This window comes from Bos taurus, chromosome 14, assembly GCF_002263795.3.
Source record: "Bos taurus isolate L1 Dominette 01449 registration number 42190680 breed Hereford chromosome 14, ARS-UCD2.0, whole genome shotgun sequence".
NCBI classification, from domain to species: domain Eukaryota; kingdom Metazoa; phylum Chordata; class Mammalia; order Artiodactyla; family Bovidae; genus Bos; species Bos taurus.
In genome coordinates, this window is record NC_037341.1 from 28,481,534 (window position 1) to 28,625,712 (window position 144,179).

Consider the following 144,179-nt stretch of genomic DNA (forward strand, 5'->3'; position numbering starts at 1 on the left):
CTATGGAACTCCACAATAAAGGTTCTTACCCACTTTCCCCCTCACCCCCTGCCTCTTGACTGATGCTGGTGCTGCCCCAGGTGGCTCTCTATGGAATGAATGACCCACCCTCCTCTTGGGATCTGTGACTATAACAAAATATCTCTTCAAAGGCAGTCATCTTCTGATCTGTCGGCCTTGCCATACTTGAATGATAATAAAACCTACATTTTAAGACACAATGTCACCCTACTCCAGTACTCTTGCCTGGAAAATCCCATGGATGGAGGAGCCTAGTAGGCTGCAGTCCATGGTGTCGCTAAGAGTCATAGACGACTGAGCAACTTCACTTTCACTTTTCACTTTCATGCATTGGAGAAGGAAATGGCAACCCACTCCAGTGTTCTTGCCTGGAGAATCCCAGGGATGGGGGAGCCTGGTGGGCTGCTGTCTATGGGGTCGCACAGGGTCGGACACGACTGAAGCGACTTAGCAGCAGCAGCAGCAGCAGCAGCAGCAACCTCTTGCTATGGGACAGTACTGCAAGAGTTCTATTTCTCCAACTGGAGAATCACCTATAAAACTAAACATCTAGAACTCTCGGCCTCCTTAGAACTAACACAGCTCCTAAAATATAGTATCAGCTCAATAATATTAGCTATTATTTTTATTTTGACACCATAATGACAATTATAATGATAATAAAGTGATTTAATTCTGACTTAAAGAGACCATTTTCTGTTCTTTTTATTATTTTTGTTACTATTTCGTTACATGTTTAAAAATGTATATATTACATATAAATATATATATATATATATCCTTACTTGTAAACTAGCATTTATTGAGTTTACTATTAGCCATGCTTGTGTTAAATGCTTTACAAATCATTTGATTTAATCACCATTACAATCAATTGAGTAACAAGTAAGCAAGAAAAGCAACTTGCCCGGAATCACATAGCTTGCTAGTATTGTAGCCGTAGGGGAGCTAAATAATAATGAGGATTATTTGGGGCTGATTGTTTTAAGAAATTGAAGACTCACGATGTTTTCCTTTTTACCTTCCTGTTAAAGGAGAAGGCAATGGCACCCCACTCCAGTACTCTTGCCTGGAAAATCCCATGGATGGAGGAGCCTGGTAGGCTGCAATCCATAGGGTTGCTACGAGCCGGACACGACTGAGTGACTTCACTTTCACACAATGGAGAAGGCAATGGCAACCCACTCCAGTGTTCTTGCCTGGAGAATCCCAGGGACGGCAGAGCCTGGTGGGCTGCTGTCTATGGGGTCGCACAGAGTCGGACACGACCGAAGTGACTTAGCAGCAGCAGTAGCAGCAGTAACTGCTTAAAAGAATGTAGACAGAGGACCTGTTCCAAAAAGAGAGCCATCACTGTAGACTGTTGTTGTTTAGCTGTTCAGTCGTGTCTGATTCTTTTGTGACCCCATGAACTGTAGCCTACCAAGCTCCTCTGTCTGTGGGATTTCCCAGGCCAGAATACTGGCGTGGGTTGCCATGCTTTCCTCCAGGGGATGTTCCTGACCCAGGGATCAAACCTGGGTTTCCTGCATTGCAAACAGATTCTTTATCACTGAGCCATCTGGGAAACCCATCATGGTGGGTAACTACACACACCACAGGTATGAGTAGACAGGGGAACTCCGTAAACTCTTTGTTAAAATTCCTCTCTGTGTCCCATTGTTTCTGTGCAGCCCAGCAGATATTTGTGAACCAAACATTTGCTCTTTTCCATCTTCCTGTGACTCACCTTCCTTCCCTCTGAAGTCCCAAGCCCTTTCCCCTTCTCCTCTCAGATAGCATATAAGCCTCACTTGCCTAACTTGTCTGTGGGTCTCATTTTCTCACGAAGCCCCTGTACATACAAAATTAAATTTAATTTTCTCCTGGTTATCTGACTCATGTCAATTTAATTCTTTGACTGGCCAGAAAAACCTAGACATTTAGAGGAAAAATTTTCCCTTCCCCCACTGAGAATGTATGTAATTTTGAATCATATATAATTTTTGTATATACTTTAAAATGTTAGGCACAGTCCTCAATCATAAGGATGATAAAGGGTATATGTGCTATTGAGGGATAATAATGAAACAGATAAACATGTGAACATCACTAGAAGAAGGGTGTGGCTCTTCTCTGAGCATGTGTCCACACTTCTACACCAGAGGTATTTCACCCCAATTTTTGTGGTTGTCATCCAATTGCTTTTCTTTCTATACATGCCTCCCACATGTGTTCCTCTCAATAGATTTACATTTAGTATTTTACTTGCCTGCTCTTAGGCTTTAGAGGAATGGACTTGCACCACATGGATTCTGCCATGGTTGCTTCTTTTGCGTGATGTGTATCTTCTAGATCCATCTGTGCTGATGGGCGTAGTTGCAGTTCACTCATTTTCACTGCCATCCTGAACTCTATCGTATGAATACTTTTTGGTGGACATTTTTTCTGTTTGACATTTGGATGGCTTTATTTTTTTTGTTATTAAGAACAGTACTGCTAGAAATACTCTATTTTTCCTGTTCTTGAATATTTTCAATGATATGTATTCTTTCTTTTTAGCATTTTAAAGACCAACTTTAACTAGTATTAGCTAACTAATATTTTGAATTAATTAATTTTGCTGCACCAGGTGTCAGTTTTGGCAGGCGGGATCTTTAGTTGTGGCATGTATAATCTTAGGTGAGGCACATGCGGTTTAGTTCCCTGACCAGGGACTGAACCTGGCTCCCCTGCATTGAGACTGCAGAATCTAGGCCACTGGACCACCAGGGAAGTCCCTTAGCTAACTAACATTAACTATGATTTAACTAATATATCATTTTATTTAAATGGATTTATTTTAATTGGAGAATAATTATTTTACACTATTGTATCGGTTTCTGCCATATATCCACATGAATCAGCCATAGGTCTATGTATGCCCCCTCCCTCTTGAACCTCCCACTCCATCCCACCCCTCTAGGTTGTCACAGAGCACTGGATTTGAGCTCTCTGCAGCATACAGCAGTTTTCTACTGACTATCTAATTTTAAATATGGTAATGTATATGTTTCAATGCTACTCTCTCAATTTGTCCCACCCTTTCCTTCCTGCCCTGTGTCCATAAGTCTGTTCTTTATGCCTGCATCTCCATTGCTGCCCTGAAGATTTAATCAATATTTTAAATGAATGTTAGACGTACAGGAAAATTCCAAAAGTGGTACAGAGAGTTTCCTGCAGACTGCTCATCTTACTTCTGAGGTTAATATCCTACTTTACAGGAGAACAGTTATCAACTAGGACACTACCATTGGTCCAGTGTTATAACTTATCCATGGGTCTCTTTGACTTTCATCATTTTCTTTCCTGATACCTTTTTCTGTTCCAGGATCTTAACCAGGATTCCACATTGCATATAGTTTTTATTTTGGAGGGAATCATTTTGAACTCATTTCTGTCTTGCTCAAAAATTTATAAGAACAGTATTTCAGGGAGATTACTCTTAAGGCAGCATGTGAACTAGATTTTAAGGCAGAGAGATAAAAGTAGGAATGCCAGGCAACTCTTACTATATTGTGATTGCTTAAGGCAGAGAGAAGAAAGGGTATGATGATGAGGGACCATCCGTGTGCATATGCACTTATATACACATCACATAAATGTGTATATAAATGTATATATGCATAGATGGCACACATATGCACAGATTGCATTGTAACCATGTGTTCATCTTTCTCCCTTAGAAGTCCATGAGTTCCTTGGGGGCAGAGAGCAATAAAGCATTTTACTATTTTCTTCAGGTTCTCAGAAGAGTAACTGGTTAAAGTAGTAATTTGCTGAAAGTTTGTCAAAAAAATTAATATGAATGAGAAAGGAGAGCTGAAGGGGAAACATAGGAAGAATAAGAAAGAGAGAGAGCATGAAAGTAGAGAAGAGAGAGATCTGATTGGCTGATGGGCTGGGGGAGACAAGCGCAGACAGTAAGATGCTGATGGCAGAAGAGAAAAGAAATGGAGTAAGAGTGAAAAAGAAAGCAAGCAAGGAGATGTGAGGGATGAACAGCTAAGCAGTGGTGCTGTTTTCCCACTGCGTTGCTCACTTGGGTCCTGTACATTATCGCCCATCACTTAAATTTAAAGCCTTGCCTCTTTTATTTATTGCTGTTCACAGTTCTCAGACATTTCTCTATCATTTACTCCCTCATCCCCCTCCTTCACAAGGCGCTGCTAAGAATAGTCTCCTGCTGTAGCAGTAGAATGTGGTGTGATGCTGCTGCTTCATTGTCATGGGGCCTCTTGTGGAAGTTTCATCCTTCCCCAAGGCCTTTGCACCTGCTGTTCCCTCCTTCTCAGATTCTCAGCCCTTAAATTTTCACAGGCTTGGCTTCTTCTCGACCTCAAAATTTTAGCCCTGTTCTCTTGGTTTATTTAGTCACTAAGTCGTGCCTCACTCTTTGTGACCCCATGAACTGCAGCGCGCCAGGCCTCCCTGTCCTACACCATCTCCTGGAGTTTGCTCAAACTCACGTCCATTGAGTCAGTGATGCCATCCAACCATCTCATCCTCTGTCGTCCCCTTCTCCTACTGCCCTCAATCTTTTCCAAAATCAGGGTCTTTTCCAGTGAGCTGGCTCTTCACATTACATGGCCAAAGTGTTGGAGCTTCAGCTTCAGCTTCTCTTTATTTCTCCTCTATCTTATTATGTTGTTTTATTGTCTCCAAAATGCTTAGGGCTCTAGGGAACTTTCTTGTTTATTTATTTGCTCACTTTCTTTACATTTATCTTCAGCCACTAGAATATGGTTCCATGAGAGTTAGAGATCTTGTTTGTCCTAAAACTTCATTGGTCCTAGGTGTTAAATGAACTGTCACTCATAGGCTGTGTTTCGCTTTGTTTTGTGACTGGGTATCTATTCTTTAAGGATAAAGGAGAGTGATCACTAAGTTTCCAGGGTTAAATTAAAGAATAATTCACTGAGTGGGGATAAAGCTGAGGGAAGAGAAACTTCTGACCTAAGATAACATTTCAAGTGAATTTGATATCTCTTAGGCAAGTCCCTGCTCCAATATAACAGCATATATATATATTTTTTGAATGCCTGTTAAGTACCAGGTACTGTAGCAGATATGGCAGATATTGAGAACAACAGACATCTGTCCTCCAGGACCTTTCTGTCAAATGGAACTGTTTGATAAGCAAATCACTGGTTGCAAAGCAATTTACTAAGAGCTGTCACAGAAGGTTGCTCTGAGGGCTCGGAGGAGAAAAGGACAGAAGAAAACAGACCTTAAAAGCAGCTCAATAGCCACTTCAAATATACAAATGAGCATTTTCACATAATGCTCTGAATGATGATAACAGGTGTTATTGGGCGGGGTTCAAATAAATCTGGCAATATTGGGTTAAAGCTAACCGATTGTCTCTCTAATGCAGACTCAACAGAGCCTCTAACTTGCTAATATTTGGTAAGCACCATTGCCTACACTTGACCGCAGCACCTTTCTCAAAGAGGAACTTAAAAAACTAGTTTTCACCAAACAAACCTGGGGAAATGCTAATACAGATTATAGAACAAAAGCACATGGGATGACATTTCTTCCTAAGATGTTTAGCATAAACCTTCTAAAAACCTATTTCCCGACATTCAGGTTGAGGTTTCCCCACTTAAAATTTTTAGGTGTGGAATTCAGGAAGCTCTTCATTAGTTTCTTGTCTCCATATTTCTCCCTTCCCTTATCTTCCTGTAACTCCTTCAAGACCCACTAAAATCCCATGTATATAAGAAAGAGTTTATGCTCTAATTAGTGGACGATTTCTAATAGCTCTAAAAATTTTAGAAATTCTACATTAAGGAATGATAAAAGATTAAAAATAAAGCTTATCATACTAGCATTTTGCTTCTAATACTGTTCCCTTATGAAAAGGAATTAGAATTCCTTGAAGAAATGGTTGACTTTAGGGCTGGGGTACAGTAGGCACAAAATGAGTTGGGAAAATCTCCTTAATCCACATACTAAATGCCCCTTTCCCCCCCATTAATAAAATGATGGAACATATTACAAGAATACAGGAACAGTTTCAAGGACCTCTACTGGCCACATCTAAGACAATCCGAGCACCAAAACAATTAAGTACAGTAACAGATCATTGAAAAATAAGAATATAGAGAAATAAATAAAAGAGGGAATAGGGAGGGTTGTTGCTTACAGTAGAATCCCCAGTGCCTGCTGGTAAATATAGAGGAAATGCTGGAGTTAGAAAATTAGCATTTTGCAATTGTCTTGCTAAAGATTGGCTCAGTTAAGAATTACCAATTCAGAGGAAATTTTTTTTCTTTTTATGAGTTTTTTGTTTGTTTGTTTTACCATTTATATTTCTTTTTTCTAAAATTTTTTTGTTGAAGGATAATTGCTTTACAAAACTTCATTGTTTTCTGTCAAACCTCAACATGAATCAGTCATAGGTATACATATATTCCCACCCTTTTGAACCTCCCTCCCATCTCCCTCCCGATCCCACCCTCTAGGTTGATACAGAGCCCCTGTTTGAGTTTCCTGAGCCATACAGCAAATTCCCATTGACTATTTTACATATGGTAATGTAAGTTTCTGTGTTACTCTTTCCATATATCTCACCCTGTCCTCCCATCTCCCCATGTCCATAAGTCTATTCTTTATGTATGTTTCTCCATTGCTGCCTTGTAAATAATTTCTTCAGGACCATTTTTCTAGATTCTGTATATGTGCATTCAGTTCAGTTCAGTCACTCAGTAGTGTCCGACTCTTTGCGACCCCATGAATCGCAGCACATCAGGCCTCCCTGTCCATCACCAACTCCCGGAGTTCACCCAGACTCACGTCCATTGAGTCAGTGATGCAATCCAGCCATCTCATCCTCTGTCATCCCATTCTCCTCCTGCCCCCAATCCCTCCCAGCATCAGAGTCTTTTCCAATGAGTCAACTCTTTGCATGAGGTGGCCAAAGTACTGGGGTTTCAACTTTAGCATCATTCCTTCCATAGAAATCCCAGGGCTGATCTCCTTCAGAATGGACTGGTTGGATCTCCTTGCAGTCCAAGGGACTTTCAAGAGTCTTCTCCAACACCACGGTTCAAAAGCATCAATTCTTCAGTGCTCAGCTTTCTTCACAGTCCAACTCTCGCATCCATACATGACCAATGGAAAAACCATAGCCTTGACTAGATGGACCTTTGTTGGAAAAGTAATGTCTCTGCTTTTCAATATGCTATTTAGGTTGCATAACTTTTCTTCCAAGGAGTAAGCGTCTTTTAATTTCATGGCTGCAGTCACCATCTGTAGTGATTTTGGAGCCCCCCAAAATAAAGTCTGACACTGTTTCCCCATCTATTTCCCATGAAGTTATGGGACCAGATGCCATGATCTTTGTTTTCTAAATGTTGAGCTTTAAGCCAACTTTTTCACTCTCCACTTTCACTTTCATCAAGAGGCTTTTTATTTCCTCTTCACTTTCTGCCATAAGAGTGATGCCATCTGCATATCTGAAGTTATTGATGTTTCTCCTGGCAATCTTGATTTTAGCTTGTGCTTCTTCCAGCCCAGCGTTTCTCATATGTGTGTTAGAATACAATATTTATCTTTCTCTTTCTGACTCACTTCGTTCGGTATAATAGGCTCTAGGTTCATCCACCTCATCAGAACTGACTCAACTGCATTCCTTTTTATGGCTGAGTAATATCCCATTGTATATATGTATCACAACTTCTTTATCCGTTCATCTGTTGATGGGCATCTAGGTTGCTTCCATGTTCTAGCTATTGTCAACAGGATACATGTTTACAGGATAAATGGGATACATGTGTCTTTTTCAACCCTGGTTTTCTCAGGGTATATGCCTAGGGGTGGGATTGGTGGGTCATATGGTGGTTTTATTCCTAGTTTTTTAAGGAATCTCCATACCATCTTCCGTAGTGGCTGTATCAATTTACATTCCCACCAACAGTGCAAGAGCATTTCCCTTTCTCCACATCCTCCCAGCATTTATTGTTTTTGTTGACTTTTTGATGATGGCCATTCAGACTGGTGTGAAGTGATATCTTATTGTGGTTTTGATTTGCATTTCTCTAATAATGAGCCATGTTGAGCATCTTTTCATGTGTTTGTTAGCCATCTGTATGTCTTCTTTGGAGAAATGTCGCTTTAGGTCTTTTTCCCACCTTTTCATTGGGTTGTTTATTTTCCTGGTACTGAATTGTATGAGCTGCTTATATATTTGGAAATTAATCCTTTGTCAGTTGTTTCATGGAGAAGGCAATGGCAACCCACTCCAGTACTCTTCCTTGGCAAATCCCATGGGCGGAGGAGCCTGGTAGGCTGCAGCCCATGGGGTCGTGAAGAGTCTGACATGACTGAATGACTTCACTTTCACTTTTAACTATCATGCATTAGAGAAGGAAATGGCAACCCACTCCAGTGTTCTTGCCTGGAGAATCCCAGGGATGGCGGAGCCTGGTGGGCTGCCGTCTATGGGGTGGCACAGAGTCGGACACGACTGAAGAGACTTAGCCGCAGCAGCAGCAGCAGTTGTTTCATTTGCTATTATTTTCTCCCATTATGAGGGTTCTCTTTTCAACTTGCTTATAGCGTCCTTTGCTGTGCAAAAGCTTTTAAATTTAATCAGGTCCCACTTGTTTACTTTTGTTTTTATTTCCATTACTCTAGGAGGTGGGTCATAGAGGATCTTGCTTTGATTTATGTCATCGAGTGTTCTGCCTATGTTTTTCTCTAAGAGTTTTATAGTTTCTGGTCTCACATTTAGGTCTTTAATCCATTTTGAGTTTATCTTTGTGTACTGTGTTAGGAAGTGTTCTAAATTAATTCTTTGACATGTAGCTGTCTAGTTTTCCCAGCACCATTTATTGAAGAGGCTGTCTTTGCCCCATTGTATATTCTTGCCTCCTTTGTCAAAAACTAAGGTACCCATAAGTGCATGGGTTTATTTCTGGGCTTTCTATCTTGTTCCATTGGTCTATATTTCTGTTTTTGTGCCAGTACCATACTGTCTTGATGACTGTAGCTTTGTAGTATAACCTGAAGCCATGAAGGTTGATCCCTCCAGCTCCATTCTTCTTTTTCAAGACTGCTTTGTCTATTCAGGGTGTTTTGTGTTTCCATATGAAATGTGAAATTTTTCATTCTAGTTCTGTGAAAAATGCCATTGGTAATTTGATATGGACCGCATTGAATCTGTAGATTGTGTTTGGTAGTAAAATCATTTTCACAATACTGATTCTTCCTACCCAGAAACATGGAATATCTATCCATCTGTTTATGTCATCTTTGATTTTTCATTAGTATCTTATAATTTTCTGTGTACAGTTCTTTTGTCTCCTTTAAGTTTATTCCTAGATATTTAATTCTTTTTGTTGCCATGGTGAATGAGAGTGATCCCTTAATTTCTCTTTCTGATTTTCCGTTGTTAGTATTTAGAAATGCAAGTGACTTCTGTTTGTTGATTTTGTATCCTATAACTTTGCCAAATTCACTGACAAGCTCTAGTAGTTTTCTGATAGTATCTTTAGGGTTTTCTATGTACAGTATCATGTCATTTGCAAACAGTGAGAGCTTTACTTCTTTTCCCATCTGGATTCCTTTTATTTCTTTTTCTTCTCTGATTACTGTAGCTAGGACTTCCAGAACTAGTTGAATAATATTGGTGAAAGTGGACATCCTTGTCTTGTTCCTGATCTTAGGGGGAATGGTTTCAGTTTTTCACCATTGAGAACAATGTTTGCTGTAGGCTTATCATATATGGCCTTTACTATGTTGAGGTAGGTTCCTTATATGCCCATTTTTTGAAGAGTTTTCAATCATCTATTTCTGCTTTATTGACTATGCCAAGCTTTGACTGTGTGGATCACAACTGGCTGTGGAAAATTCTGAAAGAAATGAGAATACCAGACCACCAGACCTGCCACTTGAGAAATCTGTATGCAGGTCAGGAAGCAACAGTTATAACTAGACATGGAACACCATACTGGTTCCAAATAGGAAAAGAGGTACGTAAAGGCTGTATACTGTCACTCTGCTTATTTAACTTATATGCAGAGTACATCATGCGAAATGCTGGACTGGATGAAGCACAGGCTAGAATCAAGATTGCCAGGAGAAATATCAATAACCTCAGATATGCAAATAACACCACCCTTATGGCAGAAAGTAAAGAAGAACTAAAGAGCCTCTTGATGAAAGTAAAAGAGGAGAGTGAAGAAGTTGGCTTAAAGCTTAATATTCAGAAAACAAAGATCATGGCATCTGGTCCCATCACTTCATGGGAAACAGATGGGGAAACGGTGGCAGACTTTATCTTTTGGGGCTCCAAAATCACTGCAGATCATGACTTCAGACATGAAATTAAAAGATGCTTGCTCCTTGGAAGAAAAGTTATGACCAACCTAGATAGCATATTAAAAAGCAGAGACATTACTTTGCCAACTAAGGTCTGTCTAGTCAAGGCTATGGTTTTTCCAATAGTCATGTATGGATGTGAGAGTTGGACTGTGAAGAAAGCTGAGCACCGAAGAATTGATGCTTTTGAACTGTGGTGTTGGAGAAGACTCTTGAGAGTCCCTTGGACTGCAAGGAGATCCAACCAGTCCATCCTAAAGGAGATCAGTCCTGGGTGTTCATTGGAAGGACTGATGTTGAAGCTGAAATTCCAATACTTTGGCCTCCTGATGCGAAGAGCTGACTCATTTGAAAAGACTGTGATGCTGTGAAAGATTGAAGGCACAAGGAGAAGGGGATGACAGAGGATGAGATGGTTGGATGGCATCACTGACTCAATGGATGTGAGTTTGAATAAACTCCGGGAGTTGGTGATGGACAGGGAGGCCTGGCATGCTGCAGTCCATGGAGTCACAAAGAATCGGACACAGCTGAGTGACTGAACTGAACTGAACTGAATCATAAATGGGTGCTCAATTTTCACAAAGGCTTTTCTGCATCTTTTGAGATGATCATATGGGTTTTATCTTTCAGCTTGTTAATATGGTGTATCACATTGAATGATTTGCATTTATTGAAGAATCCTGGCATTACTGGAATAAACCCAGCTTGATCATGGTATATGAGCTTTTTGATGTGTTGCTGAATTCTGTTTGCTAAAATTTGTTGAGAATTTTTGAGTCTATGTTCATCAGTCATTTTGGTCTGTAGTTTTCTTTTTTGTGTGTTGTCTTTGTCTGGTTTTGGTATCAGGGTGATGGTGGCCTCATAGAATGAGTTTGGAAGGGTTCCTTCCTCTGCAATTTCCTGAAAGAGTTTTAGAGGGATAGGCATTTGCTCTTCTGTAAATGTTTGATATAATTCTCCGGTGAAGCCATCTGGTTCTGGACTTTTGTTTTTGGGGAGATTTTTTTTTTTAATCACAGCTTCAATTTCAGTGCTTGTAATTGGGTTGTTCATAATTTTTATTTCTTCCTGTTTCAGTCTTAGTAGATTGAACTTTTCTAAAAATCTATCCATTTCTTCCAGGTTATCCATTTTCTTGCCATATAGTTGTTCATAATAGTCTCTTATAATCCTTTGTATTTCTGCATTGTCTGTTGTAACTTCTCCTTGTTCATTTCTAACTTTGTTGATTTGATTCGTCTCTCTTTTTTCTTGATGAGTCTGGCTAAAGGCTTGTCAATTTTGTTTATATTCTCAAAGAACCAGCTTTTAGTTTTATTAATGTTTACTATTGTTTCTTTCATTTCTTTTTCATTTATTTCTGCTCAGATCTTTATGATTTCTTTCCTTCTTCTAATTTTGGGTTTTTTTTTGTTCTTCTTTTTCCAGTTGTTTTAGGTGTAAAGTTAGGCTGTCTATTTGATGTTTTTTTCTTTCTTGAGGTAGGATTGTATTGCTATAAACTTCCCTCTTAGAACTGCTTTTGCTGCATCCCATAGGTTTTGAGTTGTCATGTTTTCATTGTCATTTGTTTCTAGAAATTTTTTTGATTTCCCTTTTACTTTCTTCAGTAACCTGTTGGTTATTTAGAAATGTGTTGTTTAATCTCCATGTGTTTGTGTTTCTTACAGTTTTTTTCTTGTAACTGGTATCTAGTCTCATAGCATTGTGTTTGAAGAAGATGCTTGATACAATTTCAATTTTCTTAAATTTACTGAGATTTGACTTGTGACCCAAGATGTGGTCTATCCTGGAGAATGTTCCATGTGCACTTGAGAAGAAGGTGTATTCTTCTACATTTGGATGAAATGTCCTAAAGATATCAATGAGATACATCTCATCTAATGTATTATTTAAGACTTGTGTTTCCTTATTAATGTTATGTTTTGATGATCTGTCCATTAGTGTGAGTGGGGTGTTAAAGTTTCCTATTATTACTGTGTTACTGTCAATTTCTCCTTTTATGTCTGTTAGTGTTTGTGTTATGTATTGAGATGCTCCTATGTTGGGTGCATAGCTATTTATAATTGTCATGTCTTCCTCCTGGATTGATCCCTTGGTCATTATATAATGTCCTTCCTTATCTCTTGTAATCTTTATTTTAACGTCTATTTTGTCTGATATGAGTATTGCTACTCCAGCTTTCTTTTGCTTCCCATTTGCATGGAATATATTTTTCCGTCCTCTCACTTCAGTCTATATGTGTCTTGAAGTCTAAAGTGGCTTTCTTGTAGACAGCATATATATGGGTCTTGTTTTTGTATCCATTCAGCCAGTCTGTGTCTTTTGGTTGGAGCATTTAATCCATTTACATTTGAAGTAATTATTGATATATATGTTCCTATTGCCATCTTCTTAATTGCTTGGGGTTGATTTTGTAGATCTTTTTTCTTTTGTATTTTTTGACTATATAAGTCTGTTTAACATTTGTTGTAAAGCTGGTTTAGTGGTACTGAATTCTCTTAACTTTTGCTTGTCTGAAAAGCTTTTGATCATCAACTTTGAATGAGATCCTTGCTGGGTACAGTAATCTTGGTTGTAGATTTTTCCCTTTCATTTCTTTAAATATATCCTGCCAGTCCCTTCTGGCCTGCAGAGTTTCTGCTGAAAGATCAGCTGTTAAGTGTACGGGGTTTCCCTTGTATGTTACTTGTTGCTTTTCCCTTGCTGCTTTTAATAGTCTTTCTTTGTGTTTAGTCTTTGTTAGTTTGATTAGTATGTGTCTTGGCATGTTTCTCTTTGGGTTTAGCCTGTATGGGACTCTTTGTGCCTCTTGGACTTGATTGGCTATTTCCTTTTCCATGTTGGGGAAATTTTCAACTATAATCTCTTCAAAAACTTTCTTATACCCTTTCTTTATCTCTTCTTCTTCTCGGACCCCTATAATTCTAATGTTGGTGTGTTTGATATGGTCCCAGAGGTTTCTGAGATGGTCCTCAGCTTTTTTCATTCTTTTTACTTCATTGTGCTCTTCAGAAGATATTTCCACCATTTTATCTTATAGTTCACTGATTAATTCTTCTGCTTCAGATACTGATTCCTTCCAGAGTATTTTTAATTTCAGTAATTGTGTTGTTTGTCTCTGTATGCTTATTCTTTAATTCTTCTATGTCTTTGTTAACTGATTCTTGCATTTTCTCCATTTTGCCTTCAAGGTTTTTGATCATCTTTACTATCATTATTCTGAATTTTTTTTTCAGATAGTTTACCTATTTCCTTTTCATTTATTTGGACTTCTGTGTTTCTAGTTTGTTCCTTCATTTGTGTCGTATTTCTCTGCTTTTTCATTATTATTATTTTTTAACTTATTGTGTTTGAGATCTCCTTTTCGTAGGCTTTAAGGTTGAATTCTTTCTTCCTTTTGGTTTCTGCCCTTTAAGTTTGGTCCAGTGGTTTGTGTTAGCTTTTTATAGGGTAATATTTGTGCTGAGTTTTTGTTTGTTTGTTTGTTTTTCCTCTGATGGGAAAGGCTGAATGAGGTAGTACTCCTGTTTGGTGATGATTGGGTTTGTATTTTTGTTTTGATTGTTGTTTAGATGAGGCATCCTGCACAGGGTGCTATTGGTGGTTGGGTGATGCCAGGTCTTGTATTACAGTGGTTTCCATTGCATGAGTTCTCACTATTTGATACCCTCTAGGGTTAGTTCTCTGGTAGTCTAGGGTCTTGGATTCATTGCTCCCACTCCAATGGCTCAAGGCTTGATCTCGAGTTTTGTGTGGATCTATATATTCTTTTCCACTGGTCAGGTACTCCTGTCCACTCTCAGCTGGTGTTCTGCATGCACTTCTGTTTCTGAAGTTGTATTCCTGGTGTATTTGAGGAGAGAGATGTATTTCACATCCATCTACTCCTCCACCATCTTGTTCTCTCCCTCTTTTTATGAGTTTTTTTTTTTTTTTTATTGGGTCAGAGAAAATTTTGATGGAGCACAATATTTGTTTGGCATTGAAGTATCTCCCCACATATTGACTGTAGTTTTAAGGGGAAAACATTGCTAATATGATACTAACTACATATTATATTGAATATTATATATGTGTATATATAATATATATATAGTTATATACAGTTAAGTTTCTATATAATAGTAACTATATAGTAGCAACTATGAAACCAGACAAACCTTTATGAACTACAGTATACCAGGCTTCCCTCATGGACAAGGAAGCCTGGTGTGCTGCAGTTCATGGGGTCACAAAGTGTGGGACATGACTTAGCCACTGAACAACAATTGTAATGTAACCAGACAAACCTTCTCTGGTTGATCCAACTTAACATTCCCAATGAAGGGCAAAAGGATGTGATAACTTGAGGAAGCCACATTGTCACTTATGAATTATTCCATCCGGGAATGTATTAGCTGAACTTTGTTGTGAAGAAACAGACAAACCTCCAATGAAAAATATCCCAATATGAAAAAGGGCTATTTTTTCAACTTGTCAATGTCAAAAACAAGTAGAGAAAGTTTGTAGAATGCTTTAAATTAGGCAAAAGAGACACAAAAATAAGACACATTAACCTACCCTCGCCTGGATCTTGCACTCAAGGGAAAAATGCTGTGAAGGACATTATTGGATCCTTTGACAATATCAGAGGACAGACAGGGGATCAGAAAAAAGTATCCTATCAGTGCTAATTATACGGAAATTGATAACTATAATTTATATTAGAAAGTATCTTATTCTTAAAAGTATATATTGAAGTATATAGAGGTAATGGGCCCTGATAATATACAGCTCACTCTCTCAGTATTCAGAAAAAAGATACATAACACTATCTATATCAGTAAAGTAATATCTATCTTTTTATCTATCCACCCATCTATCTATCTACTAACCTACCTTCCTACCTAATCTATCTGCATTAATCTATAGATCTTTGGTAATGTCAACTAAAACACAATTCACAAGGCTGTAAGTAGGAGTTTATTTGCTATCTAGCTCAGTTGGTAAAGAATCTGTCTGCAATGCAGGAGATCCCAGTTTGATTCCTGGGTCAGGAAGATCCACTGGAGAAGGGATAGGCTACCCACTCCAGTATTCTTGGGCTTCCCTTGTGGCTCACTTGGTAAAGAATCCTCCTGCAACATGGGAGACCTGGGTTTGATCCCTGGGTTGGGAAGATCCCCTGGAGAAGGAAAAGGCTACTCACTCCAGTATTCTGCCCTGGAGAATTCCATGGACTGTATAGTCCATGGGGTTGCAAAGAGTCAAACACGCTGAGCGACTTTCACTTTCACTTTAACAACTGCAATTTGAAAGACACAGATTACAGTAAAAGCAAAAAAGTGCTTGGGGAAGACAGAGTTAGGGGCTTATGAACATAAAAAGCCCTGAGAATTGTGATTGAATCAAATTGGGAAACATTTGTCTTTTAGGAATCACAAGTTATTATAGGGTAGGAGTCCAATAAGTAAGTAGGATGTAGTGAGTTATTTTAGGGGAAGAGTCTGATAGGTGTCTTGAGTTTCTGGTAGATGTTTTGGATGACTTCATTAGGACATAAGTGGTCAAAAGATCAGATTCCACTGAAGGTGAGAAATGCAAAGTCTCCCTTCAGTAATGCCCTGCTCCACCCAGGCTTCGTTTTACAGAGTTCTCTTAGTAATACTGACTCAATTTTGATTTTTCCTTTCATAATATCAATTTGCTAAACTGTTATCTACCCCTCACCTATCTAAGTATCTATTTATCTAGCTATCCATCTATCTATCATCTATCTATCCTCAAAATGACAAAGCAAGTGGGCAAAGTTTTAACAGGTGAATCATGTACAGGGTCTAATGATGTTGTTTGTATGCTACTGCTACTCTTATTATTTTAATTTTTCTGTAAATTGAATGTATTTCCAGATAATAAAATTTTCCAAATTACCATACCACCAACAAAGGTTTCTCTATGGCTTGAGGATTAGCTTCATGGACTCTAATTTTATGGACACCCAGTTCTAATCTTGGTCTGACCACTTATGACCTCTCTGGTCTTGGATAATACCTTAACCTCCTTATACACTCCAGGCATTTTGTCCATGAGTTCAGTTCAGTTCAGTCTCTCAGTCATGTCCGACTCTTTGGGACCTCATCGACTGCAGCACTCCAGGCCTCCCTGTCCATCACCAATTCCGGGAGTTTATTCAAACTCATGTCCATTGATGTCCATGTCCAACTCATGTCCATCTCATGTCGGTGATGTCATCAAACCATCTCATTTTCTGTCAAACCCTTCTCCCACCTTCAATCTTTCCCAACATCAGGGTCTTTTCAAGTAAGTCAGTTCTTTGCATCAGGTGGCCAAAGTACTGGAATTTCAGCTTCAGCATGAGTCCTTCCAATGAATATTCAGTACTGATTTCTTTTAGGATGGACTGGTTGGATCTCTTTGCTGTCCAAGGGACTCTCAAGAGTCTTCTCCAACACCATAGTTCAAAAGCATCAATTCTTTGGTGCTCAGCTTTCTTTATAGTCCAACCCTCACATCCATACATATGAAAGTGAAAACGAAAGTCTCTCAGTTGTGTCCGACTCTTTGCAACCTCATGGACTGTATCTGTGGAATTCTCCATGCCAGAATACAGGAGTGGGTAGCCTTTCCCTTCTGCATGGGATCTTCCCAACCCAGGGATCGAACCCAGGTCTCCTGTATAACTACTGAAAAAACCATAGCTTTGACTAGATGGACCTTTGTTGACAAAGTAATGTCTCTGCTTTTTATATGCTGTCTAGGTTAGTCATAACTTTTCTTCCAAGGAGTAAGCATCTTTTAATTTCATGGCTGCAGAAACCATCTACAGTGATTTTGGAGCACCCCAAAATAAAGTCTGTCACTCTTTCCATTGCTTCTCCATCTATTTGCCATGAAGTAATGGGACCAGATGCCATGATCTTAGTTTTCTGAATGTTGAGTTTTAAGCCAACTTTTTCACTCTCCTCTTTCACTTTCATCAAGAGGCTCTTTAGTTCTTCTTTACTTTCTTCCATAAGGGTGGTGTTATCTGCATGTCTGAGGTTATTGATATTTCTCCTGGCAATCTTGATTCCAGCTTGTGCTTCATCCAGCCCAGCGTTTTTCAAGATGTACTCTGCATATAAGTTAAATAAGCATGGTGACAATATACAGCCTTGATGTACTCCTTTCTCAATTTGGAACCAGTCTGTTGTTCCATGTCCAGTTTCTAACTGTTGCTTCCTGACCTGCATACAGATTTCTCAGGAGGCAGGTCAGGTGGTCTGGTATTTCCATCTCTTTCAGACTTTTCCACAGTCTGTTGTGATCCACACAGTCAAAGTATTTGGCATAGTCAATAAAGCAGAAGTAGACTTTTCTGGAACTCTCTTGCTTTTTCGATGATCCAGCGGATGTTGGCAATTTGATCTCTGGTTCCTTTGCCTTTTCTAAATCCAGCGTGAACATCTGGAATTCATGGTTCACATACTGTTGAAGCCTGGCTTGAAGAATTTTGAGCATTACTTTGCTAGCATGTTAGATGAGTGCAATTGTGTGGTAGTTTGAGCACTCTTTGGCATTGCCTTTCTTTGGGATTGGAATGAAAACTGACCATTTCCAGTCCTGTGGCCACTACTGAGTTTTCCAAATTTGCTGGCATGTTGAGTACAGACTTTCACAGCATCATCTTTTAGTATTTAAAATAGCTCAACTGAAATTCCATAACCTCCACTAGCTTTGTTCATAGTGATGCTTCCTAAGGCCCATTTGACTTCACAATCCAGGATATCTGGCTCTAGGTGAATGATCACACCATCATGATTATCTGGGTTGTGAAGATCCTTTTTTTCTTTTTTTTGGTGAAGATCCTTTTTGTATAGTTCTTCTGTGTATTCTTGCCACCTCTTCTTAATATCTTCTGCTTCTGTTAGGTCCATACCATTTCTGTCATTTGTTGTGCCCATCTTTCTTCATGAAATGGTAATAATAAAAGCACTCCTTATAAGGGTTGTTGTGTGTACTTAATGAGATAATGTAAATTAAGTTTAGCACTGTACATGACACAGAGCATTATTCAATAAATATTACTGTTACACAATAAGTATTCAGTAGACTCTAGTTAATTGAAGAGGTCATGGTTGAACCATTTAAAGACATTTGGAGGAAATAGGGCTAAAATACACAGGGCTGAATTAGATGCATTTCTGAAGTCCTTTTCATTGTTATGAGTCATTCTTTAAAAAATACCTTGTATCTGATTTGAAAAGAAATTGATTGGATTTTGAATGATCTTTACTCTAGAGCAATCTGTATTTAATTTTAAAAAATAAGCTGACTCTATGATCCAGCTGAAGATTCTGACTTTCAAAAGAGCTTTCAGATAAAGCAGGATTGAACATCGTATGCTCCTTTCCACCAAACCTGGCCTGGTCTATTACTTTTCAATTACAGCCAGTAGTTCCTATAAAAGAATTAAGCCATACTGTCACTAACAGTTGAATTTTCTAACTTTATAGTCCTATTTATTTTGGTATAAAATCCAAGTCACATAGCATTTGCTTCACTCTTTTACTTGATTCTCTCATTTAAGGAACTGAGTCTTAGATCAGTTGCATTAAACAATTCAGTGTCACCCACTCATTAGTAATAGATTTCAGACTCTCTTCTGGATCTGGTCATCTTCCCTCACATCAGTGCATCAGTGCTGTCTTCCTCTATGTCTCCTTAGCAAAACCGACCCTGAAACAGGGCTTATCAACCTCAATTATTCTTATGAAGACTTTTCCAGTCCTCCAACTCTTTTTTGGCTCCAATGTTCTGTTTTGGCAAATTTTGAAATAGTCTTCTGAAGTGGGATGCAAAGAGATCACATTTGGGAGTCAAGCAGAGTCAGATACAAAATCCTGTCGGTATCACATCCATGACATGTGTCCTCAGGAGGGAAGGCAGAGTAATACTCACATTGGGTGTGAGGTCTCAGGGGGCAGAGAGCTGGATGGGAATCTTGCTGAGGGGCCCCATTTGTTAGGGAAGTAATTTTGCTTTATCTCATGTCAGTTTTCTTCACTTTAAATGGGGATAATAGCACTCACCTCATAGGACTGTAAAGCAGGTTAAATGATATAATTATGTGAAATGCTTACAAGTCTAAGCATATAGCAAGTACCTTTCCAATTTTTAGTTTTCTTATAAAAAATGGGGGACTAAACCTATTTTGTATGTTTAATGTAAAGATTAAATAAACTTTGGTGAGTTAACACACACACACACACACAAAACTTTAGACCTGTACCTGTTCATCAGTGAATATTCACTCACTTATTCATTGAATGTGTATTTATAGATCTTCCATAGACCTCCAATGTTTTAAGGGCTGGGTTTTCAGAGAAGACTTGGACAAGACTGTATTCCTCTGATCTTTGGGGGAAAAAAGAAAAAAGTGAGTTGCTGTTGTTATAAAAGATAAGCACTGAATCTAAGGCAGATCTATAAATCTTTGTAAAAGCATGTTTTGTTTTTTTCTTATCGTCCACCCTTACTTTTAAGGCTATCTAATTTCCCTTTGATTCTGAGTTTAGAATCTTCTTTCCCACAAACAGTATTTAAACGTATCTAAGTAACATTGAGCTAACAAAGAAAATGAACATTTTGGGGGCATTGTGAAGTCTGCAAAGGGCTTTCATGTAGGGCTCTGCCTCAGGTCCTCCTCTGATGCTGGGAGGGAGAGATACAGGCCCATTATCTCCATGAAAGCTCCTACGGAAACATGGCTGCCACAGATTCTTAGTGATTAGCAAAAGAAAAGATGTAAAAAGCAAAAATATTCCTGTCTCTTTTCTTCAGAAAGCCTACAGATTCTACAATAGGCAAGGACAAGAGCTGGAGGAGGAAAATTGGCAATTTTTTTTTTTTTTGCTTTGCATAATTTTTCTGACAAAACAAAAAGATTTCAACATCATTTTTGTGACAAACTGTACCCATATCTTTGAAATTTTTGCAAATTTAGCATCAATCATGTACATTTTCCAGTCATTTTCATTGAAATTTCATTCTGTTTAGCTTGTTGGCAAAGTGGAGAGCAATTTTTGTTTGCTAACGCTGCCTTTTCCCTTGCTACAGAAAAATGGCAATGTTAAAAAGTGGGGGCTCTTCCATTCTCCTGCAGGGAAGCCCCCTGTGTGTTCATTTATGTGTACAGTCTATCATGCTTATTTAAGCATATTCTTATTTTATTTATAGACTTGAATCATTTATTATTTGCTTGCAAATATTTTTGCCAAGGACTCTAAATTGTTGCTTGTGTGCGAGCTAAGTTGCTTCAATTGTGTCTGACTCTTTGCGACCCCATGAACTGTAGCCCACCAGACTCCTCTGTCTATGGGATTCTCCAGGCAAAGGTACTGGAGTGGGTTGCCTTGCCCTCCTCCAGGGGATCTTCCCAACCCAGGGATCGAACCCATGTCTCTTAAGTCTTCTGCAGAGGCAGGTGAGTTCTTTACCTTTAGCTCCACCTGGGAAGCCCTGAATCGGTGCTGATAGCAATTAAAACTTTATTATTTACATAGTCTGGGGAACAGGAAAGAAGAAATCCCCAGATCAGCATAATCAATTAAGTTCTAAAACACTCCATGTGCCTTTTTATTTTATTTATGATCTGCATATTGTTCTAATGCTTTACAAGTGGCATAGCCACTCTTTCTAGTTCTACATAAATGAGATTCATACCAATTTTCAAAAACAATCCCTCAAACACAGTGTTTAGTTGCCATTAAGGCTGCATCTACCCATCACAGAATGACGGTTTGGAAAGGAATTATTGGTGCAGGCAGGGTGTTAGTTTTTTAATATGAGAATCACTTCTACCCTGCAAGTCTCTCCATCAAAATTTACCTTTAGAAAAGTGGCTTTTGCTGTTTTTAGGAACTATTTCTAGACCAGAGTCACATAGAGCCTGTTCCCCACTGATTTCACTTTTACAGTCTGTGCTGTAGACAAAATTTTGCAGCTAGATGAAAAAAAAGATTTTTAATATAAATGTAATGGTTTGGAAATGTTTATTTTGTGTAGGCAGAGCATCAGTTAGTACATAACATCCCTTGGGAAGATTTCCAAAAGACTACAGTGAATAAAATGGGGGAAGCTGGAAATGTATAAAAAAACCCCAATTATTCAAAGAATGATGACAATTACTTTGTCAGGTCCTGATGAATAGTCAAAACACACACACACTTGGTGAAGATTTGAAGTACCAGAAATGAGTCAAGCACTGGGCTAGGCACTCTACCTACATTATCTCAGTTAATCCCCATGTAATGCCATTGAAAAAGAGATGATTATTATCCTGTTTTTACAGTTGAGAAAGTAGATAACATATTCAGTTCAGTTCAGTTCAGTTCAGTTGCTCAGTCGTGTCCGACTCTTTGCAACCCCATGAACTACAGCACGCCAGGCCTCCCCGTCCATCACCAACTCCCAGAGTTCACTCAAACTCACGTCCATTGAGTCCATGATGCCATCCAGCCATCTCATCCTCTGTCATCCCCTTCTCCTCCTGCCTCCAATCCCTCCCAGCATCAGAGACTTTTCCAATGAGTCAACTCTTCGCATGAGGTGGCCAAAGTACTGGAGTTTCAGCTTTAGCATCATTCCTTCCAAAGAACACCCAGGGCTGATCTCCTTTAGAATGGACTGGTTGGATCTGTTACATCATCATAAAACTGATCAGCTAGGTTGGATATAAAATAAACTCAGAAAAGTAAAGAGGTTAGAGGAGAGATCAGTTACTTTGATGAGAACTGAAGTCTGCAGGAAAGGAAGCCTTGACGACAGCTTCAGAAACTCCTCACCTTCTCTCACAAGGTCACTGTTCCTCTCCCCCGTCCCCAGTGTCTAGGATCTCTGTTTTCAGAAGATGCCAACTCCAACTCCCATAAATCATCAAGCCGTGTTTCCACTTCCTAGGACTACGGATTTAAACTTGGAAGGATTTGAATCCATTTAGTATTGCAGCAAAATGAAAGACTGTTTGTAATCTAGGAAATGAAAGCTTTTTCTCTGCAGACTGAAGGGTGAGATTTGAAACCAATCCTGAAATCTTCAGTGGGACGTTCGTTCCCCTCTGCTGGTCTCCAGGAAAGGCTATGCTTTTAAGGGGATGAGACGGAGGCACAGTAGAAGGTGTCCTGAACGTTGGTCTATGTGATCCGTCCTGCCCTTGGGCTGCTCATCAGTTAGGAAAGGTTACACCCATATCCAGATGAGAAAAATAAAGTAGAAAGAGGATAAATAACTTGCCAAAGATCTGGCAGCAAGTAGAAGAAACTTGGATGCGAGTTTGGCTCTGTATCTTCCCGGTGTCTGTGAATTTCCCTTTATATATTTACATATTTAAATGCTCATGTCCGACTCTCTGTGACCCCATGGACTGTAGCCCACCAGGCTCCTCTGTCTGTGGGATTTCCAAGTCAAGAATACTGAAGTGTGTTGCCATTTCCTCCTCCAGGGGAATCTTCCAGACAGAGGGATTGAACATGCATCTCCTATATCTCCTGCATTGCAGGCAGATTCTTTACCCACTGAGCCATCAGAGAAAGCTATAGGAACTTCCCATTAAGCTCTGTCAACTCTCTCAGTAACACTTAGGATGGTCTGGGTATCTTACAACAAACCAAACCGCCTGCTTCTTATTGACTTGGAGAGTAAATGTAGAGAAGATGGAGTCTGAAGACATTTATAGGCCCTTTTCAAATGACAGTAGGAAAAGAAAAATATTTTGTTTTAACTTAACTTTGCTTAAGTTCTGCTGTCGTATAACATCAGTTCTGATGATCGATATCAAAAAGGCCATGGAAATCAGTAGGAAGTGTGCGTCTTTGCATACCAAGATGATGTGCTCAACTGTTGTCAGCTGGACACACACTGGAGTTTGAAGACAAGCACGCATGCCAGGTTGCATATTTCGGCAAACCATCAATTTCTATTTATGGATGCAGGACAGACAATGTTATTGCCTACCTTACATCAAATTTTCTTTTTCCTCTCGAACAGAAGCCTGCATTTGTTTAGAATGTTTATGTGCCTTGCCACCCTGTAATTGATATAGATTGTAAGTAGCCAAAGCCAGTCATGACAATCATTTTCCTTGCTTTCCTGGTCTCAGGGCATAAGGGTGGCCAGTTCTGGCCAATGGATTCTAAAAAGAAATCTGCTAAGATTATTTATGCAGAGGATTTTCCACTTTTGTATAGCACAGACATGGTTGACACCAGTTTTCACCTCTTTTCCTGCTTTGAATACAGATATAATGCCTGGAGCTGTGCAGCCATCTTGTGACTGTAAGGAAAAACCCATGTCTGACTTGACGTCCTGGAGCTGTCCAACTCACATCAGAAACAGCTTGACTTTGCTTTTTTATGGGGAGAAAGCCAACATTTACTTTGTTAAGATAGTATAGTTTAGTAGTTCATTACCTAAAGCTAAATATATCCCTAACAGTTAAAGGAAAGATTCTAACTACATAATTATAACTACAATCTTAGTTATTACTGTTTAAATTAGCTAGTGATTAAAAATATCACATTAAGGATATTTGTGGTAATATAAATGATCTGCTCAACCTTCCTCAACAACAGTCTAAACTGGTTTAATATGGGTCACATAATAATACAAATATGGTACATAAATCGGAGTAAACATATGCCAAATTGAGTGAAAGTTACATACAAATCTTGCGGAATTTATTTTAAATTTATTCCATTTTATTTTTGAAATAAAATGTGCTCTGAGTTGACACAGTCTCTTCTCTCATCTCATATATATGTGAAAAAGTATTTCACACTAATTATCTGTGAATAGAAAAAGCATAGCAAAATCAAGCCTTCATCCAGTATTGTCTTGATTCTGGCCTAAATTTAAATGCAGCTTTAGTGACACCTGACAGAAGCATTTAGAGGTCATAGAGTCCTTGCTCATGAGAGACATTAGTCAAACAAATGTCATTTGTCTAATTCAGTAGTTTCATATCAGAAGATTTATCTTAAACCTTAGGAAAAAAGAAGATTAAATGAAAATAGATACATTTAGCATAAAAAGGCAAAACTCTAGAGATCAGGGTTGCTAAATTATTTCAAAAATCTTTCTCTAAGATTGACAGATCATTTTAAGTCTCCTTCTTTTCTTACACTGACATTTTTAGAAAAATTGTCTCTGTTTTCTCTTTCACTTTTTAAGGTATCATTACAATAGGTTAGTAGTTCCAGTCTTTCCTATGAATTATTTGATATTTCTGAGGATACATAATCATTTTGATACTCATGAGAATCATTTCATAGCTTTCAAGGGAAAAATGTCCTCAACTTGTTTTTGTTTTTCACTTAGAGAAACAAGTTTGTGGCTACAAAAGACTGCTTTTCACAATCGTTATTGCTTAGGGAATAATTTGTCTCTTTTAGTAATTTTATTTTTGTTTGTTTGTATCTCTTTCCCTTTACATATCTAGATAAAGAAAAGAAATGATGTTTTAAGACTAAAGAAAATTGAATTTTACAGAATCCAAAAGCCCATCCAGGTGGCTAGATCAAGTGCCTGAATATCTTCATACCATTTGCATTCAGAGCATCAGTGAAATCATCCTCTTCTTTAAAGAACAGATTTCACCTGGGATGAATTTTTTCACTTAGATTGTGAATAACTTTTTCTAAAACCACATTTTCAATTTGCCAGTTCCTGGCTCATGCTGTCCTTTACTGTTCTTTTTTTTTTTTGCCTTTGTATATCCCCAGCTTTTTTCTTTTTAACATTTTATTTTGTATTGGGGTGTGTCTGATTAACAACCCTGTAATAGTTTCAGGTAAACAGCAAGGAGACTCCACAATAGGTATACATGTATCCATTCTCCTCCAAACACCCCTCCCATCCAGGCTGTCGCATAACATTGAGAAGAGTCTGTCTGTATAATAGATTCTTATTCATTATCCATTTTAAATACAGCAGTGTGTACATGACCGTTCCAAACTCCGGGTCCCCTCACCCTGGCAACCATGAGTTCGTTTTCTAAGTCTGTGAGTCTCTTTCTGTTTTGGAAGTAAGTTCATTTCTGTCACCTTTTTTTAGATTCCATATATAAGGGACATCATCCAATATTTCTCTTTATCTGTCTGACTACTTCATTCAGTATGACAGGCTTAGGTCCAACCATGTTGCTGCAAATAACATTAGCTTGTTCTTTTTAATGTCTGAGTAATATTCCATTGGATATATGTATCACATCTTCTTTATCCATTCCTCTGTGGATGGACATTTAGGTTACTTTCTTGTTCTTTTTTCAACAGGAGAGATAAGCAGATATTTCCCTCAATTTCTTCTTAGAATTTTTTTTTTTTTTCAGGAATCAGGATGGAGTTTGATACACTAAGGAACAGAAAAAAATTTCCCAAGTTACCCATTTGGATATAGCAGCATGTGAATGGGTTTAAGCAAACCTCCAGCCTGCAGGTAGGTCACGTCAGGAAAGCTCCCTCACTTGGCTAAGTCAATGATCCCTCGGTTCACACATTAAAACGACACTGAAAAGCACTCTTTTTCTATGTTTGGTACCTTCAGATGAGTAAAACAGAGTTTTCCTTATAAAATATATTTGATACTTTCCACAAAGTCTTTGGGTCCCCAAGGTGAGGACTTTGCAGGTGGTTCACAGAATGAGATTAAGCCTTTGGGAAGTGGCTGCTGCTGCTGCTGCCAAGTCGCTTCAGTCGTGTCCGACTCTGTGCCACCCCATAGACGGCAGCCCACCAGGCTCCCCCATCCCTAGGATTCTCCAGGCAAGAACACTGGAGTGGGTTGCCATTTCCTTCTTCAATGCATGAAAGTGAAAAGTGAAAGTCAAGTCGTTCAGTCATGTCTGACTCTTCGCGACCCCATGGACTGCAGCCTACCAGGCCCCTCCATCCATGGGATTTTCCAGGCAAGAGTACTGGAGTGGGGTGCCATTGCCTTCTCCATTGGGAAGTTGGGAAGTGGGGGGTCATTTAAAACCTAGATATGATGAACAAAGAGAGGCTGGGTCTGAGAAAGAGAGACATTCTGATTCTTTTCATTTAACTCCTTATTAATCTATGTGCTAAGTCGCTTCAGTTATGTCTGACTCTTTGCAACCCTATGAACTATAACCAGACAGGCTCCTCTGTCCATGGGATTCTCCAGGCAAGAATAATGGAATGGGTTTCCATTTCCACAAAGGACTTTAATTCTCACTTGGGTATATCCTGCCTGTGGCATAAAAATGAGTTTGCAGGAATCCTTAGAAAGATGACTCTGTGTGTGCAAGCATACATGTGCACATATGTGTGTATGAGCATGTATGTTTATGCATTGTGGGGTATGTTTATGCATTGCTAGCATTATCTACTTGCCCCCAGACTAAAATACTCATCTAGAAGGGCTGGAGAGTAAATGCATGGTTAATAACACAGAAAGCATTTCTATATTAGATCTTCCCTGATTCGCTCCTGACAGTTAAATTTGAAAATTATTAGATAGGTAAATAGACTAGAGGTCTTTTTAATGTATTTAAGAATGTCCTAATTATGCAAAGAGCTGTTTGAAACAAAAAATAAAAGAGTCTTGAATATGGTACTGCACCGAAAGTGTTTGACAACTCATTTTAACTATCTTTCAGATAAAGAATAAATTCAGTCACTTGTGCTTACAGAAGAGCATATGGCATGTTTCGTTGGCAGACAGAGTAACCCTTCCCATCCCAGCCACATTTCAGCTATAAGAATTATTTCAGCCTCTTTCTTCTCTAAGGCTCCCTGTAGTCTTCACTTCCCAGATGATGGGACTGGGTAGAGATGATTGTGATCTTACTGAGGGAAAGACTTAATAAAATGTGGGCTCTTCTTTGAGTACAGCTGCTCTGTGGGCTCCAGCGAAAGCTTGCCTGCCTGAGTGCCGACAGCCATGGATCACACGTTGTCACATTGCAGCAGGGCGACTGGGCCAGCAGAGCCGGGCAGTCAGGGAAAAGACAGTGGCAGGAGGGGCTCAGCATCTCCGCAGGTCTTGTGTCTCAGGCATGGAGGTTAGGGCTGCAATAAACTTGGAGCTGGGGCTGTAATCATCCAGGTACCATCTCTACTGTTTACGACTCACCCAAAATGAAAATGATAGGGTCAAAACTTGACCCAGGTTTTGACTTTGGAAGCCACGTCCTACTTCCTAGTTGAGTTCCAGACACGCAAGTAGCTCAGACCACTGCTGAGATTCATCCTCAGGGAGCACAGGAATTCTAGTTGGGAAGCGTGTAACTGAGGGCTGTGTTGAGAACAGAGACTGAGCCCACCAGCCAATTCGTGAAAACCTTCCTTCCTTTTGAGTGAGCTGGTCCAAGGGCTCAGCCTGTATTTCTGAATAGAGCCCCAGTTATATGCTACCCAGTGCTGGTCCAGATGGGTCCTCGGCATCAGGGGCTCGATTGGCTTTTCTACCCCTTCTAGGCAGAAGGGAGGTCAGCTGTTCTGAGTTCTGTGTCTTCCTTTAGGAACACAGACCCACGTGCCAGATTTAGGAAGTGACTCATCTTAGGAGGCTCCTTCAAGGTTATTTAATTCCATGTATTCATCCAGCAAGTGGTCACAGACTTCCTACCGTGGGTCAGTCTGTGCTTGCTGTGAGATGGGTGCTAGAGATGATACCTGGGTTATTACACACAGACTTGCCCTCATGGAGCTCACTATCCAGGCAGAGTGAGTCCAGAGACACAGGGAAGCAAGACCATTTCAAGCCACATGGGGATGCGGGAAGGAAAGAAGTGCTTGAAGGGCATGCCAAGGAGGGCATCTCAGGCACCCTAGCAGCGCTGTGTAAACATGATGCTGGTTCCTTGCAGCATCTCAGGTTTGGCGTCAGCAGTGTTGAGAGCCAGCCGGAGCTGGGCAGCAGCCCGAGCATCTGCTGCATTGCAGGAATAACTGGAGGTTTTTAAAGCTGTTCCTGTAAGAAGATCACAGTTCTTGACTTCTGATTTCCATGTAGGTTTGCCGTAGCGTTTGACGCAGTAAGTCGTGCATCCGCAGGCAATTGGGAAGCTAAATGTCCCACTCCCTTCCCAGCATGCTCGCAGCAACACATCTCCAGTTTCTGTTACAAAAAAAAGAAAAGGAAGAAATCAAGATGATGCCGTAGAGAATGCAATGTTCCACCATTTGAATGAGATTTGAAACATTCTCCAGGCCTGACTACAGAATAGTGTGACTCCCTGGAAACACGAATTCACTGCGACTCGCGAGAGGAACACGGAATCATGAAATTCCAATGTTGTCTTTGAACCTAATGACATTTTATGAACATTTGTCAGAGTCTTTAGTTTTATTTATGCTGCTTGGCATTGAATTCAGGAGAAAGTTCTCAGACTGCAGGTTGCTGTGATGGTTTTATAAGCTAATACTCTGTGTGTGTGTGTGTGTGTGTGTGTGTGTGTGTGTGTAAGTGTGTGGGCCCACACCCATTGTGTTTTTAATATATGTGATAGTAATAATGAAAAAAGAAGAATGGAATGTTAATACACATGGGCTCCCAGGAGAGCAAGGAAGCACTGCAAATATACACAGTGGCATCAAAGCAACGTTTCTTTTGAACTAAATGATGCAAATTAGGTTTACCTCTCTCCATCTTCTTTTTCACTGAAATATATTTTCAAAAGAAATGCAATATGGGTTGTCCCCATTTCCTTCTTGAAAACTAAGCCTCACTAAACAAAACCAAGTTTTTGAGGCAGTCAACACTTTGTACCAATGATGATTTTTTTTTTAAGCAGGTTAAACTAGACTAGAGAAGATCCTCGCTCTTATGACATGACAACTCAAGTTCCTGAATGCTTGCACTGCCGCCTTTCTTTGCCGAGGAAGCAAATTCCTATTGACTCTCATGTAGTCAGTTTTTATCTTCACATCAACTGTGAACCACTCCCCCCAACCCCACATGCCCTCACTTTCTCCTTGTTGTGTTGTTTCCTGCAGGTTTGGCTTATTTTTCCTCCTTTTCTCTTGTCTTTGTAGACGTATTCTCGACGAGTTTATTTTCCATTTGGAATCTATTTTACCCCCTCTCCGGGAGTATTGATCCTCTGTCGTCTGGACCACCTGCTTCCTGGTGTCCCCTCTTCACTGTCACACTGGCTATGATTGCATAGGGGTCACTTTTGATTATTTCAATGCTGGCTGCAGACTTCCCAGCTGAGGCCATAGAGCCTTCTCGTTTATCATCCAGAAAGCCCAGAGGGCTGCCTGGCCTTGTGCTTTGACCAGATAATTCACTCAGAGCCTTGGATCGGAAAACAAAAAGCAGAATTTTCTTATAAACAGAGACAGTACTTTTGGGGTGAGGGGAAGGGGATGGAGAATGGATTAACAAATAAACATGGCTTTTGCACACTACCAAGGAGAGAGAAGAAGCCTATATATTTTCAGGTCTTGATGTACAGCGATTCCTGCAGTCGGGCCCACAATGAGGACTTTGATGAATGGCTCTCAGCTCCCCCCACTCCACCCAGACTTGCACTGCTTCAAGGAACTGGACTGCTGTTACTCTTCTGTGAGGTCAAAAGGCCGGGCAACCATAAAAGTCATTAAAAGTGTAAGGTTATTTCAGGAAGGTGTAAAGTACGCCGAATCCTATCAAATACATATTTTAGGTAGATCTAATCCAGAGGATGTTGCCTTCAATGAAAGGGAACTTTGTAAAAATCATCTTGCTACTCAGAAGAATCATTTTATTTTTATTTATTTTTTTTTAGAAGAATAATTTTAGGTAAAATAAATCAGGAGCAAAGATACTCATGGGTTTAACTGGTCACTTTGAATTCTTGAGAACAGTTACACAAATATACCTTCCCAAGTAAAAAGGGGGTGCAACATTCTCTCATTTTTTGCATCCACTTGCTTTCTTGCAAGTAGCCAGGCTTCGATGCCAAGAGGTTCCTGACAGAATAAAGGAAGGTGAGTTAGAGATGTGAACCTGACGACTCCTGCCTGGGCTTCTTGGACTCAGTCGCCTCTTCTTTCAACAGCAAAGTGAATGCACCTGTGTGTCACAAAATACCCCTGCCACTTTTGCACAGTATCTCACCAGGTAATACAAGCAGCAGCATCTCAGTCTTTACAGAGGCAGCCCGAGCCTCCCTCCATGCTCTAACTCTCTGTCCTCCATGTGGAGGATAGAGAATTGTGTGTGCTTGGCTTTCATTTGCCTTTTTTGCACTCTCAGCAGAACCCTCAAATGGTGTTGAGTCACCAAGCCATAAATGCTTGAAGTTTCTCAGGCCAGGGAAGTACCTCATATGAGAGATGAAAGAGCTGGTGGTAGGAAGGATAGGAAAGCAGAAAATACCTTTTCTTCATATATTCTAGAAGGATCATCATGTTCTGACTTGAAGCTGAACACACCTATTTCTTATTTTATAGTTACATATTCTGGGGAGAATGAGGCAGCTTAAGTAGCTGTCGCATTACCAACTTTATTTCAACCTTTCTGAAAGTGGGAATCTAAGAATTACAGACTTTAATTTGTTTTTTTAATAGGTAGGATGTTTGGGGACAATGGAAGTAAAATAAAAGTCTCCTGAAAAAACTGAATAGCAACAGAATTTCTGAGTAGGAAGAGATCTGAAGCTGGGCCTTTAAGAATCTTATTCATGTTTGCATTTAAAATAAAAGCCTTTAAAAATCACAGGTTTATTCCAGTTTGTGGAAAGTGTTGATCCAAACCGGTATCTTTCTGATAATTCTCAGACATGAAAAATCGTTTTAAAGCTCAAGTTAAATGGTTTGTATATAATACACTGTCCCTTGAATAACTCTGCTTGAATTAATTTCAACCAAGAGCATTGCCTGTTATAAACAGAAATGATGTTTTCAATACCAAAGTTCTCTCAGAAATATAGGTCTTTTGATAAAGCAAGAAATGACATGTCATTTCCGCTTTTAAAGGCTTACACAAATCTCCCTTTGTAATTCTGTGGATTTTCCCTTTGTCTAACATACTTGTGGAAGGTTAGGCAGTCACTGCAGCTTTGGAGCTTAATGATTGCAGTCACGTATCTAATAGGTGTTATTCCTCTGTTCTGATTGTAAACTAAGTCTCCGCCATGGTCCGTGTCCTTGTATTTAAACCATTGAGTTAGTAGTTATGGGACCAAAATCTGTGTCACTGGGAAGGGGCAAAAGACAACACACCATAAAACTTGAAACTGAAGATGTAAAGTCTTAGTGTAGCATCTTTGAAATGTTTTAACAGAAAAATAGTGTGAACCTATTCGACGTTTTTAGAAAGATAAGGTTAATTTCAGGGTAGATATTTCAATGAAGGGAACACGTTCAGGGAGTCGATAAGGAAGACCTTGAAGGAGAGCCCAATTAGTGTGGTAGCCTTGGAAATGATGGAGATGAGGGAATGGCTACTTTGCAAAAATAAAGGATAGGTTAGGAGGACTTGAAAATGGATTGATTGTGAAAAGTGAAAGACAGAGAGGATTCAAAGGAAAGGTCCAAGTTCTTGCATGTGAAACTGGTGGTCACTTACTGAACTGGAAAACCCAACAGGAGATGATGCTCTAAGTTTGAGATCCGAGGAGTTCAAAATACTGATGGGACAACCAGAATTGTTAAGAGGACGGGGTTGGAGATGAAAACGAAAGTTGATACTTGTGAGTCAACACAAGGAGATGAAAAGGGATTATAGGAATGAAAAAGGATGAGATTGTACATAGAGGGACCATCTTCAAGTAAGAGAAGAGAAGAAGGGTAAAATAAGCAGAACATCAAGACAGAGGGAAACAGATTCCAAAAGGTGAGAATGTTTGGCGAAGGAGGAAGTGCTAATAGTAAATACTAAGGAGAAGATAAGAACTGGAATAATCTATTTGATTTTGTTGTAGGGGAAAATAGGTCAGTGGACTAGAAATAGAAATCCCCTTGCTGTGGGTGGAGGATGAGGAAGTACAGATAAATTTTTCTGTAATTTTGACAAATCTATTTGAAAACAATGAGTTGTTCATGCAGATTTTCCCACCTTGCCACATAGGAAAATTTCATTTAGAAATAGAGGCTGTAACAAGTTTAATTTTTAACTTTGGCTTGACTTAGTACTTTAGCAGATAGACTGGGCTGAAGAAATAGAAGTGGTTACAAGGATGCTATCAGCAAAGAATGGCCAAGCCAGGTGAAACCGCTGCTGTCCTGTGACTGTGAGTATTTGCCTTTGTCTCTGTATGTGTTTTGGTTTGCAGCCATTTATAGCTTGGATTCCATGAAGCAGTGGCAAAGGGGAGTGTGTCAGAGCAGCAGGCCAAAATTAAATTACAGCAACCTCGCACTTTGCATTAAAACCTTCACTTGGAGATGGAGACTGGTAATCACGTCCAGATTTTCCTTAAAGACAATGGTCCCCCATGCAACTGGCCACACTCAGTTAATTCATGCTGTCAGCTGCCTTTATTGGCTGTGGGGAATGCAGTATTGATTCTTGAACTCAGCAGCAGCACAAAGAGCCACTAGTGCATGGTCAAAATGCTGCAATAAAGGGCTGGCAGCTTGAGAAAAGCAGCCATTCCATTGCACAAACAAGGTCAATTAGAGGACAGTGCAGTGTAATATAAATAGCATTAGCATCCCTCTTTAACTCTGATGATATCACGCTGGCAGGATGACAGTAAGGAAAATAAGGTTTAATGCCGAATAAATATAAAGGCATTTAGTGTAATTTAATTTCAAGCTCTCTATCATTTTAAAAAGTGCTAAGAGTAGCAAAATATTTAGTTTCATCATGGGGCAGAATTTATGTCTAGAAAAATGATTTTTTGATACAACTTTGCATGAACAAGCCAATTAGTCATGTACAGGAAAAATGATCTTATTAATTTTATTGAGAAGTAAACAATTTCTTGATCACAGATTCAATGTACTGTGCCTACCTGTCATTTATTATCCTTTTTAGTATTAGAATTTCAAAATCTCTGGAGTGTTGTGAAGAAGGAACAAAGGATATCTTATTTTTCGTTTAAAAGAGAAGGTTGAGTTTTTTCTTTTTTCCCTTTTTAGTCTCTGGAAATTACTAGGACCTTTTGTTTAAATACTTGCATTCATTACTTTTATTTATGGGAGAATTTTCCCTACCTTCTTTGTCAGTTCAAAATTAATTACAAATGTAAAACGCATCACGCTGTTAACACATACTCTATGCGGGAAACAAATTATACTCTCAAAATAGATAATGGACAGCTTGGAGAGGTAATTGATAAACCTACACTGCCTACAATAACTGAATAGATTTTAGAAAATATATATAATTATTAGGAATGGAAAGAATGTGTGTGATTCCTCCTTAGTAATGAGTGTGCCCAAGGTTGACTAGGAACAACTCATTAAAGTATATAAAAAGAGTTTAAAGAAAGCTTGAATCATGGTGCCTTTGAAATGTCCATTAAACCCTGAGAGTATATATAGTCTCTCAGACTGATGGTGTCCAGTGATCTAGTCAAAACCATTTTCCAAAAGAGGAATGTTCTAGGTAACCTAATGTTACCATTAGGTAATGAACCACAACCAGTTGCGTTCATTATGAATTGGACATGAATCTCCAGTTGCTTTAAAAACTCCTTGAGTTAATATAGCCCATACCGCCTCCTCCACCAACTGAAAGATAATATTTATTACTTCTTCATGGAGATTTGGGCTTCCCTGGTGGCTTAGTGGGAAAGAAACTGCCAGCAATGCAGGAGACTCGGGTTCCATCCCTGAGATGGGAAGATCCCCTGGAGAAGGAAATCACAACCCACTCCAGTATTCTTGCCTGGGAAGTCCCAAGGACAGAGGAGCCTGGCTGGCTACAGTCTATGGGGTTGTAAAAGAATCAGATATGACTTAGCAACTAAACAACAAGAACAAAATAGAGATGCTCTAAGACCAAAAATACCAATTTGTACATAGATGTTAGAATGTCAGGATCACCCAGTCTTCAAGACAATTGACCAGTAGAATTTTAAGGTCTGAGAAAGACATCAAGAGATGACTGAATTCCACTTCCTCCTGTTATCTGGGGAAATGTAGGACCAGATAAATGAAGACATGTACCTGAGGTCATATAAATAACCAATGGCAAAGCTGGACATTTCCTAATTTTCTAATACTTATGTCCACTTTTTCCCCCATTACAATACAAAATTTTAAAAGAAACATATCAATTGTACTAACCAAGTTAATAATGTTCAAGGGGGAAATTTTGAAAAACCTGGGAAGTCAGAATCCTCCACTTTCCTCTCTCTCAAAAACCAATTATATGTATTTTTTTTCAGACTCCTTCTGTTGTATATATGTATGTTTTAACCATAAATATGTGTCTATTTCTATCTCTCATTCTGTGTCTGTATATAGCATCTTGCTTTTTTCCTTTTAACAATATATCATAGACATGTTTTTCGCCACAGTTTTAAGTTTAGAGCACATTCTAATGAATGTTTAATATTCTACTTTATAGCTACAGGCTCAATTATTTAATCTTCTTTTCTACATTTGTTTTTTCCAATTTGTAATTAATGTGTGGTGAATATCCTTATACACATTTTTAATGCTTGCTGCAGTATTTCTATAGGATACATTCTTAGAAATGAAATTACTGGTTAAACAAATTTTTAAATAAACTTTTAATTTTGGAATTATTTTTGATTTACAGAAAAGCTGCAAGATAGTAAGTCCCTCACCCAGTTTGCTTTAAAATTGCCATCTTATATTAGCATGGTCATATAATAAAACTTTTTAGTTGTCAAAAGTAAAAAAGCAATCTGGATACATTACAGTTCACCAAACTCCAGATTTCAGTAAGATGTTTCCATTAATGTATTGTGTTGTTCCAGAGTCTTCTCCAGGATACCAATTGCAATTAGTCATCAGGTTTCCTGTTTCTTCTCATCTATGACTATTTCTCACTCGTTTCCCATCACCTTGATAGTTTTAAAGAGCAGTGGCTAGGTCTTTTCATACTGTTCATCTCTCAGTGTCCTATCTTTTCACCTTTTCATACTGTTCATGGGGTTCTCCAGGCAAGAATACTATAGTGGTTTGCCATTCCCTTCTCCAGTGGACCGTGTTTTGTCAGAACTCTACACCATGACCCATTTGTCTTGGGTGGCCCTGATATGAAGAACTGACTCATTTGAAAAGACCCTAATGCTGGGAAAGATTGAAGGCAGGGGGAGAAGGGGTCGACAGAGGATGAGATGGTTGGATGGCATCACCAACTCATTTGACATGAGTTTGAGTAAACTCCGGGAGTTGGTGATGGAAAGGGAGGCCTGGAGTGCTGCAGTCCATGGGGTCACAAAGAGTTGGACATGACTGAGCGACTGGACTGAACTGAACTGACTGGCCAGGTCTTTTGTGGAATAGATTGATTGATGTTTGCACTTTAATAGTCATTGCTATAGATGCATGCATGCTCAGTTGTTCAGTCATGTCCCATTCTTTGTGACCCCATGGACTGTAGCCTGCCAGGCTCATCTGTCCATGGGACTATCCAGGCAAGAATACTGGAGCAGACTACAATTTCTTCCTCCAGGGAATCTGTCTGACCTAGGGATTGAACCCACATCTCCTGTGTCTCCTGCATTGTCAGGCAGATTCTTTAACATTGAGCCACCTGGGAAGTCCCTGACCCCCAAAATGTGTTAATAATCTATATACTTCAAATACTAGTACATGTTAATATCTATTTTTTCTAATAACATTAATATTAGAAGATATTTATCTCATAAACCTTTGCCTATTTGGATGGTGATAGAACTGCTCTGTAGATTTAATTCACATTTACATTGAGAATATTTTTTAAAGATTTATTATTCATTTGTTTTTCATGTCTGTGAATTATTCACTCGTGTTTTTGCCAGTTTTTCAAATATTTGAGCCTTGGTCAACAAATATGTCATCTTTTAAAAAATTTTCTCTTCATGATATTTTTCTATAAGGAAGTTGTAAATCATTTTCTTTATACTGTCTAAATATTTTATTATGTTTAAAAATAATACATTTAACCCCTGGATTACAAAATGTTTATGAATTTATTCTTGTCTATTTGACTTTATATTGTATATATCAGTCTCTGACATACCTGGGATTTATCTTGGTTTTGAGAAGTGGTATAAGGATCCAGTTTAGCCGTCCTTTAGCTTTCCTGGCGGCTGCGACTGGCGCACTAAGCGCGGCCGAGAGGAGCTACCCCACGTCTGAGGTCAGGGGCAGAAGCCGGGAGGACCCCATGCCGCAAGGGCGGCGGCCAAGAGGAGTTATCCCACATCCGAGGTCAGGGGCCGCTGAAGAGAGTGCCTGGCTGCGACGGCGCAGGAACGGCGGAGAGGAGCTACCCTGCGTCCGAGGTCAGGGGGGGTGGCCTAGAGGAACTACCCCACGTCGGAGGTCAGGGGCGGCGGTTAGAGGAGTTATCCCGCATCTGAGGTCAGGGATGGCGGCCAAGAGGAGCTACCCCACGCCCCCACGCTGGAGGCCAGGGGCGGCGGCCGGGACGACCAACCCCGCGTCCAAGGATCGCGGCTACACTGACGTAGGAGGGCCTAGAGGAGCTGTCCCACGTTGAAGGTCAGGAAGGGAGGCCGTGAGGAGATACCCCTCGTCCAAGGTAAGGAGCAGTGGCTACGCTTTGCTGGAGTAGCCCTGAAGAGATACCCCAACGCCCAAGGTAAGAGAAACCCAAGTAAGACGGTAGGTGTTGCAAGAGGGCATCAGAGGGTAGACACACTGAAACCATACTCACAGAAAACTAGTCAATCTAGTCACACTAGGACCACAGCCTTGTCTATTTCAATGAAACTAAGCCATGCCCGTGGGGCAACCCAAAATGGGCGGGTCATGGTGGAGAGATCTGACAGAATGTGGTCCACTGGAGAAGGGAATGGCAAACCACTTCAGTATTCTTGGCTTGAGAACCCCATGAACAGTACGAAAAGGCAAAATGATAGGATACTGAAAGAGGAACTCCCCAGGTCAGTAGGTGCCCAAAATGCTACTGGAGATCAGTGGAGAAATAACTCCAGAAAGAATGAAGAGATGGAGCCAAAGCAAAAACAATACCCAGCTGTGGGTGTGACTGGTGATAGAAGCAAGGTCTGATGCTGTAAAGAGCAATATTGCATAGGAACCTGGAATGTCAGGTCCATGAATCAAGGCAAATTGAAAGTGGTCAAACAGGAGATGGCAAGAGTGAACGTCGACATTCTAGGAATCAGTGAACTAAAATGGACTGGAATGGGGGAATTTAACTCAGATGACCATTATATCTACTACTGCAGGCAGGAATCCCTCAGAAGAAATGGAGTAGCCATCATGGTCAACAAAAGAGTCCTAAATGCAGTACTTGGATGCAATTTCAAAAACGACAGAATGATCTCTGTTCATTTCCAAGGCAAACCATTCAATACCACAGTAATCCAAGTCTATGGCCCAACCAGTAACGCTGAAGAAGCTGAAACTGAACGGTTCTATGAAGACCTACAAGACCTTTTAGAACTAACACCCAAAAAAGATGTTCTTTTCATTATAGGGGACTGGAATGCAAAAGTAGGAAGTCAAGAAACACCTGGAGTAACAGGCAAATTTGGCCTTGGAATACAGAATGAAGCAGGGCAAAGACTAATAGAGTTTTGCCAAGAAAATGCACTGATCATAACCAACAGCCTCTTCCAACAACACAAGAGAAGACTACACATGGACATCACCAGATGGTCAACACCGAAATCAGATTGATTATATTCTTTGCAGCCAAAGATGGAGAAGCTCTATACAGTCAGCAGAAACAAGACCGGGAGCTGACTGTGGCTCAGATTATGAACTCCTTATTGCCAAATTCAGACTTAAATTGAAGAAAGTAGGGAAAACCACTAGACCATTCAGATACAACCTAAATCAAATCCCTTATGATTATACAGTGGAAGTGAGAAATAGATTTAAGGGCCTGGATCTGATAGAGTGCCTGATGAACTATGGAATGAGGTTCGTGACATTGTACAGGAGACAGGGATCAAGACCATCCCCATGGAAAAGAAATGCAAAAAAGCAAAATGGCTGTCTGGGGAGGCCTTACAAATAGCTGTGAAAAGAAGAGAAGCAAAAAGTAAAGGAGAAAAGGAAAGATATAAGCATCTGAATGCAGAGTTCCAATGAATAGCAAGATGAGATAAGAAAGCCTTCTTCAGCAATCAATGCAAAGAAATAGAGGAAAACAACAGAATGGGAAAGACTAGAGATCTCTTCAAGAAAATTAGAGATACCAAGGGAACATTTTGTGCAAAGATGGGCTCGATAAAGGACAGAAATGGTATGGACCTAACAGAAGCAGAAGATATTAAGAAGAGATGGCAAGAATACACAGAAGAAACTAATACAATTATGTAAAGTTTAAAAATAAAATAAATTAAAAAAAATAAAATAAAGCAAAAAAAAAAAAAAATCTTCACGACCCAGATAATCACGATGGTGTGATCACTGACCTAGAGCCAGACATCCTGGAATGTGAAGTCAAGTGGGCCTTAGAAAGCATCACTATAAACAAAGCTAGTGGAGGTGATGGAATTCCAGTTGAGCTATTTCAAATCCTGAAAGATGATGCTGTGAAAGTGCTGCACTCAATATGCCAGTATTTGGAAAACTCAGCAGTGGCCACAGGACTGGAGGTCAGTTTTCATTTCAATCCCGAAGAAAGGCAATGCCAAAGAATGCTCAAACTACTGCACAATTTCACTCATCTCACACGTTGGTAAAGTAATGCTCAAAATTCTCCAAGCCAGGCTTCAGCAATATGTGAACCGTGAACTTCCTGATGTTCAAGCTGGTTTTAGAAAAGGCAGAGGAACCAGAGATCAAATTGCCAACATCCGATGGATCATTGAAAAAGCAAGAGAGTTCCAGAAAAACATCTATTTCTGCTTTATTGACTATGCCAAAGCCTTTGACTGTGTGGATCACCACAAACTGTGGGAAATTCTGAAAGAGATGGGAATACCAGACCACCTGATCTGCCTCTTGAGAAATCTGTATGCAGGTCAGGAAGCAACAGTTAGAACTGGACATGGAACAACAGACTGGTTCCAAATAGGAAAAGGAGTATGTCAAGGCTGTATGTCGTCACCCTGTTTATTTAACTTATATGCAGAGTACATCATGAGAAATGCTGGACTGGAAGAAGCACAAGCTGGAATCAAGACCGCCGGGAGAAATATCAATAACCTCAGATATGCAGATGACACCACACTTATGGCAAAAAGTGAAGAGGAACTAAAAAGCCTCTAGATGAAAATGAAAGTGGAGAGTGAAAAAGTTGGCTTAAAGCTCAACATTCAGAAAATGAAGATCATGGCATCTGGTCCCATCACTTCATGGGAAATAGATGGGGAAACAGTGGAAACAGTGTCAGACTTTATTTTGGGGGGCTCCAAAATCACTGCAGATGGTGACTGCAGCCATGAAATTAAAAGACGCTTACTCCTTGGAAGGGAAGTTAGGACCAACCTAGATAGCATATTCAAAAGTAGAGACATTTCTTTACCAACAAAGGTTCATCTAGTCAAGGCTATGGTTTTTCCTGTGGTCATGTATGGATGTGAGAGTTGGACTGTGAAGAAGGCTGAGTGCCGAAGAATTGATGCTTTTGAACTGTGGTGTTGGAGAAGACTCTTGCGAGTCCCTTGGACTGCAAGGAGATCCAACCAGTCCATTCTGAAGGAGCTCAGCCCTGGGATTTCTTTGGAAGGAATGATGCTAAAGCTGAAACTCCAGTACTTTGGCCACCTCATGCGAAGAGTTGACTCATTGGAAAAGACTCTGATGCTGGGAGGGATTGGGGGCAGGAGGAGAACGGGACGACAGAGGATGAGATGGCTGGATGGCATCACCGACTCGATGGACATGAGTCTCAGTGAACTCTGGGAGTTGGTGATGGACAGGGAGGCCTGGCATGCTGCGATTCATGGGGTTGCAAAGAGTCGGACATGACTGAGCGACTGAACTGAACTGAGAGTTAGCCAGTTGTCCCACATGACATTTACTCTTATATCTTTTATTGGTTTGGTGAGATGGAATTCTAAGAGAAAAGCAGTCATAATTTTTGCTTTCAAAATACAATAGCGCTTCAACCTAGAGGGGTAGGATGTGGGAGGTGGAAGGAGGTTCAAGAAGGAAAGGATCTATGTATGAAAGTGAAAGTGTTAGTTACTGAGTCATGCCCAACTCTTTGCTACTTCATGGGCTGCAGCCTGCCAGGCTCCTCTATAAATGGAATTCTCTCGGCAAGAATACTGGACTGGGTTACCATTTCCTTTTCCAGGGGATCTTCCCAACCCAGGGATCCATCCCAGGTCTTCTGCACTGCAGGCAGATTCTTTATTGTCTGAGCCACCAGGATATTCCTGATCTATGTATGCTTGCAGCAGATTTACACTGGCTGTACAGCAGAAACCAACACAACATTGTAAAGCATTTATCCTCCAATAAATTTTTAGAAATTAAGACTTCCCAAACACAATAGAGCTTCATCTGAAGAAAAGGATAATTTATTTCATTGTGTTCCTACCTGCTACCTTTAAAGTCCTATGTTGTATTAGTTTTGCCAAATATCAAAATAAATCCACCACAGGTATACATGTGTTCCCCATCCTCCCCATATGATACAATTTGTAAAGTTTAAAAATAAAATAAAATTTAAAAAAAGAAAAACAAATAAAGTCCTTTATTGTTTTGACTTTGCTTAAACTCTTAGCATCATCTAATACTTGCTCACTGTTTCTCCTTAAAACTCTTCTTTGGACTTTCTCATGCCACCCTTCTCCCTTTGATCTACCTCATGTTCTACTTGCTATCTCTGTCTTTGAACTTTGGTGTCTACTGCCGTGTGGGTTTTGCTCCAGTTATCTTCTGGCCTTGAGTGTTTTTCATATATGTACGTATAGTTGTTTACTGACTGCGGTGTCAGAAACTATTCCAAGCATATCACATATATTTCTTTATGTAATCCTCATAACAATCCCAACATGCAGGTACTGCCAGTATCATCACCTTTCAATAGATGAGAAAATTGCATAGAAGAATGGAGGCACTCATCCAAGTTAATGTAGGTTTTAAACAATGGAGATGGAATCTGAACCAAGCCACTCTGGCTGAAAAGCTCATGCTCTCCATCAACATGCTGTATATCCCTTGAAATTAGACAGCAGTGTATTGCTTCAAAGAATTCTTATATCCTTGTCATTGGTGTTGGTATTAATATTTGCTCAAGTAAAGAACCCAGGACTTATACCTTCCATGTATAATGAATAAGTATCATGATTTCTCCTTCATGTATGTTTTCAACCTATCTTTGAACCTATAGCCCTATCCTAAATTTGGCCATTAATAGCTTTTGTTTGGACCACTGCCATAACCTCCTAACAGCAGCACCAAATCTGATTAAATGGAGTATCAGAGTCATCTGTCTAAAAGGTAGATTTAACCATGACATCCCTCTGAAGTCTTTAGGGGGCTTCCCTAATAGCTCAGCTGGTAAAGAATCCACCTGCAATATGGGAGACCTGGGTTTGATCCCTGGGTTGGGAAGATCCCCTGGAGAAAGGAAAACTACCCACTCCAGTATTCTGGCCTGGAGTATCCCATGGACTGTACAGTCCATGCGGTTTCACAGAGTTGGACACAACTGATCAACTTTCACTTTCCCTCTAATAATCTTCTCAGAAGCACCTTGTCCATTTTAGTCTGAATTCTAAGCTCCTTTGCATAATACGAAATCAAGGTACTCCACGTACTGACACTTACTTCCTCTGACCACAGTCGATTTACGCTCTCTGCCCTGCTCCCTCCTTGAACACTCTGTTCTGCTGCAAACTGTTTGGCTTGTGTCACCCCCTAAGACTCTCTCCATATATCACCTCTTATGAACAGTCCCTCTCCATCCTCTCTCTCCCAGGATGGCTGGATCTAGTGCCCCTTCTCTATCACAGCATGTCATTTCACATGGTACTAAGTCACCTGCTCGTTTGTCTCTGAGCTTCTTGAGGGGAAACCCTATCCTGTCTTATTTGTCTTTACTCTCCCAGCACCTGAGGGTACCTGAAGAAGGCCCTTGATAAATGTCTGTGAACTCGAATTCTAGAGTCAATTTTAAAATATTCTAAGTACTATTCCTGCCATGTAGTCACATCAGAGGGAATTTTCTGAGCTCTCGAACTACTTTAAACAGACACTTAGTCACTGAAGGAATAATTGTACACAAGTCAACTATGGAAATCATTGCTTTCAAACAACAAGTAAAGGAACACTTCCTGGATGGATAGATGCTATGTTATTACAGTGTTTGGTACATGTAATTAACAAGCTGCTCTGGGAGACGTTCTCTGACTTGCTATTAAATCTCTGCTCTGAATCTCCATCTCTACTCAAATGTAACCCCAACTGATCCATATTCCACATCCAGAACTTTAAGAGCAGCATAGAGACCACTGTCCCTAATAATCCACTGGTGGGTCTTTCTGACACTGGCTTTTGATGCCATCAGGAATTTGGGGGCCATTAAAGGTCCGTCTGAAAGAGATGGGAATACCAGACCACCTGATCTGCCTCTTGAGAAATTTGTATGCAGGTCAGGAAGCAACAGTTAGAACTGGACATGGAACAACAGACTGGTTCCAAATAGGAAAAGGAGTACGTCAAGGCTGTATATCGTCACCCTGTTTATTTAACTTATATGCAGAGTATATCATGAGAAATGTTGGACTGGAAGAAGCACAAGCTGGAATCAAGACTGCCGGGAGAAATATCAATAACCTCAAATATGCAGATGACACCACCCTTATGGCAGAAAGTGAAGAGGAACTAAAAAGCCTCTTGATGAAAGTGAAAGTGGGGACTGAAAAAGTTGGCTTAAAGCTCAAATTCAGAAAATGAAGATCGTGGCATCCAGTCCCATCACTTCATGGGAAATAGATGGGGAAACAGTGGAAACAGTGTCAGACTCTTTTTTGGGGGGGGCTCCAAAATCACTGCAGATGGTGACTGCAGCCATGAAATTAAAAGATGCTTACTCCTTGGAAGGGAAGTTAGGACCAACCTAGATAGCATATTCAAAAGTAGAGACATTTCTTTACCAACAAAGGTTCGTCTAGTCAAGGCTATGGTTTTTCCTGTGGTCATGTATGGATGTGAGAGTTGGACTGTGAAGAAGGCTGAGTGCTGAAGAATTGATGCTTTTGAACTGTGGTGTTGGAGAAGACTCTTGAGAGTCCCTTGGACTGCAAGGAGATCCAACCAGTCCATTCTGAAGGAGCTCAGCCCTGGGATTTCTTTGGAAGGAATGATGCTAAAGCTGAAACTCCAGTACTTTGGCTACCTCATGCAAAGAGTTGACTCATTGGAAAAGATTCTGATGCTGGGAGAGATTGAGGGCAGGAGGAGAAGGGGACGACAGAGGATGAGATGGCTGAATGGCATCACTGACTCGATGGACATGAGTCTGGGTGAACTCCGGGAGTTGGTGATGGACAGGGAGGCCTGGCGTGCTGCGATTCATGGAGTCACAAAGAGTCGGACATGACTGAGCGACTGAACTGAGCTGAACTGAACTGAAGGAAGAATGTGGAATTTCCTGGTGGCTCAGTTGTAAAGAATGCATCTGCCAATGCAGGAGACACAACAGACAGTGAATTCAGTCCCTGGGTTGAGAAGATCCCCTGGAGAAGGAAATGGCAACCCATTCCAGTATTCTTGCCTGGAAAATTTCATGGACAGAGGAACCTTGTGGGCTAAAGTCCATGGGGTCACAAAGAGTCAGACACTACTGAGCACCATGACAAGGAAGAATGTGCAGAAAGGAGAAGTTGGGGTGATGGAGAATAGATATTTATAGAAAAATGAAACCCACTTATCCCACATTTCTTGTATGTCAGGCTCTGTATTATCTCAGTTTAAAATTTAAAAGAACATATTCAGGTGATCGTCACCACCCTCACTTATTAAGATTCTAACCTCAAGTGTTATATATTCCAGAGAGAGCTATACATTAGGGCAGCTGGTTTGTCCCAGAGTTCAGAGTAATCAGATTAATGGTGAAAAATTAATATTGTGTATTATATTTTGTGTTGAGGTGAACTTGGTTATACTATAAACACCCATTTCATGGCATTTGCGGGGGGGACTCTCTTCATTGTAAGTCTGTTCCTTTCTGTATCTCCTGGACTTTTAAAGACCTCAAGTTGTGCATTTTCATCATTTGTGCTGGAGATTATTTTCCCCTGCAAATTTCCCCTCCGGGATTTGCATGGAAGGTATTAAAGTGCCTGACTGCCCCAAACAATGTCCCTTTTTCCTTGGGTTAGGCCCCAAGAGATGCAGCAAAGATAAATGGTTAACTCCAAAATCATCTTCGTAATTTATAGACATGACTTTGTCTTGAAATTTTGCCTCTATATAAACAGGAGCAGCAGAAAAAGGAACTCAAACAGGAACTCAAACAGACAACTCCTCTACCTTTGCTGGAGTCAGTCCTGAACAGTTAGCCCCAGCTTCTCTTCTGGGATGTACTATGTTCTTTGAAGCTCATGGCCCTAGAAAGGACTCCACTCCTTTTAACCCAAATGTCTCCGGAGACTCAGAGACCTCAGGTTGTTGACATCCCTTCCATAAGCCTTTGAAGTTCAAATCTCTCAAGAGCCCAGACATTGCAAGGTCCCCTCCGGGCTACTTTAAAATTTCTTCACATCTACAAATATTTTATTTTGGAGGAAGTTCAAGTGGAGAAAGAGAATTTTCTATGAGACATCTCATCCTCTGTCACCCCGTTCTCCTGCCTTCATTTTCCCAGCATCAGGGGCTTTTCCAATGAGTTGGCTCTTCACATCGGGTGGCCAAAGCACTGCAGCTTCAGCTTTAGTGTCAGTCCTACCAAAGAATATGTGGGATTGATCTCCTTTAGGATGGACTGGTTTGACCTCCTTGCAGTCCAAGGGACTCTCAAGAGTCTCCTCCAATACCACCTTTTGAAAGGATCAATTTTTTGGCATTCAGCCTTCGTTATGGTCCAACTCTCACGTCCATACATGACTACTGGAAAAACCATAGTTTTGGCTATATGGACCTTTGTCAGCAAGATTATGTCTCTGCTTTTTTAATACAGTTTCTAGGTTTGTCATAGCTTTTCTTCCAAGTAGCAAGTGTTTTTGGTTTTGTTTTTGTTTTTTTAATTTTGTGGCTGCAATCACTGTCTGCAGTGATTTTGGAGTTCAAGTACATAAAATCTGCCACTGTTTCCACTTTTGTTGATTTTAGATTATGAGTATTAAGATGTGTTACTCAATCTTCTTCTCCTCTAAGTGGTCCCACAACCCAAGATTATCTACACATAGATTGCATGAAGACTAGTTTTAGCAAACTTTGTGGGGAGCTCATATTTTCGGATTTCCTTGTTTATTCTAGTAGTGAAAATTTTATTTTGTTACCTTTTATTGTATTTTGTTTGTGTGCTATACAGTATTAAAGTTACACTTTAAAATAGTTTCCCCTAAAAGTGTATATGTTTATAAATTCATTTTATATTCATTTGATCTTAGTTTTCTACTTTCTTTTTGTTCCTGTTGGTTATTTCAAATGTTGTTGTTAGCTCCATATTTCATAGTCCTTCTACCTTTAAGCCCTTAAATAAAAGCATGTTTTATTAACCTATAAAAGTTGTTTTAGCTATGCCCACTTTTCTTAATTATGTCTGTGTAGATAGACACATGTTTATATCTTAAAAAACAAAACCTTGATTTTCTCAGGACCAATCAAGCCTAACAAAATGAGAATTCATGGTGGTCTTTTCTAAAGAAGTTTTTGGAATTTGGAATTTTCTTGAAAATAGAAATGAAGTGCCATGTTTCTACCATCATTTCTTTTCTTCTCAATGTATTTTGCTTAAATATCAGCAGCAGCGTGTCTGTGAAAATATAATTATCACCAGCTCGATCATATAGTAGCTGTCAAAATTTTCTGTGTCCACTAAATAGATTTTTCTATCTTTCTTGTCTTAATTTAAATATGACCTCATTTAATTTCCTTAGCTGGAAATACTGACAAGAATAAAAAAGGAAGGAAGGAAGGGAAGAAGGAAGCAAGAAAGGAGAAGAAATGACTTCGTTTCTTCTATCAAATGACCAAGAGAAAAACTGTATTTTCACATACAAAAATAACAAAATTCTCCTGTACATCCTTAAGCTAAGATAGCCACTGGATCTTTTGATTATTTTATATAATTAGACAATATGTGTGCTCAGTGGTTCAGTCGTATCTGACTCTCTGCGACCCTGTGGACTGTAACCCACCAGGCTCCTCTGTCCATGGAATTCTCCAGGCGAGTACTGGAGTAGGTTTCTGTTTCCTACCCTGGGGATTAGACAATACCAATAAGTTAAAATAGAAACAACTTAGTTGTAGTTTCATTGCTTTTCATTATAGAAATGCTGCCTGAGAGGAAATCTGGAATACAGAAAACTAAACATATTATTCAACAGGGATCGAGATTGTACCATGTATCAGTCATTGTCAAATGCTAAGAATACAAAGGAGAGAGCTTCCTTGCCCTTGAGGAATTCACATTTTCTGGGGAAAATAGAGATAAGAAACTTTTTTTAAAAAATGTAATTTCTATAAACTTCCAGAAAGTTGTGTCAGAAACAAATGATTGATATATTTTGGTGTAGGCTTTTTTTTTTTTGGTGTAGGCTTGTACTGTGATAATGAGTGGAATTTTTCAGGTGAGGAGGAAAAGTGTATTTCACATAGAATCAGGGAAACGTGCTTGGGGAATGAATGTGACAGTTACACAACGTCATATAAATGGTATAAACTCTGTAGTCATTTGTTCCTGAGTTCTTCATTTGAAATAATGCTTTTGGCATTCATCCATATTATTACATGTATCATTAATTCACTTTTCATTGCCAGGGACCATTTTATTAATATTGTATGGATATACCACAACTGTACGTTCATTCACTAGTTGATGGACGTTTAGCGAGGCTTTTTGTGAATGCATGTTTTCAGTTTTTGTCTTTCAATTTCTAGCAATGGAGTTTCAGGGTTGAATGCTAAGTGTAGGTTTAACTGTAAAAAATTGCCAAACATATTTCTAAAGTGGTTGTAGCATTTTCATTCCCACTAACAATGTCAAAGAGCATGATTGTTAGATTATATAAAAATGTGTTTAGTTTTGTAAGACACTGCCAAGCTGTCTTCCAAAGTGGCTATAACATTTTGCTCTTGCAGCGGAAATAAATGAGAATTCCTGTCATTCCACATTCTCACCAGCATTTGGAGCTCTCAGTGTTCCAGATTTTGGCCATTCTAATAGGTGCAATAGTAGTATCCCATTGGTGGTGCTAGTGGTAAAGAATCTGCCTGCTAATGGTGAGATGCAGGAGATTCAGTTTCTCTCTCTGGGTCAGGAAGATCCCCTGGAGGAGGAAATGGCAACCCACTCTAGTATTCTTGCCTGGAGAATCCCATGGACCCATGCAGTTGCAGAGTCAGACATGACTGAGCACATACTAGCTAGCTTATTATTTTAATTTGCATTTCCTGATGGCATATGATGTGAAGGATCTTTTCATATACTTATTTGCTATCTGTATCTTCTTTGATGAAATGTCTGTTAAGGTCTTTGGTCCATTTTTAAAATAGGGTTCTTTGGGGGTTTGTTGTTAAATTTTAAGAGTTCTTTGTACATTTTGGCTAGCAGTCCTTTATCAAATAAAATATGTCTTTACCAAATATCTTCTCCCAGTGTGTGGTTTGTCTTCTCATTCTCTTAACACTGTTTTTTGCAGAGCAGAAGTTTTAAATTTAAATGAAGTGCAGCTTATCTGACATTTCTTTCATGGGTTATATTTTTGGTATTGGATCTAAAAACCCATTGCCTTCTTTCATTTCTAATATTAGTAATTTGTGTCCACTCTCTTTTTTTATTAGTTGTTCTGGCTAGAGGCCTATAGATTACTGATCTTTTCAACTATCTTTTGGTTTTATTGATTTTCTCTGTTAATTCCCTGTTTTCAGTGTTATCGATTTCTGCTATACATATTTATCATTTTTTTTCTGCTGACTTTCGGTTGAATTTGCTGGATTTTTTTCTAGTTTCCTAAGGTGGAAACTTAGGTGCTCAGTATTAGATTTTTCTTCTGTTCACCCCCTATTTTTATTGAGATGTAATTGACATACAGCATTGTGTAAGTTTAAGGCATAGGGCATAATGATATTACTTATATATATTGTGAAATGATTACCAAAATAAGTGTAATTAACATCCATCATTTTATATAGTTATAAAAAAAGAAAAAATGTGTTTTTTTTTCTTATGATAAGAATTCTTAGGATCTACTGTCTTAACTTTCAAATATACTACACAGCATTGTTAACTATAGTTGTCACTTTCCACATTACATCCCTAGACTTTATTTATCTTATAACTAGAAGTTTGTACTGTTTGACCTGCTGCTGCTACTGCTAAGTCACTTCAGTCGTGTCCGACTCTGTGTGACCCCGTGGACTGTAGCCCACCAGGCTCCCCCGTCCCTGGGATTCTCCAGGCAAGAACACTGGAGTGGGTTGCCATTTCCTTCTCGCAATGCCCCCTCTGCTCACCCCTGTCCTTGTCTTTCCTAAGTACACATTCAATGCTATCAATTTCCCTTTAAGCACTGCTTTCACTGCATCCCACTAATTTTGATGTTACATTTTCATTTTAATTTAGTTCAAAATATTTTAAAGTTTTTCTTGAGATTTTTCTTCTTGACCCATGTTATTTAGAAGTGTGTTTTTTTCTAGCTGTCTCTCTGTTATTGATTTCTAGCTTAATTCCATTGTGGTCTGGGAGCAGACATTGTATGATTTTTATTCTTTTAAATTTGTTAATGTATGTTTTATGACTCAGAATGTGGTCTCTCTTGGTGATTGTTTCATGTGAGCTTGAGAAGAATGTGTATTCTGCTGTTGTTGGATGAAGCAGTCAATAGATGTTAATTATATCCAGTTGATTGATGGTGCTGTTGAGTTCAACTAAGTCCTTATTGATTTTTTTTTTTTTTGCCTGCTGAATCTTTCCATCTGTGATAGAAGGGTGTTGACGTCTCCAACTATGATTGTGGATTCATTTATTCTCCTTGTAGTTTTATCAATTTTTGCCTCACATATTTAGATGCTCTGCTCTTAGGTGCATACACGTTAAAGATTGTTATGTCTTCTTGGAGAATTGACCCCTTTATCATTATGTAATTCCCTTCTTTATCTTTATCCCTTCTAACTTTCCTTTCTTTGAAGTTTGCTCTCTCTGAGATTAAGACAGCTAGTCCTTCTTTTGATTGGTATTAGCATGGTAGATATTTTTTCATCCATTTATTTTTAATCTAATGGACCCAATATATATAATGTGGGCTTCTTGTAAATGACAGACAGTTGGGTCCTGTTCATCGATCCACTTTGAACCTCTCTGTCTTTTATTTTATTTATTTATTTTTTACATGTGGGCTCTTAGTTCACTGACCAGGGATCAAACCTGAACCCCTGCAGTGAAAGCACGAAGTCCTAATCACTGGACCACCAGGGAATTCCTGACAATCTCCGTCTTTGAACTGGTGTTTTTATACTGTCAGTGTTCAAAGTGGTCGTTGATATGCTTGCATTAATATCTACCCTATTTGTTACATTTTACTAGCTGTAACTCTTATTCTTCGTTCCTCTTTTTGTCTTTCATTCTTTTTCTGCCATTTTTTTTAAGAATTTTTTTTTTTTTGATGTGGACCATTTTTAAAGCCTTTATTTAATTTGTCACAATATTGCTCCCACTCTGTGTTTTGGTTTTTTGGCCACGAGGTATGTGGGATCTCAGCTCTCCAACCGGGGATCGTACTCACACCCCCCGCACTGGAAGGTGGATGGGGTGTGAGTACTGGATGGCCAGGAAAGTCCCTCTGCCTTGGGTTTTAATTGAGTATTTTAGATGGCCCTATTTTCTCTCCTTTCTTAGCATAGCGGTTGCACTTCATTTTTTTTTTTTCTATCTTAGTTCTTGCCCTAGAGTTTGCTGTATATATTTACAACTAATCCAAGCTCACTCTTAAAGAAAGCTATGCCACTTCATTGGTAGTGAGTACCTTATTATAGCAAAATTACCCTAATTCCTTCTCCCTCATTCCTTCACTTACATACAAGCATTCCCAAATACCTATATAGGGGCTTCTCAGGTGGTGCTAGTGGTAAAGAACCCGCCGCCAATGCAGGAGACTTGAAAGCAAGGTTTGATCCTTGGGTCAGGAACATCACCAGAAGGGCATGGCAGCCCACTCCAGTGTTTTTGCCTGGAGAATCCCATGGACAGAGGAGTCTGGCAGGCTATAGTCTATAGGGTAGCAAGGAGTAGGACAGGACTGAGTGACTTAGCACACACACAAATTATTGAATACATTGTTGCTATTATTTTGAAAAAAAAAATGTTATCTACTAGATAATTAAGAACCAAGTAAAAGTAAAATAAAGGGTTTTAGTTTATCTCCGCTTATTCTTTTTCAGTGCTCTCCCTTTCTTTATATAAATTTAAATTTCTTACCAATATTATGTTCCTTCCATCTAAAGAGCTTTTAACATTTCTAGCAAGGCACAATAAGTGGTAATCGATTCTCTCACACTTAAAAAAAAAAGTTTATGATTTAATACTAACTCCAATTTAACATTACAAGTGTTTGCTGTGTCTTTTTATTTTTAATTCTACTTTTCATACACAGAAATTCTTAATTCTTAATATAGCAGCACAATATTTGCTGTATTTTATTATATAAAGACAGATCATATTATTAATTATATAATTGAAGCTCTTTGCATTCTTGCTTGATTTGTTGATTTTTGAAAGAGGAACAATAAATCTTCAACTATGATTGTAGATTTTTTCCCTTTTATATAATGTTTTTCTATTATATATTTCAAAGCTGTTCAGTGAGGTTCATAAAAGTTCAAAATTGTTATTTCTCTATAGTGGATTATTCAATTTGGCAGTATGAAATATTTACCTTTGTTCTATTTGATGCTTGTCACCTTGAATTTTGTGTCAGATAGTAATATTGTCATACTTGCTTTATTTATGGAATACATATTTATTTTTAAACTCCGGATGCCATGGTTTAGGGGTGTCTTGTTCAGATAGCTTATTATTATAATTTGTGTCTTTTTGTGTATGTCTATGTGCCTATGTGTTTGTATTCATGCAGGCATCATTGCATTTTCCTCTTTGTTCTAACATACTCAGCCTTTTAAATAAAGCTTCAGCTATGTTATAAATCTACACTTGATAAATATGAAATAAATATATTAAACATTTATTAAATATATTTGTTAAATGGAATCATATTAGACTAAGTATTATCTATATGTATTTTGATCTTTAGGGATTTAGAGTGGATGAAGAGGTGAATCAAATGTTCTTATAAAACAATAAATACGTTTATTCAATAAAATTTAGACAAAGCAGAAAAAGGGAGAAAAGAATCACCAGCTCTTTTGCTTCCAACAACTACACAACCACTGTTAAACATTTATCCATAAATGCCTATTAAGGGTTTACTATGTGCTTTTTTGGCTTCTCAGGTGATGCTAGTGGTAAAGAATTCACTTGCCAGTGTATGAGATGCAAGAGATGTGGGTTCCATTCCTGGGTCGGAAAGATTCCCCCAGAGAAGGCAACCACTCCAGTGTTCTTGCCTGGAGAATCCCATGGACAGAGGAACCTGGCGGACTACAGTCCATGGGGTCATGAAGAGTCAGACACGACTGAGCAACTGAGCACAAGCACGCGTGCCTTTGGGTGTATTTCCTTCTCGTCTAGATTATCCAAGAATAATTAACAAAAAAGAATTTCATATTTTTAGTGCTTATTTTTTACCCGGGAATATTTACAGATTATTCTGTTTAATCCTCACAACAACCTTAGGAAATAAGTAATAAATAAGTAATATGTTAATGGCACTCTAGAGATGGAGAAAGTGAATTTCAGAAAGCTTGTCCAAGACATCAGTATTAAAATGGCCTTGGAAAACAGGGAGAAATTTTACAGGCTGAACTCCCAATGGAATGAATTATTTTGAACTAATGTTTTTTCTGCTATTGTGAGAAATCAATAGATTTTGCAGAATTTTTAAAAATGGACTTTATTGATTAAGAATATATTTGACTGCCTGAAATAGAGGGAAACTCAATTATCGCAGCTTCATACAATATACATTGAGGTTTTCATCTAACTGTTAAGATTAGACAGCACATTCTGCCATTGTTTGAGGTGCTTTCCTGCCCTGTACTTCCCTTGACACACATATGGTTTTACCCCCATGGTCACAGAATGGAAGTTTCAGCTCCACCTTGCTGTCTATATGTCAGGCAGTCATCGAAATGGGACAAAAAGAGGTGGTACTACAAAAAATTGAAAATATTTCCAGAAATCCCCAGAAACCTGCTTATATCTCTGTGGACAGAAGTGTGCCCAAAGGTCACCTTGATCTGTGACTAAGGTTGGAATTATGGAGGGCCCAGTAGTCACATACGGATGTGTGGACTGGACCGTAAAGAAGGCTGAGTGCTGAAGAAGTGATGCTTTTGAACTGTAGGTCTGGAGAACACACTCGAGAGACCCTTGGACAGCAAGGAGATCAAATCAGTCAGTCCTGAAGGAAATCAACCCTGAATATTCCTTGGGAGGACTGATACTGAACCTGAAGCTCCAATGCTTTGGCCACTGGATGTGAAGAGCCAAGTCATTGAAAAAGACCCTGATGCTGGGAAAGATTGAAGGCAGGAGGAGACGGGGATGACAGAGGTTGAGATGGTTCGATGGCATCATTGACTCAATGGACATGAGTTTGAGCAAACTCCAGGAGATAGCGAAGGACAGGGAAGCCTGTTGTACCGCAGTCCATAGGGTCGCAAAGAGTTGAACACAACTGAGCGACTAAAAAACAGATGGAAGGTATATTTTTCTGGGCACATTGCCACCTTAAACAAAATCTGTATTCTCTCCTAATAAGAGAAGAAAAGACTGGATAATGGATAGACAACTAGCAAGATCCACTGCCTGTCCTATATTTAACAAGTAGTTAACCAGACTATAAATTGCCTACCATACTCTTAATGTAGTCTCTTGAGGCAGAGTGGGATTCCTGCTTTTGGAGAAAGAAGAGTGAGGGAAAATATAGTGCTGTATATAGTACATGGAATAAAACTCACTGCTATTAAAGTTTTAAGAGAAACAGTTTTATCCAGTTAGCAAAGAATTTCCCAGTTGTATGATCTGCCCAGAGGATCAGATGCTCTTTGAATTCAGCACTGATAATCTTGCACTTTGCAACTCTCTGCAGTGTCATTATTATGGTTCATTATACTGTTTAATTGTCTTGGCCAACCTTGAAGATGAGTTCAAAATAGCCTCTTGTCCTGAAAATACTCTTCCAGCTCTGCCTATGCTAAGTCAGCAAGGTTTACCTTCCATCAGTAAGTCATTTGGCTTCCCTGGGAGCTCAGTCAATAAAGAATCTGCCTGCAATGTGGGAGACCCAGGTTCGATTCCTGGGTCAGGAAGATCCTCTGGAGAAGGGAATGGCAATCCACTCCAGTATTCTTGCCTGGAGAATCCCATGGACAGAGGAGTCTGGCAGGCTACAGTCCATGGAATTCTAAGCAGTCAGACACAACTGAGCGACTAACACACACAGCAAGTAATTAGGTGAGACAAGAAATAAAGGAAATCAGGAGTCATGGGGGAACACAGTTAAGGGTCTCTGATGCACCTACTGTCAGTGTAGTACTAGAAGCCTCTGATCCAGGTGGTGGTTTAATTGCTAAGTCACGTCTGACCCTTGTAACCCCACGACTGTAGCCCACCAGACTCCTCTGTTCATGGGATTTTCCAGGCAAGAATACTGGAGTGGGTTGCCATGCCCTTCTCCAGGGGGTCTTCCAGACCAAGGAATCAAACTCACCTCTCCTGTATTCTTTACTACTGAGCCAGTTGGGAAGCCCTACTAATCTGAGTTCTATTGCCAGTGAGCAGGGCTAGATTCCACCAGCTATTAATCCCTGCTAAAGTTTGGGTGGGTAAGTTAAAGCAGTGTGTCTCAGATTTTTTCCACCAGCACACCTCTTGAGACGCGGCACTGAACCTGGGAAGGTGTACATGTGTATGAGATGAGGCATGGTAACAGTGATGCGTGTGTATGTAAAACATGCCATGTAGCATTATTCACTTAAAAATTTTATTTATTTATTCTGGCAGCACCAGTCTTAGATGCATTCTGCAAGACCTGTAGTTGTGCCATGCAAACTCTTGGTTGTAGCTTGTGGGATCCAGTTCCCTGACCAGGGATCAAACCCAGACTCCTTGTACTGGGAGCATGGAGTCTTAGCCACTGGACCACCAGGGAGTCCCCTAATTCATTTTTATTCTGGAAAACATCCCATAATTTTTCTAGTGGGGTGGGAATTCTTTCACTCTCAATTTATAGACTTCCACTGAAGTTCTAGGGGGTTGTGAGGTTTGGTTAATTCTATAACTGGCCACCATTATTCATTCGGTGAGCCAACTGGAATCAGTAAGATTCACAGTGTCTTTTTTCCTGAGATTTCTAGGAGAGACACTTGCTTTTTTCCCCCTGTTATTTAAGACAGAGAAGATGTACAGCCTGAAGCTCTGGTACTCATCTTCTGATTATAAGAATGAAGTCAGTATGGAGGAGAGAATATTCTGAGAGAGGATGAAAATAAACAATGTCTAGGAGACATTTTTTTGAGCCTCTGGACAAGCTATACCTGAAACCAGTCCTGTTCCTGCACTTTTCATTCATATGAAGCAAATATGTTCCTTTTGCATTTAAGCCACCTGGGTCCTTTGTGCCACTTGAAATAAACAAATAAAAATCACTAGCACAAACTCCATATCCTCAAAATTATTTGAAATTTTGGGTTTTAGCCAGACAATTCACACACACTTAGAATTCTCTTCAATAATATAAATATATATATATATATATTTCAATATAAAAATGTTTAAATTTTCATTTAAATTACTGCCTTAGAAATCTTAAAGTGAAATTTATTTTCCAGGAGATGTCATATTTATTATATAGCTTCTCATTCCCTTGACACAATTCTGCATGTGCCAGGTGGTAGATCTACTACAATTTTAGAAACACAAGCTTGAAGAGCTGTGCATACAAGTATAATAGGGAACTTCTGAAAACAGAAAGTTTTTAGGACTCAAAGACATGGGGCTGTAATGGTAAGATAATAGGCTTTGGCACAGGGAGACCCGTTTGGGATTTTACAAATAGGTAGCACTCACTCTATCCACAGATAAAGCTTTTTTTTTTTTTTTTTTTTGTAGCAGGATATACCAATATAAAAATTCCATAAGCCAGTGACTAGTGGGCTTCACAATCTGAAATTCAACAACTTTATTGAAATAGCTCCGTGTAAGCAGGCATCTGGGAAGTGTGTTCTCTTTAAAGAAATTTCTCAGGTGATTATTTCCCTACAGCACAGTGTCTTTTAGATTATGACAACTGAGATCAGTTTTTTTTTTCATAACAGCATTTTTTTTTTTTTTTTTTGAACTTTTTATTTTGTCTTGGGGAATAGCCCATTAACAATGTCATGAGTGTTTCAGGTAAACAGTGAAGGGCCTCAGCTATGGATACATATGTATCCACCTCTCCCAAACCGCTCTCCCATCCAGGCTGCCACATAACACTGAGCAGAGTTCCCTGATCTATGCAATAGATCCTTGTTGGTTATCCATTTTAAATAGAGCAGTGGGTACATGTCTATCCCCAACTTCCTAACTATCCCTTTCTTCCAGTGACCATAAGTTCATTTTCTAAGTCTCACAACATTACTTTAAACTCCTATTTTTCAAAGGATTCAGAATTGAGGTGGGGGTGAAAATAGTACAGATGCTTGGTTCATGCTCTGGAAAGTTCTTTTTTTCCTATCCAGAGCCCAATGTGCATAAACTGAGGAAGACTGTAGGTGATCAAGACATTGTCTTTCATCAGATTTCTTTCAAGTGAACTTCTTAAGCAGATGCTCACCAGTCATTTACCAGAGAGTAGAATGCATCTGACTCAAAGGGATTATTTCAACGCCTCTGTGATTCCAGGAATCCCAAAGAAATGAGGAAAATTCAGCCAGGTATCCTGATGTCTTTGTTCATCTGTTAGCTAACACTCCAGTAACTGAAGGACTTCCCTGGTGGCTTAGTCAGTAAAGAATCCACCTGCAATGCAGGAGATGCAAGCTTGATCCCTGTGATCAGGAAGATCTCCTGGAGAAGGAAATGGCAATCTACTCCCATAATCTTGCCTGGGAAATCCCATGGTCGGAGGAGCCTGGTGGACTAGCCTTAGCGACCACACAACCACCTGAAAAAGAGAGTGTTGTTAGCTGTCATTGCTAAGAATAAACTGTCCATATGGCTAAGAAAATAACTACAATAAATTAACATTTTCAGCAATATACATAATTGATGACAGTGAGAGCTCTCTAGAATGTTTTTTTCCTTAATGTTTGAATCACACAAGGATTTGTTTTTCATTGTACACAGTAAGAGCAACCAAACACAAGTATTCAGGAACTCTGAATTCCCATCCCTTGTTTTCTCAGTTTGTCCTAACACGATGGTGTGACTTTGATCTTCCATAGATTAACTGTTTGGGTGCTCCTCAATCTTGGTAGCCTCTTAAATACTCCACAAAAACTACTGAATGTCCTTTTGAGAATATTATACACTAAAATAATTTCAATATACCAGTTCTTATGTGTGCTAAGTTGCTTCAGTCCTATTTGACTCTTTGTGACCCTTCGGACTATAGCCTTCCAGACTCCTCTGTCCATGGGATTTCTTAGGCAAGAATACTAGAGTGGACTGCCATGCCCTACTCCAGGGGATCTTCCACCCAGGAATCAAATCTGCATCTCTTATGACTCCTGCATAGCAGGTGGATTCTTTACCACTGAGCCACCTGGGAAGCCAGTGGGGAAGTTCTTTTCAGATATACAAATAAAAAGGAGTATTTATGTATTAACAAAAGTTCTGGATAACAAATATCCGTTATGGACTCTAGTAATAAAAGGACATAAGTTTTAAGAAAATGGCAGTGCTTAATTGCAGTCCATAAATTTCAATTTGATTATATCTCTCTCCTTAAATCTTCCATTGAGAAGTAATGAGTGGGTTCAGAAGCCCAGGCAGAGAAAAGAAAATTTATGTTTATTAGGTGTCGACCATGTTTTAGGTGCTTTACATATATTAGGTCATTCATATTTATTATTATAAAAGCAGATGAGGAAACATGTACATTAATCCAAATAATTCTAGTAATTCAACAGCCACAAAACAAAGTGGGAAAGGAGGTGACAATTTATGACAAAGCCTTGACAGGTGTTTTGAAAAAAAGATAATAGGTCAGAGCAAGGACCAACATTGTGCTATGATTATACAAGTCCTGGTACCTGTCCCAGTCAGCTATAACAAAGGCAGCCTGGTAGTGGAAGAATAAAATAGGATCTAAACTTTCAGACACTCCTTAACCTGTTCCTCTTACTGGAAATATGTTATATTCCAATTGCTATCTTTACTTCTCATCCACACATACTATTCTGTTTTTGGCAAAACATACATTTAAATTTATCATTTGATTTTAGATCAAACAGTTCAAAAGTGCATGAGAAGAAGTTCTCCCACCCACCTACTCTATTCTTACTCCCCAGAGGTGACAATTTTGGGTGTCTGCTGTTAGCTTCATTGGTTGTATGCCCATAATTTAAAATAGTATTGTCATACTCTTATTTCTTGATTTTTAGATGCTATACTGTCTTATGATGCCACATAATGCAAGATAAAGATTTAATTCACATAAACAATATATTCATTCTTTTTAGACTCTTTTCTCATAAATGTTATCACAGAATATTGGGTATAGTTCTCTGTATTATACAGAGGTCCTTGTTGGTTAGATATTTTATATAGAGTAGTATATGTTAAATAACTTTTCTTGGAATTTAAGTTCACTTCCACTCTTGTCTTCTCTCCATGAAAGTGGAAAATCAATTGTGATGCTTTCCAACATAGTCATAGTGTGATTTTCCACATGTTCTTAATTGCTGAATGGCATTATCAGAAACTGTCATTTTATTTGTGTGTGTGTGTGTGCTCAGTTGTGTCCAACTCTATGTGACCTCTGGGACTGTAGACTGCCAGGCTCCTCTGTCCATGGAATTTTCCAGGCAAAAATATTGGACTGGGTTACCACTTCCTCCTCCAGGAGATCTTCCCAACCCAGGGACTGAACCCATGTCTCTTGCATCTTCTGCACTGGCAGGCAGATTCTTTACCACTGAGCCACCTGGGAAGTCCCTAATTTTATTTATCACAGTAATAGACATCTGACCACCCTTGTAACCTGACCCTGTTTTTCCTTTTTTTTTTTTTTTTTGAGGGAGAATTGAATAACACACATAACATATGTCAATTTAATGAAAAAAAAAATCTGTCAAACTGATTTGGCTTCCTGTGGATTGATTCAGTTGACTGAATTTTCTACATTTCAGAAAAAAATAGGTATTTTTATGACATGCAAATGCAGCCTAAATTTTGGTCTCAGAATTGCTGAGTTCAGGAAAGACTTCTGAAAGCTGAGAAGCCTAGACAAGCATTTGCTTTCAGCTGTTGAACTTCGGAGGATGGGTTCCAGATAAAACTAAGTGACACTATGCTGAGAGTAAGCCTGACACACATTAAGATGAAAAAGTAAGAGTCAATCTGATGACTCCTAGTGTTAACCAGAGTTAATTAGGGGCTTGTGGTGGGCCAGCATGAAACAAGCCATTACAAAATGAACTGAGTTATTCTGTACTTCTCCAACTCCTGACTTCTTAACAGCAAGGTGAACCCCAAGAACACAGTTCACATAAAGATTGGTTTGCATTCAGGAAAAAATATTTGCATGTTAGGAACTGATAAGTACACAAGTGTATCAATTATTTCTCACCCAACAAAGGTCCTGGAGAATTTCTGTCTCCAGAAAAGAAAACTGATGTCAACTTCCGTTTAAGACCTGATACAGCACTTTTGAATATGCCACTTTCCAATCTGAGAATTTACATTTTTGTTGCTGTTTTCTTCCAACTGACCATGAGGCACATTGTCCAGATTCTGCGACTGATGTCATCTGAGGGGCTGGACTGAAATAAAACAAACTGGGAACATCTTCCCACAGAGCTGCGAGAGCAAGGGGTGCTCACTAATAAATTTTTCTCTTTAAAAGTTGATGTTGAACTTTCCTTGTCAATAAACCTTGTATTGCTGGGTATTTTAAGGTGTTTACCTAGGATCCAACACACTTTAACCTATGTAGTACTGGTGATAATTGCTGAATTTCTAAATTAATAGGAAAACTGGCACTATACTAGATAATATCAGAGTTTATTATTTGTGAAGTGCCAATTTTCTGTAATTAGGGAAGATTGCTAATTATCACTGGAACTATTTATTAATGTCTGAAGGAAGAAAGATAAAAATTAATAGAAATGGTTTTTTAGTGGCTAAAATTTTTAAAGGCTACTTGATGTTATCCTTTCAACGAATCCAACTCCTCTATATCTTATCAAACAACTGGGCCATTGTGAGGAAAGTGGAAGTAACACTATTTCCCTAAATTCTGTGATGGAGTGATTAAGATGAGATGCTTACAACTCAACTAGTACTTTCATGTTCAAATGCAAATTGGAAAAATGAAAGTCGCTCAGTCATGTCCGACTCTTTGCAACCCCACGGACTATAGCCCACCAGGCTCCTCTGTCCATGGAATTCTCCAGGCAAGAATACTGGAGAGGGTTGCCATCCCTCTTCTTGGGGATCTTCCCAACCCAGGGATTGAGTCCAGGTCGCCCACATTGCAGGCAGATTCTTTACCATGTGAGCCACCAGGGAAGTCCCAAATTGGGAAAGTCCCTACTTAATCATGTACCACCAGTACCTTTTTATGTAAGGACAAATTGGCCCTGGTTTATTAATAAAGGGCATAGTCTTCATTTATTTAGTGCTATGAAAAGAGGCATTTATTTGTAAGTTTTGCCTATAGCAATGCTAATCTTCACTGTTACATCACATAATTTGAGGAATATGATAAGCTATGAACAATAGTGTTGAAAATGAGCTATCATTTTCAAAGTTTATAGAATGTTTATCACAGACAGCCTCTTAAGTTTTATTTCTAGGCATCTTCTTGGACCCAAAATAAAAATTACAAATGTTAAGTGATGTTTTAAAGATCTTAAATCTTTTTTTTTTTTTAACTTGTCAAGAGGAGTTTAAAATATGTGCTCATTAACATCAGGAAATATCAGAAAAATGATAAACTTTTTAATTTAGCCAATGAGTTTTTAAAAAGTCATTATGAGATAGTGACCTATTTATTCAACAAACATTTTCTGACCCTCTACTCTGAGAAAGAGGCTCGGGCAATTGGAGACTGGTTGGTTTTTGGACTAGATAGATGAAAAGGAAGAAAAAAAGTTGGAAAAAAATATTGATGATCTGGGGTCAGGTTGAAGCTGAGATGTGCTTGTCTGTAGAGGATAGACAAAGAAGACTGAGTGATTAAAGTGATGCCAATGAATTTAGGGTCAGGAAGAAGGTGAACACAGAGTCAGGGAACCAGTGAGGATGATAAGCTGAAAACATGGAAAAAATGTTCTTGGCTGAATGGAGCGGTGGACATAATTCAATTCAATTCAGAGCAGTATTGATTGAGTTCCTCCTAGGTGTTGAATATAGTCCTTGAAAACTTAGGTAAGAAAAATTGGTGAACACACATGATATTTTACCGGTGATGTCAAATATTCTTTCTCCTTCCCATTAGGTAGTAAGTGGTACTGAAGTTTAAAATTAGAGCTAGTGGACATCAGACAATATTTTGCACTTTAGGTTTTCCAAAGCTTGAATAACATATTATATTGGGAAGGGATCTTAGATGAAATCTAATCTAGCTTACTACTCCATGGTGAAGTCCCTGGGGACATTTATTCCAGGAAAGGTTAACACTTTCCTGAGGATCGTATTGGATTATTGAAGGAAAGGGAGCTTACAGTTCCTCTATCTTATTTCAGCCTGGAAGCAGCAAGCTGGAGAACTAGCCTATGGACCGTCCTTAGATGATAGTTTTCCTACACTGTTATTGCATGGTTATCCTAGCTTTGACCTACTGGGATCAAGACAATATCTTTCCCAATACTTGGCACTGAGAAATTCGTGCAATTTCCCAATATACTCTCATCAGGAAGAGTCCAGGGAAAACTGCTTAGGTTACTTCACTTCCTACTTTTCAAGATTTATGAGACTGTCTGGCTCAAAAAGGGCTTCCCAGGTGGTGCTTGTGGTAAAGAACCTGCCTGCCAATGCAGGAAACTTATATAAGAGATACGAGTTAGATCTCTGGGTTGGGAAGATCCTCTGGAGGAGGGCACGGCAACCCACTCTAGTCTCCTTGTCTGGAGAATCACATGGACAGAGGAGCCTGGAGGGCTACAGTCCATAGGGTCACACAGAGTCAGGCATGACTGAAGCAACTTAGCAAGCACTAACTGGCTAAAAAAAGAAAAAAAAAAAAAAATCCAGGGCCACTATATCAGACCACCAAAGTCTCTAGCTGTAAGCAACAGAAACTTACTATCATTGATGTATGCAGAAAAGAAATTTACTGAAAAGGCTCAGCTGGTAAAGAATCCACCTGTAATGTGCTGAGACCTGGGTTCTATCCCTGGGTTGGGAAGATCCCCTGGAGAAGGGAAAGGCTACCCAGTACAGTATTCTGGCCTAGAGAATTTCATGGATGGGGTTGCAAAGAGTTGGACATGACTGAGCAACTTTCACTTTCTTTCAAAAAGATAAATTGAGTAGTTTACAGAATCTCCACCAGGGCCAGAAAACTAACCCCAGAGCTTAAGCAGCCAGGAATGAGGCCCAATGTCACGTTTCAGTTGGTTTCCAGTGAAGAGATCACTGGCATGGGCACTGTACTCCAAGAGATTTACTTCCTCCCCTGCAGAATTTGGAGCCTGGAGCTGCTCCCAGCATCACAGCAGTCACTTCCTGGATGCTGCAGAGAGGCTATCCAGCTCATCCTAGTCCAGCTCTTGGTAATTGCTAGGACTCCTGCGGGTATAATGGCTGTGAAGATGGCATGCATGCTCAGTCATGTCCAACTTCTAGAAAACCTCATGGACTGTAGCCTTACAGAGTCCTCTATCCATGGGATTCTCCAGGCAAGAATACTGGAATGGATTGCCATTTCCTTTCTCTAGGGGATCTTCCCTATGCAGGGATTGAACCCGAGTCTCCTGCATTGGCAGGCAGATTCTTAACCACAGAACCACCTGGAAAATCCTATAAAGATAGCTCACTGCACCAAATAAGACTTCTTGAAACACAGGCAGAGAATTCAGAAGCTGGGCAGCCACCAAGACTGGCAAAATTATCCTTGGTGCCCACTTACCTCCTTACTTCATAACTTCTCATCTTAGATTTATGCAAAGACCAAAATTCTCTGTGCCTTTATTACTTTTCTAAGATGTTCTCTAGGAGGTAGGAGATTAAATAATTTCATTTCTAAATAATACTTGTTCTTGCTAATTTACATACAGGCTGCATGCAGGAGTAAGAATATTAATGACATTACTTTTAAAAGTAAATAAGTGATAATGACACAGTATTTAAGATTTACTGCATTTAGCCTCTGTGGGTAACCAGGGATCATCTTTTTTCAAGTGCTCAGAAATCATGGGCATTAAAAGAAGAGAAAATGGAATTGTAATAGTTTGTATAGCTTTCCTTTGGGGATCTTTATTTATTTAGGAGATGAGAGTTTAGAACCTTTCTCCCTTCATCCCTGACCATGCATGATTAGATCCACAGAACAAAATATATGAAATATGAAATATGCTTAGTCATGCAGTTTCTTTACAAGACCATGGAATATCTGTAATGACGGACCTGGATAATAATAATGCAGAATACATAGAGTGCTCAGGGCACTGAAAGACATCATTCTGAGTCCTTTACGTGAGTTAACGTAATTCACAACCACCCAAGGAAGAAAGGCTCTTCTCCCATTTTGTGTATGAGGACATGGAAGCAGAGAGAGCAAGTTACCCACCCAGGGTTCTACATCTTGTAAGTGGCCAGAGTCAGATTGGAAACCAGAGTCTGACCCACTCACTGTGTGTGTTAGAAAATCACGCACAGTGATGCTATCAGCTTTCCCTGTGGCAGGTCAGAAGTGACATTCCTGTAACAGAGGGGCTTTTGCTCCGGCGGCTGGCACTTCTCAGCTGAAATGAGAAGCCGTTTTACCACCACCAGTACAACAAAACATGTTGACCTTTTTTCCCCCCCTCTCAGTCCAATCCCAAAGGCAGGGAGCAATGTGACTACTCAGTGTGAAAAATATCCCAAGCATCTCAGCTGATAAATTCTAATGGAGCTCCGATGCCTTTGGTGACTGTTCAGATTCGTTTAGTGCACCAAGCATAAACTGCTTAAATCTTTCACATACAACCATTCTATTGCCTATTAATTAGAACCGTCTTTTAATTGCATTGGTGCTTCAGAATTAAGTCAATATAGTTACAGGGATAGAATCCCCTGAAGGAAAAATTTCTCTTTATAGGAAGCAAGTGATGTTAAATAGGAAGCAAGCAATGTTTAAAAAAACAGCAGAAGCAGCAAACAATAAAACTTCGCATAACATCCCCAAAACACCCCCACAAAAATCTCCCTAAATCATTTGAGGATAAAACTCCATTTTCCTAGCTGCAGATTAAAATATACTGGGTGCTAAGTCTCCCTGCATATCCTTGCTGTGCTGTGCTGTTGAAGTGTTCTTTCTGTATCTTCAGCTTCCTCTCTTTGTAACTGATTTCTTCCCCCCACTATGTGAGGTAGCCAGTAGCTTCTGACTGTTTACAGACTTTCTCGTCCATCAAAACAGGAAAAAAGAAAATCACACATCAGTCTTTGCCTTTTGATGGATTGGTTCTATTTTTTATTTCACTGATTAAACATTACCTCATCCAAGCATTTGCATTTTAGGTCACTTTAGCTCTCAGAGTCTCAAGGAACGTCAGCAATTGGCAAAGCCTGGGGAATCTGGAGGCAAGGCAAGAAGGGTTGAAATTATCCAGAGGTCCTGAAGGTAGACTTGATTTGACATTTCAGGGGAGCTGTTGAATTTGGGCAGTGGAAACATTTATAACTTTTCTCCCTGACCTTTCAGAGGGACAAAGAGATAGTCAGCAGATTTAGGCAGAGACTTGGTCCTGGGTTGCTGGTGGGTATGGGGTCCCAGCTTCTCCTGCCCTCTCTGGCCACCCCCAACTCCATTCCCATCCTATGGTCATCTCCCCAACACCCAAATCTCAGCCAAAACCTGATTCTCCCTCCTTCTCACCCAAAATGCCTGGAAGTATATATGTGGATTGTCATCACAATCATGGTTAATGTCACGAAGTTCCTGACGTCTGTTCATTAGTGGAGGTTGGACTATATTCAATCCAGTCTGGATCATGCTGCTTTGAAAAATAATCTTACGAACATGCTCATACCACGACGCATGGCCTATATTTCAAGTAGTATTAGCTCCTTGCTCTCTGGAGTTCTGAGTCAGGCTTTTTATAGTTCACATAACCTAGATTTGTGAGTCACTATGGACAATAAATAGCAATCCCCCTGCTACCATGAGTCTTGGGATCAATGCCAGGTGTCAGGGTTGTTGATGCCACTGCTTGCTGACGACAAATGTGCTGTAAAACCCATGGTCCTGCGAGGCCTCAGTTTCCTCATCTCTAAAATGAGAGGGTTTTCTAAAAAGATTTCTAAAAGAAATCTCCATAATTTATTTGGAATCAGGGGCATGTCTCTTGTTTAACTTTTATTCTGAATGAAAACTTTTAAAGACCTTCATTTTATCTTACATCTGAAACAGCCTCTTCTTTTTCACCATGTTTCATGGATAAAGCTCACACTGGATTGGAAAAGAGGACAGGATACCAAGCTGGTGGGAAATTTTGGATCACATGCTCTGACTCATGGTTCCGAATAAAGAGAAAATGGGCAGAGCAAAGGGGCAAATAAAGAAAGTATCTCTTTGCTCCCAACTGTGCTTCCATCCTCTGAAGCGTGTTGATGAAGCCCTGGAGATATCATTAATTTCTCTTGCTGCCTTCCTTAAGCCTGAGTGGCCAGCCATGGAAAGATGGGGCTGGCCCTCTGCTGCTGTGGACAGCTCTAGTGCTCATCCTGGCCTGGAAGAAACGGAAAGTGAAGTTAATACCCAAGGAATAAGTGAATGCTGGCTGCTGTGGCAAAGCATTCCAGCAGAGTGGCCGGTAGGATGGTACGTGGTCCACGGTTAGACAGCATGACATAGAAGACACCTCGTTTCTCTGACTCTTTGATACTTAACGAAACACCACACATACAGTAGTGCTGTGTTTTGTTGGTTTCCCTTGCTTCTTCTTTAATCTGGTCTCCCTTGATTCTTCTTGTCTCGTATAGTGTCTCTGGGTTTTAAGGACCAATTTAGTTTTTGCACTTTCTTTTGCATCTCTTCAACTCCCATCCAGCCTCATTTGTTTTCCTATTTCCTTTTCCTTTTTTTCTCTACCTATTAAGGCACCTGTCGTGTACTCATCCCCAGGGGCCCAAGTGGCAGGTTCCTTAATTCGTGGAATGCTTACTTTTACTGACACTTTGGAGATGGGGCCAAGTTTCCTTAAAAAAGAAAAAAAAAATCCCTGATACTGTCTGTGTATATCTCTAAGGCTCAAATAATTGAAAAGAGTATTGTTTGAGGAGAGATTGCTTCTAAGGAGCAGTACACAAGGAAGAAAATCTGATTATCCCAAGTGAAATTTCTAACAAATCATGAACTCTACAAGAAAGAAAAACACCTCTCTGTGGTGACCAAGGTACCATGTCAGCTTAGAAGCTGACATCATAGAAAAGCCTTTGTGCATAAATAGACCGTGTTAATAATATTTATGATTCAGCCTCCCCCCCCTCCCCACCTTGTAAGTATCAAGCTGTATCCTAGAGGAACAAAAATAAAAGAAGTTGATGTCTACAATATAACTATTAAGGGGGAAATTCACTCCACTGTTATTTCGATGTAATTGGTACTGAGCATGACAATGCCCTTGTAATTGGGTCTGTACTTGTTCACTTCAAGGGTTCCATGCTATTTCTACTTGAACCCATTTTTTGATACCGTTCAGCTCAGCAGTGCCAGCTAACTCTTGTTATGTAGTTGAAAAACTGTGGCCATTAAAAATAGGATACGGTGTGATTTTGTTTTGCAGCACTGCATGGAAAATCAGTTGCTGTTCATAACAGCTCTGTGGTTGGTTGATTTAAAGCAGGGGGGTGACTCGGAATTGACAAGCAGACAGTTTGTGAAAAGGGATATTGTATCTTTAAGGCTTTCTGACTGATTGTGTTTAACTGCGCCACGCAGCAGGCAGTAATTAGGCTGTAGCTTCACCGAGCGCTTAAAGCACCAGCTCTGGTTCTCAGTTCTCCAGATTCTTTTTTTTAGCACAAACATTTTTTTTTTTTTGGGAGGGGGGTGGTTTGAAGCCATGATTTTTTTTTTTTTTCAAATAAACCATGAGTGAGTGTCTAAGTGAGCACATGAAAAGCTGACCCCAGAGGCTTCCTGTGTAGACTGTCTCCAGAGACCACTCTGTTCTGATGGACTCTTGGGAGACCAGACGGTCACCCTGGGAAGCGGTGAGAACCCTGATGGGTGTGCAGGATGCTAGAGAAGGTCAACGTGCTCTTGAAATGAAAGGAAGGCAGTTCTTATAACATGACATGGTTTCTTCTGGCCCAGTTCGCAATGTTAATGAGACTAGTTGAAGCCTGCTTCTGAGATTAATAGACAAAGTGCCTAATAATTTTTGTTTAGGGGAAAGAGAAATTTCCCTTTACCTATTAGGTAGAAAAGAGAGTATGCTATAGAAACAAAGCAAATAAGCCATTAGTTTAAGGAAAACTTTCCATCTACCACTCTGCCTCTGGTTTCCCCCCAACCCCTCTGACCACTTCACCTCCTTCAAATACTGCTGTGACAAACATTGTCAATTGTTATTATTTGGTAAAGCCTGAGTTTCAAGTTTTTCAGGCGTTTGTTATCACAGAGGAGCAGTTGACAGATTTTACATTGACCTTATAAAAAATGAGCCTTTAATTACTGGTTGACCATGGTAGCTCTCTTCGTTCTGAGTCAGGCCACAGGGGCTGAGTCTCAGCTAAGGTGCAAGATGCTCCAGTAGTGCCATGAGAGAGAAAACTGTCCTGGAAATGGACTGTGGTCGCGACTGCACTGTGTACAAGCTTTGCTTCCTTTTCCTGGTTGTCTGGGGGAGATATTCCATACAGATTTGCGTACCATTTGATTTTTACATTGTTAGGCTTTTTTTTTTTTTCCTTATTAAGTCAATTCCTTTTTTTTGGAAAAACCCGTCTTTTAGTGATACCTATAAGTATCTTTACATATCCCTTCTAACACTTCTGTAGATTACAAACGTATAGGGATCACAGACATTTTGATTTAAAATGATAACTTTTCATACTTGTGGCTCCTGCCAGAGTTTTAGATATGCTTTACCTCAAATGGTATTGTTTAGTCTCCCTACCCATTGTAAGGGTAGCAGGGTAGCTGAGAGCACAACGTTCAGATACTCAGGAGCTGGATTTTGAAGGGGGCTGGGGTTAGGCATCAGCTTTGCTGGATTTCTGCTCTTTTCACTATAACCTGGTCATATATCCAATCCCAGAATGAAGAATCTTCTAATTTAACAGTAATAGAAATGGGGACTTCCCTGGTGGTCCAGTGGCTAAGACTCTGTGTTCCCAATGCAAGGTTCTGTCCTTGGTCAGGGAACTAGAGCCCACATGCTGCAACTAAGACCGCGTGCAACCAAATACATAAATAAATTGTATTTTCTTAAAGAGTAATAGAAACATTTTGTTATAACTTGTCTAGTTAAAACCTGGAATTCAAAGTTGAAAATAGGTCTCCAGGAGGGGATGCTGATTTTTAAAAGTTGCTTCTACCAGTTTTATGCCAATGTTTGTACTTTCTCTAAAGAGTTTCAAACATTCAGAAGCATTCTATTCTCTTGGTTTTAATTTTTTTTTTTTTTGGACTGCCTTGAAGATAAATTACTTCAATCTGTAGGCTAAGTTGCATTGATGTATTTATCTTTCCCAACATGCTTTCTCCTAAGGTCAGTCTTTCTTTGAAAGATTTGATTTAAATAAATTATAAATGTGTACCAAAATCTATTTGCTATTAGTGTAAACACATTCAAAATAGATCCCACTGTTGCTTGGAAAGAAACAAAGATGAATTCCATTCTATAGCTCAAATTTCAAATGTGCATGTGTACTTTTAAGTATGTCTACATCTAAATATTGAGGTCAATATTTCTATAAATTCCTAAAGTTGGTTCATTTTATAATGCTGATAAATGTTCCTTGGAATTAGGATGTATAGAAGATCAAAGATTAAATTGCAATTTTCCCCCCAAAGTGACAATGAGCCTAATTTACTGTCAGTTAATGCCAGGTGTTTCTCCCCCTTGTATTAAGTTCTTCAAAACAGTGGCTGCAGAGGACACCATTCACAGAGGCTTAGCACTGGGGAGAAAATGATTACATTAAATCGAATGATATGAATAATTCATGACATCACGTTTTGTAATCCTGGTGTTAAGCATAAAACCAGTGGTTTATTTTTCAGCAAAATGTTTTTGTATCATTTTAGATAGTGCATAATGCAAAACAATAACTGCATACATAATGCAAGAAGGATGGTGGTGAATAGGGTCCTTAATAGTGCTTGCAGCATCAACTGGGGTATGATCACAATAAACACATTTTGAGCCAATGCCCATGGGTGCCCATCGCTTGCTGGAATCTTCTGAGTCCAATAGAATGTCTGCCTTTTAATTTGTTTTTGAATATTACACCTGACCTTTACCAAGGATCCGAAAGTCAGTCCTTGTATATTGCTAAAACTATGAATCCTTTCATCCCACTTTCTTTTCAGTATGCTGGGAGGGCAATTCTACTGGGGGTAAATAGCAGATTTTTTAAATGGTCTTTTATTTTCCAATCTGGAGTTGGAAATTCTAGAAACATCCATAGAGTCTGAACTTAACATTCTTCAATAAAGACCTTAAATCTTCTGGAATAATATGCCAGTTATTTAGCAATTCAGCCAGGTACCTATTAGGAATGTTATTTAAATCTCCGAGACTAAATAAATGATTCCTTATCTTATGTAAATCTTCTTGCTGTTTCTTAGGAAAAAAAAAAATCTTTTCTTTATAATTATCAAAGGAGATTGAAGGTGGCCCTGAAAGCCTTCATGAAGCAATTTCCAGGTCATGTACACTGTAGCAATACCCTAACATGAGTCTGATTATTCTGCCGCATTTCAGGCTGAAATAATTGTGGACCCAGACCATCTGCGGCTGCCTTTTCCAGCACCTTCCTGTGGACAGCTCCAGGGCACTCTCGGGAAAGCCAGAACGGACTCCTGCTGATTCGCCCACATATTTGTCTTGAATGAAAGAATGGCATGTGCCAGTTGATTTCAAAGCTTTTCACAAACCATCCCCACATTTGAAGTCTCAGGAGTTTATGTCACGCATTTGTATTACTTACAAGTAATTAAATATACCATTGGTGTTTTACAACACAAACACATCTGCTGATAATATTGTAAATAACCTGTATTATTGTTTGTTTGAAACAATACATTCATAATTAATGGTTGGTCAGGAACCTTGAAATCCTGACCTATTTATAATAAATATTGATTACCACATATATGAACAATAGTTTGTTTGAAATTCTTTCTTCACAAAAGGATAATCTGGAAGCATGTTCAAGTGTTTTGTTATCTTTATTTACTCTGATCCCAAGAATATTGTTTAAATCCTTAGTTTTAAGATTTTAAATAGACTGCCAAAATAGGTAGATGATGATAATGTTGTTGGGGAAAAATTAAAAGATGTAGCATATAGTAGTGCATTATAAGGTCTTGTTGAGAATGTCTGATGGAAAAAAGTCTTGATGACCCAAATAAAAGGTGTGGAAATGGGAACACTGCATTTGATTCAATATAGAAATGCTGAGATGCATGATACATGCATTGTAGCTTGAGATTTGTCCTTCTGTGAAAGAGATATGAATTACCTAGAACTAACAGAAAGCAGTAATCAAACTCTGTAAGGGAACTGATATTTTCCCCTAAAGTACAAATTTTATGTTAAAAATCCAAAAGAAGGCTTCCCTTGTGGCTCAGTGGTAAAGAATCTGCCTGCCAATGCAAGAGACTCGGATTGGATTGCTGGTACAGGAAGATCCCACGTGCCTCAGGACAGCTAAACCTGTGCATCACAACTACTGCGCCTGTGCTCTAGAGCTCAGGAGCCACAACTGCTGAGCCCACATGTGTAGCTACTGAAGCCTGTGCCCCTACAGCCTGTGCTCTGCAATAAGAGAAGCTGCCATGACTAGAATCCCATGCACCATAACCAGAGAGTAGCCTCCCACTCACTGCAGCTAGCAAAAGCCCATACAGCAACAAAGACCTACAACAGCCAAATATAAAAAATAAACAAACTTATAAAAAGATCCAAAAGAAAATCCTGTTATTTAAGACTATGCCACAGTTGAGTATCAATAGAAGTTGGTTCCCACCTCCATCTTTCTTATTCCTACAATTGTTTCTAAAGTTACCAATTTGAGGGTGACTGGTGGTGATATACAATCAATTAATCACTTAAGACCTGCTTATCATGGTCTGGACTGCCCCCACACAGCTGCAGAGCTGCTCTATGAGGAGACAAAGATCTCCGAGTTCCCTCCTCCCCATTTATCATCTACATTTATGGGACCAGTAACTTCTTTTTGGTATAGCCTATCAAAAAGAAGAGAATTGTGCATAACGTAATTTCAATTCTGAATACAGAGAATGATGAAAACATTGCTAAAATGAAAATCTATGGATCCCTGTAGCAAATATTTCCATTTTTTCCTTTAATATACATAGCTATGCTGCACAGCATAAAACAGAACACAAGTTTCAGTGCCAATATGACCACTTATCAGCTGTGTGAATTTGGGAAAAATCAATGAGTAACTCAGAACCTCAAATGCCTCCTCTGTAAAATGGGAATACAGAAGCTAGCCTGGGTTTCCTACAGGAAAAAAAAAAAATGAACTGATGCACAGGGGAATATTCTATAATAATTCTCTATGGAAATAATTACATTTAGATATTTAAAGAATTTCTTCTTTGTTAGTTAATACATTATTAAACAGTGCCTTAAAATATAAATTTGTTCCAAAAGGAAAACACAGAAACCCATTGGGAGGTTCATCTATATGTTTAAACTTTTAAGACCACCAAATCAGTAATGTGGGCTTTCATGGGTGTCTGGCTTTCTCACACTTTAATGCATAACCTTGAAAGGGATAGAAGTTGCTGAGTTGGCTATTTCTCTGCCTTCCCCAGAACATATGTCAATGGAGCAACAGAGAATTAGCTATAGCAAGAAGAAGGATGGTTGAGTGGAAGCTTGTTCAATAATTAATCCGCTGAGTAACTATATGAATATTTGATAAATATTTAGTCAACTCTGTGTATCATGCAGCACTGGTTGCATACCAAAGAATTTGCAAAGGTAAAAACTGCCAGTCACAGGCATCAAAGATCTGAAGATTTCAAGCTCACAAGCCAGAGATGTGCAAATTATTCCACATAATATAAACCCCAAAATATACATCCATGACTATCCTCCTGATATTTTGGAAAGGGTGATAGAAGGCCATTACTTTATTCTCCACAGTTCTTTTAACGTGTATTTGGCATCACATTTTAATTTAATAGCTGCCTGCATGCTTATGTGTGTGAGGTGCGATATTCTGCTGCATACATGGAATGGAATTGTAAAATAACAACCCAGTGTCCTCTTGAAATTCATTCTATGGTGCTAGGAAAGCACTGGTGGGTGATCCACTGCTCTGAACTCAATGGAAACAGAATTTGCTTCCGTATCTAGAGAACAGACATTTGAATTCACCTTAATAAACATTTATTAATTCCTTGGGATGCCTAACCACCATGCACAGAGAGATGCTAACCTGTGTGAATCTTTTTAGTGCAGGATATGTAAAAATTAAATCAATGTAGCAAAAATGAGTAAGTAAAAATAAGAAGATGATCTCTGATTGCTGGAAAGATTATCTTTTATAGTGAACATTTTGAAGTTTTCATTTTACTATCTATTTAATCACTCACACATCGTGTTAGGTTATGAATTCTTGGTGAAATCCTCGCAAATCTTTAAAACCTCTCCAGAAAGCTCAAAATTTCCTTGTGTAGTGGTACCCACACCACCTTCGGTTAGTCGCAGGTCCTCTGCTTTCCTGGGGGTGGGTGCGAATACTTAACAAAGAGAAGGTGCAAGTGCCTGCTCTTCTTGGCACCCCCTGCTGGCCACAGGAGCACTAATGATGGCTCCACAGAGGCCTCATCTTCTCTCTTCCAGCCCATGTGAACCGTTGCCATGGTAGCCACAGCAATAAAAAAAAGAAAAAGAAAGGAAAAAATGGGAGCCCGGGGCTGCAGCATATGAAAGAGACATGACCCCAAATGAGGCACTGGAATGGAATGCCTCTAGGATTTCCCCTCAAACACAAAAGATTGATCTTGCAGGAAACTATTCTACCTGGATTCATTCACAGGAACATGTTTTATTCCTTAATTATGGTTCCTTGTCCATACCCCCAGACTTTGATTCTCTGTTTCCTTACTATTCTCCTCTTTTACACATGACCAATAAAGTGAAAAGAGACTGAACAATGGCAAAAACAGAGATAGTAAGAAGTGTTGACAATGGAAGGACCAGTTTACAGATCAGGTGACTTACTCTTGGTGAGATGGCAATGCTCCCCAACTGATCTACAGTCCCTGTCAGAAATCCAGCTAGCTTCATTGCAGGAATTGGCAAGCTAGTTCTAAAATTCATATAGATTTGCAAGAGATTCAAAATGGTCAAAACAATCTTGAAAAAGAATGAAATTGGAGGACGCACACTTCCTGATTTCAAAACTTAACAACAAAGCAACAGTAATCAAGACAGTGTGGTACCAGCATATAGAGGGAATAGAATGAAGAGCCCAGAGATAAACCCATGTGTCCATAGTCAACTGATTTGCAACAAGGATGCTGAAACGGTTGAACGGACAAAAGTCATTTGAATAAATGGATAGCCACCTGAAAAAGAATGAATTTGTACCCTTACATCGTACACAAAAATCAGTTCATAATAGTTCAAAAACTTAAATGGAAGAGCTAAAACCACAGAACTCTTAGGATTAAACACAGTAAATATTCAGGACCTTGGATTGGGCAGTGAATACTTCGATATGATGTTAAAAGCACTAACCACAATGACAAGATAAATTGGACATCATATAAGTTAAAAATATTTATATTTCAGAAAACAGTATCAACAAAGTGAAAAATGGGATGAAATATTAATAAATCATATGTCTAATATTAGGTTTGTGCCTGGAATACATAAAGAATTCTTACATTTCAATAAAAAAAGACAAATAATCCAATTAATAATGGGCAAAGACCTGAACAGACATTTCTACAAAGAAGATATAAAAATGGCCCAAAAGCCCCTGAAAAGATGCTCAATAAATAGTATTAGTAATCATGGAAATGTGAATCAAAACTACAATTAGGTGTTACTTCACACCAACTAGTACACCAAGAATAAAAAAAGACAATGAGTGTCAGCAAGGATGTGTAGAAATTAGAACCCACATCACTTGCTTGTAGAAATGTAAAATGATGTGTCCACTTCAGAAAACACTCTGGCAATTTCTTAAATGGTTAATATATACCCCCAAATTCTACTTCCAGGTATATTCCCAAGAGAAAGGAAAACATGTGTCCACATAAAAACTTGTACAGTAATGTTTGTGGCAACGTTATTCAGAGTAGCCTAAAGGTGCAAACAATCTAAACATCCATCAACCGATGAATAAATACACAAAATCAGCAGGATGGAATGTTATTCAGCCGTGGAAAGGGATGGGGTACCAATGCATTTACAGCATGAATGAACCTTGAAAACCTAGTGCTAAGTCAAAGAAGCCAGGCGCAAAAGGCTGCATATCATGTGCATACAATCCTGTTTAAATGAAATGTCCAGGAGAAGCCACTCTATAGAGATACAAAGTAGATTAGTGGTTACTTAAGCCTGGAGGGGATGAAGGATAGACAGGTGGTATTATGGGCTTTGTTTTGAGATAATAAAAATGTTCTAAACTTGGCCTTGGTGACATTTGCCCATATCTATGAATATGCTAAAAAAAAAAACCCATTGAATTGTACATTTTAAAATGTATGGATTATATGGTATTTAAATTATATCCTAATAAAGCTGTTTACAATAATGAAATGACTTTTACAACATTAGGATCGGTTTATAGCAGAGAGGGCCAGCTCTCATCCAAACTCTGTTCGTGTTTCCACCACCTTTCTTGGCCCCCTCCTATAGATCTCCTTTGTGAGCAGCTGCCTCCCCTACTGCCCATCACAGGTGCTGAAATCCTTAGTCTCTTTTTATGTTTCCAGATACGTAGAGCTAGCATCAGCACTTGACTTCTTCTTGTGTAAAAACTAGATAGTGTGTGCTCAGTCACTCAGTCACGTCCAACTCTTTGTAACCCACTGGACTACAGCCTGCCAGGCTCCTCGTGGGATTTTCCAGGCAAGAATCATGGAGTGGGTTTCCATTTCCTTCTCCAAGGGATCTTTCGGGAGCAAACTCAAGTCTCTGTGTCTCCTGCATTGGCAGGCAGATTCTTAACCACTGAGCCACCTGGGAAGCCCTCATATACAGAATATATTGTAATAGACATAATATTTCTATGGGCAACCCTAGGATTATATTAGCTTCCCCCTATTATTTTTAACTACAAAAGTATATTTTATATGAGGATAAAGGAGTAGAAAGAGGACTAAGTTTATAATTAAAAGGCTGAATTCAAACTTTGACTGTCTTTATTATCCTGTGTTTTCTTTTTCTTACCATAGCCCTAGCCCCTAGAATATAGGTTGAAAAATAGTAGATACTTGACAAATAAGTTTCTAAGAATAATGCATATTATGTGTATAAGAGATACAAATGTAACTCACTTAAATGTAAAAGGCACATTATACATATAAAGTATAGAATCAAAAACTCTCGTCTAGAGGGGGCAATTGCAGAAAACCAGGAATTTGAAAATATAAGATCACTAAGACATAGGATTTGCATTTATTGTGAGTGTAAACACTAATAAAAAAAAGTAGGCTGAGTTTGAGGAAGTCAGAGGAACACAGGATTAAAGGAGACTCAGTGATGACAGCTTGATGTAGAAGCATGGTTCCCAGTGGTGACCACACAAGAGAGTCCCCCTCAGGAAAATCGTTCAGCACCCAGATGCTGGTTCCACACCCACAGACATCCTGACTTCTTTGGTCTGTGGTAAGACTTAGGCATGGGTATGTTTTGAAACTTCCCCACCTTATTTTGATATGCAAACAAGACTGTGTGTCACTAGGATAAGAGAAAATATTATAGACTTTGAAAAAAGAGGCGGTTATGTTGGAATTGGTGATTGTTAACGTACTGATTAAGTCATCTTGGGAAGTTACTTATTATCTTTAGCTTTCATTTCTTCACCTTTAAAATGGGGATAATACCTGTTTCATAAAGATATAAAGATTAGGGGACATGACATGAATACTGTTCCTTAAAGAGTGTTTTACTTAAGTTCAAAAGTTAATGTCAGTTGCATCCTTGTACATCACTGCATTGTGCTCCTTTTTATGCTTTGATGTTGTTTTTCAGTCGCTAAGTCCAACTCTTTGCAACCCCATGGACTGCAGTATGCCAGGCTTTCCTGTCCTTCACCATCTCTCAGAGTTTGTTCAAACTCATGTCCACTGAGTCAGTGATGTCATCCAAATATCTCATCCTCTGTCATCCCCTTCTCCTCCTGCCTTCAATCTTTCCCAGCATCAGGGTCATTTCCAATGAGTCAGCTCTTCGGATCAGGTGGCTGAAGTATTGGAGTTTCAGCTTCAGCATCAGTCCTTTCAATTAAAATTCAGGGTTGATTTTCTTTAGCATTGATTGTCATGAGAAAACCTGTAGCCATTGGGATGGATGAGAGGGAAATTAGTGAGTAATGGGCCAGTATTATTTCTTTCTGAATTTGGTGGCACAATGGCATTATTATTAGTAACATCTAAATTCATCTAAATTAAATTTTTTTTTTTACTGGTTATGCAGAGTTCTCCCAATAAGCAGATATGGAAAATAACTGAGGGGTCATCTGAGGCCAGTATCATGCCATCTTGAGTCATCCTGGTTAAAGGAAACTCATTTATAGAGTTTTAAGAAACTAGCACAACTTTTTATGTGTGTAAGTTTCCAAGTCCTAGAATTCCATTAAAATTTTCCTGCTCATATCTAATATAGTGCCTGGCATGTAATCAATGCTCAAGATATATTTTTAATTGAATTGAGTTTTAAGATAGTTTCTCTCTCTCTTCTTTCTTTTGCTGACAGTTTTGTTTTCCTCACTGTTCTACCTGGTTGTCTTCCAAGTTTTACAGATGGAAACTTTACTGAGCAGTAAAAATCCAGTGACTGTTGTTAATGGTAGCAATGCCAGGGTCATGCCCCTTCACTCTTCAACATTAACTTTACTTTTTGGCTTCATTTGCTTGATTCTTTAATGCCTGGTTTACCCAGCCATTTTGTTCCTAGTTTGAGACCATCTGGCATGCATTCCTTCTTTCCTACTTATATCTTTGTGTATATATCTCTTCAAATCTCAAAATATCTCTGGATTATCACCTATTTTCTCTTCTTCCCTTATCAAGAGAATAATCTCCCCCCTTCCACCACTGCCAGGTCTAAAATCCTTCTGGGACTTTCCCAACTTTATCCCCTCTTCCCTTCTCTCTGGGAGCATCAACTGGTCCTTGAAAGAATGAAACATTTAATCTTTAAAATATCCTTCCATTGGGGTCTCCTCTTGTGCCTTCAGATGTATCTAGCTTTCTCTTATTTTACACACACACACACACATTCAACATCACTCAAAATTCTTTCAGCCTTTATACCCACCTTAAGTTCAACCCAGTAATTCAGTGTTCAGTTGTGTCCTACTCTTTGCGTTCCCATGGACTGTAGCCCACCAGACTCCTCTGTCCATGGGATTCTCCAGGCAAGAATACTGGAGTGGGTTGCCATTTCCTACTCCAGTGGATCTTCCCCATGCAGGGATTGAACCCACGTCTCTTGCATCTCCTGCATTGGCAGGAGGGTTCTTCACCACTAGCACCACCTATGTTTCTCTTCTTGACATCCTCTCGTTGTTATGCTTTGCTCCCTTTATTTAAACTGCAGTATAGTTGTTGTACAGGTGTACCGCACTTTAGGTATAGGTATATATACCTATATACAGTATAGATATACTATAGTATATAGTATATATTGTATACCTATACCTATACATAGTATACTTTTTGGCTTCATTTGTGTATATATATATATATATATATATATAGTGTAGGTATATAATACAGTGATTAATAATTTTTAAAGGTTGTATTCAACTTACAGTTATTGTAAAATACTGGCTAATTCCCCATGTTTTACCCTCCTAGATTATTTTACACATAATAGCCTGTATTTTTTAATCCCCTGAAGAGAATAGCAACCCACTCCAGTATTGTTGCCTGGAGAATCCCATGGACAGAGGAACCCAGTGGGTTACAGTCTATAGGGTCACACAGAGTCAGACACGACTGAAGTGACTCAGCACATATGCACCCCTATGTTGCCCCTGCCCATTCCCCTCTCCCCGCTGGAAACCACTAGCTGGCGCTTTGTATCTAATCTGTATGTCTGATTGCTTTTTTGGCGTATCCACTACTTTGCTGTATTTTTTAGATCCCATATCTAAGTGATATCATACAGTACTTAGCATGATACCCTCCATGTCCAACCACGGTGCTGCAAATTCTTTCTTCACTTTTGTGATTCCTTCTATTTCCTTTCTTTCCTTATTTTACTTCTTTCTTTGTCTATAGTTGGGTCAAAATTGAGTCAGTTCTTATTTTTATTTAATTTTCTCAATCCATATCTTCATGTAGAATTTATTTTTTTCTGACAATGTCGAATATCAATCGCATGTACCATTCATTTGAAAAATTTATTCATACTCATTGACCTACTTGCTCATTTAAAACACAGACAAAACATGTGCATGACTATGAGAATGAAAATTAGTGACCTGTCTGTAAAGATAATTTTCTGATCTTTAGTCCTACAGCCTGCTGTACTTTATCGCATATGTGCTGTGTGCTAAGTTGCTTCAGTCGTGTCATGCCCTCCCCAGGGGATATTTCTGACCCAGGGATCCAACCAGCTGTCTCTGGCATTGGCAGGTATGTTCTTTACCACTAGCGCCACCTGGCAAGCCCAAGACTGCATCACAATTTTCAGCAATACGTCAATAGCCAAGCTAGTTATCTTGCTCCCAAAACTGATTTCTCCAATGTGTCTCATCTCTTTGTGACATGCCTTGGTTGCCTGGCTCACCCCTTATCTCTTCCTCTCTTCACATAATGTGCTCATCTGACTTCTCTTTTATCATCCTCATTTCTTCCTTCTCTCTTCATGAGCACTCTAGTATAAAGTTCTCATCTATAATAGAATGTGAGTCTCTAATTGATTTTTGGGACAAAGTCTTTCCTCATCTGAGTCTTCTGGCACATAATTTTCAAGTTTTCTCCCACAAATACAAGCTCTGTCTTCTATTCAAAAGTCTTTCTGTTGTTCAGTCACTAAGTCATGTCTGACTCTTTGTGGCAGCAGCACACCAGGCTTCCCTGTGCTTTACCATCTCCGGGAGCTTGTTCAAACTCAAGTCCATTGAGTCAGTGATGCCATCCAACCATCTCATCCTCTGTTGCCCTCCTTCTCCTCCTGCCCTCAATCTCTCCCAGCAAAAGGGTCTTTTCCAATAAGTTGGTTCTTCGTATCAGGTGGCCAAAGTATTGGAGCTTCAGCTTCAGCATCAGTCCTTCCAATGAATATTCAGTGTTGATTTTCTTTCTATTACAATAATAATCATCCTCAAACTTCTGTACCATCAGTCAGTACCCTGCTTCTTCTCCATCTAAATAAACCATCCACTTTAGGTGATTATAATGTCCAGATTTGTCAAAGAGATTTCTGAATCTGTCTTCCATGTGCTAAACCTACCCTTCCGTGAAGCTCAAGTTCAAGTCCCTGGGTAGTCTCAGCCCTAACTAACCACCCTATCCTTACCTGAGTCAAACAGCAGGTACTGGCTGACACTTGTTTGCAGTAAGCCCCTTGTATATGTAATTGTTTAGTATCATTTCTTGCCTCTAGGACAGAATGCAAGCTGTTTGCTGGTAGGGAACATGTATGTGCCATATATGCTGTGGGCAGAATATTCATAGTCTCACTGTCAGACAGTGAGAGTCAAAAGAACATGTGTTGACACTGGTGATTTTTCATTTTTAAACTTCGAGTAGCATAAAAACTAAATATAAATTGTGAGCATTGCTGATTAGCCTTTGAAATGACTGTTTTCCGGAGTGAATAATAATGAGTGTTTTAATAATGCCCTGATAATGTAAAAAGAAAGTATAAAAGAGAGAGAGCTGGAGAGAGGGAGAGAGAGAACATGAGAGACACAGAAAGAAAGAGCTATATTTCTTATTTGCTTAAATGGAGAAACTAAAATATTTGATCTTTTGACTTCCTCAAGCGTAACAATATAATATTTTCAGAAATAATGCATATAAGTATAAGTGAAAGTTGCTCAGTTGTGTCCGACTCTTTGCGACCCCATGGACTATATAAACCATGGAATTCTCCAGGCCAGAATACTGGAGTGGGTAGCCATTCCCTTCTCCTGCATTGCAGGTAGATTCTTTACCAGCTGAGCCACAAGGGAAATAATGCATAAAGCCTGCTAAAAATAAGCACATTAAAATGCTTTGATAGTATGGCAACAATGTTGTCTAGTGATTACATTTCATCTCTTGTGGGAGTGGCTTTATTTCTTTGTTTTTGTTACCCAGCCCAGTCCTGCTCAGATCCTGAGTGCTCATACCCTCTCTGCAATTGACAGTTAAAAGGCACACGTGTGTCTGTGTTAAATCCATATGGAAGAAAATCAGCCAAAAATGGTTCCTGAAGGAACAGAGTAGGTGAGAACTTTTTGCTTGTGGTATCTGCTTCCCTAGTGGCTCAGTGGGTAAAAGAATCCACCTGCAATGAGGGAGACCTGTGTTCGATTCCTGGGTTGGAAAGATCCCCTAGAGGAGGGCATGGCAACCCACTCCAGTATTCTTGCCTGGAGAATTCCCACAGACAGAGGAGCCTGGTGGGCTGCAGTCCATGGGGTCGCAGAGTTGGACACAACTGAACAACTAAGCACAGCCGTCTGCCAAGCTGCTTGTCTTCTTTCTTTCATTTTTTAAAAGATTTTTTAAAAAATATGGACCATTTTCAACGTTTTTATTGAATTTGTTACAATATTGCTTCTGTTGTTTATGTTCTGGTTTTTTGGCCTTGACGTATGTGGGAATCTTAGATCCCCAAACAGGAATTGAATCCATACTTCTCCTACATTGGAAGGTGAAGTCCCAACCACTGGACCACCAGGGAAGTTCCTCTCCTTGTCTTCTTTCTCTTCCTGCATTTTCACCCCAGAACATCTTCTTTCAAGTTGGATCAGAACCCGTTTTCTTTTATCTGGTCCCACTCTGTTATACTGACTGTGTGTGTTTTGGTCACTCAGTCGTGTCTGACTCTTTGCCACCCCATGGTCTGTCCACGGAATTCTCTAAGAAAGAATACTGGGGTGGGTAGCCATTCCCTTCTCCAGGGGATCTTCCAGACCCAGGGATCGAAGCAGGGTCTCCTGCATTGCAGGCAGATTTTTTACCATCTGTGCTACCAGGGATTAGTTTACACTTACTCCCTTGTTCCTAATCTGGGAGCAAACCATCTATTACCTTCTCTGATTTTTCATAATTCAACTGGAATAAGATCCATTGCCCAAGGGCCATTAAAACCTCACAGAAATTATGTTATCTTCCCGCTTCACCCTCAACACTCCAAGGAGGGGATCCTAGCTGGGCGCCTCTGTCCTGAGGCCTGGTGGGTGCTGGCCCCCCAGAGACTGATCCCGGAGGCTGGAAACAGTGTCCATCTGAGACACATGGGTCCTTCAACCACCCTCAACATGGACAGGCGCTGTCCAAACAAATCTGCTCCACTGAAGGGAATCACAGCTCACTAATGTCTTTTCACCTTTCTTTTAAGCACCAAAAAACTAGAATTTACACATCCTTGAGTTGACTAGACATTTTCCTCATGACAAAGTGGTGCAAATAAATATGAATCCTAAAACATTTCAGTTTGATTGATAGTATGGTACAGCTCCTGGATTTTTGTCACTAGGAACTGTTTTTATTGGCTTTCTCCTCTGGGATCTTAACATCCAACCATGAATGATAAGGCATCTTTTCCCCCATCACCCAAAAAGAAAATTTGAGCACTTTACGCTCACTGGGAGGGGGAGAATATAATTAATTCATGGTTTTAACGTGCAGGGAACTTACTCGACTCTGTCTCTAGGAAATAAATGACATCCCAGGTGGTAATATGCTTGCTGCTTGAATGACTTACTGTCTCTGCTTTTTTTGCCTAATCACCCTCCTGACCTCCATATCTGACCCTCATCTCACCCCCCACCCCCTCAGGATTCACTAACGGAACAGGGATCTTAAAGGTATTCTCCAAAAGCATACAGGGGTTGTGAGCTTGCTTTCAGAAGCTTTTATTGTCACTTTTAAGGTTTATTAATCAAGTGTTTGAAATCTTGACCCTAGTATCATTGTTCTTCTCATAGAGTTCTTTGGCTTATCTAGAAATATTCATATATTTTCTGCACACATATTTGGTTACATTTTATCCATTAGTGTATATCTTTGCTTGGCTTAAAATATATGAAAAAGACCGTTAGATTTTTGCAGAGGGCTATTGAATTAGATGGAGTAATTAATAATTATGGGAATGCATGTATAAACAAGATAAGAAATAAGATGTTTACTATTGAAGGTTAGTTTCATTTCTATGGATAAGTAAAAAAATATGCAGACAAACTTTTAATTATTCTGGATAACCAATGACTGGTGATGTGGAGAAGACATTTTTATGTGAATTAAATATAGTCAGTTTCAGGCTATATACACATAAGCAGTAATATATGCATGTACTGATGAACGGAATTTTTAAACTATCTGATCTAATTTGCTCTTAAACTACTTTAAATTTTCTGTTTAGTGGTAGATCTACTTTTCTCAGATGCTAATAGCGATATAAGAGTTGGGAACAAAAGGCTTTGATCCGTTCTCTGTTTTCCTTATGAGTTTGAACATCAACATGCAAATATCTATACCTTTTGTTCCTGAGGCAGTCTGGTTTATTCCTACTTGGTGGGGAGCTGCTATGGACATTGGTGTCCTGGAATATGAAGAAAATGGTTCTCTAGCATGTGCTGTTGTTTTTCACGTGGGCATCCGTTTAAAATTCTTATGGCTCTCCATCTCCTCCCCCCACCTTGAGAAGCAAAATGCATTTAGCTCTGAGCTGAAGAGACTGGCTGGAGCAAGCATCTCCTGGATCACACCAGCATATACACACACGGTCATTGTCTCCGTGCTTCCCACGGCAGCTTTATATAATAACACAAGCCGCGTCAAAGAGGCAAGCCTGTAATATTAGGTAAAATCTAATTTCAGTTTGGTTATCATATAGTGTTCATTTCCCTAAGGGAGGGACAAAAATTAAATTTGTAAGCTTAAGATTCCAGCTGAAGGAGCAGAAGATATGAAAGGCTTTCCTTTGCCTTTTATTATTCACTTTATGAATTAGCCTTAGTTTACTTGTTTCGATCGCTGTCGACATATTTCTGAATACTATTAGCATAGCAATCAGGGCTGTTCTCAGGTTATTGAATGGTGTGTTGACTTCCGAAATAAATAGATATGCAGTGTGAAGGGCGAGCTGTCACTTTAGGAGAGCTTTCCTGATCTAAATTAAAAGGCACTTCTAATTGAAAACTGTAATAGCAGGAGGGTTAGGGAGACAATGAAACTGCTCAGTCCCTTTCAATTTTCACAGGATTCTGTTAGTGAATGTAGGAGAAAAAGTAAAATGAAAATATTAAATTACAAATTGCAATTTAAGTAGCAATATTGAATTATACCTAAATAGCCATATTGCTCTGAAGCCATTTTAGATGTTTGATTTAAAGGCTCTCAATGCATCTGAATTTTTCCTGTAATATCTTGAGTTACCTGTTTTATTACTTAGCATATAATTCTATGTTTACACCAGCAAATGCATCTTTATTTATGAAATAAGAAATCAGTCTTGAAAGAGTCCAGGTTTTGTGGTGTAATCATTAATTCTGAGTTCCATTAGCATTTGTGTGTCTTTTATCAGACCTGAAGGGATATGTCCAGACTAGGGAACCTCAAAGTCAGGACAGTTTTCTAAAATCTGAGATAATCATTCATGAGTTAGCTATGCAAAATGTTTTCATAAATTTACATAAAATCAGTTATGAACTTAAGTATTAAATGAAATTATTAGCTATTTCAGTTACATGAATAGCTACCAGCTGTTTGAGTCTATATATTTTGGTCGTTTAAGGGTTAACAATTGAAGCCTGTCTATAGCTCATTTCTATAGTAACAGCAAGACGGAGACTTTTTATGGGCACCTAATAATTAGAAAGTGCTAGAAGGTATAACAATATAATGAATCAAAACTGATAGACTTGTGGGTTTCCATAGAAACATGTATAATTATGATAATCGGTCCCTGGCGTACCCTCAGAATTGTATACATTCAGTTAAATGCAATAAACATTAGGCACTATTTAGTGAGCTGTGATGCAGATTAACAGTGTGAGATATGGGGAAGCTATGAATAAAATTGCTGTACAGTTTATCTCAAACTAATTTCCCAGATTGCTTTAATAGATGTAGTGTGTGCATGTGAAAAATTGGAAGTGTATTTTTGTTAGTGGTAAAGCTAACAAAGATAATATTTCATAAAGTGGCTGGCTGATTGTTAATTTCAGCGTAGATCAAAATGGGCTGCAGCGCATTAGTCAGGGCAGGAGCCCAGGGCCTCAGAGCACGTGGCAGTTTGGACCTCCCTTTGCTGATTTATCTCAGAAGTAAATTATAAATCTTTTTATGGCTGTCCATTTTTCTTTCACCTTCTCTCTCCCCTCCTCTACTGGCCCCATGTCAGGGAGACTCTTCGCAGCCCTGTTGTGGCAAGAGCAAATCACAGAAGGAAATGTCCTCCAGTTCTAATCCAGGGAAAGGCAACAATTTCTTCTGGCTCCTTTGCACACCTAGGTTTTAATTTTCTTTCAGCTTCTAGATTTCACATGTACTGGGCCTGGGCACCAGCAGAGACCCATGAAACAGCCAGAGTTCCACTGTAAAGTGGTGTAAATAATCATGCGTCCATTCACTGTGTGTGTGCATGCGGAGCTATGGAGGAGCTGGTGCTACCAGACTTTTAACATTATTTTATTTGACTGTTTTCTTTTTCTTTGCTGAGAAAGTCACACATCCGTTTGGAAGATCCCAGACTGTTCTTCAGGGGAATAAAAGGGCCTAGAGAAGGTGATGTGGGCTGAGACGTGTAGGAGAATATTCTCACCGACAGAGTTGGATGGAGAAAGATGCTTTCCAGCCGGGGTGTGTGTGTGTGTATTTATCTATATTGCCGTCCTCTGCCAATGTTCAGTAACCTGCCAAGCACATTTCACGAGAGACACCTGACTTTTCCCTGATGCGGGAGGAGCATGAGAATCCAGATATGTATGTGAGAGATGGAAGAACCTTTATTCTGGAGCTGAGATTAGGGATGGAATGATACAAATGTACTGCGTAATCTCTTGAACCAACTTTAAAAAAATAAAATAAATGAAAGCCTTCTGGGGGAGAAATGTTTTTCCTAGGCAGCTTCAGGGCTTCTCTTGGAACTGACAGTTGGGCTGGGGAGGTCTTTTCTTCTGACTCAAGGCTGCCACAGTCTTCCTCGCAGGGGAGCCTTTTAGCGTCCTGGTCACATAGATGAAGCTTTTCTTCTCTCCTTTGTGATCCTGTTACTTTCTAATGCTATAAATGTGCTCTACAAAAGAGTCTAGTTCCTGCCTGGCAGGAGTTGAAGTGCTGAGGGTGTGGGGGAGGAGGTTGGCTACAATGTCTCAATGTGCAGAGCTTGCCACCCCCCTGTTTCTAAGATTCCTTGTCTTCAAAAAACCAATGGAAGACTTTTCCATTTCTCTCTTTTATCCATGGCAACATCATCTAGATTAAACGGATGGTAAATAAATGAAACATGGCATATAACTTCACTTCTTTGAAGCTCATCTCACATACTTAATCTTTTCTTTTAATCAAACCTTAGCGTCCTTTTTCCTTCACAACTCAATTCAGTGACATTTGGCATATACCATTTATCCCAACATTTATGGTACCATGCCACTGTGTCTATGCATTTTTATAGCTTGTTTTATATACACATATGTGAATATATTAATGAATTATTCAACAAATAGCCAGGATCCACTTAACAAGCATGTACACATATGCATGCCTAACACACCTAAACATTTATTGACATTATATTTGTTTGTACATGTATGAATGACAACTCAATCCCAGATTATTGCTTTTTACAAGACTCCTCCAGTACTTATTATGGTAAATTATGAATATATGTTACTAAGCATTACATGACTATGATATTTTATCTCCACACAAGGCAGTTATTTCTCTGTACAAAAATGAGAAACAATACCTTTCTGGCAGCTGAAGATATACTCATGCATATATATTGGCTAAATAAGGAGTTTGTAACACATTTGGGTTTCCCTGATACCTCAGTTGGTAAAGAATCTGCCTGCAATGCAGGAGACCCTGGTTTGATTCCTGGGTTGGAAAGATCTGCTGGAGAATGGATAGGCTACCACTCCAGTATTCTTGGGCTTCCCTTTGTAACACATTTGTAACACATTTGGGTTTCCCTGATACCTCAGCTGGTAAAGAATCTGCCTGCAATGTGGGAGACCTGGGTTCAATCCCTGGGTTGGGAAGATCCCCTGGAGAAAGGAAAGGCTACCCACTCCAGTATTCTGCCCTGGAGAATTCCATGGACTGTAGAGTCCATGGGGTTGCAAAGAGTCAGAACACATTTAACAAATATTGATTAAGTGTTGATTACACTCAGAGTACTGTTAATCTTATGGGGAGCTGTAAAAGTATATATTATGATATTATCTATTCATGTACATATTTGTTTACAAATGGTTGATGTTGCCAGTGGTTTCAGCAAGAAATAATGGAAGCAGCTTTAAATAAAACACACATATAAGGCATTTATTCTTTATTTCAGCAAGTATTTATTGAGAGCCCACTATGGAGTGGCTTCCCTGGTGGCTCAGCTGGTAAAGAATCTGCCTGCAATGCAGGAGACCTGGGTTCAATCCCTGGGTCGGGAAGATCTCCTGGAGAAGGGCATGACTACCACTCCAGTATTCTTGCCTGGAGAATTCCATGAACAGAAGAATCTAGTGGGCTACAGTCCATGGGATCATGAAGAGTTGGGCGGGACTAAAGTGACTTAGCATACACTCACGCACACTGGTGAAGTCTAGGACTTCCTTGGTGGTCTAGTGGTTAAGACTCCATGCACCCTGTGCAGGGAATACTGGTTCAAGTCCTGGTCTGGGAACTAGGATTCTGCATGCTGCGTGGTACAGCCAAAAAAGAAATGCCCAATCCCAAATTATCTTTTATATAGACACTCAAGTGTTAGTATTTAAAGTTGAGAATTTTAAAAAGGGAAAAATAAAACTAACATTTGTGGGGTATCTAGCAGGTGCTTGGTACTATGATAAGCTGTTTTTGCCCCCCTCCATGGGCCATTTACTGCTTATATCTTGCCCTGGGAGATGGGCAGGTATTATTATCTCTACTTTACAAGAAAGAAAGGTGACATTCAGTTGCTAGCCCAAGGTCACACACTGATATGCTGGGATTGAAACCCAGTTCATTTTCTTCCGAAGCCCATGCACTACTAGCAGTACCCAGCTTCTGTATATTAAGAACAAAGGAAAATTCACATTTTCAGTGCCACACAGAGATGTATCTAGCTTTCTTTATTCTTTGTATAGCTCAAGAATTCTGTTTCTCTGAGAGAGGACGGGCATAATAACTTGACTGGACACATCCTAACCCAGACATACCGTTTTCCTGAAGGGCTGTTTTCTCTCACTGAACCACACACAGCTATTTGTCTAAGCTTTCTTATTCAAATCCTTAGGGATTTGTAAGGTAGAAAGTCTTCCACATGGCTGCATCTCTGCTGCTTATTTTTAGTTGAGCACTGTTGTTGGGAGGATATTTTTACAATTTCTCTTCTACTGCATTGTGTGCCTTGAAAACAAAATTGTTTCTGTCCTGGAAAACCTTTGAAGAGTCTTAGAGTGTTGCCTATTTCACGATCTGAGTTCAATTATTCTGATTGAGTTTACTGATGACTTTGATCAAAGAAAAAGGTTTTTTTTTTTTTTTCTAAATTTATTTACTAGTTGTTTGGTTTACTGAAATTGTCATGATTAGCAGTATTTTCCAGCAGGATTTCTATGGAGAAGAACCGGGGGTTTGTCTGTTCGTTGGATTTCTGGAAATGAGACATTTGGTAATGTCTGCAGCAACATTATAGTACAGATAGATCAGCATTTTTCCTTCAAACAAAAAGATATATGCATACTTATGGTGAAAAAAGCAATTATACTGCACCCATACAGCAGATATCTATATTTGCATTAGCAGTCCTTATCACTGGGACTTTCCCTAATCAACACGTATGACCATTTGATAATACTGTTATATTTAACTAATGTTTTGGTTTACTTACTCAAAAATATTGAATGGCTTAATCAAAAAATGCAATAAAAGATAAAAATTGTATACACTACATAAACATGCACACATCCTCTTTCTTTGAGGTTTTACCTCATCATCACTAATGACCAGATTGATAATTACAGTTCAAATGAACTAATATTTGCATATGCATGATCAAATAAGTTGTTCGGTTTGAAGCCCTGACCCTATAGATGCTTTTGAGAAGCATAAGCTTCTCTCTAAGGGTCTGTAACTTCAGATCTACCTGAGGAACGAATAGGTCTTATTCAAGAAAATATTCTTAACTGAGGTTTCTTGAGTTTAATTCTTTTCTAAATGGGAAACAAGGAAAAAAGTAAGGACTTCTGTTTTGTTTTGCTCATGATTTCCTCTGTTGTTTTGTGAAGCTCATACTGTTTATATATCTCTATTTTTTTCCATTTACAGAACTTGGAAACAGAAAGCTGTTTCATGCAGTTGCCGTAAAAAGTAATTAATTCCAATAATTATTATGAGTTTGCATATGGACAGTGTGAAATAATGTTTGGTTATAAAATGACCAAGGATTCCTCTTTGGTAATTTGGTAAATAAAAGTGCTGGGACCAGTATAGAGACCTTTCTGTTTGGGCCAAGATTGGCTACTCAGGATCAAAACTCTGCCGTCTTGTCAGGCTTCTTTTGGTAAGTTCTCCTGTTAATGATTCCATCAATGGCGGTTCTCCAGCTTTAGTATTATTGACTTTTAGATGCAAACGTCATAATGGATCTGTAGTTGCAGACTAGTTATGTATTCCTATCAAATGTTACTCTCAAGCACTCACACAGCCCTCAGTTTACAAAATAATAGAACAAAAAGCCTATTGCTTAAAAAGTGTTAAAAATGACCATTTATGTAACTCAAATATCCTACAATACGGTACAGCCATTCAATGGAATGTTAATTCAGTCATTAAAAGGCATGTTATACGGACTTGATAAGGTGTCCTTGGCATATTGTTGGATAAAATGAGTAAGTTAGAATATTAACAAATATATGTATAAAGAAAAAGCAATCTGGAGTCACATACCCAAGGATATGGATAGTAGAATATGAATGATTTTTTTTCTTTTTTGAAATTTCCTCCACATTTTCTCAGTTTCCTACAATGTGCATCTATGACTTCTATATATTAAAATATAGGTTTAACTCTACACATAAAGTAGAAAACAATAAGGTCTTACTGTATAGCACAGTGAACTAGATTCAATATCTTGCAATAAAGCATAATGGAAAAGAACATGATTTTATATATATATAACTCTGGAAATGCAGAGTTCCAAAGAATAGCAAGAAAAGATAAGAAAGCCTTCTTCCGCAACCAATGCAAAGAAATAGAGGAAAACAACAGAATGGGAAAGACTAGGGATCTCTTCAAGAAAATCAGAGATACCAAAGGAACATTTCATGCAAAGATGAGCTCGATAAAGGACAGAAATGGTATGGACCTAACAGAAGCAGAAGATATTAAGAAGAGATGGCAAGAATACACAGAAGAACTGTACAAAAAAGATCTTCACGACCCAGATAATCACAATGGTATGATCACTGACCTAGAGCCAGACATCCTGGAATGTGAAGTCAAGTGGGCCTTAGAAAGCATTCCTAGGAACAAAGCTAGTGGAGGTGATGGAATTCCAGTTGAACTATTCCAAATCCTGAAAGATGATGCTGTGAAAGTGCTGCACTCAATATGCCAGCAAATTTGGAAAACTCAGCAGTAGCCACAGGACTGGAAAAGGTCAGTTTTCATTCCAATCCCAAAGAAAGGCAATGCCAAAGAATGCTCAAACTACCACACAATTGCACTCATCTCACACGCTAGTGAAGTAATGCTCAAAATTCTCCAAGCCAGGCTTCAGCAATATGTGAACCGTGAACTTCCTGATGTTCAAGCTGGTTTTAGAAAAGGCAGAGGAACCAGAGATCAAATTGCCAACATCTGCTGGATCATCGAAAAAGCAAGAGAGTTCCAGAAAAACATTTATTTCTGCTTTATTGACTATGCCAAAGCCTTTGACTGTGTGGATCACCACAAACTGTGGGAAATTCTGAAAGAGATGGGAATACCAGACCACCTGATCTGCCTCTTGAGAAATTTGTATGCAGGTCAGCAAGCAACAGTTAGAACTAGACATGGAACAACAGACTGGTTCCAAATAGGAAAAGGAGTTTGTCAAGGCTATATATTGTCACCCTGTTTATTTAACTTATATGCAGAGTACATCATGAGAAACCCTGGACTGGAAGAATCACAAACTGGAATCAAGATTGCCGGGAGAAATATCAATAACCTCAGATATGCAGATGACACCACCCTTATGGCAGAAAGTAAAGAGGAACTAAAAAGCCTCTTGATGAAAGTGAAAGTGGAGAGTGAAAAAGTTGGCTTAAAGCTCAACATTCAGAAAACAAAGATCATGGCATCCGGTCTCACTACTTCATGGGAAATAGATGGGGAAACAGTGGAAACAGTGTCAGACTTTATTTTTCGGGGCTCCAAAATCACTACAGATGGTGACTGCAGCCATGAAATTAAAAGACGCTTACTCCTTGGAAGGAAAGTTATGACCAACCTAGATAGCATATTCAAAAGCAGAGACATTACTTTGCCAACAAAGGTTCGTCTAGTCAAGGCTGTGGTTTTTCCAGTGGTCATGTATGGATGTGAGAGTTGGACTGTGAAGAAAGCTGAGCGCTGAAGAATTGATGCTTTTGAACTGTGGTATTGGAGAAGACTCTTGAGAGTCCCTTGGACTGCAAGGAGATCCAACCAGTCCATTCTGAAGGAGATCAGCCCTGGGATTTCTTTGGAAGGAATGATGCTAAAGCTGAAACTCCAGTACTTTGGCCACCTCATGCGAAGAGTTGACTCATTGGAAAAGACTCTGATGCTGGGAGGGATTGGGGGCAGGAGGAGAAGGGGATGACAGAGGATGAGATGGCTGGATGGCATCTCTGAGTCGATGGACATGAGTCTCAGTGAACTCTGGGAGTTGGTGATGGACAGGGAGGCCTTGCGTGCTGTGATTCATGGGGTCGCAAAGAGTCAACACGACTGAGCGACTGATCTGATCTGATATATATATACATGCTTAGTTGCTAGTCATGTCCCACTCTTTGCAGCCTCATAGACTGTAACTCACCAGGCTCTTCTGTCCATGGGATTTCCCAAGAATACTGGAGTGGCTTACTATTTCCTCTTCTAGAGGATCTTCCTGATCCAGGGATCAAGTCTAAGTCTTCTGCATGTCCTGCATTTGCAGGCAGGATTGGCAGTGGATTCTTTGCCACTGAGCCACTTGGGAAGCCTATATATATAACTTATATATATATATAAATGTATATAACTAAATGACTTTTCTGTACAGCAGAAACTATACAATATTATAAATAAATTATACTTTAAAAGGTTTTAAAATATATGTAAATATATATAGTTTTAAAAGAAATCAAAGTACTTTTCTGCATTGTAATATTAATCATATACATGCAGACATACAGGTGCCAGACAGACAAAAAGGTGAAATATTAGCAAAGATTTGTGGATAGTGAGATTATGTTTGATTTCTTATTCTTTTCTCTAAGCTCTAGATTTTCTCCAAATACCTGACTTTCTATAATCAGAATTAAGAAATTGTTCAAAAAAACAAAAGGAGCTCAACATCACTCATTACTAGAGACATGCAAATCAAAACCACAGTGAGGTATCATCTCAACGCCAGTCAGAATGGCCGCTATCAAAAAGTCTATAAACAATAAATGCTGCAGATGTGTGGAGAAAAGGGAACCCTTTTACATTTGTGGGAATGCAAACTAGTTCAGCCACTATGAAGAACAGTGTGGAGATTCCTTAAAAAACTGGAAATAGAATTGTAATATGACCCGGTAATCCCACTGCTGGGCATACACGCCAAGGAAACCAGAATTGAAAGAGACAAGTGTACCCCAATGTTCATCACAGCACTGTTTACAATAGCTAGGACATGGAAGCAACCTACACGTCCATTGGCAGATGAATGGATAAGAAAGCTGTGGTACATATACACAATGGAATATTACCCAGCTATTACAGAGAATGCATTTGAATCAGTTCTAATGAGGTGTATGAAACTGGAGCCTATTATACAGAGTGAAGCAAGTCAGAAAGAAAAACACCAATATAGTATATTAATGCATATATATGGAGTTTAAAAAGATGGTAACAATGACCCTATATGCAAGACAGCAAAAGAAACATAGATGTAAAGAACAATCTTTTGGACTCTGTGGGAGAAGGCAAAGGTGGGATTATTTGAGAGACTAGCATTGAAACATGTATATTACTATATATGAAATAGATCACCAGTCCAGGTTCAATGCATGAGGCAGGGTGCTCAGGGCTGGAACACTGGGATGACCCTGAGGGATGGGATGGGGAGGGAGCTAGGAGGGGGTTTCAGGATGGGGGATACATGTACACCCACGGCTGATTCATGCCAACGTAGGGCAAAAACCACTATAATATTGTAAAGTAATTAGCTTCCAATTAAAATAAATAAATTTAAAAAAAGGAGAGTGGCATGTATTTTCTCACAGTCAGTGTAATTTATCCCAATATATGTCCCAGAATGTGGTGACTTGCCTAATGGAGCTCCCAGCAGAAGACCCTGTGATATTCATGTATTTAAATCACGTTTTACTATTAAGTCAGAAACATGTCCCCTAACTCTAACTAAACAGTCCCCTAACCCTGTTGCCAGTTGTATGTGTACAGTATAAATATAATAAATGCTATTCCCTATATGTTGAAGTCCTAGTATTGTAAGTTCATTTTCTTCAGCATCATCAGGACCTTCCCCTTCTCCTGCAGAAGTTTTGCTTTCTTTGTGTGTGCCTCTGCTTCCCTCTTTTTTGTTGAAACCATTGGTCATCTTGGCAGGAGTTTGTTTCTAATCATAGCTGCTGATGTTAGATGTAGTTACTAATTTGAAGCTCTAGCTTTTCCAAAGCTGCAAACTCCAGTTTCTGTTTTTTGTCATTGAAAGGTTATTGGAAAACTACCTTTCCCTACCACCCCCAAATAAAAGTAAAAATTTAGAATTAGCAGATGGAGCCAACTGGAAAATCAAGAAAGAAAAATGGGCCCAATTTTAGGGTTTCTGAGCCACCCAGAGAGTCATGATTCATTAACTAATCTCTGTATTCTGAATGTGGGAGGATCGTTACTCACCTTTTGGTTTCTCTTGAATTCGGATATACTAACTCTCTGTAGGAGTTTTTGATATGCTATTGCAAAAAATTAAAATCAGGTAATGAATTTGTTTTGTGAACCAGCAAGTGTTTAGACATTGGACCTTTTTTTCTCATACACCAAAAAAAAAAAAAAAGGAATAAATAGCTCACTTGAGAGAAAAACCCCTTCCAAATCTGTTGTTTGATAATAGCTACTGAAAACAACTAAATTAGTGCCCTTATATGCTGTCTGTGTAGACACAACTTGAAAATATTCTTCCTCCTAAAAACATGTGCTTCTCTATCTTCTAGGAAAAGTATTTTTTCTTTTTGTTTTCCATTTATGTCCAAAATAGTATCTTTGCATCCCACTTTTTGCACTGTAACTTTGGACTGAAGTCATTGCATAGAAGAGAATGATCCAAAATGGAAGTTAATACCAAAGACTTGTTTAATTGCTGAATTGTATCTGACTCTTTTGTGACCCCTTTGACTGGGGTCTGCCAGACTCCTCTGTCCTTGGGATTTCCCAGGCAAGAATACTGGGTGGGTTGCCATTTCCTTCTCTAGGGGATCTTCCTGACCCAGGGATCAGACCCAGGTCTTCTGCAGTGCAGGCAGACTCTGTATCTGAGACCCCCTAGGAAGCCACAGACTAATCAGCACTCCTAGTTTTTCAATGTATTTCTGCAACTGTAGTTCTTGCTCGAGTTCAGACCAGAGGTCATGCCTACTGAATACCATCAAGAGAGCATACTATACTATTATTAATTTCTTTGAAGTGTGGTACTTATTATTAATTATCATCTCACTCAGAAATTAACAACTGGTGGCAGTAAGCTAACTTCCTTCCTGGCCCTGTGGCTGCAGTGGAGCGGGAAGCTGTTATTGGATGGATATTTCATACTTGAACACCAATGAAGGCATTATTACCTTGGGAGGGGAGTCAACGAAACCTGGGTTTCTGCTCTACAAAGTTATTTCTTGATGTATCAATCCAAGAATGTCTTTGGTATACTAACTTAAATGGGTAAAACTGCTCAAAAAATGGAGAAGGCAATGGCACCCCACTCCAGTACTCCTGCCTGGAAAATCCCATGGATGGAGGAGCCTGGTGGGCTGCAGTCCATGGGGTCGCTAAGAGTCAGACATGACTGAGCAACTTCACTTTCACTTTTCACTTTCATGCATTGGAGAAGGAAATGGCAACCCACTCCAGTGTTCTTGCCTGGAGAATCCCAGAGACAGAGGAGCCTGGTGGGCTACAGTCACACAGAGTCGGACACGACTGAAGCGCCTTAGCAGCAGCAGCAGCAGCTCAAAAAATGCTCTCCTCCCAGTTGCCCCAAATAACCGTCCTGGGTATTTTCAATTATTTGTCTCCTTTTGATTTTTCCCTGTCTCCTTTCTTCATTATCCTCTCAGTCTACAATTACTTTAATCTTTGGAGTTAGGGTCTAATGTTGCTTCTTTATTCAAGTAACATAACACTATTGGCATAACTACTAGTAATAATAACTATGACAATAATAATGATACTAATACCTAATTATTATGATCTGCCAGGCACTGTTTAAGAGCTTTAAGTTGGATAGTTCTTCAATTCCCACAACAAGTATTTAAGTTGTTACATAATATTGAATAGTTTCCTGTGCTATAGCATTGTTAATCAACTGTTATTGCTGCTATTCAGTGACCAGGTAGTATCCAACACTTTGTGACCCCATGGACTGCAGCATGCCAGGCTCCCTTGTTCTTTACTATCTCTTGGCATTTGCTCAGATTCATATCCATTGAGTTGGTGATGCTATCTAACCATCTCATCCTCTGCTGGTCACTTCTTTTGCCTTCAATCTTTCCCAGCATCATGGTCTTTTCCAATGAGTCAGCTCTTCACATCAGGTGGCCAAAGTATTGGAGCTTCAGCATCAGTCCTTCCAATGAATATTCAGGACTGATTTCCTTTAGGATGGACTGGTTTGATCTCCTTGTGCTCCAAGGGACTCTCAAGAGTCTTCTCCAACACCACAATTCAGAAGCATCAGTTCTTTGGCACTCAGCCTTCTTTATGGTCCAACTCTCACATCCATGCATGACTACTGGAAAAACCATAGCTTTAACTATTTGGAGTTTTGTCAGCAACTCAAATCCTAAAAGATGATGCTGTGAAAGTGATGCACTCAATATACCAGCAAGTTTAAAAAATTCAACATTGGCCGCAGGACTGGAAAAGGTCAGTTTTCATTCCAATCCCAAAGAAAGGCAATGCCAAAGAATGCTCAGACTACCACATAATTGCACTCATCTCACACGCTAGCAAAGTAATACTCAAAATTCTCCAAGCCAGGCTTCAACAGTATGTGAACCATGAACTTCCAGATGTTCAAGATGGATTTAGAAAAGGCAGAGGCACCAGAGATCAAATTGCCATCATCCACTGGGTCATCAAAAAAGCAAGAGAGTTCAAGAAAAACATCTATTTCTGCTTATTGACTATGCCAAAGCCTTTGACTGTGTGGATCACAACAAACTGTGGAAAATTCTTCAAGAGATGGGAATACCAGACCACCTGACCTGCCTCCTGAGAAGTCTGTATGCAGGTCAAGAAGCAACAGTTAGAACTGGAAATGGAGCAACAGACTGGTTCCAAATAGGAAAAGGAGTACATCAAGGCTGTATATTGTCACCCTGCTTATTCAACTCAAATACAGAGTACATCATGAGAAATGTTGGACTGGAGGAAGCACAATCTGGAATCAAGATTTCCAGGAGAAATATCAATAACCTCAGATATGCAGATGAAACCACCCTTATGGCAGAGAGTGAAGAAGGCTCTTGGACTAAAGAGCCTCTTGATGAAAGTGAAAGAGGAGAGTGAAAAAGTTGGCTTAAAGCTCAACATTCAGAAAACTAAGATCATGGCACCTGGTCCCATCACTTCATGGCAAATAGATGGGAAAACAATAACAGTGTCAGACTTTATTTTGGGGGGCTCCAAAATCACTGCAGATGGTGATTGCAACCATGAAATTAAAAGATGCTTACTCCTTGGAAGGAAGTTATGACCAACCTAGACAGCATACCAAAAAGCAAAAACATTACTTTGCCAACAAGGTCTGTCTAGTCAAAGCTTTGGTTTTTCCAGTAGTCATGTATGGATGTGAGAGTTGGACTATGAAGAAAGCTGAGAACCAAAGAATTGATGCTTTTTGAACTGTAGTGTTGGAGAAGACTCTTGAGAGTCCCTTGGACAGCAAGGAGATTAAACCAGTCTGTCCTAATGGAAATCAGCCCTGAATATTCATTGGAAGGACTGATGCTGAAGCTGAAACTCCAATACTTTGGCCACCTGATGACAAGAACTGACTCATTTGAAAAGACCCTGATGCTGGGAATGATTGAAAGTGGGAGAAAGGGATGACAGAGGATAAGATGGTTGGATGGCATCATCAACTCAATGGATATAAGTTTGAGTAAGCTCTAGGAGTTGGTGATGGACAGGGAAGCCTGGCATGCTGCAGTTCATGGGGTCACAAAGAGTCAGACATGACAAGAGACTGAACTGAACTGATACTCCAATATAAAATTAAAAGTAAAAAAAAAATAAGATGGTATGATGGGGCCTGTTATTAACCCTGACTTTCTATATGATACTGAGGACCAGAGACATTAAGGAACAAAGGTAGTGAGATGCAGACCTGTAATAAGAATCAGGTAGCTGGACTCTTGAGTCAATACTGTTCATCCTTATTTACCACATCTTAAGGTCAAAATCTCAGATGTAGTGCCTTGTGAGAATCAGTGCTTAACCACTGCAGATTGGATCCAATTATTCACATTATTATACAGAGTGTTCATTGCCTGTAATGATAAATGTTGTAGCTCCCTACATTCATAGCTCTGAATTCTCATTTACACATTTCAGTTTGAAGTGGTTTCTTCAGCTTCTCTTTTACTGACTATAGTAAATAAGATTCTTGATCTTTATGGAAGCGTATATTAGCGTCTTCTGTTTTCTGTGTTACAGAGCGGGAAACAGGGAGGGGAGTAGATTACATTGCATATGGAAACATCTGCAGTGTCTTGCTTCACCAGTTCAGTTTATAAATATTCATATTAATTTTTTTCAATTACTTTCTTGGACATCATCACAAAAGCCATGAAATCCTAGACATTCCTTTTGAAGTCCCCGCAGGCCAAGGGCTCAAGAACCCTTGTGCTCCCAATTCTGAAGCAGAGCCAGTAGTGCCTTGAATAAGGTGCTCGAGGGGAATCTGGAATTGCAGCCCTGCCGTTGCCTGTTGCCGCCACGTGGAATCACTTCGGGAGACCCCAGTGTGTGAGAGGCTCGGGTCTGCTCTGCCAGGTTGCCCACGATGCTCAGATGCCTGCCAGCTGCACCGATGCCCACATTCCAGCTCTCGCCATTTCATGCCCATGGGCTTGGCCATTGTTCCCCAAGCTCCAACCACTGTGCCAGCATTGCTGGGTCAGTAGAAGCTTCCAGAATCTGTCATGTGCCATGGAAAGCATACAAACACACACAATCTCTGTCTAATGAGCACTTAATCCCTTGTAGAGTGAGCAGATGCTAACCCAGACTCTTCTTTTCCTCCAGATAATTTAACTGTAGGAGTATTGTTGTGCTTCCCTGCCTTTGGTCCTGATGTGCAGCATCCACATTCACGCCAGTGGGTCTCCTTAGATTTGAAGACTCTTGAGTATCCTTTGTCAATTGGTTATAGACCCCCCCCCCCCACTTCTCTAGGGGACGGAGATTTTTAAATTTTTAATTGGGGGATAATTGCTTTACAGTGTTGTGTTAGTTTCTGCTGTACAGCAACATGAATCAGCCTTAAATATACATATATCCCCTCCCTCTTGAGCCTCCCTCCCCCACCACCCCACCTCTCTAGGTCATCACAGAGCACTGAGCTAAGCTCTTTGTGCTATACAGCAGCTTGCCACTAGCTAGCCATTTTACACATGGTAGTGTATATACATCAATGCTACACTCAATCTGTCTGTAGGGGAGAGAGGTTTTTGAATGAAATTCTAAAAGCAAACAAAAGAATTCCTGAACATTCTCATTCCATTGTCCTTTCGATACCAAGGGTAGCTATTTACCACCTTGCATTTACATAACTAAGACAAAATATTGAAAGAAGTTCCCTAGCAGTCTTCTTCCTAATAATTGAGATCTCCATTCCTAAATCTAAGACTGCCTAGCATTTCAACTACCCTCTGTGAGTGAAATTCATCCGAATCATGTTTGAATGACACACCCATCCCTTTGATAAAGTATAAAGTGATTGGAAGAACAATAAACAATAGACATATCCAGAAGTAGTGATCAAGAATAGATACACCTAGAAAGACAAGAGAACTAGCTTGTATGTTGTACCTAATCATGCGTAGGACATTGTTAAATTGACACATTGTATGATTGACACATATTTCAGGATGCCCAGTGCTGAGATTGTGTGTGTGTGTGTGTGTGTGTGCACACACAAGAGCAGGAAAAGTGCCCCAAAGAGCAGTGGTTGCTTTTGCAAGGAGGGCAGGTATAAATTCCCTGGTCATAAGTGTAGCCACTCTTCCATCCATGCCCTGGCTATTCTTCTGTCTAAGCGTGAGTGAAAGTCAGCATTTCAATGCAGAATCCTTTTTGCATTTTGGATTTTATTTTCAAAAAGCCAACAAGTCCAGGCAGATTTTGATAAAGGGAAGTTGTCAAGGCTTTAGATGCATGAGAAGGCAAGTGTTTGAGCCAGCCATGACCTTCACCTCTGAGACCATGTTCCAACCCAACAAGGGACTGTGCAAAACAGGGGGGAATTTGGGTACTAGCCTCATACCATATTCTGGGCTCACTTCTAGAGACCAACTGTCACCTCAACACCCTAAGTAACAGTGCCAAAATGTCCTCTTGGTTGACAACAAGTTAGTGGCAGAGAGTTGAACATAGGCCTTCTGGACCTTCAAATCCATGTTCAGTAATCTCATAACAAAGAGATGGAAAGTAGATTTTAACTCAAGTTTTATTCTGATCTTAACACAGTGTAAAGGATTCACTCTCAGGGGTCACTCTGGAAGGACCCTGAATGTTTGCCATTGGCGGAGAGGAGAGAACTGAGGTTCTTGGGTCAGACAGCTACTCAGCAGTTCTGTTCAAGCCTCTCCAACCTGAAGCCCCAGATCAGGAGCAGCAGTGCTCCCATGCTGCCTGCATTCCAAACAAGTGAACCAGATTATCTCATGTTGCCTGTGTGCTCAATCACTAAGTCATGTCTGACTCTTTTGTGACCCCATAAACTATATAGCCCACCAGAGTCCTCTGTCCATGGCAAGAATACTGAAGTGGGTTGCCATTTCCTCCTTCAGGGGATCTTCCCAATTCAGGGATCAAACCCATGTCTCCTATATCTCCTGCATTGACAGGCGGACTCTTTACCTCTGAGCCACCTGAGCCCTTTATCTCATGTATAACAAACAAAACCCAAATTTCATTTAGAGCAAAACTTGCTTTTGACAATTTCTATAAAAGTTGTTTCCTTCTAACCAATTAAAAACATGATAAGCTCAGTCACATACATATGGTAACCCTCTCCAGTATTCTTGCCTGAAGAATCCCATGGAGAGAGGAGCGTGGCGGGCTACAGTCCATGGGGTCACAAAGAATCAGACACGACTGAAGCGACCTAGTATGCACAAATGGCACTTAAGGCTTTATTGCTTTTTCTTCTCTCGAGTTTTTTTTTTTTTTTTTTTTTTTTGTAGAGAGGGAAATTTACTAAAGGCAGAAGCACCCTGACAGATATTTGCATGTTCTGGATAATTCCCTGTAACAGGTAGTGAGAGGTACAGTAAGATGAATTCAATTTAAGAAAAAAAACACAATGAGAAGAGAATAAGGTGATCCATTTCAATGTGGGAAATATTCTGAAAAAATTCATATAAAATATAGCAGTGATTGTGGGGTTGTTAAGCTGGATTTTCAATTCTCCTGAAAGGAGTGAGAGATCTGGAAACGAATGGCAGAAGTGTATACAAAAAGCTGGGTGGAAGGAGACAACACAATTCAAGTTCTGAAAACAAGCAGTAGGCAGGAAATTACAGGAAAAAACCCTTAAACATGACAAAAACATAATTCCTTCTCTGCCTTAGGAATTGTAGAGCTCAAAATTAAAATCACTGGTGTTTTTCTACCTTACTTTAAGTAATGTTAAATAACAGGAAATTCACTGTTGCGATACATCCTTAAGCTATTTAGACAGTTTGTACATAAACCTTTTATTGCTTGAGTCTCTGTGCTAGTTTTTGTATAGATATTCAGCAGAGGTTCTTAGGAGGTTACAGTCAAAACATTACACATTTGCATTTATAATATTATTCTAAATATAATTCAAAACACAAACAAAGAGATGATTCTGAAAGTTGAAGAAAGGAAGGACAAAGAAATACAGGGTATGGGAGAGAAATAGCCTACCCACTTGGATTGGCAGTGAAGAAGGAAAAAGGAAGGAAGGAAGAACAGAGAAAGTGAAGGAGGAGAGAAAGAAAAAATAATACAGTTGAAGTTATTTTCTCTGTCAGCTTCAACACATAGCGTTAAAGCAAAATAGAGAGAGGCCCTGGAACTTGGGCTCCCAGTGACAGGGAAGGTCAAGTGTTGTAACAAAAACCTCAAGTCTCGATGGCTGAATACAATAAAGAATAATTGCTTACCCACCTTACAGCCCACGTGGGTTGGGAAGCTGTCTTACAAGCAGGAGACACAGGGACTCAGGTGCCTTTCATTTGTGGTGCTACCATCCCAACCAAATGTAGGAGGGAGCTCACAAAGAGGATCTCAAGAGGGTGATTGTCTAGGACAGAACAGAGTCATACAAGCCCACCTAATTAAAAATAGGCTGGGGAATGTATTTAATTCTGTGTCCAGGAATTGGAAACAGTTTTGGTGTGAATATAGCCAGGCTCTGTCCCAGTATGGTAGCTCCAGTGTATGAACTGGTAGAAGCAAATGGCTGAGAAGGAGAAATGATTTCCTACGGATGCTGAAGTTTCTATAAAAACTTTAATTAAATATTTTTAGATCTGAATACTTATAGGAAGGGGCTTCCCTGGTAGCTCAGCTGGTAAAGAATCCATCTGCCATGCAGGAGACCCCAGTTCAATTCCTGGCTAAGGAAGATCCCCTGGAGAATGGATAGGCTACCCACTCCAGTATTCTTTGGCTTCCCTGGTAGCTCAGTTGGTAAGGAATCCACCTGTAATGTGGGAGACCTGCGTTTGATCCCTGAGTAGGGAAGATCCCCTGGAGGAGGGCATGGCAACCCACTCCAGTATTCTTGCCTGGAGAATCCCCCTGGACAGAGGAACCTGGTGGGCTATAGTTCATGTGGTCACAGTGAGTCGGACATGATTGAGTGACTAAGCACAGCACAGCACTCATAGGAAAGGTCTATAGCTAATTAGTTAAGGCTGTTCTTAGCCAAGAAACTGTCTTGATTTCTTCCTAGGTTCATTGCTTTTCAACTATTGCATCCTCTGATGAGATTCAATGAGCCCCTTTGTATCATTTTTCCTTAGAAATTCTTGTTGAGTTCTTACCCTTTTCTGAGGACTCAAGCAGAAATCAGAGTTTAAATGCATTGGTCCCTGTCACCACCCAAGGAAGAGATGGAGACATCTCTTAGAGATGACACAGAATAGGTTCAAGAGCTTCTTTTCAGTTCAGTTATTTCAGGTTATTCTGGATTCTACATATTAAGACAACATTTTTAAGGATTAAATTTTGATAACTTACCTTTTGATTTTGATGTTTTACTAGTCTTACACAGTAGATATATTTGTTCTGGAAAAAAATTGTGTTTTTCTCCTTTAATCTTTCCTAATTTCAAATCATTTAGTAATGGCAAAAAAACCCCCAAATTTGAAGCTTTCGTATTTCCAATCAAAAGTTAATCTTTTACAGTCTTATAATTACATAAAATAGAAAGAGAATGCAATTACTAGAGTAAATTTAGCTTTTGTATAAAAGAAATCTATGGTAGAACTATAATTATTATAATAGCATAGTAAATATACAGATTGTAACTCGCTGCTATATTTCAGTGTGATCATTATAGTGTTGCTATTACTAGGTCCAATTTACTATAGTTTTACTAGGCAAAATATTAGGTACTCTATTTTTCATTTAATAACTATGGTTTGTTATGGTTTTATGACAAAGCTAGAATGCTATTATAATGAATTTTATTACGTTGTACTTATAAGTTGTAGAGAGGGACTGTTAGCTTATTTTCTTGCTTGTTGTTCGTACTTATACTGTTGACCCAGAGCATGTTACTTGAGCTTCCTTAATTTTTTTTCCAGTATGGACAAATATTCATTTTAAAAATCCCTTTAGAAAATATAATCTAAAATCCAGTCCTCACTAACTTCACTTAGATTCACATCATGGATTAACTGAAATGAAATATCAACCCTCTGTTATTGAGTATATATGGAAGTACTTTTCTTTACTGCAGTGAATTAAGTCACTCCTAATAAAGAATACATTTACTCTCAAAAATGAAATAATAAAAACTGGACCAAGGTTCAGGAGGTCTTTGTCCTCATTTCTCTTTGCCTAGTCTGACCTCTTAAAGTTTGTTCCCCTCTCCTATGAGTATCTGTGTTGGTCACTGGGTTACCTGGCAATGTCAAGCTTCTATGCATTCTAAGCAAAGACAAAACTATTCTTGGGATGATTTAGGTTACATACCACCTATTTGAAGGTACTGCTCCATCACTGGTTATAACTGAAGTTAAACAGAATGATTTAGAATGAAATCGTTAAGTGTTATGCAATATGTTGTTTGAATTGCCTTGGAATTTTGTAAAGTCTATGCATTCTTCTGGGAGGGGTTTAGTCACCTTTGATGTACATTGACTTTTTAACTTTGCATGCTAAATTATTGCTTTAAAAAATTAAATGAAATAGTAGACTGATTTAAGCTGAGCTATATCCCATTTTTGTCCTCCGAAGTTTAAAACCATTAGAGAGAAAGGATAGAGATGGAACAAGATCAAGATATCAGTTATATTAGTGAAAAGTTTTATTGGGAGTGTGGCTTGGCTCCACAGTCAAGTCTTTCTAGTATTCACACTCTAAATAACTCCCCAACATGAGCCTAAGGCAGAACTGTAATGTAGCCCTGAGTAGGCAGGCACTTCCCATACAGCAGAAAGATGAACCAGAACATTCTGAACACAGATTGCTCTAAATAGATTAAGGGACTGAGTCAAACATGCCTGGTGTTTCTTTCAAATTTATCAATCAAATAAATTACTACAACGAGTAATGAAATGTTAGTAGGACAACCACTGCCTCCGCATTACTTTGGAAAAGTCTAAGAAAAAAACAATCAGCCAGAAAAAAAAAAAAAAAAAAACTGTAGAAAGCGAAATGGTTTTTAAGTCAGATTATTTAGATTTGGATTCTCTCTTTTCCTATTAGCTCTGTGATCTTGGTCAAGCTTCTTAATACCTCTTGTCTTCATTTATACAGTGAGGATCAAAATACCCACTTCCTTGAACAGAAGAAATGTAGCTTTATAGGCAAAAACCCTTTCTTTTTCTTCTTTGATATCCAAGAAACTATCTCACAGACCACGTGATTGATGGTTTGTCCTATCACACTTTCTGCACAGTCCTCCACACTCTTCATTTCCTTGCACTCTAGCCAGACCAAGAATCCAATGAAGAAACTCAAAGCTCCATAACTCAGAGTGTCTTAACAATTATCCAACTTTGCCGTATGGCTTGTTAGGATTTTATAGAGGGGAAATGTATCCCTAAAAAGATGTCCTATTTCTCATAATCTCAAAGTAATTTTCTGCAGATTTCTATACAAATGAAAATAGGGAAGAAACAATCCAATGAATTGGGATTAGAAGTAGGCAGAAATGAGGGAATTGAAATAAATAAACAGCTAAAATAAAAGAGACCAAGAGATTAATACTATTATAATTCATTAGTGAAATATAATCAGAAATTGTGTTTAACACTCTGTTTAACTTAGAACCATCTCTCTTCCTTTATAGACAGACTTACTTTATATAAGGATAAACTAGAGTGCTTATTGACTCCTAAGGGGAAACAAACAAAATAAAAAACCTTGACTAGCCTTCCAATGATTCTGATGAAACTAATTTTTGAAGGTCTTAGATCCCTAAAGATGATTTTTCTTTGGCTTACTGTTTGCATGTTACTTGCTCAGGGAAAACCGATTGTGTCATGTAGGGTCATATTTTTAAAAATTTTCTTTTGTCTTTCTAAGTGGGCATCTCACAGGCACTGCACTTAAAGCTCCTTGGGAATAGGAAGACAGTTTGTCTTTTTTGCTGCTGTATATCTAACAATTAGTATGTGGAGAAATGCAATGTATTATTTTTAAAATAAGGATAAAGCTAAAAGAATCTGTACAAGGGACTTCCCTGGTGGTCCACGGGTTAAGAATCTGCCTTGCAATGCAGGAAACACGTGTTCAGTCCCTAGTCAGGTAACTGAGATCCCAAAATCCCACACATTTTGGGGCAACTAATCCCCTGCCCCATAACTACTGTACCCACAGTGCAAGAAAAGATTCCACATGCAGCAGCGAAGATTCCAAGTGTCACAACTAAGCCCTTGTGCAGCCAAAAGTAAATAAAGATTTAAAAAAAAGAATCAGCCCACATGCTCAAGAGACCAGTAACCCTTTGACATATGGAGTGGTTTGAAGTAAGAGAAGTGATGGGTGGTAGAGCAATGAGTTAAGAAGTCCTTCATAAACCAGGCACATAATGTTTACAGTTGGAATAAAGTTGAGACAATGAGGAAACCAAAAAGGTGCAAACCTGGGATGTTTTTTATTTTATTCCATTGAAGATGAATGAGTGAGAGGGAAAAATAGAGGATATCCTTTATATTTTTACTTTGAACAGTTAGGAGTGTGGGTAGAAATGCTATTGACCAAGATAAGAGACTCTATGTCGTGAAGCAATGTGATCAGAAGAAGATAAAAATAGTACGGTCAGTCACAATATATTATATGTAGATGGCAATCATCAATAGCAATTGGAAATACGAGTCAGGAGTTTAGGCATAACTCTGGGAAGGGTATAGACTGAGAATCAGAAGCACTTTTCATCCAACCACACCTCATGTGGCTACAGAGCATTTGGAACAGAGCTAGAGCAAAGAGGAATGCCTTGTAAGAGCAATATGTAAGTGCATTTGAAGACAAGAAAAAAATGAAAACTAGTTCATTAGTTACTTTTATATTGACAACATGTTGAATGAAAATATTTTGGCTACCTTGAGTGAAATAGAATATATTACAAAATATTTCACCTTTTTCTTTTCAGATTTAGTTTTTTTTTTTTTAATGTAACTACTAGACAAATAAAAAGTTACACACCTTGGTTGCATGATATTTCTATTGGAAAGAGATGTTGAGAGGAAAAAATAATTGATAGCTTTATGTTCTATTTAATTCTCTTTTATTAGTTATTTTAAGTAGTCTTGGTTTGGCAAAAAATGAAAAAACTACATTTTAACTACCTGAATAGCAGCAAGAATACAATATAAAACATTTTACAGAGTAAAGCTTGTATGTTTCCTGCCTCTGCCAAGGAGGTATGAGTTCAGTGCTGCCCCTTAAGTTCCTATAGGGAAAAGATCAGGGCTCTGTGACATATTTGCAACAAGCACATGGTGTGTGAATGTGTGTACATGTGCACTTGTGTGTGTGTGTGTGTGTGTATATGGTATACATAGACATGGAATCTGCTGTTTTCTTTCTATACTTTATATGTAAAATATTGCTTTTTTGGTTCCTCCAAATTTGCATGTATTCTTTCTAAGAAAAATGAACCCAAGTTACTGTAGCAAAATTTTCTTCTGGCTTTCAACCAATGGAATGAGGAAACAATTGTTCCAAGTATATTGCAGCGGGGGTGGGGGTGGGGTGGGATGGGCAGGAACTGTTCATTTAAAAATCTGGGAATTAGATTACACAGCATCTGTAGCTAATGGTGGAAGTTTGATTGTTACTTAATCTATTGCTCTTACTCTCTCCTTTAAATTAAATGTATGTAATAAAATGATCCACTACTTTTATCCTTTCTCATCAAAGCATCCAGAATAGATTCAGACTGAATGTTACAGCAAGGGTAGGATTCATTTCATCTCATATAACTTATTTACCCTCTCATTCCAGGTGTCTTTGGCAAAAGCCATTATTTCATTCTATTGCCAATATTGTCTTATGTCAGATAATCTCTTTTTCTATGTTCTTACAAACAGATAGAATTTCATGTAAGAAATAATTGAAAGCTATCTATAAACTTCAGGGAATATGCTGGGACAGGAATAATTATGATCTTTATAATTTTTTTAATTAAAGATAAAGAAATTGTTAATATTTCTTCCTCCTTTTTAGTCAACATGTAAATTTTCTGTATTGCTGACAAGAAAAGGTACAGTCATAAAATATACAGCTAGTAGAGGATGTTCAACAGCAACTTAATATTTTTGAATATAAGTAGGAATTGTAATAGGCTTCAATAGAACATAACCCAAACCACATACATTAAAATCCTTGCCTTTTAAGATTTTAGTATTGAGTTGGTCATATTAGGTAAGGATTTCCAAACTCAAATGCTAATGTAGATATCTCTTTTAAATATTAGTTATGCATCTATAACTAACACTATAGATTTTTAAATAAAAAGTACAAATTCTTGTTTATCTGCTTCCTGCTCCAGTCAATTCATTCCCCAGGGAGTTACTTGTTGTTTTTGCCTATATCTTAATTCAAACAGAAGTTGGTTATGAAAACATTTTCATCACACACCAACCTTGGTGGGCCTCTTCCCTAAACTAGAGAGGTTGGCGAAGAGAAAGAAGAGTTCAGTTTGTTTTTCAAAAAGAAAGCAAATACTTGTGATTATTTTATGACACAGATACATACCTGATGCTGAGCTGTGAATCCTAACATAAGTCACCCCCTAACAATCAAATATCAATAATTTTTAGGTTTTCCCAAGCTTGATAACGTTTGAACAGTAGCCTAGTTAAATTTTTTGTTTGTTCCCAAGTCCCTGAAAACCCAATTCCTTTGTGTTCCTACTGAATTCTTTTTAATACAGTTCAATGAATATATAAATTCACATTTCTTATAATCAAACAATAAAAACAAACAATAAGCAAAGAAGATAAAATATAAAACACATTATTAGATCTTATGTAATAAATGCTGAGTTCAGTTCTACTTGCCCAAAAAGTGAGCAGAGAAGAGACAATACCAGAATGTTCAGTTCTGTGTGATTGTTCCACATTGTCCCAAATAGCATGATATTCTAATATTCTTTACTACAGGTGGCCCAGTAGTAAAGAATCCTCCTGCCAGTGCAGGAGACACAAGAGATGGGGGTTTGATCCCTGGGTCAGGAAGATCCCCTGGAGTAGGAAATGGCAACCCACTCCCATAGTCTTGCCTGGAGAATTTCAAGGACTTAAGATCCTGGTGGCCTACAGTCCATAGTGTTGCAAAGAGTCGGACATGACTGAGCAGCTGAGCACACACACGTAGTCTACTGTAATTACAAATGTTCCAATAAAATGTGTGAGAATATAACATGGAAGATACAGCATAACACCACATTTTAAAATGGCCGTTTTATAACTTGAGTAAATTGTCAAGCAAGTATCCTCATATAGCCAATGAAGATTGTGATATTTTTCTGTTATTCTTTTAAAGTCTCTATTTACCATAATCCTTATAGTTATCAGTTACCTCTTAATCTACTCCATCCTTTTTTGGGAAAAGGAACACGATAGTAATCAAGAGATTTAGTGCTATTTTTCTAGTCTTTCAAATTCATTATTTTCTTAAAGATGTCTATATAAACCAACATGCTAAAGAACACCTTTACTCTGAATCTCAAATAGGTATTTAAAGTGGTCCTTCAGCAGGATTTTTCTTGGAAATATGGCTATTATTTCAAATGCTTTGGAAAATTAAAATGTGTATTTTGAACCCTCCGCTGTCTAAACTAATTGCTGGTAAGACGTGTGTCTTAAGATGTTAATACATACACTTGTGCTGATGATTTAGCTTGGACAAGGTATTCCTCTCAGTTCCCAAAGGCAGGCAAAAATCTATTCAGATAATTCTCCACAATGGGATAATAGAACCTTTTTAAAGGTTACTATGAGAGGAAATGTTATCCAAGACCCTGTGGATTTGTGTTTGTAAAAATAAAACACACAAATGACTTCACAGTTCTGTCAATTCAAATTTGCAGCCACTCATTCCCCTTTGATGCTCCTTAAGATGGAGCCTCTAGGTACATACATTTCCAGGGCTTAAGGAATCCATGGCAGATGGTGCTTGAATCTCCAGCTTGGCACATCTTCACCCTCTGTTGTATGTTATGAGCACCTGTAGGCTAAAGTGTAAGTCACAGTCTTTCTCTTTTGTATTCCCTTGTATTTTCTCCTTCTATAGTATCCATCAGATAGTAAAGAATCTGCCTGCAATGTGTGGGAGACCTGGGTTCAATACCTGGGTTGGGAAGATGCCCTGGAGAAGGAAGTGGCAACCCACTCCAGTATTCTTGCCTGGAGAATTCTATGGACAGAGGAGCCTGGCAGGCTACAGTCCATGGGGTCGCAAAGAGTCAGACTACACTGAATGATGAACACTTTGACAATATCCATAGTGTAGTAACTAAAGCAGCAGAAGTTACTTTGAGTGAACTATCCTCTTAGAGAAGAACTTATGCATCAGGTCATGACGATTGTGCCATGATATGAGCCTTAGTGATTATCAGAGCCAGAAGGACCCAAAGAAGTCCAAGATAAAGATGCTTCTGTCGTGACTGGATTGTGAACTGAGATGCTCTGTAGTAGATACGATGGGAAAGTCATGTTATTGTCCCAGTGTATCTACCTGGTAAATAACATGCATGAAAAGCATCTCAAGCTAACATATTCAAAATAAAAATTTGAATTTTTTGTTTTGTTTGTTTGTTTTCACATCAGAGAGGAGTCTGAATGGAGTGGCTGAGAAACTCAAGAAGATAGATGAAAGCTGGAAGGGGGAAGGCCTGCAAAGCCACATTAAAGATTGTGGTTATTTTATTTTTCTTGTTTGGTTTTTTTTTTTTATATCCATCCACAAATATTCTCTTAGTACCACCCCTCTGGCCATCAAGTTAGACTTCTCTGGTGGCTCAGATGGTAAAGAATCTGCCTGCAATGCAGGAAACCCAAGTTTGATCCCTGGGTTGGGAAGATCCCCTGGAGAAGGGAATGGCTACCCACTCCAGTATTCTTGCCTGGAGAATCCCATGAATAGAGGAGTCTGGGTTCACAAAGCGTTGGACATGACTAAGCAACTAACACTTTCACTTTCACTGCCCATCAAGTAGCCAGATGAGAGAGAGGCTCCAGGGCCTGGGACTCTGTCATGCAACAGAAACACATTTGCTTAGGTTCCTGTCGCCAGTATCTTCAGACAAACAGAGAGATGTATAACGGAAGTATTTTAGGAAAAACTCCCTTAAATTTTGCTGAATACCAAATTAACTATTTTATATATTCTTTCTGAGTTATTTGTAAAGTCTCTTTAGCTTCTACTTTCCTAGGGTTATAGAATATCAGAGCTGCTGTAATGAACTGGAAAAGAGAATGCGCTTTTGAGCCCCACAAAGCCAGCTAAAAAAAATCTGCCTTCCTTTCTGTGTGGCTTTTGACAATTTACTTCTCCTCTCTGTGCCTTGTTTATGTATACCCTAAAATGGATGAAGGGAAGCCTGGCATGCTGCAGTCCATAGGGTTGAAAAGAGTCACATACAACTAAGCGTCAACTGAACTGCAAAGGGATGAATGTATATTATTCTGACAGTAAAACATGGCAAATAATAGTGAAATAACACATAGAAAACTTCTTAGAGTTGTGACACAAAACTGAAAATAATAAATAGAAGCAAATGAAAATTCTCAAACAATAGTCAGGAATAATAGGAGAAAGTACAAAGCTGAAGAGGGAATTGGTGAGTTCAAAGACAAGACACAAGAAAATAGACACAGTAGAACACAGAGAATTGGAGGAGGAAATGGCAACCCACTCCAGTGTTCCTGCCTGGAGAATCCCATGGACAGAGGAGCCTGGTGGGCTGCCATCTATGGGGTCGCACAGAGTTGGACACGACTGAAGCGACTTAGCAGCAGCAGCAGCAGAACACAGAGAGCCAAAAATGACGGAGAATATAAAAAGAAAAGAAAGCATAAGAGACATAAACATACAATAAAATGACTTACATATATGTAATTGAAGTATCAAAATAGAAGACATATGTAAAAGACAAGGACTAAAAGTTTTCTAAAGCAGAGTAAAGAAACAAGCTGCAAATTCAAGGATTACTGTGAACCCTACTGACTCATACTGGATCAGAGGAGAGAACATCACAACCAGGTAATAGAACAATTGTTGACAAGTATTCTAAAAGCATTCAGAGATAAAGACATGCACGACTTTTAAAGGAGTCATAATCAAAATTTCTTAACATACAAATTAAAAACCTGAAGACAAAGTAATGCTGTCTTTAATGACAATCATTGCCAACATCAAATTCTACACACAATGTGTAAGTTCTTAACAAAAAGTAAAGGTGATATTAAAAAATTTAAAGCTAAAGAAAACCTAGGAGAATTTTCACCAGTATATACAGTCTCAAAAAATATTTTTGCAGGCAAAAGGAAAATAATCGAAGATGAGTATTTGGAGATGCAAGAAGGAATAAAGAACAAAAATAATAATTATTTGGGCAAAATAAATGAATATTGGTAGTTAAATAATGACTACTTATAAATTTTTATAGTAACAAAAGATTTGAATCAGTGGAAATAGGTAACAATTTTAAATAAGATATAACTAATAATGTGACTTTTAAGTTTTATAAGCCCCAAATTAATAGAACTACAAGAAGAAATAGATCTATTTGTATTCATAGGGGAGATTTTTAATATACATCTTTTTAGCTGATTAAAAATCAGAAAAAATGTTAAAATGTATATAGGTTTAAATAACATGATTAACAAATTTGACATAAATGACAGATATAGAGTATTAAATTGCCAAACTGAAGGATTCAACCCGTGGTGGATTCATGTTGATGTATGCCAAAACCAATACAATATTGTAAAGTAATTAGCCTCTAATTAAAATAAATAAATTTAAATTAAAAAAATAAAGAAAAAAATTTTTTTCCAAATATATATGAAATTAAAAAAATTAACAATATGCTGTACCATAAACTAGTTCTTAACATATTTCAAGGGATTGAAATAATACTTAAAATGCTGTCTGATCATGGTAAAATTAAAAAATAAATGATCAAACCTGGGTCTCCTGCATTGCAGGCAGATTCTTTAACGTCTGAGCCACCAGAGGCCCCCCAAAATAAATAATAGGATACTATTCTATAGAAAATCTATCTTGGAAATTTTAAACATTTCTATTACTAATGAGTTAAAGGAAAAAATAGAATGAAAATTTCAAAAACTTCAAATTATTTCATATCAACATTTGTGAGATGCAGTTAAAACCTTAAATTTTTTTTATAAAAAAGAAGAAAGGTTAAAAATAATTATTCAAGCATAATTTATGGTAAAAACTTGAATTTTTGTGTGTGTGTGTGTGAGATCAGAACCAAGGGAATAATGACCGTTATCATCTATCTTTAAACATCATAGAAAAGTTTGGTTTGAAAAAGCAAGAAAATGCATATTAGGATAAGGATTAGAAATAAAGAAGTAAAACTCATTATTCTCAAACAACAGGATTCTTTATGTAGAAAAAAATATAAATCTACAGATAAATTATTAGGATATGTGATCTTAGCAAGGTTTTAATGAACAAATAATTTGAATATAACATTTAAGTAATTATACAACTTATAGGAACATCAGCATACATCAAATTCCTAAGAATAAATCTAACAAAAGCTATGAAAGAGCTCTACCCAGAAAACCATAAAATTTTCATTGAAAGGAAGTAATAGAGACGTAAATAGATGGAGATATATATTATGTTTATAAATTGGAAATCTCTACATTATATTAAAGAGAGGTGAATTCCCAAATTGATCTATAAATTCTCTGAAATCCTCATTAAAATGACAGGTTTTATTTGTGTGCACCTGCGTGCTCATGCATGTATAAGTTGACAACCCAGTTCTAAAATTTATATGGAAATGCAATGGCCAAGAATAGTTATAAGATATTTGAAGAAAAAAAAAAGCTGGTGGAAGACCATGCTCTGCTAGATATCAAGACTTATTCTACGGCTACATGATTTCGAGGCACTAACATAAATGAAAAAATTGATCAATTTGACTATGCAAAATCAAGTTCTTCTGGTCATTGGAAAACATCAATAAGACAGTGAAAATGATTGTTAAGGAGTGTAGGGTGGGAGAAAGTATTTGTAACATATATAAATAAAAAAGATCCATTTGTACAGTCTATATATAGAATCCCCCTTCATTCAACAAGAAATAATGGGAATCACTTAGAAAAATACGGGCAGACTTGAGCAGAGATTTCAAAACAGTAGGATACCCAAATGGTCAACAAACATATGAAAAGTAGCCCAACTCATTAATCATCAAGGAAATGTGAATGAATTACAGTCATAATGAGATACCACTTCAAAACACCAATGAGCTAAAATTAAAAACACAATAATCAATGTTAGAAGAATATGGAGCAATAGGAAGTCATATGTTAATGGTGACAATGTCAGCATAAACATGAACAATACAACTACTTTGAGAAATGGAATAGCATTGATTAATTTAAGCATACACTTACCTTGTGACCCAGTCATTCCGCTCACAGGTATATAATCAACATGCATATGTGCATAAAAACATACACAAAATGTTTACATACAAAATATCCATAACAGCATCACTGCCAGAACTAAAGATATGTCCTAAACATTGGCTGAAAAGTTTGTTCGGTTAGTGAGTACACTGTTGAATGAAGTTCCTGGTGAATATGAAAAAATTACTGTTTTAGTTGTACTTAACACAGAACAAACTTTTTGACCAACCCAATATAATGTAGTTTATCCACAATATGTGCATGTGCTAAGTTGCTTCAGTCATGTCCAACTTTTTGTGACCCCAGGGACACAAAGGCTCCTCTGTCCGTGAGGTTCTCCAGATAAGAATACTGGAGTGGGTTGCCATTTTCTTCTCCAGGGGATCTTCCCGAAACAGGGATTGAACCCGTGGCTCAAGTCTCTTACATTGGCAGGTGGGTTCTTTACCACTAGCGCCACATGACTAAAGGCAGACTGGTATTAACCAGTTTCCCATTAATACCAATACCAACAGGCAGACCAACAGTGTCTGTTACAACAGTGTTGCCCTATTTCTTGATATCCTTCTTTTTTTTTTTCTTTTTGATGTGGACCACTTTTAAAGTCCTTATTGAATCTGCTAACAGCCCTGCTTCTGTTTTATGTTTTGGTTTTTTGGCCATAAGACATGCGAGATCTTAGTTCCCTGAGCAGGGATTGAATCCACACCCCCTGCATTGGAAAGCAAAAAGTGTTAACCACTGGGCCAGTAAGGAAATCTGTTTGATTTTCATTTCTGTAGTTACATATCCTTTCGCACTCAGACATGATTGAAAGGGCATGAGGAAGATTTCTGGGATGCTGGTAATAATCTAATGTTTTATTTCTACACCATGGTAGTAGAAAAAGGGGTGTTTGCTTTGGGAGAATTCACCGCACCCTACACTTAAGATTTGTGAACGTTTGTGTGTGTGTTCTATTTCAATAAAAATGGTAGGAGAGCAGCTTTATTTGTACTGTCTCACTCTCAATGTACTACATCATCTCACTCCTCAACTTTATTGCCAAACGTCTGGAAAGAATAATTTCTACTTGATTCTCTCTTAATCTCACGTATTCTCTGCCCTGGCTTCTGCCCTACTACTCAGAAAGTGTTTTCACCAAAGTCACCGATGACCTGCTAATTGCCAACTGTGTGTTTTCAGTCTGGTCCAGCTTGATCTCTCCACACCACGCGATGCTGCTGAGCTGCTTTCATTTGTAATCCTTTCTTCCCTTGACCTCTTCCTCATCCTTCTCTTTCTTTGTGGACTATTTCAGTTGTGTCCCTACTTCCTTGGTTCACCTTCAAATGCTGTTTATCTACTTTCTTGGCCATTAGTTTTGTGTTTTCTAGTTACACTTTTTCAGGGTTTTCTAAAATCAGATCTACAAATTGGCTGTAGACATGTTTTCTGTAATTCAAAGAAGTTTTTAGCAAATTATTGTTTGTTATTGTATAAATCTCAGCAGATTTTACATAAAATACCACATTTATGGAATTAGAAAATTTAAAAACCCTGGGTAACCCTGGGATTTACCCTGTAGAGGGGGCACAGAGATATTTTGGAAGTAAGTAGTAGGAGATTTTTTTTTAATTGGAGGTTAATTACTTTACAATATTGTATTGGTTTTGCCATACATCAACATGAATCCACCACGGAACACGAGAAGGAGACTTTATACCAACACAGAACCTACTTATCTCTATTTTTTTTTAAATAAAAATTCATTTTATTGAATTTTATTGAAGAAGAGTTGATTTACAATGTTGGGTTAATTTCTGCATTTCTATTTTTTATAGTCTGTTTGGAGTACTTAGGACACTTCTCACCACTATAACATGTGTCTCCTTAGAGTATAGGTTTTGAAATAAGTGGAGCTTCCCAGGTGGTTCAGCGGTAAAGAATCTGCCAGCCAATGTAAGAGACATAGGACACTTGGGTTTAATCCCTGGGTCAAGAAGATCCCCTGAAGGAGGAAATGGCAACCCACTCCAGTACGCTTGCCTGGAAAATTCCATGGACAGAGGAGTGTGGTGGGCCCCAGTCCATGGAGTCTCAAAGAATAGGACACGGCTGAGCACACATGCACTTTGGAATGGTGCAAAAAAAATAAATAAAAAATATATCACATGGGAAACTTGTTCAAATGCTTCTGTTTCTTCCCCAGGGAAAACAATATGACTGGTATTGGGTGAAGTCCAGGAAAGAATATATTTAAAAAATCCCAGGTAACTGTGATGCAAGTAGTCCATGGAAGATTGTTTGGGAGAGTTTTTTAACCTTTATGTCTTGAACTCTCAGTTCTTGGTTATAAGTGCTTCACTCTGCACTAGATGATATAGCTGTACAAACAAGTAGTCATAATAAATATGCCCAATTGATTGTTCCTCCCAGGCAAGATGAGGCCTGAAGTTCCCATCTCTGTGAAAGTCTATAGTCTGAATTGGGTGTAGAACATTGACCTTTTGAATGTTGGGTCAAGGAACTGTCTCACTGAGCAGGAAAACTGTTGAAGAGTTAATCAATATAATTAGGCAGTGTTGTTGTTGCTATTGTTTAGTTGCTAAGTAGTGTCCAACTCTTCATGACCCCGGGGACTGTAGCTCACTAGGCTCCTCGGTCCATGGGATTTTCCGAGGCAAGAATACTGGAGTGAGTTGCCATTTCCTTCTCCAGGGGGGTCTTCCTGACCCAGAGATCAAACCTGCATCTCCTGCTTTGGCAAGAAGATTCTTTACTGCTGAGCCATCAAGGAAGCCCTATTAGGCAGAGAGACAGGTATTAAGCCAGAGGACAAGGACAGGGAAACCATGGGTCCGTGGGAAGTTTTGGAAGAGGCATGAAGAGCTGGGCTTGTAGCAGATCTTTGAGGCATGAGAAGGTGGCTGCCTTTGAAATAAAACTTTTGATATTAGCATGAGGGGCATAGCTAAATTGGTGTGTATCATAATGTGGTCAATGTTATACTGGAGTAATACATTGTGTCTATAAATGAGGTTCCATCAACTCCAGAGTCTGAAAATAGTCCTGAGTCATTCAATGAAATATTTAGGTCAGTATCACTTCTTTGTGGCATCTGTCTGGGTAGCAATGATGTCCAGCTGCTGAATAGGTTCCATGCTGTTTACCTGTAGCTACAGAGTTGAATCACTGCTACTGCTACTGCTAAGTCACTTCAGTCATGTCCAACTCTGTGCGACCCCATAGATGGCAGCCCACCAGGCTCCCCCGTTCCTGGGATTCTCCAGGCAAGAACACTTGAGTGGGCTGCCATTTCCTTCTCCAATGTATGAAAGTGAAAAGTGAAAGTGAATTCGTTCAGTTGTGTCTGACCCTTAGCGACCCCATGAACTGCAGCCCACCAGGCTCCTCCATCTATGGGATTTGCCAGGCAAGAGTACTGGAGTGGGGTGCCATTGCCTTCTCCTGATTTGGTCCAAATCAGTGATTTGGACTGAGTTGGATTCGGTGAATCATTAAGGTATAAAGAAAAAGGGAGCAGAAGGCTTGAGGGTGATGGTGAGTGATTTCAGAGCTAGACCATGGGTTCAATGCTTAATAGTGAAGCGAGAAGTTAATTGACAAGGAATGAAACCATCAAGAAACTGATGGCCTTGGAAACATTAGAGAACAGGTAGGTAGAAATGAGAGAAAATGAGGAGTTGTTGAAGGGAAATTGTAGTAAAAGAGCTTTTGGTGATTGAAATCTCAAAACCAATTCATTTAGGGTAATGATGATATTTCAGAATGTTGCTGAAATGAGGTAGGATTGAAGGTCTTTAGCATGAGAAGATTAAGGAACTATAAAGTAAGAAAAACAGTGTTTGTGACATAAATGTATTTCCACATGTAAATATCAGAAAAAAGAAGTTGTTTCTTCTTTTTTTAAAAAATGGTTTATTCCTGCTGTTGCATTAGTTCACCTATACTCTGACTGATGGTCATTGTCAATTTGATGAAAATCCTTTGCATTTTTTAATCTCTTTTTTTAAATCAAATTTTTATTCCCTGAAGAGATGACAGGAAGAAAAGCTGTTCAGTCTAAATAAATAAATGAATGATAAGATAACATGGATAATACTGTGGAATATATGTTTTATAGAAATCACTCCACTTTTTAGAACAACTCATTATGTAGACTGGGAAGAAATTATCATCTACTTTTAAGAGACAAGGAACATAAGAAGACAAACTGAAGGTAGCAAATTAATAAGTGACAGAAGTCATACTAGAATCCCTGCACCTCTGTTTTATTTTTAATATTTTAGATACTTTTAAATTAATGAAGTTATTGAGGATGCATTTAGTGTTGCTATATTTTCTTGCTTTACAATTATCATTTTGACTTATCATTTTCTCATTAATGCTCACTAGAAAATTGAGTTATTCAAAGTCATCAAACAGATAATCCAACTTACATACTCATTATGGAAAAAAAGCAAGAAGGCTTTTATTTTCAGTCTTGTGTAGCTTAGTTTTACAGGATATAAGTAATTATCTAATAGAATTTATAGGACTCTGGGTTCTGTCACCTTTTGGATTTTTGATAGAAATAACATGGTATATATCTAGTCGATGTGTATGTGTGTGTATGAATTCTCATTTATACACGGACCTCTAATTGCTGATATAAAACACAACTATCAAGAGCCACTTCTGGGACTCCCATGGCAGTCCAGTGGTTCAGACTTCACTTTTCAATGCAGGGGGTGTGGGTTCGATCCCTGATTGAGGAGCTAAGATCCCCTATGCTTCAAGGCCAAAAAAAGCAAAACACGAAAGAGAAGCAATATTGCAACAAATTCAATAAAGATCCTTTGAAAAAGAGCCACTTCTAAAATTTTCTATCTGTATTTGATGTTTCAATCCTCATTTTTGGTAAAGTTTAATACAAGAGTGCTCTTCACTGACTATTTCTAAAAGGAAAATTTTCTATATGAGCGCAGGTCTCAAGAATGAATTGCAAAGGGAGAAAGGTCAAAATGCCTGAGCTGTTCTCATTCTCTCAATACACTCATGTCTATTTTCCCAGCTTTCTTTTCTGTGGAATATACCCTAGACGAAAAAGATGTGAGGGAAAGGAGGCAAAATCTCTACTCAGGAAAAGGGGTTTCAGTGTAGTACCTAGCACTTCTGAGCCTTATGCCTATAAGCTTCATAGCTACTGTCCTCAGTTTCCACATCTATAGAACGGATCATATAAGAAAAGGTACATGGGAGCATTTTGTAAAATATAAAGCACTTTATAATAACATGTTTGGTGAGGTGGAAAACACACGACCGTGGAGTCAGATCTACTGCAATACCTGAAGCAAATCACTTAATCTCTCTGAATCTTAATTGCTCATCTGCAAAATATAGATAACACACTGTTAAACATTGCTTTGATAAACTTGGGTTCAAAAATCAAATCATGTGTAGCATCTGTATTTCCATTTATAAATGATATATTTAAAAATTTTTTTAATGATACATTTTTAAAAACTTATTTTTAATTGACCCATTTATAAATGATACCTTTTAACCTAGAGAACAGGGAACAAGAAATCTTGCACAGTGCCTAGGCTTTCTTACAGAGTAAAACACATTTTTTTCCATAGCAAATTCTGCTAGAATGCTATGGTCACTGTAGAATGCTATGGTCATATTTTAAAATGTTTTAATAACACACAAATAAATGGGTAATATCTATCTGACTGAATATGCACAAGGTGTATAATGACCTTCCCACCCAATTTTTCTCTTTGTATAAATTGGTAGTTTTTGTTTCTAGTTATTAATACAAGTAATTTTTTTAAAGGAAACATACAGTTCTTGGTAAACATAGAAATACTATTAGAATTGAATACAAGGAGGTTCAGAAGCCAGAGTGCATCCTGAATTTGAACCAGCTTTTGACCTGGAAGAAAGAAGTGACATGAAATATAATCAGATATGATAAAAACACAGAATTCAGTAAAAACTTGTTTGCATGGTTCCAAAAGGGACAGGAACATCACCTTTTTTTCCCAGCTTACAAACAATTTTCAGTGCAGTGGTGAAGATGGCAAGTTTCTAATTCCGTCACGGTTGTGTCAGTTACTCCCCAACATACGTGATCTCCTGTCTTCCCACCCATTCCCCACTTTGCTGTCATAGGGATCTTTATGAAATGAATGCCCCTTTTAAATCCTTCAATGATTCTCCACTGCCCTCAGGATAAAATTCATATTTCACATCAGGGTCCCTGGCTTCCTCTCTGCTTTCATCTTCTCTTGAGATTCTATTCATGTTCCTCCAGTTATAATAACACACCAGCAACTAACCACAGCTTTGTTCCCTTACATAGGTTTCTCTTTCCACCAACCCTTTCTCACCCTTCCCACCCTCTGATTATCCTTCCCTGACCTTTTTCTATTTAAGTTTTATTCCTCTACATTCCCATACTATCATCTGCTTATCTTGATCTTGCAGTTTATATTATCCTATCATATTTAGTACTTATTTCAACTACTAGAGAGTTTATGTTTTAAGTAGTGAAAATTTATTTCTTTTATAGACTCTTGATGTCAAATACAGCTTAGGAAACAGAGTAGGCACTGCAAACATTTGCTGAATGAATGAATAAAGGCAATGGGCATTGTTGTTATTGGTATTTAGTTGCTAAGTCTGACTCTTTTGCAACCCCATGGACTGTACCCCACCAGGTTTCTCTGTCCATGGGATTTCCCAGGCAAGAATACTGGAGTGGGTTACTATTTCCTTCTCCAGTGGATCTTCCCAAACCAGAGATGGAACCTGTGTCTCCTGCTTGGCAGGTGATTCATTACCATTACCTGACAAACACTGGGATATATTTTTGGGTTGCATCTACTAAATCTCTAGCTAATTATTAACATTTGGAAGTTTAGAATGTGAATATACAACATTCCCTTTTTAGAGAGCATTTAGAAAAATGTGAAGAGGAAAATCAGCGGGAGTCCTCTTTCTAGCCAACTGTCCGAGGTTAGAGAGGTACTTTGAGATTAGCGAAAGTTGTATACTTGTAGGCAAAGGGGGTAACTGGAATGAAGTCCCTACCAATCTTCCCTTTTAGAGGAACACAGATTTAGTTTTCCCATTTCTTCTCCTGCTCTGAGGCACTGGCTAGCCCACCCCTGAGATTAAGCCAAATACTGGATGGCCTTGATGCAGCCCGTGAGGAGATAAGCACAGCTTCTCAGGACAGATGATTCATTGCCTCACACTTCACCCATTTGTGCACTGAGGATGATAATATAGGCTGCCTCCTAGAGATGCTGCAAGGATTAAGGAGCTCAGAGATAATAAACATAAAAGAGCGTTGAACAGTTGCTTCAGGATTCAGTCTGAGAAGCAGAGGGAGATTCTCCTTAAATGCTCCTTATTTACCGGTCCTTCATCTCCAGACCATGTTCTGAATGTGCAGATTTCAAAGGGCAGATGGAAGAGGTGGGGTGCCAATTCTTGGGACTTTATTTTCTGGTTTGTTCTACAATGCCATGGCCAATTTCTGTAGGTTTATTCAAGCCAATGGCATTTTCTGAGTCCCTGTTGCACTAGACTCCACAGACATGGAAGTCAGATAAGAAGCCCCCGATGCTTCTTTAAAGGAAAGTTTGTCAGACCAACGAAGCCATGATAACCCCATAGCAAAGGACACGGGAGCTGTCCCACTTTTGAAGATCTGGTTTAGGATTATCCATTTGGTGGACTTTGAGGGGAACATTTTAGAGATCAAAGTGCCTTGGACAAAACAGACAACTGGAAAAATAACCACTGAACCAAGTTAAATAACTTGAATTGAAGTCCTGTACTTTTCCTCAAATATCTAGATATATTCACTGCTCTTTACTCAAACTGTATGAAGATATGTGTTTGGGGCTGCATGCTGGTGTCTGTACTGTCACATTCTGGTAACTGATGATAACAAACAATGGACATATATCTATAGAATACCAGCAACAACAAAGAGAATCTGTATTAGTTGTAGGAAGTGTTTGGGTAAAATTGAATTTTAATAGTACTTGTTAACTACTTGTGTGTGTGTGTGTTAGTCTGCACAGTCTGTGGGGTTGCAAAGAGTCAGACATGACTGAGCGACTAACACACACACACACACACACACACACACACAAGTAGTTAACAGGTTTCATAGAGATACATGAAATATTCTTATCTAGGTATAAAGGCTAAATGGATAGAACTAGAATTCTGAAGAAATCTCAGGAAATTACACAAAAGTACTTTTCTATAAAATAGTATTATTTTCCTATGAAAAAGTTCATAATTCATTGATGATTTTTTTTTTTTGCAATAGAGCACAATTTCAGTTAGTTATCTTTTTTTCTGAAATTAAAATTTATGGTAACTGTTTAGAAACAGCAGTGGGATTCCTATGACCTACACTTTTTCTAGGGAAGTTTCCTCTTTTTCTGTGAACTAAAAGGCAATTTTGCTCCATGTCTTTAATTATACAATAGGACATCAAGCATATTAGGAGACACAAGTCTTATGTAACTCTTGCTGTTGTTTAGTCACTCAGTTGTGTCTGACTATTTTGCGATCCCATGGACTGTAGCCCGCCAGGCTCCTTTGTCCATGGAATTTTCCAGGCAAGAATACTGAAGTGGGTTGCCATTCCATTCTCCAGGGGATCTTCCTCCTTCACTGGCAGGCAGGTTCTTTACTGTTGAGCCACCAGGGAAGCCTATGTAATTCTTATATTTTAATTATTTGAATGCTGATTTAGTAAAACTTGTAATATTTTAGGCTCTATACTTGAGGCAATGCATTTGCACTTTGGGTAACATTTTCTTAATAAATCTTTATTCACACAGTTGATGGTCTTGAGGTTAGCAAGACAGCTCACTGGATGTACAGAATTAAAAGAATATCAGGGTCCTTTCAAAAACTGAAAAAAACTAATCCTTAATTTGGTTCCAGTGATTTTCTTCTTGTCATTTGATTTGTTTCATTCAGGATTCTGCAGAACTTTCTCAGAAAATATTTCATTATATCTCTGTTTCACTGATTATCTTGCCTCAAGATATTTTTAAAGCACATTCAAATTTATATAATTTTATAAAAATAAATTGTACACTTCTGCTTTTTCAATATTGAAACATCCTCTTTACAGTTTGTTTCTAGTGTAATTATTTTACCATATCAACTGATAACTTTATCTTTTTGTTTCACAAAACTTCTTTTGAACTTCAGAGTTATTTTGGACCCAGCATGTGGCCCATTTCAACTATTTTGATGTCTTGATTTTAGAGCAAGGTGACCCATGCTCTGTATTTTCTATGGGCAAATGTATACTTACTTTTTATTGCAGTGATTCTACCTTTGATTTATGACACTTTTTTTTTTAATTTTTAGTAATTTAACTCAGTCGCCACCGCCGCCAAATCGCTTCAGTTGTGTCTACCCTGTGCGACCCCATGGACTGCAGCCTACCAGGCTTCTCCGTCAATGGCATTCTCCAGGCAAGATCACTGGAGTGGGTTTCTATTTCCTTCTCCAATTTAACTCAGTATCTCTCTGCAATTCCATGTTGGGTTGAAGGCTAAATGGATAAGATTTGCAGCAACTTCTCAAATGTGTTTCTAATGAGCATGCTGCCACACCTTTCCAGTAAGCATTTATTTCCAACTTTATATTCTTTACTTGAAAGCTCATTATTTTGCATTTACATGTAGGGAAATTTATGTAATTTGTTGTCTATTAGCACAGACACGTCAGTGCTCTCAGTCTTGATGTATCCCTCACAATCTTACTCATCCTTGCTTCTCTAGTCATTTGAAAATAATCTGCAAACAAGCAGAGTGAAAGAGTGGTGAATCTTATCTAGTCTAGTTTATATCTTTTTTTTTTTTTTTTGCAAATATAGATGGATTCTGAAGAAATTTAATAGAAGGAGAGGAAATAATGATGAGACTAACTTGCTTCCTCGGCCCTTTGACTCTGACATGAGCACCATTGTTTTACTGCACATCATGATAGTAATAGCAGTAGAGCAATGTACAGCCGTAGCTAAAAGTAATTGTCCACTGTGACCTTCCCAATTATCTTGCTGCCTAAAAAATACAAGGGAACTATGATTATACAAAGCAATGAATGGATTCAAAGCGTTTTATATGATTTTAAGCTGTGTTGATAGGGGTAGCATGTAAGAAATTATTTTTTTAATGTTCATTCATTCATTTAATAAGCACCTACTGAATGTCAAGTACTCATGAACATTTTTTTTGTTTTTAAATTTTGTTTGTGCTGCATGGCATGTGGGATCTTAGTTCCCTGACCAGAGATAGAACATGTACACCTCTATCATCAGCACAAAGTCTTAACCACTGGACCACCAGGGAGGTCTCCCTATAAGAAATTGTTGAATCAAGTAATTGAATGAATAAAAATGAATGAGATCCTTTAAAATAATACTGAAGGAAAGGGTTCAGTAGGTCTTGAGCTGTAAGGTCTACTTATTCAGATTATTTTGTAAATGTGATAATCTGCATAAGGAGTGTTATAGATGTGGAGATTCATTGCTATTATGTGCTGTTATAGCCAGAGAATCAAGAATGTCTATGTCCTTTCAAATCAACAATCCTTTCTAAAGGATTTACCCCCACAGTAACCAGCAGCAGATGAAGTATGAAAAAGGTAACTTTTCATGGCTTTGTGTGTGTCTAATTTAGCAAAGAGTTTCTGTTAACATTGGATTGGAGAGTATTTCTTGAGCCTCAGGATTTAAGTGGGGGCTCAGTAAAAAGATATCATCCCCATATTCTGAATTCTGGAGCCAATCTCTGGAAGCAGAGAAGGAATGAAGGGAAAGAAACAAAAGAAAAAGGAAGAGACTTTCTAAGAACCCATCCCACTCCCCGGAGTGGAACAGAGAGAGGCTTCCTGAATGGGCCCCAGAGGTAGGGCCCTCCCTGCCACCGGCTATCACAAACGGTGGAAAGGAGACCTTTGCAAGAAAGGGAAAACAGAGTGTGAATTTTTGTGTGTTTTAAGGCATGATGATCCCACATTATCCAGTGAATGTCCTGGGAATCAGAATAATTAAATAAAAACTCCTTTTATTTTCCCAGTTTAACCCTCCAAAGTGGAAGCTCCCTGGTGTGAGGCTACGCTCGAACATTCCTTAGTTGATTGATGAATGAAGAGGGAAACATTTCAGTTCTGGGAAGGAACAGGTAAGACATTCCCTGGGGTCTAGTAGTTAAGACATTGCCTTCCAATGCAGGGGGTGCAAGTTCAATCCCTCATCAGGGAGCTAAAATCCCCCATGCTTTGGGGCCAAACACCCAAAACATAAGACAAAAACATCTTTACAAAAAATGGTAGGAGCTAACCAGATGATAAAATGGGCAAGGACATTTCAGAGCAAAAGGACAGATGTACGAAATCACCATTTGTTTTTCTTACTGTGGAACTAAAAGAGGTTTGATTTGGTTGGACCATATAGTGGGGCAATCACATATCAGCTGTGTCCTGGGTGGTCTAGAGAGCCTCTTCTCAGACTGATTTTAGAACCCCCATCATGACTAAATATACCCCTTTCAGAACTCTTTCTATTCTCAGCAATCTTACTGTATCACTTTTACAAGGCAGACATTTTCATCCTGGGTGTAATTTTGGAAAAGTTATTGAAACTCTGTATCTTGGTCCACCCATATGCCAACAGCTACTTCACAGGCTTGTTGGAGCACATGTGGAATTATGTCTATGAAGAGCTTTGCAAGCTGGGAAGTGTAATACAAAATTGTGATTATTAAGTGGATGAGATCTCTGTCATGTCTTATATTTTGTACCATAGAGCCAAACTTTTAAAAACAAATATTCAGTTCAGTTCAGTCACTCAGTCGTTTCTGACTCTTTGTGATCCCATGGACTTCTGCACACCAGGCTTCCCTGTCCATCACCAACACGTGGAGCTTACTCAAACTCATGTCCATCAAGTCGATGATGCCATCCTACCATCTCATCATCTGTCATCCCCTTCTCCTCACACATACAGTCTTTCCCAACATCAGGGTCTTTTCCAATGAGTCAGTTCTTCACATCAAGTAGCCAGAGAATTGGAGTGTCAGCTTCAGCATGTCTTTCCAATGAATATTCACAACTGATTTTATTTAGGATTGACTGGTTGGATCTCCTTACAGTCCAAGAGACGCTCAAGAGTCTTCTCCAGCACCACAGTTCAAAAGCATCAATTCTTAGGTGCTCAGCTTTCTTTATAGTCCAACTCTCAGGTCCATACATGACTACTGGAGAAACCATAGCTTTGACTAAAAGATGTGATATTCAATAAATACAAGTCACTTAATCTTCTTATGTAAAGTACTTCTTTTTCCATAAAGTTCAACTCAATAAAAGTGGTTATATTTAAGAAAAAATCTAAAGCACAGATGTCAGATACATGGTACATGGGGCTTAATTCCTCAGCTGTGTTCCCAAGGCAGATCACTAATTGATAACGCTTTTTCCATTGTGCCAGGACGGAGCCTCAATATTCTTCTCACCATTCCAAGTAGCTAAAACTGATAAGTAAAAGTTGACCCTTGAAATCTATTATTATTTTTACTGGATTAAAGCTAAGAGAAGACAGGGCACGTTTTTTCTCCCTGCAAGTCATCCTTGAAAATAACTAATTCAGAGAGAAAAAGCTCCATCTTAAAACATTTTTAGGGATGATAAAGTGAGAATTGTGAAGTGAGTTTTCCTAATGAAACAAGAGAGATACTTTTAAAAATTGGGGGTACTTTTGGTATCTCAGATTATTGATTGCTTAATTTCCTTCAAATTCAACATGATTTCATATCAATTGTGTTAGTTTTAAAGTGATGATTACAAAATGACTAGGTGTGTGCCAAATAATAAATATAAATTCAAATAAAAATATCCTTGAATAGCTCAGAACAATTTTGTGAATGGAGTCTAGAATACAGGCAAATGCATTAAAATGCCACAGGCATGTATACACATAGTTATCAAGCCATTGTTGGATACTATCTTCATGCATCTTTTTGATGCTGCTTAATGTAGGATATGCTGAAAAGCTATTATTTAGTCTTTTCAAAAATACCTAGTAAATAACCTTCTGCCCAATTACACTTTTCCTTAAGATTCAAACACTAAGGCCTTAAAGATGTATAATGGTTTTCTTCTGAATGTGTAGCAAAATATTAAAAAAAAAAATGCTGCTTTTAAGCTGGTAAATACTTGATAACAGACACATTTAGAATGGATAAGTGTGGACCAGGATAAATGAAACATGCTGTGAAAAGGAACATTCTTAGATTTATGCAAAGGTTCTGCAATGGAGGGGATAAAGATGAGGGTGTGAGTAAAGTGGACACTTGTACTGATGCTGATGTGGGTCTCACCTTCTTGTAAGATGAACACAATGTGCCCAGTAAGCAAACTGCAGTGTTAACCATTCTGAGAGATGAGAAGCAAAAGCCATAGGCCATTCCCTCAGCCTCTCAGTACCACGAAGACCTGGCCTCAGGTGATTTTTCTTCCTTTCATAGCGGGAGATCCTCCCACTCTGCTTTACCTCCTGAAGGATGATTTCTTTTGCTGAACCAGGGGACAGAATTATGGAAGTAAGATGTGAAGACCAAGTGAGAAACAAAACTACTTACCGCCATCCTGTTTGTGAATACAAGATGCTGTATTTGCAAGACACTATATTTGAATAGCTAAGTGGGTGAAAAAGGGCCTCTCTCTCTGGGATTTTAACCAACATATGACATAACACTGGATTCAGTTACACTCCATAATTAAAGGTATGTTTTAGATACCTTTTCATCTGTGGCCCAGAACATAGATACACTTGCTCCAGTGACCCAGTTCTTTCAGTTTTATTCATTTAATATATGCAGTGCAGAGGGTTAGAGACTCAACCCAGCGAGATGCCAGTTTTTCCTTGGCTAGACAATTGGAAATAGACAGAGAACCGATAACTCTGCACACTCAGATGTCCTGGGGGGAGATGTCAGTTCAGATCAGATCGAAAGGGCAACCTTGTAGAAAGAGAACAGAAAAATACTCTTATCCCAGCCTCTGTCAAGTGTTCATCAGATCTTTCAATTTTGTAGCAAGAATACTGATATATTATATCTCACGTATAGCCTTTTATTAAGTATGTAAATAAAGAATAAGCGGGCATGGACTATGAAAAATTACAAGGAAAATATCTCATGCCTGTTGGGATTTAATTTTAACCTGGTTAGTCTTCTCCCCATGATAACAAAAAGGGAGGCGATAGAACCTTCTAGTTAAATATTTCAGCATCAGAGTTGGAGAGACAGGCTTGATCGAGTGCCAGTTCTCCCACTTACTGATTACATAATATCGAGGTGTTCATCTAGCATAAGAGGATAATACAGAGAGCCTATCACACCAGCTCTCCTGGGAGATACACTGACATAACACTTTCAATGTATGTATTGTATTTCTATACATGTGCATTTTCTGAAAATAACTTATGTGTAATGTAAGGTATGTAAGGTATGTAAGGTATGGTGGCTAACATTTATCTCTTAGCCATTCAATCAAATACGTAGACACAGGTTGAGTGTGTTACACATGGATGGATATAAAAACAGGAAATTATTTAAGCATCTTTAAACATCTGAACTCAGGTGTCTTTGTTTATTTATCAAGATATTTATAACACTAGTGGCTGGACTTCCGTGCATTAAGAGTCATAAATCTAAACTGGAGCACAAGGTATTGACTCCATGACAATTATGTAACCTTAAACTTCTCAACACACAACCAGTAAAGTGTCTACGTTCAAGGAGAAATGTTTTCTAGGTGTCAGCTTCTCAAGGCTGCGGCTCCAAAGGAGGTCACTGCCCTGAGTAATGAGAACAGTTGGGAATCTCTCCCCTTCTCCATCGCCTGAAGGTCAACAGCCATCTGGTCTAACTCATGCTGGCTTTCCAATTGAGAATGAAAACAGATTTTCTATCATGTCCAAGAACAAAGGGCAGGGCTGAATCATGGGAAATGTAGATGACACAGTTGCCTTCATCCAGGCAGAGTGTGTGTCTCAATTTTCTGTAATTCATTCATGGGCAAAGTGTCCTGTGATTCAGAGGCAGCAGCATAAAGGGTATTGGAAAGAGGGGGAAAATGAGCTATGTACTGGCATCCCCTGCGAATGATAATGCAGTTATGAAAATGAGGAGTGTCTTTGGTTAAATAAGTACTTTCTTTCAAATACAGAGAATAAACCCACCAGTCAAAGAGCTGCCTACTCTTTGCAAATACGAAACAGAAGTTATGTACTTCAGCATTTTATGTTATGAATCTTTTCTTTTGCCTTTGCATAAAAGAAATATGACACCCCAAATAGGGCACTGACCAACAGATTAAAATCACTTACTGTGAGTGTACTTTATTTTTTTGTCAGGCCATGTGCTAATCCAGCTGTCACCCATTTTCCTTTTTCCCTGACTGGTTAACAAATATTATCTGGTGGTATTACTGTTCAATTTTCTTATACCCGAAATTATTAACATTGGAAAAAAAGCTCAGTTTGGGTAAGATGTCTTATCCCTGTTAAATATTTCAGACACATTACAGAGTTCCATGTACTTGGTGAAACATTTAAAATAAATATCCAAGTGCCAAATACCTTGTTCTTTTCAATTTATTTGAGGGATATTAAATATGTTACAATTAATTTCATATGCTGTATTAAGACATTCCATTTATATGCTCAAAACTACAGGGGTCTCCATAACAGCCCTGAGTGATTCCATTTTGCAGTACAAGGGATATTGTTAATGTTCAAGGATTAGAAAATGCACCCTCTTTGATCTTTGCTCCTTATTGAAAGGCAGCATTCAGACATCAGGAATGCATTTTCCTCCAAGTAGTTGATTTCTCCTAGAGGAAGATATGATTAAATAGAATACTCCAGACTTAATAAGGTAACAAAAGAACTGGCAATTTCTTTTTAGCTCCCTCCGTTCTCGCTTCCCAGAGCTGTTTGCCTTGGGATGGAGAAACTAGATAGAACAAATTGCTGACCTCAGAACAGTCACGTGAGTTATCTTGGTCATGCCAGTTTTGAAAAAGAACATGAGCCAGAGGCAGAAACACTGTGCTGAGTGGGCATTCTGTACAGTTTAATAGAGGTGTATTAGTCACTCAGTACTGTCCGACTCTTTGCGACCCAATGGACTGTAGCCCGCCAGGCTCCTCTGTCCATGGAATTCTCCAGACAAGAGTACTGGAGTAGGTAGCCATTCCCTTCTCCAGGGGATCTTCCCAACCCAGGGACAGAACCCAGGTCTCCTGCATGGCAAGCAGATTCTTTACCGTTTGAATCGATGGCTTAGTGTATATTATAGATTGGGCATATAGTCAAATGCATCTTCAAAATGACTGGATTCTTGCAACTAACAAAACTAGAGGTTTAGAAAGGAAGTTTCTACAGCTACTGCCCACATTTCTTCAAATCTCTCCTTGTTTGCAGCCCTTTATCTACAATCCTTGAATCTTGTAGTCATTCGTTCATGGAGCTATTGCCTGGTGTAGGGGTAAGCATTAGAGTTTTGCTTATATTCACAACTTCTTTTAATGGGGATTACAGTTCATTGATAAGACACCATGGATAGATATTTAGAGTCCTAAGCTAAAGTTTCGACAAATCTAGTGCATTATTCCCCTTTAAAATAAGCTTTGGCTAATTGCCTGGCCCATGCAACCACAGTGAACCCTTTGGGTTCTCCTGGTAGTTCAGCAGTAATGTAGAAGATGTAGGTTCGATCCCTGGGTAGGGAAAATCCCCTGGGAAAGGAAATGGCCACCCACTCCAGTATTCTTTCCTGGGAAATCCCATGGACATGGAGCCTGACAGGCTAAAGTCCATGAGGTTGCAAAGAGTTGGATGTGACTTAGTGACTAAACAACAACAATTTCAAAACACATTTCTATTTTTATTAATACCTGTGAAAAAGACAAGATAGCAGATAGCTGTAGCCAGGCTCTCTCCCATAAGTCTTTTCAAGTATAGCTAGATTGCCCCAGTGGCTTCACTTTACTCTGCCTTCCATTGTATCTTCTAGAATGGTTATGCTGCTGCTGCTGCTGCTGCTAAGTCGCTTCAGTCATGTCTGACTCTGTGCGACCCCGTAGACGGCAGCCCACCAGGCTCCCCCATCCCTGGGATTCTCCAGGCAAGATCATTGGAGTGGGTTGCCATTTCCTTCTCCAACGCATGAAAGTGAAAAGTGAAAGTGAAGTCGCTCAGTCGTGTCCGACCCTTCGTGACCCCAAAGACTGCAGCCTACCAGGCTCTTCCGCCCATGGGATTTTCCAGGCAAGAGTACTGGAGTGGGGTGCCATTGCCTTCTCTGAGAATGGTTATAGCTCAGAAAATATTCAGCAGCTTTCCATTGCCCTTAGGATGAGGACAAACAGCTTGAATGTGACCTTCCAAGCCAGGCATGATCTGGCCCCTGGGGGCCACTGTAGCCTCATCTTTAGGCTCAATGCCCTCCAGCTACATTGTTTTTCTCTCAGTTACTCCTATGTGCCTAAGCCAAATCAATCCAAATGACATGGCCAAACCCAAGTACAAGTAGCTGCATCCAGGGGTGTATGTGTGTGCTCAGTCTTGTCTGACTCTTTGTAGCGCATGGACTATAGCCTGCCAGACTCCTCTGTTCATGGGATTCTCCAGGCAAGCATACTGGAGTGGGTTGCCATTTCCTTCTCCAAGGGATCTTCCTGGACCCAGGGATTGAACTTGCATCTCTTACGTGTCCTGCATTGGCAGGCAGGTTCTTTACCACTAGCACCACGTGAGAAACCCACTGTGTGCCTGGGTTGTTGCAAATTCTCTTTCCTCTACAAAGTTCTCCATCAGAACCAAACCTTCTGAGCTTGAGTACAAGGCCTCCTGAAGTTTGTGAAACAACATTTAATAATTTGTCTTGTATCTATTCCCAAGAAGAGATCAGAATCTAAGTGTGGTCTCCACACCTGTGGACCACTCTGCTTCTAAATTCCTTTATTCTAGATTTGGTCTCCTGAGCTGATGCAATGAATGGCATGACAAAATTGCAAAAACTTGGTTACTGTTGTGAATCACTTGTTACTGGAATTTTACTCAATAGAAAAAGGACTGCAAAAAAACTTAATAATATATTAATCTAGAAATTTGAGTTCATTGCAGAAATGTAATTTTTCAGATGTTTTCTTTGAAGTAAAATTTCAATTTAACAAATATTTACTGAAGATCTTCCCCAAGTAAGGAAGTTCAGAAATTCTTTGGTAATGATTGGAATTTTTAAAGCATTTTATTTCAGCAGTATTTAATTTCATTTGTGATTTCTCTTTCACTGACATCTGTATCCGTGTTATCTCTCTATTAGTAGATGAGAACACAGAATGAATATTACTTGATCACTACCCTAATTTTTGGCTTCCGGGAGGCACTAGTGATAAAGAAACCACCTGCCACTGCAGGAGACACAAGAGACACAGGTTCTATCCCTGGGTCAGGAAGATCCCCTGGAGAAGGAAACCCACTCCAGTATTCTTGCCTGGAGAATCCCATGGACAGAGGAGCCTGGTGGACTATATAGTCCATGGGATCACAAACAGTCAGACACAATTGAGGTGACTTTACACACACACGCACCCTAATTTTCAAGTCCAATTATGTATGTGCTTTTTAAGCCTTTGTTTGTATCATATTTCCTAACATCCCACTGTCCAAAGTAAATCTAATGGCTAAGCTTAGAGGCAGAGTGGGAGAACACTGCAAGGTTATGTGACAAATCTATAGATACAGAGTGTGTTACGGGCTGAATTGTGTCCCCTCCCCCTCCACAATTCACTCTCACCCTAACCCTAGTACCTTTATTTGGAGACGGAGTTTTATCAAGGTGATGAAGTGCATGAGGCCCTTAGGGTGGTCCTTAGTCCAATCTCACTGGTGTTCTTATAAGAAAAGGAAATTTGGATATACAAAGGGACACCACAGGTTCATGCACATAGAGAAATTATTCAAGGACGAGAAAAGAAGGCAGCCACCTGCAAGTCAAGGAGAGAAGCCTCAAGAGAAACCAAACCTGCCAACACCTTTATCATGGACTTTTAGACTCTAGAACTGTGAAAAAATAAAATTCTAATGTTTAAGCCACCCATTTTTTTTATGGCAGCCATGGCAAATTAATGTAGGGAGAGATGCTAAAGATGATGAGAAAGAGAAACCATTTGTTTTTGCAATATATTACAAATAGATAAAAATCCATGTACTCTTAGACCCTAAATTCCAGAGTCAAGAAATAAACAATACACATAATAAAAACAATGAATTATATAACAAATGAGAAGGGGACAAATGTTATAGAAAAATGAAAGTTACTTGGGATTAAAGGATCAGTAGTGCTGGAGACAGAGGGAAGCAGTTTGCACTATTAATTGGAGAGTCAGGGTGAGCATCTCTGAGAAGGAAAAAATGAATGAGCAATTGAAAGATGACTTCCTTCAAGGGAGCCAATCCCCAGTCTCTGGGGAGAGCGTGCCAACAGAAACTAGAAGAGCACAGAGGCTCTGAGCTGGAGGCCCCTGGAAAGTTGGAGGCACAGTGAGAAGCCAAGGTGGATGAGAATTGTAGGAGATTAATCAGAGGCTGAACAGAGGCTAGCCTACCTGGAACCATGCAGACCAAGTGAAGACCTCAGACATTGCAAGGTTGTGAAGGACTTCCTCCACACGTGGCTCCTTCTCATTTTTCAATATCTATGCCTGCCATTGGTACTACAAATTCCCAGTCTCTAAGAACCGGCTACTAACCTGGTCCAAGGTTTGGCCTTTCCCATAAGTTTGAGATATCTGAATGGTACTCCTTGAGGAAAGAGCTTCCCAGGTGCCTCAGTGCCAATGCAGGAGACACAAGACTTGGGTTATATTCCTGGGTCAGGAAGACCCCCTGGGGAGGAAAATGACAACTGGCTCTGGTATTCTTGCCTGGAGGATCCCATGGACAGAGGAGCCTGGAGGGGTACAGTCCATGGGGTCGCAAAGAGTTGGACACGGCTGAGTGACTAAACCACTACCATCACCGTTGCATGAGGAGTACCACCACTCAGACTCTACTTCTGATTCTGAAGGTTTTTTCCCCCTTAACTACCTAATCTTTGGCTTTCTTAGGTTGCTGAAATGATTGTTATAAACTCTTTCATTTGACACTTGCTAAAATTGCTTGTTAATGCTCGGATCAAATTGAAAAGTATTGGAGACACAGGACCATTGCTTGTAAAGCACTTAGGACTGAGTGTCTAGCATACAGTAATTGCTTAATAAAAGCCAACTGTTTTATCTTTAATTGTACTGCTTTTTATAACCCTGGCATGTTGGTTGATGGTCACCTTGCTAGCATCAGGCCTTCTGAATTTTTTTTATCTACTGCTTATTCTGCCTGCACGAGCTTTTGCTGAGGGATATGTTTGTGAACAAATTTGTATGTGTGTTCAAACTGAGATATTTCTCAACTGCATGTTTATAGATGTATGAATAGTTTTTTTATTTGATCTTGTGCATACTACCATTCAAATATGGATTTTGAGATCATTGCCAGTTAATTCATGTCTTTCAGATTATAATTCATGATTTAGAAAGGCTTCTTACTGGTTTTTTAAATGTAACTTTTATTGTTTTTCAAGGATATCTATTAGTAAGTAATAAGGTAAAGCTACCAAGGAAAAAGTCTATATCTCTTGCCACTTGCTTTACTTTATATCAAGTTCAAACCTAACACCATAATTTCTTATAAAAGATTAAAATAGTGATGGTTTCCAGTGAAATAAATACAATGTGCACTAGAAAAATTTTCCTGTGATAAATCAATATTTATCAGTTTATTAGTTTCAGTAGCTAAATAATTTTTTATTTGAATCAGTAAAGTTCTATATTGTCATTATGAGCTAAGATTTTATGCATTTTGTCAATATTCAGGAAGCATAGCTAACCTAGTTTAAATAAGGAGAATTTTAAAATTAACAAAAAGGTGAATTTTCATCATGTTACATCATTATTGATATTTATCAAGTGTCAGGTTCCAGGCACAAAAGATGTGGTGGTAAAGTAGATATATTGGATTTCTGTTTTCTTAGAACTTATATTTTAGCAGGAAAAACATAATAAATGAGTAGAGAAGTAAGTCAATCAATAAACAAGACAACTTAAGATTGCAGGTGCAATGAAAAAACACTACAGAGCAATGACCCCAAGAGTGACTTCCGAAAATGGTAAGTAAGGTGGTTGGAAGAGACCTTTGAGGAAGGATGTTTGAGCTGACACCTGAATAATAAAGAGTTTATCAGGTGAAGATCTGAAAGGACAAAGCTCTGGGCAGTGGGGAGGGTCACTGACTAGGCTCTTGAGGTCGAGAAAGTTTTGGTGGAAGTGGACAATAAAAGGGAGAAACCAGGGAAGGCAGGGTGAGTAAGTGGAGATGAAGATAGAGATCTTGGCAAGATTCAGATCATGTGAGACTGAATAGCTCCCACAAAGAATTTGCAGGTTATGTTTTTTTTTTTTTCTTAAATAGACAGCATCAAAGAGTTTTGAACAAGAGAAAATGAAAGTCGATTTAAAGGGCTACCTGTTTGGAAGCTATTGAAGTAGCCTACTCAAGGAATGGTTTGGATGATGGTTTGAACTAAGATGGTGACAGTGGAGATAAGAAGAAGTGAGCTGATTTGGGATATATTTATGGGGCAATGAGAATAGGACTGCCAGCTGAATTAGTGTGAGTGGTGAAGGAATTCAGGATGAATCCTATGTTTTTGACTTTGCAGGTACATTGGTGATGGTGCTATTTACTGAAATAGGGAGTATAGGGAATCCTATTTGCTGTTAGAGGGAGAAGGCTTGACAATGAAGGTGTATCAAACATCCTAGCCTGGGTCTGTTAAATTTTATATACCTTTGACATACCCACGGGAGTTGGATTTATCCCCTAGGTGGCTTAGAGGAGAGGCAGAGATGGGCACACGTGTTTGTGAGTCATTAAGGGGCAGTGGATGAAAGCACTGATATATATACTATATATATATAGTATACATATATACATGTATATACATATATACAGTTCTCAGGACAGTCACTGTGCTGCCCTGTGAAGTTTAAGAGAACCCCAACTTTAAGACTCTGAAAAGCCAGGACACCAGAAAATTCTAGAGTTCCCCAAGAACTGAATCAAATACACTTTTACTGTCCCATTTCCATTACTATCCAAAATCCCTAGCATCCTTCACAAGAGCAGTCTCTTCCTTGCTGTCCCTCGTGGTCTGTCGCTGTGTTCTACAGATTTCCTTAGCCATCTGAAAGCTTGTGGTCCTAATACACAAGTGAAAGTCTTAGTCGCTAGTCAGTCAGTCGTGTCTAACTCTTCGCTACGCCATGGTCTGTAGCTACTAGGCTCTTCTATCCCTGCGATTTTCCAGGCGAGAACACTGGGGTGGATAGCTCGGGTCTCCTGTATCTCAGGAAGCTTCTTTACCATCTGAACCATGAGGGAAGCCCTCTCCTAACATACAAAAATGACTGTGTAAATCTATGGAATCTTATCAGGCTCCAAACTCTACCCACTGCTTTCTTTGTATCTCAGCCTCCATATTTGAACTCTCTTGTCCTCTCAAATTTTCCCACTGTGCGTTAATTGTCTCAGATTCTGTTCTTGCACAAATGCTGGTGAAAGAATTATGAGCAGCATCTGGAAGGGTTTTTGTTTTGTTTTCTTCTTTATGTATAAGAAGAACAAAGAAATAGGGAGAGGTCAGAATGTGCAAGATTATCTCAGCGGATTCCCACAATCACCCAAACTCCTGTCCTTGTCTAGTAAGTCAGAACACAAGGCCAGATTCCCAAGTTCAGGCTGGAGTGTGAATTTCCTGGTGAGATGCAAGATGGAGCCAAGAACAGAGCTGAGGTCACAAGCTAAACAGAACCAAGAGAAAGGTTTTGAAATAACCAATTTGATGTAGCCTTCTGGGTTTTCTGGTTCTGAAAAGATGCTCATGTCAACAAAACAATCACCACTTCATCCCAGATCCCTACTTCATTCGTCTCTTACCTGAACAGCCACCCAATGTTCATAGCATCAAAATGGCCACTCAAAATATTATGTAACAGATCTAAGAAATACCTTCTTGTGTGAAATTGACATGAAAACTTGACACTTTAAAGAAACCTCAAGCTGAAGGAATGAATTATATGGGCCAAGAAGAGGCATGTGGTATTCAGTTGGAAATTGGGAACACTAGAATGGAAGCAAAGATTTTAAATTAGGAGAAGTGGTGGTACAATATGGACCTGGCATGGGTTGTGTGGTCCTCAGGGGCAGAGTCATGAGGTCTTTTGTTTGGCATCTGTGGCCATGGTGCATGGCTGACAAGTGGTCAGTTGGTCAGGACCCAGGATCACTCTCTGAGTTTCTTACCTCAACCTGCTTATTCTTCTGCTCTTGTCACCTCAGCCCATTTGAGCTCTGCACGACTTCAGCACAGTTCAGGTGGCAGAGAGAAAAGGCAGGCAAGCAGCTGACATCCTGACATGTTGGAAGCATGAGATTCCTTCATGAAAATGACATCCTCAAAGACAGAAGACTTATCCAGAGCCAGGCAACCCATTAGCTCCCTCCTGTTTCTGCAGATTACATGAAAAAGTGATACAGATCTATAAGTAAAAACACATTTTTAGAAACCACTTTTTAAAGGACTTGAGGTTGTACACGATGTTATCAGTTCATTCCTATTGAATGTTGTGACCTTTAAGAAGGCCAAAGAGATGCTGTTAAATAATAGAATTTGGCTTTCTGAATTATAGGTTGAGATACTGAAATTTAGATTCTTTTCAAAAAAATTTTTAATATTAAAAAGAAATTTGCTTTTTGGCCATGTGGGATCTTAGTTTACCTGACCAGAGATTGAACCCATGCCCCCTGCATTGGAAACGTGGAGTCTTAGCCACTGGACCCCCAGAGAAGTCTCAGAGATACAGAAACTTAGGTTCATAATAAGGGACTGGCAGTATAAGGATCAGAAAGAACATTAGCAGGAAGCTTCTAAATTGAGGGAAGATAAATGCTCAGATAAAACTACAGATATTATTAAATAAAACAATTCTTATGAAGAAATATAATTGCATCATAGAAAGATGTCAGTAAGAAAAAAATGTTCAGTAAAGCCAAAGAATAAACAGAAGGAAAGACAGTTGGAAGGAACACAGGGGATCCTTGCCACACCAAGCTACTCACGTCTCCCCTTTCTTTTGATAGGCAAAGCGGTCAAGGAGAAACAGAGTGCTTCTTGATTTCAAGAGGCATTCACAAAACTCTTTCATAGTTTCCCTTAGTTGATAAAGTTTAGAAATGTAGTCTGATAGCCCAGCAAGATAGAGTCCCAGTTGATTAAACATCCGAGAGTGCATATTCTTGTTACTCCAAGTGAAGTCTCTCCTAGCAGCCCAGATAGCCTTTCTTCATCTGGGCCTGTGTCATGCTGAACTGAGGACTAAGATTGAGTCGTGAGTCACATCCTGTCCAGCTCTGTGACTGACTCAAAATCCAAGATGAAGGGCAAATACCAAAATAACAAAAGGAAGGTTGAAAATGGTATGAGCAGGCTGAAAGGAAGGCTTAGCTTGTGAGATGAATTGTAATGGTGATCAACATGATGATCTGCCATCAACTTGGGAAAGTTCGCTGCTGAGTTGCAGAATGGGCAGGCCAGATGTCAACAGTAACATGATCTAGGAGTGTTAGGGGAACTCAAGGTTCAGTGTGAGCACGACCTGGCTATAAAAATAAGGCCATGTCTCATTCCCCCTCTGTGTGAGCCATTAATTAGATGGGTAGTCCTCAAACTTTCCTACCCAAACTTTCCTTCCACCTCTAAAAGTCCATCATGTTCCCCTTACCCCCATGGTAGAACCACCACTTTCAGTTAAAATGTAATTGTGTACCTACAAGGAAGGGCTTCCCAGGTGACACGCGTGGTAAAGAATCTGACTGCCAGTGTAGGAGACATAAGAGACCTGGGTTTGATCCTTGGGTCGGAAAGATCCCCTAGAGGAGGGCATGGCAACCCACTCCAGTATTCTTGCCTGGAGAATCCCCATGGACAGAGGAGCCTGGCAGGGTATAGTCCATGGGGTTGCAAAGAGTCAGATACGACTAAAAAGACTTAGCATGCACACATGCATCTGTGTGTGTGTGTGTCCCAAGTCCAAGTCCAAGTCCAAGTGAAGGTGTCTGTGTATATGTATGTGCAAATGCTCATACAGGCCTGCCCAAGTGTGCAGGAGCAGTGCCTCGCCACAGACAAGATCACATCCCTTTTCCTTCTGACTTGAGGTGTGTGTGTGTGTGTGTCCCCAGTCCCAAGTCCAAGTTCAAGTCCAAGTCCAACTGAAGGTGTTTGTATACCTGCAGATGCTCATACAGGCATTTCCAGATGTGCAGGAGCAGTGCCTCACCAAGGACAAGGTCACATCCCTTCCTTTTCTGACTTAGGGCACCTCCCCACTACCATTCTCTGTATAAAGCCACTTCTCTGGGTGCAATTGAAACCGTTCCCCTAGCCTGACTACATGCAGAAGAAAACTGAGTTTAATGACAGAGTGACACATAAATATAACAGGAGAAAAGCAAATGGAGGCCTGAGACTAGCAAACCTGAATTTAAACTTGACTTGAACCCTCAGAAAATCGAAATTCTTCCATGCAATATTTTTGGGGTCAATATTATTTTCATAAGGAGCAAAAATGATGTTCTTTCAAAATGCAAAACTACTGGAAATAGGCAGTTTCTGAGATGGAGACTCCTGACCATTGCTGCATTTTAAGGCAAGAAATGTCATTGTACCTTCTGGGGGGAAAACCTATTTTATTTTCGCCCATAAAGCTACAAAATATTTTCACACAAAGAAGCTCGGAAGGAGGGTATTTCCTTCATTTCCGATTTTTGTAGAATTTCTACGAGGGTTTTTCATCTTTTTTGATTTTGTCAAAGGTAAGGAATTTTTTTTTCCATAAAGCTGCAATTTCAACCTCCTGAACATTAAGCAGATATAAATTATCTACAAGGCTAAAAAGTCTTTGATTAACAAGCTGGGGAATTGCAGGTATTAAAATTGCCCCCCAGAGGGAGTGCATACCATTTCATGAATGCATTAGATATCTACTTTGAATTACAAAGAAAAATTAATTAAAAAGTATATGTTTATGAGTAATGTGTATTCCCTTGAGTTCCTTCTAAAAGCCACATATATGAAGAATCTAATAAAATTAAATTACATTCGCTGCCTATTTTACTGCAGCAACATGGAGAAAAAGATAAAAGCAGGGGCTACCTAACATTTCGTTCTGGAGAACTGGTGCCCCAACTGGTTGGGATGGATTTTAGTGCCTGACACCCATAGGAAAATTCTCTGTGTGGCCGAGACAGGGCTGTAGCTGCCTTGAGAAGGGTGACTCTGAGCTCCTGCAAACAGCTCTGCTTCCATCTCACTCTTGGCTCTCTGAACTGGTCCAGCTATGCCCACTCGAGTTCTGCAGATCCGTAGTGGTGCAGGCTTCATTTGCTGGAAGACATCTGCGCTGGGAGCTAGCAGGCAGCCCTGCTTGTGGTTGGCCATTTTATCAAGTCCAACCACAAACACAGTCTTTTTCCTTCTCGTCTGACCTGTCAGGCAGTGCAGCCTTAGCATCTCTGAAAGTATGTAGGTCTAGAAGCCATACGAGTATTCTGACATCCCACACTTGCCCATATTTTGTTTATTCCATAGGTACCTCATTCTGTTAGCTTTTTGTGCCTCTTTTTTTTTTTTTCCTTTTCCTTCCCTGTGCTTTTTCCCTTTCGGTTGCCATGGAAACCATTTCCCTGGTAGGGGAGGAGCCTAAGGGCATCCAGGAGTGTGAAGTGAAGTCAATTTATATCATGGTTTGTGAAATATTGGGAGTTTGTAATCACTGTTATCACCACATATGGTAAATCAATCTCTCTGTAGAGCAAATTTCTAAATATTGATATGAGTATGGGGGTGATAGAATTTTAGAAACTCGCTCATCCCAGAAACTTGCACGGCAACCTTTAAGATATACATTTCTATTTTATTTTGTTTGTACAAATAGGACATGAAATACAAAAGAGACAAGAGGTACTATTTATGCTTTTTATCTATTTTAACTTCTTCAAAGGCATGGAATGGTCTCTAACACAAAGCATATGGTTGTTTTAATGATACAAATTAAAAAGTCCTGTCTGATCAATTATAAAGTTTGTATATATTCTGTATGTGTGTGTAAATGTGTAATTTTTTCACACGTAGCTCATGTATAGCAGAGCAGTTATGCTATCTTCACGCTCACTGCTATCATTATCACTTGAAATCAACCGATATTTGGACAACTGTGTTAATTCACAAAAACGCAGGCTTTGAAAGTTTGTCAAAATATGTGCACTACACACAGGCAAGTGAGGTGATTTTATTTTTTAGGTTTTAAAATAGCCTGGTCTGTCCCCCTTGTCGGAACCACAACGTATTTATTTGGCTTCAATAGTCACTTGTTCTGCTCTCTGTTTTCTCTCAAAGAGCCGTGAATGATGAGAAGAGAAAATATTGGATTGTTTGTGTTGTTGAAGCAGATGCTACCTGAGTTGTGACAGGTATTTTAAGTATCATCTCCTGCATTCATTTAACACTCTGATGTGAACATTTTCAAACCATGGGCATCTTCTTGTTTGCTTCCCACCAAAATGAGTCACCTCTTGGGTGTGAAGAGAGCTGGAAGAAAATGGGAACACGAAATTCAGGTGCCAAGGGGACCAGTAAGAGAGGGGGAGTAGAACTGATGCTAAAAGTTTGGCTGGCTCCAAACACAGATGTAGGACAACCAGGGAGACTGTGGGTATTTTGATTTTTTGTTTGTTTGTTTGTTTTCTGAAAGAATACCCTATGCTAATTTTAATGAAATTGTGGTTTAGCTGACATTTTTGAACAATAACTGTTCATAAACAACATGTGCATGATGCTCTCCTAGCATGTTGTCCTCTCGTGAAGAGGGTTAGAGGCTGGCTGGATCCTTGAAACACTGTGTAATCGCATTCCCTTTTTAGATTTGGGGAATGTTGAATATTGTATGATCTTTTGAGACAAAGAAGTCTTTAGCTTAAAAAGGGAAAAAATTTTTAAAAACTTAAAAAAAAACTCAAGCCATCTTATTTTAAGGTTTTTATAGAATGTACACAAAAAAAATTAGAAAATGGAATTCTGTGCAATTAAAGACAATAGGAAAGGCCTGGAGGGAGGGGATGGAAGAAAGGTTGGTTGATTGTTGAACTTATTTTAAAAAAGTGCCTCTGATTTCAGCAGAAAGCCGAACAAGTCCAGACACTGCTGACGGGGGTGTCTGTTCTTTTTCCATCCTTTGTCCTCCTCTGCCCAGAGACATGTTGTTTGAAGAAGCACTACCCTTTTTCCCAGGCTTTGTTTGATTGCATGAGTTGGTTTTATAATTGCTTCTTTAAAAAACAAAAGTGTTATTGAGGTGTAGTTGTTTTACAATGTTGTGTTAGTTTCTGCTGTACAACAAAATGAATCAGCTATATATATGTGTGTATATATATATATATGTATATACACGCACACATAGGTCCCCTCCCTCTTGGACCTCCCTCTCGCCACCCCCATCCCACCCCTTTAGGTCATCACAGAGCACAGAGCTGAGCCCCCTGCTCTATAGAGCAGCTTCCTGCTAGCTATGTATTCTACACATAATGGTGTATATATGTAAATCCTAATCTCCCACTTTGTCCCATCCAACTCCCCTCCAGGTCCACACATCCCTTCTCTACGTCTGTGTCTCTATTTCTGTCCTACAAATAGGTTCATCTCTACCACTTTTCTAGATTCCACATACATGCATTAAAGAATGATACTTGTCTTTCTTTTTCTTACTTTGCTCTGTATGACAGTCCCTAAATCTATCCACATCTCTACAAATGACCCAATTTCATTACTTTTTATGGTTGAGTAATAGTCCCAAGTGACCCAGTGAGTAAAGAATCCACCTGCAATCCAGGAGATACAGGGGACTCTGGTTCGATCCCTGGGTTGGGAAGATCCCCTGGAGAAGGAAATGGCAACCCACTCCAGTATTCTTGCCTGGAGAATTCCATGGACAGAGGAGCCTGGTGGGCTACAGTCATTGGAATTGCAGAGTTGGACATGACCGAGCAACTAACAATTTTACTTTTGGTAAAATCAGAAAAGCTCCAAAGTTCTCTCTGTATGTTTATTATTTGTTTGGCTTTGGTGTCCAATAGATAAAAGTCATGGGTCATTTGAAGAAAAGGAAACATTCAAGAGTGTGGGTCTGGTACTGAGCAAAGCCCACTGTCTTGTTCAAAGCAGAAAGGGATAGAGTCATGAGCAACAAGTAGGGAGAAAATATCTAACTTTCAACATTTTGGATACTACATCTTAGTGACCTCCATCTAATTCAGTCAGCTTCAGTTAGACGCCACCTCCCCCAGGACATCTGGCCCCACATTACTAGATGGAGCAGCAGAGACTCTTCCGGGCCCACAGCAAGAGGGGTTGGGGATGGGCTCATTTAGGGAGTAAGAAAAAGAGCTCATGTCTGGAAATCGGTGCCCAGCTAAAGACAGAGAACGGCTTTCATCAGAAGGTATAAAGAGACAGTTTGAAATTGTAAAGAGGAAGACAAATCATGAGAGCAGAAGCCGGGCAGGTCTGGGAAGCTAGGATGAGAGGTGACATTGAAATGGAGCACGACTCTATGGTGCTTGTCCCCCATGTCCTCAGCCTGCCTTTTGTCTGTGCAAAAACTTTAGCCAAAGAATAAGTTTAATCAGAGAAGTGAGAACAGGTCGAAACAAAGGAAAACAAAGGACACCAAATAGTAATAGTTTAGTCATTAAGCACTGTCAAGGACTTTAGGTTCCTTCTCAAGGCCTATAGATAATATTCGGAGCTGTATCTTGTGAACTGTCTTATAGATCCTGAAACCCCACCATGTGGAGAAGTTAACTACATGATGAACAGGCTGCAGCCGTGACAGAAGCTGCCACAGTTTCAAGAACTGGCATGTAGCCCCCTTCTCTGTCTATAAAAGCCCTTGCCCCCTGATTGTTATTGGGGAAGAGTCGGCCTCTGGAGTTTGCTTCCCCTCAACACATCCCCCCTACCACA